This window comes from Hemibagrus wyckioides, linkage group LG07 (genome assembly GCF_019097595.1).
Source record: "Hemibagrus wyckioides isolate EC202008001 linkage group LG07, SWU_Hwy_1.0, whole genome shotgun sequence".
In the NCBI taxonomy this organism is placed as follows: domain Eukaryota; kingdom Metazoa; phylum Chordata; class Actinopteri; order Siluriformes; family Bagridae; genus Hemibagrus; species Hemibagrus wyckioides.
Genome location: NC_080716.1, coordinates 3,777,196 through 3,906,611, shown reverse-complemented (window position 1 = coordinate 3,906,611; position 129,416 = coordinate 3,777,196). Strand labels below are relative to the sequence as shown.

The 129,416-nt window shown below is 41.6% G+C and overlaps 11 protein-coding genes and 3 pseudogenes across 17 annotated transcripts in view; 6 read left to right on the top strand and 8 right to left on the bottom strand.

Annotated features, from left to right (window-relative positions):
* The window catches only part of nmur1b (neuromedin U receptor 1b), a 5,680-nt gene extending 1,305 nt beyond the window's left edge, over positions 1-4,375 (top strand). For both annotated transcript variants that reach the window (XM_058394039.1, XM_058394038.1), the window contains exons 2-3: positions 2,632-3,522; positions 3,801-4,375. In XM_058394039.1, the coding sequence (XP_058250022.1) occupies positions 2,643-3,522; positions 3,801-4,075 (1,155 nt within the window). In that variant the 5' untranslated portion in view covers positions 2,632-2,642 and the 3' untranslated portion in view covers positions 4,076-4,375. The remainder of the gene's footprint in view (positions 1-2,631; positions 3,523-3,800) is intronic.
* Positions 4,376-7,812: 3,437 nt separating this feature from the next.
* cpdp (CPD photolyase) lies at positions 7,813-13,629 on the bottom strand. Its single transcript, XM_058395501.1, has 9 exons — positions 13,245-13,629; positions 11,951-12,096; positions 11,692-11,874; positions 11,454-11,612; positions 11,127-11,325; positions 10,853-11,005; positions 10,532-10,653; positions 10,281-10,440; positions 7,813-8,375 (listed from the first exon to the last, which is right to left on the bottom strand). Exons 1-9 carry the CDS (start codon positions 13,606-13,608, stop codon positions 8,227-8,229), a joined length of 1,635 nt encoding a protein of 544 aa, XP_058251484.1. The 5' UTR covers positions 13,609-13,629; the 3' UTR covers positions 7,813-8,226.
* A 393-nt stretch (positions 13,630-14,022) lies between these two features.
* Positions 14,023-17,958, top strand: LOC131356451 (UAP56-interacting factor-like). 2 transcript variants are annotated; one of them, XM_058395503.1, is made up of 9 exons: positions 14,023-14,239; positions 14,733-14,861; positions 14,986-15,164; positions 15,891-16,027; positions 16,137-16,209; positions 16,513-16,577; positions 16,840-16,914; positions 17,049-17,178; positions 17,268-17,958. In XM_058395503.1, exons 1-9 carry the CDS (start codon positions 14,173-14,175, stop codon positions 17,367-17,369), a joined length of 957 nt encoding a protein of 318 aa, XP_058251486.1. In that variant the 5' UTR covers positions 14,023-14,172; the 3' UTR covers positions 17,370-17,958. The 2 variants fall into 2 exon arrangements, with proteins under 2 accessions (XP_058251486.1, XP_058251485.1); XM_058395502.1 differs by having other exon boundaries at positions 17,265-17,958.
* Positions 17,959-22,325: 4,367 nt separating this feature from the next.
* On the bottom strand, positions 22,326-40,671 carry tsc22d2 (TSC22 domain family 2). The gene is made up of 3 exons (XM_058395055.1): positions 38,783-40,671; positions 24,429-24,480; positions 22,326-23,552 (listed from the first exon to the last, which is right to left on the bottom strand). Exons 1-3 carry the CDS (start codon positions 39,976-39,978, stop codon positions 23,319-23,321), a joined length of 1,482 nt encoding a protein of 493 aa, XP_058251038.1. The 5' UTR covers positions 39,979-40,671; the 3' UTR covers positions 22,326-23,318.
* A 5,953-nt stretch (positions 40,672-46,624) lies between these two features.
* Positions 46,625-52,952, top strand: pfn2a (profilin 2a). 2 transcript variants are annotated; one of them, XM_058395010.1, is made up of 4 exons: positions 46,625-46,769; positions 46,874-47,007; positions 48,500-48,692; positions 51,112-52,952. In XM_058395010.1, exons 2-4 carry the CDS (start codon positions 46,879-46,881, stop codon positions 51,207-51,209), a joined length of 420 nt encoding a protein of 139 aa, XP_058250993.1. In that variant the 5' UTR covers positions 46,625-46,769; positions 46,874-46,878; the 3' UTR covers positions 51,210-52,952. The 2 variants fall into 2 exon arrangements, with proteins under 2 accessions (XP_058250993.1, XP_058250992.1); XM_058395009.1 differs by lacking the exon at positions 51,112-52,952 and adding an exon at positions 50,777-51,105 and having other exon boundaries at positions 46,672-47,007.
* A 1,618-nt stretch (positions 52,953-54,570) lies between these two features.
* zbtb41 (zinc finger and BTB domain containing 41) lies at positions 54,571-78,756 on the top strand. Of its 3 annotated transcripts, XM_058394713.1 has the most exons (12): positions 54,571-54,723; positions 68,629-68,953; positions 70,295-71,475; positions 72,682-72,889; positions 73,396-73,465; positions 73,557-73,704; positions 73,798-73,927; positions 74,340-74,435; positions 74,979-75,085; positions 75,452-75,557; positions 75,652-75,740; positions 76,285-78,756. In XM_058394713.1, exons 3-12 carry the CDS (start codon positions 70,338-70,340, stop codon positions 76,776-76,778), a joined length of 2,586 nt encoding a protein of 861 aa, XP_058250696.1. In that variant the 5' UTR covers positions 54,571-54,723; positions 68,629-68,953; positions 70,295-70,337; the 3' UTR covers positions 76,779-78,756. The 3 variants fall into 3 exon arrangements, with proteins under 3 accessions (XP_058250696.1, XP_058250695.1, XP_058250698.1); XM_058394712.1 differs by lacking the exons at positions 54,571-54,723; positions 68,629-68,953 and adding an exon at positions 69,256-69,415; XM_058394715.1 differs by lacking the exons at positions 54,571-54,723; positions 68,629-68,953 and having other exon boundaries at positions 69,270-71,475.
* Positions 56,888-60,225, bottom strand: ahsg2 (alpha-2-HS-glycoprotein 2). Its single transcript, XM_058394717.1, has 7 exons — positions 59,980-60,225; positions 58,934-59,044; positions 58,389-58,473; positions 58,109-58,263; positions 57,593-57,697; positions 57,440-57,508; positions 56,888-57,337 (listed from the first exon to the last, which is right to left on the bottom strand). Exons 1-7 carry the CDS (start codon positions 60,184-60,186, stop codon positions 57,092-57,094), a joined length of 978 nt encoding a protein of 325 aa, XP_058250700.1. The 5' UTR covers positions 60,187-60,225; the 3' UTR covers positions 56,888-57,091.
* Positions 60,844-68,022, bottom strand: crb1 (crumbs cell polarity complex component 1). The gene is made up of 9 exons (XM_058394426.1): positions 67,989-68,022; positions 66,182-67,129; positions 65,251-65,801; positions 64,815-64,980; positions 64,028-64,259; positions 63,131-63,805; positions 62,862-62,903; positions 62,641-62,763; positions 60,844-62,292 (listed from the first exon to the last, which is right to left on the bottom strand). Exons 1-9 carry the CDS (start codon positions 68,020-68,022, stop codon positions 62,040-62,042), a joined length of 3,024 nt encoding a protein of 1,007 aa, XP_058250409.1. The 3' UTR covers positions 60,844-62,039.
* A 1,252-nt stretch (positions 78,757-80,008) lies between the features above and the next one.
* LOC131356005 (complement factor H-like) lies at positions 80,009-85,771 on the bottom strand. Its single transcript, XM_058394716.1, has 11 exons — positions 85,614-85,771; positions 84,551-84,733; positions 84,107-84,283; positions 83,845-84,024; positions 82,623-82,799; positions 82,105-82,284; positions 81,396-81,452; positions 81,146-81,307; positions 80,900-81,058; positions 80,265-80,284; positions 80,009-80,124 (listed from the first exon to the last, which is right to left on the bottom strand). Exons 1-10 carry the CDS (start codon positions 85,663-85,665, stop codon positions 80,280-80,282), a joined length of 1,332 nt encoding a protein of 443 aa, XP_058250699.1. The 5' UTR covers positions 85,666-85,771; the 3' UTR covers positions 80,009-80,124; positions 80,265-80,279.
* A 1,091-nt stretch (positions 85,772-86,862) lies between these two features.
* Positions 86,863-91,985, bottom strand: LOC131355633 (complement factor H-like). The gene is made up of 7 exons (XM_058394040.1): positions 91,869-91,985; positions 91,234-91,407; positions 89,801-89,971; positions 88,682-88,843; positions 88,415-88,561; positions 87,193-87,206; positions 86,863-87,074 (listed from the first exon to the last, which is right to left on the bottom strand). Exons 1-7 carry the CDS (start codon positions 91,918-91,920, stop codon positions 87,072-87,074), a joined length of 723 nt encoding a protein of 240 aa, XP_058250023.1. The 5' UTR covers positions 91,921-91,985; the 3' UTR covers positions 86,863-87,071.
* A 3,061-nt stretch (positions 91,986-95,046) lies between these two features.
* On the bottom strand, positions 95,047-103,637 carry LOC131355641 (complement factor H-like). Of its 2 annotated transcripts, XM_058394051.1 has the most exons (6): positions 103,508-103,527; positions 103,241-103,360; positions 102,748-102,921; positions 101,241-101,411; positions 95,444-95,605; positions 95,047-95,356 (listed from the first exon to the last, which is right to left on the bottom strand). In XM_058394051.1, the coding sequence occupies exons 2-6, from the start codon at positions 103,290-103,292 to the stop codon at positions 95,187-95,189; spliced, it is 729 nt and encodes a 242-aa protein (XP_058250034.1). In that variant the 5' UTR covers positions 103,293-103,360; positions 103,508-103,527; the 3' UTR covers positions 95,047-95,186. The 2 variants fall into 2 exon arrangements, with proteins under 2 accessions (XP_058250034.1, XP_058250033.1); XM_058394050.1 differs by lacking the exons at positions 95,047-95,356; positions 95,444-95,605 and adding an exon at positions 95,623-96,973 and having other exon boundaries at positions 103,508-103,637.
* A 12,676-nt stretch (positions 103,638-116,313) lies between these two features.
* LOC131355876 (coiled-coil domain-containing protein 106-like) lies at positions 116,314-117,671 on the bottom strand (annotated as a pseudogene).
* A 3,984-nt stretch (positions 117,672-121,655) lies between these two features.
* LOC131355875 (uncharacterized) lies at positions 121,656-122,900 on the top strand (annotated as a pseudogene).
* A 1,729-nt stretch (positions 122,901-124,629) lies between these two features.
* Positions 124,630-124,767, top strand: LOC131357019 (U2 spliceosomal RNA; annotated as a pseudogene).
* Positions 124,768-129,416: the final 4,649 nt, after the last annotated feature.

Sequence of the window (129,416 nt, the reverse complement as noted above, 5' to 3'; positions counted from 1 at the left end):
CTCGTTGTTTTTCTGATCCGCCCACATTCATCAGTTACAGTTTTCTCATGAAGCAGCATCACTTAAGCAAACACTCTGTCACTCTAAGCGTGAAAAGGGATCAGCAGGGTTAGCATTCGAGTAAACAAGGAAGCTAACTGGCTAGCAAGACAATTTAGCAGTTTATACAGCATCCATATAGCTGGCCTCCTGGTGGTCCAGCAGCAGGATCCCGCACTCTCATTGCCGCGGCCCGGGTTCGATTCTCAGGCAGGGCACTGCCCCAGCCACTTGAGAGTTAACTCTCAGTCCAAGCCCAGATAAAAATGGGAAGGTTGCGACAGGAAGGGCATCCCATGTAAAACCTGTGCCAAAATCATGTGGACAGAATGATCCGCTACAAACAGACCCTGCAATTGTATGGGACAAACACTAGGACAAAAAATAAATAAAACATACAGCATACATATAGCTGCTCCAAAATGTTCAATTCATCCTTATTTATTTATTTATTTATATTCGCTAAGTAGTACAGAAAATCCACAGAACAAACTAGCTGGTTCTACTCGCTAATTAGCAGCACAGAATAATCCGGAAAGCACGTCGTGTGACTACTAGCTACTTAGCAACAATCCCAAACACTTCACTGCATTTCTCAAACAACATACCTCAACTTTCTCTAATATAACAGATTTTAGCCCGTGCTAGCAAGATTGTTCTTGTGAAACATACTGCCCTGGGTAGTTAGCTAGCTAGCAACACTGCCAAACACAAGCATCTAACTGAATTTATCTAAAATAAAATAAGCAAAACACAACCTCATTCCTCACACTGAGGTGTTAATTATTATATGGATATTTCAGTAATTCTGTAGCAAACAGAACTAGCAAGAAAGCTGATTATAAACATACAGGCGTATGCTAGCTAGTTAGCAACACTGTCAAACGCAAACAACAAATATTTCTCTAAGAACAGTACCTCAAGTCTTCTCTAACACAAGAGTTCTTCTAGCTAGGCTAGTCAGCATCCCTGTCAAGAATAAAGACTAGCAAACAGAGCTAGCGGCAAAGATTTTTTGAACATACTGCTGAGCGGTTAGTTTAGTAACGCCGCTATGCTTTAATTAGTTAAAAAATGAAAGGGGGAAAAAAAGACATTTCTGGAAAAATCCTGTGTTTGTTGTAAATTGGCCTGAGCTAGCATAAACAAACTGCTGGCTCTTCTAGCTAGTATTTCCTGCAAATAAGCTGGTTTATTGGCCCTGAGCTAGCATGAAAGCTGTTTGAACTATATTTTATACATACAAGGGGAAAAAATGACGATGAGACTACATTATTTCTGGAAATAGTTTGTGGTGTAACACTGTGTTTGGGTTTGTTGGAGAATTTAACGCTGCCACTGAAGTAAACAAAGGTCTTGTGTTTATTGTCATGAGCTCTTGAGAGAGAGACAGAGAGAGACAGAGAGAGTACCCTTCAAGATGCTCGGCTCTTGAGACAGTTAACAGAACTGAATTTATTTATTATACAGCGTGGTGTGAAGAGCGTGAGGGCAAATTCTTGGCAGGTAAACAGATCACATGGACGTTTTATTTTCCCAAAAGCGAAGGAATATGTCCTGTTCATACAGTTGTGAGAAATATTTGAAGTGCTACTAGGGTGAAACGTAAACAAACTGATATAGTAGGAAACGGCGTCTGTCCTGTGGATCCACCACCAAATCAATTCTCATCATCTCCCCATGATTTTCATCCTGGTTCCCCAGTTTTCTCCAACATGACGCTAGTTTGACAGGTGATGCTAAACAGATGCCCTCATGCCGGGTTCACACTGCACGACTTTTCAGTCGCCGACTAGTTTTGCAAAATCAAGGCAATGCGGAGCGCATGCACGCGCAGTGTGAATGACCAAAAACTCGATCTGACCTCAAAGTCGTGCAGTGTGAAAGGAGCTCTGACTGAAACATGGCCTACAGCCAATGAGAGAGCGAGATACAAGGCAGTTCGAGGAGGAGTTATAGACCACAATATCAGCAAGCATGGCTTCGGTTGGAGCACAATATTATAGTTTAATAGAGTTTATAGTTTTTTATCAGGAAAAAAATGTCTTAAATATAGTTATATCAGAATAAATAAGCTTTACAATTACATCAAACAGAAATAAAGCAGAAACATTTGCTTGACCAGCCGCATCAGCAGCAGGACACTGCAAAATTATTCATTTGTTCAATTATACAGAACGCACAATCCTTGTTCCCCGCACTGACCATTTGGCTCACGAACTTTCTGCTGGGTAACATTTCCAGTCTCGTGCGAGAACTCTGTTCTCACGTGTGATCTTGAGTTATTTCATTATTATTTCTCGTGTACATTCGGTCGTGAAACACAGTTTGTGGAGCAGACAGAGTTGTCGGCGATTTGATTTAAACTAGTTTTTTCCTAGGATAGACTCCAGCATGACCCTGCCCAGGACAGACTCCGCCTCCAGCATTTCCCTGCCCAAGATAGACTCCACCTCCATCATGACCCTACACAGGATAGACTCTGCCTCCAGTATGACCCTGCCCAAGATAGACTCCACTTCCAGCCTGACCCTGCCCGTGATACGCTGCTTACTTGAGATGGTAATATTTTCCCAATTCTGTGTTTTGCAGGTCTTCGTTAAATGATGCTTCACTACAACTGCACCTCATCCCAAGGCTCGTACACCATCCCGGACCCATCGTGGTGCCCGGAATCTGGTGAGTGCATCCTGTGGAACGTGAGCTCTGAGGATTTGGAGGATTTGTGCAAGAGCAGCAGCCTGTACGTGGAGAAGTACTTAGGACCCCGGCGCTCTCCACTCTTCCTGCCAATCTGTGTCTCCTATTTGGTCATCTTCTGTGTGGGGTCGCTGGGCAACGCGCTAACATGCACGGTGATCATGCGCCACCACTCCATGCGCACGCCAACCAACTTCTACCTGCTCAGCCTGGCCATTTCGGACCTGCTCGTCCTCCTGTTGGGTTTGCCGTTGGAGCTTTATGAGCTGTGGTCCAACTACCCCTTCCTGCTGGGAACCGGAGGCTGTTACTTCAAGACGTGTCTGTTCGAGACTGTGTGCTTTGCCTCAGTGCTTAACATCACAGCAGTCAGCGCTGAGAGATACCTCGCTGTCGTCCACCCCCTGCGTGTAAAACACGCCATGACACATGGCCACGTCAGGCGCGTCATCGTGACGCTGTGGATCGTGTCGTTTCTTTGCGCTCTGCCCAACACCAGCTTGCATGGCATGACCATGTTGCCTCCGAAGTTCGGCCAGAGTTTTCCCGAATCAGCCATGTGCCGCCTGGTGAAGCCGGTGTGGATCTACGGGCTGCTCGTCCTGCTCACTGCGGTCTTGTTCTTCCTCGTTCCCGTGCTGAGCATCGGAGCGCTCTATCTGCTCATCGCCCTCCAGCTGCACAGAGACTCCAGGCTACTGCAGAACAACACCAAAGCCTGGCACTCAGGAGCACAGAGGATGCTACAGACAAAACGCCATCGCCAAGTCACCAAAATGCTGTGTGAGTGAACGCTTCCTTAGAACCATCATGTGGTCTGCTCAAAAATATTGGCCCCCTTCATTAGAATGCACTCTGTTAAAAGCTTTCAGAATTAGTAGTGATATCAGGTGATGTTTCCATGGAGATGGCAACAGCAGTAAGAATAATATTTCCATTTCCTGACTGGTGTAATAGCACATCATTACCTTTGTGTATACTATTCAGCCTTGATGTTTCCTCAGTGTTTATTCTTTCTTAAACAAAACAGTGACGTCATTGTTGGTGTTGTCGATCCGCAGTTGTCTTGGTGGTGGTGTTCGCTATCTGCTGGGCGCCGTTTCACATCGACCGCGTCATGTGGAGCTACATTCAAGACTGTCGTGAAGAGCAGCACCAAGCCTTCGAGTACGTGCACCTGATCTCCGGTGTGTTCTTCTACCTGAGCTCGGCCGTGAACCCCATCCTGTACAGCCTCATGTCCTCACGCTTCAGAGAGCTGTTCCGGGAGATTGCGTGCTGGAAGACCAAGCAGAAATTCAACATTACGCAGGTCACCTTTCGCACCACGATGTGAGGAAAAACGAGGGTGTGCTCATCAGACACAGTGGTGTGTAAACTTACAGAGATGAAGGATGGGAGATGACAATTTCTGGAAGTTTTACCAGGAAGTCTGAGAGCTGATGATGGTTGGTGTTGCTATACACCTTAAATAGTAGCGACCAAACTGACTACAGCTAACTAACCAATTCTGCTAGCAAGCTTCTTACACCGTGGGTCATGTCAGCTAGGTTAGCTAGCAGCAAATACAGCTGTTGATTAAAGCAGTAAAACAATAGTATGCCTTTGTATCTGCTGAATATCATAGAATACCATATAACCGATTATCTTCTGTTCACAAAAACATAACGATTAAAAAAGAATTAGCAGTGTGACTAGTTAAAGATGAAGCTAATTATATTAACTGAAAATATTCTTTCTTATTTCTGTTTTAGATTTCCATACAGAAGCCTGTCTTGTGTTGAATGTTTTCATATGAATGAGATGAGCAGGATGATTCAAATGTGTCTATAGAAAGAAAACATAATAATAAAATGAATTTTTACCTCAGAATCGTAGATTTTCTAGAACTAGACTTAAAAATCAAGCACATTTTCAGAAAAAAAAAAACAAAAAAACAGAGCCACATCTTGTCAAATCCTGACTTTTTGTCTCTGAACTGAGGCGAGTTTTATGTTTAAGAAAATTCTGGAATGTTCTTTTTGCTACTTAGCCACTCAGCTTAGCCTCTTAGTCTCTGTGTATTGTGTGTTCTTAAGTAAAGCTTCAGTATTTGTGAGAGTGTACACGCAGAGCTATTTTTTATTTATGTAATACAGATCTCAGAAATGGCCTCACTGCTAGCTTTCACAGTTAATGAGACCTTGATGCTGTTGAAAGGCATGAGGAGCAGGTAAAAGCTTCCATGCACTGCCCGGCTGTGTGGAACTCTAAACCCTGAAGGAAAACAGAGCATTGTAATGACACTCCGAGTGTTTAAACCAGCGAGAGACTCGTCCATACATGGATACGACTCGCGTCCTTCTCCGCGTCTTTATGGAGTCCTGGTACAGGGGTATGTGGATGGTGCAAGCGGACAAACAGCCTGATGTAAGTGTTGTCTCATAAAGAGCAGATACATGTGACTGTGTTCAGTGTCCTACAGGAGCTACAGTGATGCTACTGCAGCTATTTAACATTCTGAGTGACTTAAACCCAATAAATCCCAAAGTATATAATCACACGTCCGTGATTCAGGTCTTTGTTATGTTTGCAAACTTGCAGATATAAATAAATGTCTGGAATAACTGATGGAACATTGAACAAAAAAATGAGGCTACAAAAGATGTGAGTCAGTGAACTAATCAGTCAGTGAATGTGAGTCAGTCAATCGATCAATTGCTGAGTGAGTTAGTGAATCCATGAGCAAGTCAATCAGGCACCGAGTTCTTCATTTACTTAGTGAGTCAGTCAGTGTGATTCAGTGGGTGAATGAATGATTCAGTAAATGAATGAGTGATTCAGCGAGTGAATGAGTGATATAGTGAGTGAATGAGTGACTCAGTGAGTGAACGAGTGATTCAGTAAGTGAATGCGTGATTCAGTGAGTGAATGCGTGATTCAGTGAGTGAATGAGTGATCCAGTAAGTGAAAGAGTGATTCAGTGAGTAAATGAGTGATTCAGTAAGTGAATGAGTGATTCAGTGAGTGAATGAGCGATTCAGTGAGTGAATGAGCGATTTAGTGAGTGAATGAGCGATTGAGTGAGTGAATGAGTGATCCAGTGAGTAAACGAGTGATTCAGTGAGTGAACGAGTGATTTAGTGAGTGAATGAGTGATTCAGTGAGAGAATGAGTGATTCAGTGAGTGAATGAGTGATTCAGTAAGTGAATGAGTGATCCAGTAAGTGAAAGAGTGATCCAGTAAGTGAAAGAGTGACTCAGTGAGTGAATGAGTGATTCAGTGAGTGAACGAGTGATTTAGTGAGTGAATGAGTGATTCAGTGAGTGAATGAGTGATTCAGTAAGTGAATGAGTGATTCAGTAAGTGAATGAGTGATCCAGTAAGTGAAAGAGTGATTCAGTAAGTGAATGAGTGATCCAGTAAGTGAATGAGTGATCCAGTAAGTGAATGAGTGATTCAGTGAGTGAATGAGTGATTCAGTGAGTGATTCAGTAAGTGAATGAGTGATTCAGTAAATGAATGAGTGATTCAGTAAATGAATGAGTGATTCAGCGAGTGAATGAGTGATTCAGTGAGTGAATGAGTGATTCAGTAAGTGAATGAGTGATTCAGTGAGTGAATGAGTGATTCAGTGAGTGAATGAGTGATTCAGTGAGTGATTCAGTAAGTGAATGAGTGATTCAGTAAATGAATGAGTGATTCAGCGAGTGAATTAGTGATATAGTGAGAGAACGAGTGATTCAGTGAGTGAACGAGTGATTCAGTGAGTGAACAAGTGATTCTGTAAGTGAATGAGTGATTCAGTAAGTGAATGAGTGATATAGTGAGTGAACGAGTGACTCAGTGAGTGAATGAGTGATTCAGTGAGTGAACGAGTGATTTAGTGAGTGAATGAGTGATTCAGTGAGTGAATGAGTGATCCAGTGAGTGAATGAGTGATCCAGTAAGTGAAAGAGTGATTCAGTAAGTGAATGAGTGATTCAGTGAGTGAATGAGTGATTCAGTGAGTGAATGAGTGATTCAGTGAGTGAATGGGTGATTCAGTGAGTGATATAGAGTGAACAAGTGACTCTGTGAATGAATGAGTGATTCAGTGAGTGAACGAGTGACTCAGTGAGTGAACGAGTGATTCAGTGAGTGAATGAGTGATTCAGTGAGTAAATGAGCGATTCAGTGAGTGAATGAGCGATTCAGTGAGTGAATGAGTGATCCAGTAAGTGAATGAGTGATTCAGTGAGTGAATGAGTGATTTAGTGATTCAGTGAGTGATTCAGTAAGTGAATGAGTGATTCAGTAAATGAATGAGTGATTCAGTGAGTGAATGAGTGATTCAGTGAGTGAATGAGTGATTCAGTGAGTGAATGAGTGATTCAGTGAGTGATTCAGTAAGTGAATGAGTGATTCAGTAAATGAATGAGTGATTCAGTGAGTGATTCAGTAAGTGAATGAATGATTCAGTAAATGAATGAGTGATTCAGCGAGTGAATGAGTGATATAGTGAGTGAACGAGTGATTCAGTAAGTGAATGAGTGATTCAGTGAGTGAATGAGTGATATAGTGAGTGAACGAGTGATATAGTGAGTGAACGAGTGACTCAGTGAATGAATGAGTGATTCAGTGAGTGAACGAGTTATTCAGTGTGTGAACGAGTGATTCAGTGAGTGAATGAATGATTCAGTAAATGAATGAGTGATTCAGCGAGTGAATGAGTGATATAGTGAGTGAACGAGTGACTCAGTGAATGAATGAGTGATTCAGTGAGTGAACGAGTGATTCAGTGAGTGAATGAGTGATTCAGTAAATGAATGAGTGATTCAGTGAGTGAACGAGTTATTCAGTGAGTGAACGAGTGATTCAGTGAGTGAATGAGTGATTCAGTAAATGAATGAGTGATTCAGTGAGTGAATGAGTGATATAGTGAGTGAACGAGTGACTCAGTGAATGAATGAGTGATTCAGTGAGTGAACGAGTTATTCAGTGAGTGAATGAGTGATTCAGTGAGTGAATGAGTGATTCAGTGAGTGAATGTGTCTGTCTGAATAAAAACAACTTAGAAGCCATGAATTATATCACAAAGCAGTGTAAGAAAATTTATTTAAAAAGTACAAAACCATTTTGATGATTACATTTCTTACAAGAAAATCCCCAAATCTGCGTGTTAAAGGCCTGATGCGACTGATGTGTGTGTGTGTGTGTAACTTGTCTTACAAGTGACTTTAGAGTGTTTAGATCAACTGACACACAATTCTATGTTAATTACACTGATCCAGCTCCAGCTACACAAACCGTCACAAACATCTCGCTTGCTCTGATGTTCTTTTTCTAGATGAATAAACTTGAACCATTTTCCTAAAGTTTAACTAAAAATGTCTGAGCAGAAAGCTTTCAGTTACAGCAACATAAAACTCAAAATGACTGAGAATGAGTTCAACATACAGGCACACTACAGAGAACAAACACATGGAGGACCTGTGTGTGTGTGTGTGTGTGTGTGTGTGTGTATCTCAGGCCTTCTTCCCGGTGTACCTCCTCTCGAATTGGCCCACATCGAACTTGCGCTTGCAGCCCGCGTAGTTCATGTAGCGCACTTTCCCGAAAATGTGTCGCTCGGCCCAGCCCTGATCATGAATCCCACAGATGGACCACATGCAGCCTGGAGACACGTGATACAGCAACAGCTCAGGGTACGACAACATCACACACACACACATCACACACACGTACAAAGAAATAAATAAAGAAAAATGCAAGAATAAAGAAATAAGTAGAAAGAAAGAAATGAGAAAATAAAAGAATTTAAGAAATTAAGAAAACAAAGAAAGAAAATGACAAAAAAACAGAAACAGAAAAACAGAAAAAGAATAAAAATAAATTAAAGACAATAGAAAATCCAAAGAAAAGGAAATGAAATAATAAAAAGTAGAACTACAGAACGAAAGAAATCATAAGAAAGAAAGAAAGAAAGAAAGAAAGAAAGAAAGAAAGAAAGAAAGAAAGAAAGAAATGCGAGGTGAAAGAGGAAATTAACTGAAAAAAATTTATAAACTTCATAAAAAATAAATGAAAAATAAAAATAAAATAAATAAAAGGAAAATAAAATGAAGTTGGAAAAGAAAATGAACAAATGAACACAACTGAAATAAACAAAATATAAATAAAAAAATAAGAATAAAATAAAATAAAAAAATAAAACAAAAAAGAAATTAAATAAAAAAAAAGAAATAAAAATAATGAAAATTTAAACATAAAAATGTAAGAAAAATAAAGTACTCTTAAACTAGGGCTGTGCAAAAGATCGAATTTAAAGTTGGATCACGATTCTCATTCAGGTCGATCTCGACGATAAGCTGAGGGAATTTTTTATTCGATATGGACAGGTCTAGCAGCCAGACCCCGCAGCGTTAACAGGGAAGGCTGAGCACTGCCTTGTGTTTACAGTTACCGCCCACTTGTTGAGACAGTGTGAGAGGAGGCAGCGTTAGCCAGCCAGTTCGCTGCACTAAAAAGGACTAAAAAGAGAACAAGTTGAGTGAGGCTGGGGACATTCGAAGTGAAGTGAACATGGGAGCGAACTCGTTTTTCCCTCTCAAGGCAGCGGCATTGCTGATAAAACTTCCCAGGCTACTTCAGTAGTATGGAAATGGTTTGGTCATTTGAAAATGGACGCGAAGCAGATCAAACCAGTCTGTAAAATATGCCAGCGGTCAGTGTTAACAAAGACAGGTAATACAACCAACCTGTTTAATCACCTCAAAAGATACCACCCTTATGAACACAAAGAGAGCATGAAACACCGTGCTGTCTCTATCGCAGCTAACGCTACCTCCTCTCCTGTGTTGGACAGCAGATATGAACTCCATGGCAGAAAGTACTTCTCCCACACTGCACTGCCTCACCTATATGATACATGTCAGGCAAAACTTGAACGTGAGCTCCAGAATGTAACCTATTTTGCTACAACTACAGACGTTTGGTCCAGTCTGACATCTCAGCCCTATTTAAGTCTCACTATTCATTACATAGATGATATGTGGGCTTTACAGGGCAGGTGTTTGCAAACACTATATTTCCCAGAGGATCATACTGGTGACATAATAAGCCAGGGGCTGGAAGATGCTTTGGTGTCCTGGGGTCTTACAGAGGATCGTCTGCATAACAACTGACAATGCCGCAAACATGGTCAAAGCCACCTCTAAATTAAGATCATATCCTAATTATTATACTAATAATTAAGATGATACACTCTTAATCCTAATTATTGCAACAGTACTTATGACTGTTTATTTATAAAGCTTTGTTTATTTATAAAGAAATGATAGATAAAAAAAATCGAGATCAACCAATATGGCGAAAAAAATCGTGATGTGATATTTTGCCAGATCGCCCAGCCCTATCTTAAACTTTAAGGAGTGACTGAGGAAAAACTATTTCAGATGTCTGACCTTGCTGTGACCTTCACCCCAAAATCTGTCCATCTGCAGGCTATGATGAGAAATTTAAACCCTACTGCCATTCAAACACTGGCTCTGGAGGAATCACCCAGAAGAGCTTGACTCACCCACGTATCCGTTCGGGTCACAGCCGTCCAGCGCGTAGCGGTCGTTCAGGTAGATGGAGATGTTCACTGCCTCCTCGGGTGAAGACGTCCACTCCAGGATCTTCTTAGCCCAGTACATGCGCATGAAGCCGTGCATCTTCCCCTCCAACACTAGCTGTCTCTGGGTGGAGTCACACACACACACACGTCTCAAATGAACGTATGTCTCAAATGAACACTAACGGAGCTCGTGTAGCACCGCCTCCATGTACCTGTGCAGCGTTCCACAGCTGGTCATATGTCTCTGCGTGTTCCAGTTGCTCTCGAGTGTACAGGTAAGGCCGAGAGTCTTTAGCATGATCCTGCAGCGTCTTCTTCGCCCAATCATACGCACCTGAGAACACAAAAAGAGTTTTTTTTCACAAAAAAAGCCGCAGAGGCCGCGCCTCCTTCACTGACAGTGAGCCGCAGAGGCCGCGCCTCCTTCACCGAGAGTGAGCCGCAGAGGCCGCGCCTCCTTCACTGAGAGTGAGACAGGGGCCACCCCTCCTTCACTGAGACTCAGACACGCTCTGCTGGCAGTGTGTACTGACCGTTGATGTTGTCGTAGTTGTCGTTGTAGAAGCAGAAGTTATCAGACAGCTCTCTGCGCACTAGCAGCTCCTCCTTGAAGGACGCCACTGACTCGGTCAAGCGTTTCCCCCAACGCTGCACCTCCAACAGAACACGCTGAGCTGATAACTGACCTGCAGACCACAGACAGAGAGAGAGAGAGAGAGAGAGAGAGAGAGAGAGAGACTGCAGCTCATACTATGTTTATAAGTATTATTCATTATGAAGTGAACCATCTTCCTCACACACACACACCTGAGTGGATCCACGGTGAGAGCTGGCTAAGAGCGTCAGCGTTTGGGTTGTTCCTCTCGGTGGCAAACAGACGCAGCCGCTTGTCTATGAACGACTCGAGCATGGCGACGCCTCCGGCCATTCCTGGCTGCGCCCACACGACCTCCCCGACGCTGCGGTCTACCTCCAGGGATGACATCACTTCCTCCCAGTTCACCTTCTGCAAGAGAAAAACATGCTTCAGGAAGATCTATAATACTTAAACGTTTACCTCTCTGATACGACAGATAATCCAGCGACACTAAAGAACTTATGATGATGATGATGGTGATGGAGCAAGTCTCCTGCCTTTGCCGTTTTGGTGGAAGTGTGAGGATGCGCCTCCACTGGAGGAAACTCGGTGAGGAACTCTGGGAGCAGTTTGGTGATTTTGCCTCGGATGGTTCTCGCCGCGTATTCCAGTTTATTTGACGCCTCCCAGCACGGCACCACGTTATGGGCATCGACCTGAAAAGAGCGAAGAGAGAGCGATGAACAAAACATGAAAAGGACGTAATCATCTTTCCAGCTGGATGAGAGACGGCACCTGAATGAAGGGGACGTCGGGTGGAAGCTCCTTTTTCACACGTTCAGTCCACTGCAGTGGAAGTCTGAGAGGGCTAAAATCCGTCACCACACCGCCGATGTCCCAGTGTTTCACGAAGCCGGGTAGCGTCAGCTCGGGCTCGCCACTCAGGAGGTGGAACTGAATGTCCAGACTCGTGCATTCCTGCAGCAAAACATCTTTAACACTCAGATGATTTACAGAGCTGAACGCTCAGATTACTGATAACCAGGATGTTCACCTTGGCTACTTCCTGTAGTCCCTTGAGCATGAAGGCGTACTGGCGATAAGTTGAGTCTAAATACCGTGGCACGAGGCAGAAACACACGTGTAGAGGCAGTTTCTCCTCCAGAGCGAGCTGCTGAGCGTAAACCAGCGCCCAGTTATCTACAGAAACACACAAATCAGTGCAGGAACAATGGAACAGGAAATATTTGTAAACGCACTGTAAATGTTTATTAGCTAACCTTATTAACTTTTTATAATTCTTACTTTAAGGCTATTTTTATCCAGTCAGTGAGCTAGCTTCTTACGGATATTTTATATGACTAGCTAAACTAGCCTTTTTATTAATATTTTAAAATATGAACCACCTTTTTTTTTTTGTTTTAGAAGCATTTTACAATCTAACTAACTAGGATTTGAGGCTATACTTATAATATTTTTTGGTATGTTGTTCCCTAAAAATTAGCTAAATAGCTTTAGCTTCTGAGGTCTTTTAATATTAGCGTATTAGCATTAGCAACACTCAATAGTTTAGTTTAAGGGCATTTTCTAACTTCAGATTTGAACTTTATTTCCAGCTTAATAGTTCTCCAGGCTATATTTTATAACACACACGTTTCAAATGATTTTATCGATTACACAATGCTTAATTTGAACGATTCTTATATTGTTTTTATTTATTTATTTTGTTTTTTAATGATGGATTTCCCTTGGTGTTGAGTGAAAAACACTTCAGCGCCATCTTGTGGCGAACAACAGAACCTTTCCTTTTTTACTTTGTTCCTCTTCCTTCTTTTAATGATAATAATAATAGTAATAATAATAATAATAATAATAATAATAATAATAATAATAATAATAATAAGATTAGATAGGAGATTAGAATAAAATTTTCCTCGAACTGTGGTAAAGTGTTAAAACAGAGGCACCATCTTGTAAAGCCCAAAACGCTTTCCTTTTTTTCCCTTCCTCTTTTTTCCTTTCTTCTGTAACTTAATTATATTTTATGACCGTTTTATTCACCAATGTTTATATTTGATGATCGATTTTATTAATAATTATTATTATCGGTTTTTAATCGTGTTTTTACGTAATGTAACCCATCAGCGCCATCTTGTGTCAACTTTCTTTCCCATCTTCCTTTCCGTTTCCTTTTCTTTCTCTTCTCTGTATAATCATTTTCTTTCTATTTATTTTCCATTCTCAAGTGACCCCTGCACCTGTTGTTATTATTATTATTATTATTATTATTATTATTATCATGATTATTTGAGTTATTGTGTATTATTGTTGGTGTTTTCAGTGATTACCCTGCACCCTCTGATCCCGGGCCATCCAGTAGAGCACTGCCCCGCAGCCCTGTCTCACTTTCTGGGCGTCAGACAGGAACCGGAGACGCTTCATGTTGAATTTACACTCAGTTGAGTTTCTGCGGATCTCCGCCACTTTCTCCTGCAGCCAGCCCGCTTCTCTCTCCGCTCCACGGGCTGCTGAGAGCTTCTCCGCTCCTTTCAGAGGCTCTCCTTTGCGCTTCAGGTTCCTCTTCCTCTCGGCCATGATTACTGAAAACCTTTTCCCTTCTGAAACACAGCTGATGTGAAAAATCCGCCTGGAAACACTGTTCAATCCTCCGGACACATGCACATGTAATGTTTTGTAACAGAGGCACGTCATTGGTCAACGCCTTCCATGGGGTGGGGCATCGTTGCCTTGGCAACAACGTTGAACGAGGAAGTTAGCGTAAACTACAAACATCTATTTATTTTTTCCTATGTATAAAAACATTGTAATTATTTATAGGTTGGCGATTGATTACACCATGAATTAATAAAAAAAATATGTCGTTTTGATGAATTTATATGTCCGGGTTTTTTTTCCGAGTGCTGTAATCCGAAATAAAATAAAACTACATTTCCCACAAAAATTAAGTCAACTAAAGCGACGCTATGTTTACCACTGGTTTTCGAAAAATACAATTTTATTGATATATACCATTTGTGTAAAAACGTGGTTTTTTTTAAATAAAATATATACATATAAATAAAATACAAAACCATAGCGAGTTCGGGCAACGATGCGCATGCGCAGTAAAATTAACTCGCGCAGAGACAAAAGCTAGCATAGCGTTTGATAGGGCTATAGCTAAGTTTACCCTGAATTGGTAGAAGCTCTCGTGACCTGTATATTCGTTTGTTTTTCCACACACACATACACACACAACGCAGTTTTAACTCAACAATGAATAAATCAAGTTTCAAATCAAGCGGTGATGCAGAAGGACCTGATAAAGTTGACATGTCGCTTGGTGAGTAACAGCTTTGTTAGCTAAGCCTTGTTATTTAAGGTGGGCTGTGTCTCAATCGGAGACGTGTTGTTCCATTGAGGGCACTCGGGAGGCTGTGGAAAGCGCTGTTTCATACCACAAGTAGTGCGTAGAAGTAGAAGGGAGAGAGTAATTTGGGAGTTAACCACGAGTCCGCTTCTGTAGGAGCCTGCTTGACGAAAATGACTGCATTTTATCTTGGATTTAAAATGTCAGTTTATAGCTTTATGTCATAAAAATGTTATTGATTTATCGAAATAAACAACTGTTTATTTAATTGCAGTTTACTAATTAACGCTAACGCGGAGAATGAGAGTTTTCATTAGATTTGAATGTGCAGGTTGTCGATACCGGTGAAGTCGATATGAAGTGCTGACGATATCTGCGATATTCTCGTGTGAAGAAGAACTCCAGACACTTCGTCACGTTTATGTTTAAGTTGATCAATTAATGTTTTCCCCCAAAAAACATCCAGATGACATTATCCGGTTAAATAAGAAGCAGAAGCAGATCCAGGGCCAGAAGGCAGCACTGAGGAGGCAGAGACTCGGCGTTAAAGGACGATTAGCATCGGGGAGACGAGCGGGAGCGCCGCTGCACCGGGGTCATTACATCTTCTTTACCTTTACACACTAAATACACACGTAGTCTTTTAGTAGTATTTAACTGGAAGGTTCTGTTTCCATCCCCACCGTGCCTTCACGTGGTTTGTTTCTGTGGTTTCTCAGGAGGAGGAGTGAATAAGCTGTTCAGGCGGCGCGGACAGGGCGTCATCACCGGCCTCGCGGCGAAGAAAGCAGCGCTGCTGAAAGGCGTCAGTCCGTTAAACCGACCCGCACTGAACCGAGCCAACCCAAACAAACACAGCGCTAACCGAGCTCCTGCGAAACGTCCCGCTCTCTTCCAGGTACCTCACTGCCCACACACCAGCAGGGTTCCAGGTATCTCATTGCCCACACACCAGCAGGGTTCCAGGTACCTCACTGCCCACACACCAGCAGGGTTCCAGGTACCTCACTGCCCACACACCAGCAGGGTTCCAGGTACCTCACTGCCCACACACCAGCAGGGTTCCAGGTACCTCACTGCCCACACACCAGCAGGGTTCCAGGTACCTCACTGCCCACACACCAGCAGGGTTCCAGGTACCTCACTGCCCACACACCAGCAGGGTTCCAGGTACCTCACTGCCCACACACCAGCAGGGTTCCAGGTACCTCACTGCCCACACACCAGCAGGGTTCCAGGTACCTCACTGCCCACACACCAGCAGGGTTCCAGGTACCTCACTGCCCACACACCAGCAGGGTTCCAGGTACCTCACTGCCCACACACCAGCAGGGTTCCAGGTACCTCACTGCCCACACACCAGCAGGGTTCCAGGTACCTCACTGCCCACACACCAGCAGGGTTCCAGGTACCTCACTGCCCACACACCAGCAGGGTTCCAGGTACCTCACTGCCCACACACCAGCAGGGTTCCAGGTACCTCACTGCCCACACACCAGCAGGGTTCCAGGTACCTCAGTCTGTGCACACCAACATGGTTTGGAATCAGAATGACACAGAAACTCTTAAACAACACTGTGTATCAATGTTTTTCACTGCCTCCATTTTGTTTATTTGTCTGCAGAGAACACGTCCGTTTGTTCCTCAGCGCAGACACACACCCACGCAGACGCAGACTCAGAGGAGGCCGTACACGCAGACGGACGCTCGGAAAGCTCCGGGACGTGTCTCTAACAGACCCTTCAGGCTGCGCAGGAAATGGTGAGCTTTTTTAATCCAGAATTAAAATCCAGTCTTCCTGTTGGGTTAGTGCTGAAAGACTTTACAGTGTTGTGTTGTTTTCAGTTATGTTACGTTTCGTGTTCCACAGGAACGCTCCTCCGGTGAACGAGACACAGCGGGAGGCCCGTCAGGCTACGTTCCTCTCCAGAAGAGGCCTAAAGGTGGCTAGCTTATTCACTCCGGCTCTACTGCTCTCTGAGCTTTCTTGCTAACACGTGCTAATCTTTCAGGTGGTCTTATGTGTTAATATCTCAACGGGTCCAAGACCTCGCTTCCACCAGGGAAGTAAAAATTCTATCCATACCCCATGTTTTAGTACACAGCTTCTTGTGTGCACTTGGTCACTCTCATAGTCTCTTGATCACTTTGGGGGGGGGAAATGGTGTGGAGTTCAAACGGACGTCAGTGACAAAAACAACAGTGATTACAATTGTTTTGTGTGTGTGTGTGTGTGTGTTCGCCAGGTTCGTGCTCACGTGCAGAAGACAGCGCCGATCCAAGCAGCTCAAAGGACACAGAGAACTCGACCGTAAGCCTTACACTTGCTCTGCTCAAGCACTTTTATCCAAGTATTAAAATATCGAACTATTTTAAAATACCAGGCTTTTATTTGTCCCGCTACTGCTTGTCTGCTCTGTCATCCCTCGACCTTCCCTGGATTCTGTCTCCAGATTTCTTAACCATCATTTTTTTTATTTCATGTACCATTGTTATGATTACATGTATAAGTATTGGTTATGTATGTGTGTGTGTAATCTCATGGCTGGTGTGTGTGTGTGTGTGACCACCAGGTGGCGCACTCCTCTGAACAGCAGTGGCATTCTCACCGTGTCGATAGATAACCCCGGAGCCAGAACTCAGCCCGAGTACGTTCACACCTCCTTAATAGAAACCTGTTCTGTCACTCAGAACAATACAAGGATCTTAGCTGTCCATCAAACAAAAGGGGTGGGGCTGTGTATTTATTTTGATTCATTGATTGTGGTGTTGTCTTCACCAGACCTGCCCACTCGTGGTCGCTCCACCCGACCACGGTGACTCCGCCCCCTCAGAACACAGCACCGGAGCCTGAGAGGAAAAAGCCTAAAGGGGTGGCGCTGCAGTTCGACATCAATAGCGTGGGAAAACAGGTAGCTCCAGGAAGTTCCAGCTGAAAGCCGTGTTGGAATTAGGGTCATGTATCGGATGTTATAACTTGACTCTTCTGTCTTTAAAGCAGACGGCCATGACGCTTAACGAGCGCTTCCGCATCCTGAAGATGAAGCGCATGGCGGCGGCACAGCAGAATGCCAGAGGCGGCCGATTCGTCACCGTAGGCTAGCATCCGACTTGTGAAAGCCAATCACGAATGCTCATCGAGGTCACATGACTCCCTAGGCAACTTATGCAGCAGCAAGCTGACAGCTCCGACCGAACCGGACTCGGCTGCTCTGACCGAACTGACTTGATCCGAAGAGACAAACCCCCCTGCCCCCCACCCCAAAGTTCAGAATACGGATTTGACAGGAATTCTTTCCGTGTTCTGCATTTGGCATTTTCGGTTCCTTTTTTTTTTTCTAAAGCCGGAGTTCCTGTGTTTCGCTTGCTTGTGTCATGAGCTATTCTTTTTATGTTAAGCAATATTTTTTAAAAAATGTTTGGTTAGTGCGTATGGAACTTTTTGTTGGAACGGCTGGATGTTTTTTTTTTAATAAAATTTGTGAAAAATGAAATAAACACCTTGTGATAAATATCAGTACTGGTATTTAACGTATCAGGATGATGTTGGTGAATTTATCAGTACTATATCTAGGTACAGCAAAATCCAGCTAGCTAAAAATATAATACCAGCTACTATAAATAAATTCACAGGCTGAAAAGAAATAATGTGTTTTATAATTTAAAATAAAAATAAAGCTTTTGTTTGTCGAGGTTGATCACATTGCTTTAAATCAGCTGAGCATTTGGCACGAAAATGTATAATAATCCTAAATCTTCTTGTGCAGGATTTCAGGCAAATTCAACTCGGGATTAAAGAATGTTTCGGTCCTGAACCCTGCTCACCTTCACAAAATGTAAAAAATGTCCCAGAAGTTCATTTTAAGCCAAGCTGTAGTTGTTAAATTTTGCCTTTGCACCAGTAGGGGGCACAAGTGCAGATTTGTAGTCAGAACAACCTTCAAGGAAAACACGACTAGGCAAAGTAAACACCATTAGACCTTAGCTAATATAATATTAATGAGAAATGTGAGGTATGTATGTATGTATGTGTGTGTGTGTATATATGTATATATGTGTATATATATATATATATATATATATATATATATATATATATATATATATATATATACAGGAATGTGAGGTACTATAATGAATGAGGATTATGAGGTAATCTAATGTACTTTAACATATGAGGTAATGGTATGCTACAATGGAGTAAATGAGGTAGTGCAATGAGGGGTGTCATGAAGTGCTAGAATAAATATTATGTACTGTTTCGAGGTACTGAAACACGAGACGTAATGAGGTTTAATAGTAAATATGAAACATAATGAGGTAGTGTAATGAGGTACTATCTTAAATAGGAGGTATATTAAATATAAGGTTGTGTAAAGAGGTATAATATAAGGAAATATGGTATAATACATATGATGTATAATAAATATGAGGAAATAAGGTAAAATAAATACGAGGTATAATGAGGACTAATATGTGAGGAAGTGAGTTATAATAAATATGAAGTAAAATAATGAGGGATATTAAATATAAGGTAGTGTGTTGAGATACAATATGAGAAAATGTAACGAGGTATATGAGGAAATTAGGTATAATAATGAGTAATAAATATGAGGAAATAAGGTAAAATAAATGAGGTAGTAATGAGGTAAAATATGAAATGAGGTAAAATAAATATAAGCTATAAATTATGTGGAATGATAAATACAAGGCAGTGTAATGAGGTATAATATAAGGTAGTTTAATGAGGAATAATATGAGAAAATAGGGTAAAATAAATGAGGTAGTGTAAAGCGGCATAATTGAAGAAACGAGGTAAAAGAAATGTAGTGTAATAAGGCATAATAAATATGAGTTAATGCAGTGAGGTATAATATGAGGAAATAGGGTACAATACATATGAGGTATAATATGAGGAAATAGGGTACAATACATATGAGGTATAATAACGAGGTATAATAAATACGAGGTAGTGTAATGAGGCACTAGAATAAATATGAGGTAGTGCAATGAGGTATAATATGAAGTAATGAGGTAAAATAAAAGGTATAAATAATGTGGAATGATAAATATGAGGCAGTGTACTGAGGCATTAGAATAAATATGAGGTAGTGTAACGAGGCACTAGAATAAATGAGGTAGTGTAACACGGCACTAGAATAAATGAGGTAGTGTAACGAGGCACTAGAATAAATGAGGTAGTGTAATGAGGCACTAGAATAAATGAGGTAGTGTAATGAGGCACTAGAATAAATATGAGGTAGTGTAATGAGGCACTAGAATAAATATGAGGTAGTGTAATGAGGCACTAGAATAAATGAGTGTAATGAGGCACTAGAATAAATGAGGTAGTGTAATGAGGCACTAGAATAAATGAGGTAGTGTAATGAGGCACTAGAATAAATATGAGGTAGTGTAATGAGGCACTAGAATAAATGAGGTAGTGTAATGAGGCACTAGAATAAACGAGGTAGTGTAATGAGGCACTAGAATAAATATGAGGTAGTGTAATGAGGCACTAGAATAAATGAGGTAGTGTAATGAGGCACTAGAATAAATATGAGATAGTGTAATGAGGCACTAGAATAAATATGAGGTAGTGTAATGAGGCACTAGAATAAATGAGGTAGTGTAATGAGGCACTAGAATAAATGAGGTAGTGTAATGAGGCACTAGAATAAATGAGGTAGTGTAATGAGGCACTAGAATAAATATGAGGTAGTGTAATGAGGCACTAGAATAAATATGAGGTAGTGTAATGAGGCACTAGAATAAATATGAGGTAGTGTAATGAGGCACTAGAATAAATGAGGTAGTGTAATGAGGCACTAGAATAAATGAGGTAGTGTAATGAGGCACTAGAATAAACGAGTGTAATGAGGCACTAGAATAAATATGAGGTAGTGTAATGAGGCACTAGAATAAATGAGGTAGTGTAATGAGGCACTAGAATAAATATGAGGTAGTGTAATGAGGCACTAGAATAAATATGAGGTAGTGTAATGAGGCACTAGAATAAATGAGGTAGTGTAATGAGGCACTAGAATAAATGAGGTAGTGTAATGAGGCACTAGAATAAACGAGTGTAATGAGGCACTAGAATAAATGAGGTAGTGTAATGAGGCACTAGAATAAATGAGGTAGTGTAATGAGGCACTAGAATAAATGAGGTAGTGTAATGAGGCACTAGAATAAATGAGGTAGTGTAATGAGGCACTAGAATAAATGAGGTAGTGTAATGAGGCACTAGAATAAATGAGGTAGTGTAATGAGGCACTAGAATAAATATGAGGCAGTGTAATGAACTCAGTAAAAGGTCTCATTTGACAGATGAGAAGCCTCGGGGGGGAAAAAGCACCCTGCGTTGTCAGAAGTTTGAATATTGCATTTATTTAAATACATTAAATTTGTTTTTGCAATGTAACAAAACTATTGGCATATGAAACTCCAACACCATTTAAAGGAACAAAAACATGGCTCACTTCATATTTTTTTTTCTGCGGGCTAGTGCGCAGAAAGAACACTAGTATCCCCCCACCCCCCAATCACCCCTCCCTGCCCCTGACTCCGCCCCCCTCCCCTTGTCATGACATTGTTCACAGCCTGCTATCTCACAACCAGAATACAAACATGAGGTATGGAAGTGGTTCAACATAAAAAAAAAAAAAAAAAAGAAGAAAATACTAGAACATGCAAGAACATGCTAAAAAGCGACAACAATCGTGAATAACAACAAGAAAATGTGCATAAAATTAAAAAAAAAAAAAAAATTACACTGCTTTGCATCTTTGGTTACAAAGTCGGTTGAAACGATTTCACAGCTTTTTTTTTTCTTTTTTGTAAACCCCCAATCCCAACCTGAAAACATAAAAAAACAAAAAACAAAAAAAAAAACACGAGTTGGATGATTCGGCTGCGTCGCATTTCTGGAGAACCTTTAATCAGAAGTATATGACCAGTCTCTGTCACCTTGGCTGCTTGCACTTCGTATCTAAACCCTCTCGGAATGAGACACAGCCGATGTGCTCGGTTTTGTTTTGTTTTAAAGGCTCTGATGTGAAGCACGAGGTCAGGCCTCGGATGCGTCTCATTCACAAACTTAACACCTATTTTTTTTTTTTTTTTTTAAAGGGCACTGAGAGGACCTTTGTTGGACGCACACTTCGCATTGGTGGAATTTCTGAAATGAAACACAGCCACAAGGTTGTGCCTCGTCTGAATAACACACAGCCGGGAACTTTTCGCTTCCCATACGCAGCTGAACATGGTGTCGGGTAATTGCACCGTACGGTTTTCAATAAGACACGCCCGAGGTGCTGGCCTCGCGCTTCACGTCCTGGAGGCGTGGTTTGGGGAGTACACTGTACGACCGTCTGAAGGAACTCCTCGAGAACTTCTAGAGCCTTCTCTCCGGCGGTTTTACATGAATCCGATTCAACACAATACTGAAGGAGGTCTGGAACTGCTGGGTGGCAGAGCCGACGGACGAATAAACCTTACGCTGATTCTGAACAGTCCTGCTGGGTTTTTTTTTTTTTTTTTGGCACTAAGCATCTAAAAAGCCACGCCCCTAAATCTCCGTACAGTTCGGGGAAGGCTTCGGAGACGAGCGGCAGCTTCACGCACGTTTTATTTTTTTAAAAAATGGAACAAGACTTAATACTAAATACTCAAAACTTTATAAAGAACTAAAATAAGAGTAAAATCTTTTGTTTTTCCATCAATTTAAAATACAATTATTAATATAATATTCAGAGTAAACATGGCTGGATACGCTCCATGATTTTTTTTTTTTTCCTTTTTCCATAATTTTTATTTCCTTCCTGATCTTGATCTTTTCGAGGCTTGATATTCACTGCTTTTTTTTAAAAAAAAAAACAATAATAATAATTCCTTTCATTTAATTTGATTACAGAGGAGAACGGTTTTTTAAGGCCACGTCAATCCGGATTGATTACAAAAGAAAATAAAATAATCTTTTGCTTTAAAAAAAAAAAAGTAATTTTTTTTTCAAAAATGACGACGGATTTTTAGTCTAATTCTTGCATTTTCCTGCATGTTCTTTTTTTTTTGTTTTTTTTAAACGCATATATAAATAATTTTAAAATCAATTTTAAAATTTACACTTGTTAAAATAAAAAAATGAAATAAAATAATAATCGCACATTAAAGTCGTACAGTGTAAACCCCGGAGTTTTGTTGAATTAACGAGACAAAGCCGACGTGTGTGAAGCGGAAACATAAAAGCGGCAGAGAGAGAGAGAGAGAGAGAGAGAGAGAGAGAGAGAGAGAGAGAGAGAGAGAGAGCGTGCTCAAATTCATCCGTAAATATCTCTTTTTTTTTTTCTGTTTTCATTTCATCCCCCAGAACTGAAGAGGCTTCTTCACTTCTTCTTCAAGAACTCTCTGTACAAAAACAAAAATAAACAATCATGTACATTCACTCGCGTGACCCCTTCACATTCGCAGTTGAGAGGTAAAAACAAACGGCCGTTAGTGTTTGAACCCGGTGCTTTTATTTGACGTGTGTGTGTGTGTGTACGTTTCTGTCGTCTGTACTGTTTTTTGTTTTCATTTTAAATGACTTTACTGGGTCGAGTGAGAGGAGAACATAATAATAAAAAATGTTTCGTTACAGTCGGGACGTATGAAACGTAGCAGCCCTCGAATAAATAACTGAATGGTGAAACGACACAAGCAAAATAAAGAAACAAAAAACAAAAACAACAATAATAATTATATAGACTATTTTTTTTTTTTTAATCTTTTCCTTTCGTGACGTACGATCAGCTCCGAAAAATAGACTCTTGCTCGAAAACGGCTTTAAAAATAAACCCTTCTCATGGCTTTTTTTTTATCTTCTAAAAATAAAAATAAAAAGAAAGAAAAGATAGAAAGAAAAAAAAAAAAACACTTCTGTATCATTTCTGGTCCCCACACACACACACACACACACACACACACACACAGCCGCGTGTATACTGAAGCGCTGCTGGTTAAAGCTGGTGCTGAGCGAGGACGTGCTGGTGGGCGGGCGTTGTGTGCGTGATGGTTAAGCGGAGGAGACGCTGGGCTGCGGCGGGTTGGTGGGCGGCGTCTGCGCGGGCGGGGACGCGGTGGCCGTGTGAGCCGAGAGCTGTGAGAGCTGCTCGCTGTTAGCCAGAGACTTCAGCACGGCGTTCTCGCGCTCCAGCACCGAGTTCCTCTCGCACAGCTCCTTGATCTGCTCCTTCAGCACCTCCACCTCCTCGCGCACGGCGTACATCAGGTGGCTCTTCACCAGGTCCTGGGGGAGAGACCAGCGTTAGGGGCCGAGCCGTCACCATGGCAACACCTCCCTAACACGCCCTCACTTTTGCTACGGCGGCTAAAGCGCCGACACCGGAGACTCTCCTTACAGAAATGATCCATAAACCTCTTCTTACAGAGCTCACAGGATTCACCGGCTGTCGCTATGGAAATGATACAGCGGTCAGAGCCAGGGCGTTAATGTAAACACCTGCTGATCTGGAGAATTTATCAACAATCAGAGGGCAGAAGAGCTCTGTGGATAAGATAAACACTTTTCAACCTGTTAGAATTTACACTATCATGTCAATCAAATAAGCCCCGCCCCCTAGATCCCGGTGACGGCAAGTGTATAAAACATTTTTGGTTGTTGCTCTTTAACGCTGTCTCAAACACACTTTAGGTTTCAGCTGAACAAAGCCGGTGCTGCATGTTGGGACGTGTGTGTGTGTGTTCTAGAGAATTCAGATGACAGTTGGATTCAGGTTTTGTATGGTTTGAATAGATTACAGCTATAGGTTTGTCCTGCAGCATTTCTCACCACGTTCATGGGGCGTGGCGTGTGTGTGTGGTGTGTGTGTGTAGTGCGGTTTTCAGCAGGTATACACTCGACCTTCCTAGGACTTATGAACAGCTTCCTTTACACTAAGCCTTTTTCTACCCTCAGTTTCAGCCAATCACATGCACAGGACTGGGAAACACCCACTTTCTCATAGTACAAGTCAGTTTGATCATTTACCATCAGCAAAATTTTAGATTTAACCCGCTGAGTGTAGTTAACGTGTGTACTGGGTGACCTGTCAATCAAGTGCGCTCATTAGAGCGCTAGGCCACACCCACTAGAAGAGTTCTGACATCAGTGGTTGTCACTTACCATTGCTTTCTCGATTTTGTTGTCGATGGCCACGACGCTCACTCCCGAGGCACTGAAATGGAAAAGGAAAGATGGGTCAGGACGAGTCAAGGAGAGTGCCAAAGGGTCATCAAGGAGATGTGTGTGCATGTGTGTACAGTACTTCATTCAGAAAATGTTTCAAACAGGCGCTTTAATAAGCAAGCGAGAATGAAGCTCCAGGTTTCTGACTGTAACTCCAGACCAGAAGCTTGTAAGCTCAGGGTTAAAGGTCAAGTGTTCGTGACCTGACCACCCACCGACTCCAACAGTCAGAATCCGACTCAGAAAAGCATAAACAAGCTAACTGCATCCTTTCATAACATCGCAAAGTCACATACCGCCGCTTTAATGAGTGTCGGATAAATAACTCAAACTACACATGAAACTGACCTCATCACTTCCTCAGCTCCAGTCTCAGTCTAGCAGATTTACTGGGACCAGTTGGGGGGGGGGGGTGTTTGGGGCTAGCTTCTAGGGGTAGACAAACCCGCTGCTGAAACACGACAATATTTCTAACACACGTATTAGCTACCTGCAGCGTGCCTGAGAACCCAAACGTCTCGCAGAGCTTCGGCATAATCCACGAGACAGTGTAGTATAATACATCATTCCTCAAGCTCCAGATTTCCGTGTGTGTGTGTGTGTGTGTGTGTAATAAACAACTCTGAGCTCTTTAAAGGAAAGCTGAGTGAGGGGGCGGAGTCTCAGAGCTGCCCGCCGTCACTTCGGGTGCTGATGAACCTCCGAGCAACTAAATGTGTTTTTTTTTTTTTTTACAGAATCGCTAAAAATGGTTAAACAGTCACCACAGGAATATATTTCGGGTAAGTTAAAGCAGAAAAAAGTAAACACACTTCTTTGTGCTCTCTGGTTATGGCGGAAAAATCTCACAGCTTCCTTGATATAAGTGACTCATTTCAGTAAGGTAATAAAATACCTGCTGTAGATTAAATCGGAAAATCCTCCGACATTCCGAATCCACTCCATTTTTATTTTTTTTGTTTGTTATTCCACCTTCTTTGCTTGTTTTTATTTTGGCTAACTGCTTCTATTCAGTCAAAAAAAAAAAAAAAATGAATTGGTCAGTATGTAAACTGTAGTAGAGGGTTTCCAGATGGTTTTTTTTGTTAAATTTTTGCGTTATTTTTTTAAAAAGTCGTCCATTACTCTGAATAATAATAGTAATAAATGTTGCTTATAACAAGGTAATTAACGTGTAATTGTTGAGAGTGAACTTTAGAATCGGTGAATCACTTCAGAAACGAATCAATGAATCAACTCAAGGAATCAATGGAACACAGTTCAGGCCAGCACACTGGCAGGCTCCGGTCTCCTCGGTGCCAAACCCGTGATGGTGGTGGAGGTGAACATGGCGTCTTGAGCTCTAAATCTGCCGAAAGTACACGCCGTTCCTCAGTCAAGGTTCACTGCAGCTCAGAGACTAAACACAGGACGCCTTTGTCTCTTTAAACCTGTGCAAACTTTACTCCAAACGCTTCATAAACAAATCCATCCTCTGCTGCGTCACAGGGCAGCATGCCCAGAAATAACCACTAACCACATGGATAAGAGATACAAAGGCATTAATAATAATAATAGTAATAATAATAATAATAATAATAATAATAATCCTCATCTATTAAATCCATTAAAAACAAATACGACAATTTATAGCAATAATACGTGAATTTTTTTAATACGGAAAAAAGTGAAAAAGGTAATAATAATACAAATGATTAAAAAATATATTAAAATTAATTATTAAGCATTATTATTCCACTTGTACGTTTCTTACATTTTTATGCTCTAATTTATTTAAAAAGCGAATTCCTACGAATGAGCCTCTAACGTCAGATTATTTCTGGATTATTCCGGATGTATTTTAATGTTCAGGGTTTAAAGCAGAGCTTGTGATTTCCGACTAAAGTGAATAAACCATGTGAAAAGTCTCCTAAGCTCGAGCTCCTAAGGTTCGAGGAGCAACAAATACCTCGCTAATCGGAGCTAGCTGCATTTTTTTTAAAAAATGACCTCATTCCGAGTTCCCACCTGGGAGTGGACCGTTAGAACACAATTCCAGACTTAGTTTAGTTTGTTAAAATCGTCACATCCTTGTGACATACTTCCAGCTAATGTTTTTTTTTTATATAAATTGGGGACTGCGTCACACTAGAGCTTTGATGCTTCAGAAGGTTGACTACATTTGGGTGTGCAAATTTATCTGATATGGAATTGTAGAGCACAGGTTTGGGGCAAGTGGCGCTAGCATCTGGAGTGTAGTGCAATATACTGTAGAATAGAGTAATATAGTGCAGTGTAGAGGAGTATAGTGCAGTGTAGAGGAGTATAGAGTAGTATTGTGGATTATAGAGTAGTATAGTGCAGTATAGAGGTGTAAAGTGGAATACAGAGGAGTAGTATAGTGTAGTATAGAGTCGTATTGTGGATTATAGAGTAGTATAGTGGAGTATAGAGTAGTATAGTGCAGTATGGAGTCGTATTGTGGATTATAGAGTAGTATTGTGGATTATAGAGTAGTATAGTGCAGTATAGAGGTGTATAGAGTAGTATAGTGCAGTATAGAGTCGTATTGTGGATTATAGAGTAGTATTGTGCAGTATAGAGTCGTATTGTGGATTATAGAGTAGTATAGTGCAGTATAGAGTCGTATTGTGGATTATAGAGTAGTATAGTGCAGTATACAGGTGTAAAGTGGAATACAGAGAAGTAGTATGGTGGAGTATAGAGTAATATAGAGTTATATAGTAGAGTATAGAGGATTATAGACTAGTATAGAGGTGTATAGTGGAATACAGAGGAGTAGTATAGTGAAGTATAGAGGAGTATAGAGTCGTATTGTGGATTATAGAGTAGTATAGTGCAGTATAGAGGCGTATAGTGGAGTGGAGTATAGAGGAGTGTAGTGGAGTGTAGAGTAGAATAATGGAGTATAGAGGAGTGTAGAGTAGTATAGTGGAGTATAGAGTAGTATAGAGGAGTGTAGAGTAGTCTAGAGGAGTGTAGAGTAGTCTAGAGGAGTGTAGAGTAATCTAGAGGAGTGTAGAGTAGTATAGAGTAGTCTAGAGGAGTGTAGAGTAGTCTAGAGGAGTGTAGAGTAGTATAGAGGAGTGTAGAGTAGTATAGAGGAGTGTAGAGTAGTATAGAGGAGTGTAGAGTAGTATAGAGGAGTGTAGAGTAGTATAGAGGAGTGTAGAGTAGTCTAGGAGTGTAGAGTAGTCTAGGAGTGTAGAGTAGTATAGAGGAGTGTAGAGTAGTCTAGAGGAGTGTAGAGTAGTCTAGGAGTGTAGAGTAGTATAGAGGAGTGTAGAGTAGTATAGAGGAGTGTAGAGTAGTATAGAGGAGTGTAGAGGAGTGTAGAGTAGTATAGAGGAGTGTAGAGGAGTGTGGAGTAGTAAAGTGGAGTATAGTGGAGTGTAGAGTAGTATAGAGGAGTGTAGAGGAGTATAGAGGAGTGTGGAGTAGTATAGAGGAGTATAGAGGAGTATAGTGGAGTATAGTGGAGTGTAGAGGAGTAAAGTGGAGTATAGACGAGTGTAGAGTAGTATAGAGGAGTGTGGAGTACAGTGGAGTGTAGAGTAGTATAGAGGAGTGTGGAATAGTATAGAGGAGTGTAGAGGAGTATAGAGGAGTGTAGAGTAGTATAGTGGAGTATAGTGGAGTATAGAGGAGTGTAGAGGAGTGCAGAGGAGTATAGAGGAGTATAGAGGAGTGCAGAGGAGTGCAGAGGAGTATAGAGGAGTGCAGAGTAGTATAGAGGAGTGTAGAGTAGTATAGAGGAGTGTAGAGTAGTAGAGGAGTGTAGAGTAGTATAGAGGAGTGTAGAGTAGTCTAGGAGTGTAGAGTAGTATAGAGGAGTGTAGAGTAGTATAGAGGAGTGTAGAGTAGTATAGAGGAGTATAGAGTAGTATAGAGGAGTGTAGAGGAGTGTAGAGTAGTATAGAGGAGTATAGAGGAGTGTAGAGGAGTGTGGAGTAGTAAAGTGGAGTATAGTGGAGTGTAGAGTAGTATAGAGTAGTATAGAGGAGTGTAGAGGAGTATAGAGGAGTGTGGAGTAGTATAGAGGAGTATAGAGGAGTATAGTGGAGTATAGTGGAGTATAGTGGAGTGTAGAGGAGTATAGAGGAGTGTGGAATAGTATAGAGGAGTGTAGAGGAGTATAGAGGAGTGTAGAGTAGTATAGTGGAGTATAGTGGAGTATAGAGGAGTGTAGAGGAGTGCAGAGGAGTGCAGAGGAGTATAGAGGAGTATAGAGGAGTGCAGAGTAGTATAGAGGAGTGTAGAGTAGTATAGAGGAGTGTAGAGTATTCTAGGAGTGTAGAGTAGTATAGGAGTGTAGAGTAGTATAGAGGAGTGTAGAGTAGTCTAGGAGTGTAGAGTAGTATAGAGGAGTGTAGAGTAGTATAGAGGAGTGTAGAGTAGTATAGAGGAGTGTAGAGTAGTCTAGGAGTGTAGAGTATTCTAGGAGTGTAGAGTAGTCTAGGAGTGTAGAGTAGTATAGAGGAGTGTAGTCTAGGAGTGTAGAGTAGTCTAGAGGAGTGTAGAGTAGTCTAGAGGAGTGTAGAGTAGTCTAGGAGTGTAGAGTAGTGTAGAGGAGTGTAGAGTAGTAAAGTGGAGTATAGAGGAGTGTAGAGGAGTGTAGTGGAGTATAGTGGAGTATAGTGGAGTATAGAGGAGTGCAGAGTAGTATAGAGTAGTATAGAGGAGTGTAGAGTAGTATAGAGTAGTATAGAGGAGTGTAGAGTAGTATAGAGTAGTGTAAAGGAGTGTAGAGGAGTAAAGTGGAGTATAGAGGAGTGTAGAGGAGTAAAGTGGAGTATAGAGGAGTATAGAGGAGAAAAGTGGAGTATAGAAGAGTATAGAGAAGTAAAGTGGAGTATAGAGAAGTGTAGAGTAGTATAGAGGAGTATAGAGGAGTGTAGAGGAGTGTAGAGGAGTAAAGTGGAGTATAGAGGAGTGTAGAGGAGTAAAGTGGAGTATAGAGGAGTGTAGAGTAGTATAGAGGAGTATAGAGGAGTGTGGAGTAGTAAAGTGGAGTATAGTGGAGTGTAGAGTAGTATAGAGTAGTATAGAGTAGTATAGAGGAGTGTGGAGTAGTATAGAGGAGTATAGAGGAGTATAGAGGAGTGTAGAGTAGTATAGTGGAGTATAGAGGAGTGTAGAGGAGTGCAGAGGAGTATAGAGGAGTGCAGAGTAGTATAGTGGAGTATAGTGGAGTGTAGAGTAGTATAGAGGAGTGTAGAGTAGTATAGTGGAGTGTAGAAGAGTGTAGAGGAGTATAGAGGAGTATAGAAGAGTATAGAGGAGTATAGAGGAGTAAAGTGGAGTAAAGTGGAGTATAGAGGAGTATAGAGGAGTAAAGTGGAGTAAAGTGGAGTATAGAGGAGTAAAGTGGAGTATAGAGGAGTGCAGAGGAGTGTAGAGTAGTATAGTGGAGTGTAGAGGAGTATAGTGGAGTATAGAGGAGTATAGAGGAGTATAGTGGAGTGTAGAATAGTATAGTGGAGTATAGAGCAGTATAGAGGAGTGTAGAGGAGTGTCGAGTAGTATAGTGGAGTATAGAGGAGTATAGAGGAGTGCAGAGTAGTATAGTGGAGTGTAGAGCAGTATAGAGGAGTGTAGAGTAGTATAGTGGAGTATAGTGGAGTATAGTGGAGTGTAGAGGAGTGTAGAGGAGTAAAGTGGAGTAAAGTGGAGTATATTGGAGTATAGAGGAGTGCAGAGGAGTGCAGAGGAGTATAGTGGAATATAGTGGAGTGTAGAGTAGTATAGTGGAGTATAGAGGAGTATAGTGGAGTATAGAGGAGTAAAGTGGAGTATAGAGGAGTATAGAGGAGTGCAGAGGAGTAAAGTGGAGTATAGAGGAGTATAGAGGAGTATAGTGGAGTGTAGAGGAGTATAGTGGAGTATAGAGGAGTATAGAGGAGTGTCGAGTAGTATAGTGGAGTATAGAGCAGTATAGAGGAGTGTAGAGGAGTGTCGAGTAGTATAGTGGAGTATAGAGGAGTATAGAGGAGTGCAGAGTAGTATAGTGGAGTATAGTGGAGTGTAGAGTAGTATAGAGCAGTATAGAGGAGTATAGTGGAGTGTAGAGGAGTGTCGAGTAGTATAGTGGAGTATAGAGGAGTGCAGAGTAGTATAGTGGAGTGTAGAGCAGTATAGAGGAGTGTAGAGTAGTATAGTGGAGTATAGTGGAGTGTAGAGGAGTATAGTGGAGTATAGAGGAGTATAGAGGAGTAAAGTGGAGTATAGAGGAGTAAAGTGGAGTATAGAGGAGTAAAGTGGAGTATAGAGGAGTAAAGTGGAGTATAGAGGAGTATAGAGGAGTCAAGTGGAGTATAGAGGAGTAAAGTGGAGTATAGAGGAGTGTAGAGGAGTAAAGTGGAGTATAGAGGAGTGTAGAGGAATATAGAGGAGTAAAGTGGAGTAAAGTGGAGTATAGAGGAGTATAGAGGAGTAAAGTGGAGTGCAGAGGAGTAAAGTGGAGTATAGAGGAGTATAGAGGAGTAAAGTGGAGTGCAGAGGAGTAAAGTGGAGTATAGAGGAGTATAGAGTAGTATAGTGGAGTGTAGAGGAGTATAGTGGAGTATAGAGGAGTATAGTGGAGTGTAGAATAGTATAGTGGAGTATAGAGCAGTGTAGAGGAGTGTCGAGTAGTATAGTGGAGTATAGAGGAGTATAGAGGAGTGCAGAGTAGTATAGTGGAGTATAGTGGAGTGTAGAGTAGTATAGAGCAGTATAGAGGAGTGTAGGAGTGTCGAGTAGTATAGTGGAGTATAGAGGAGTGCAGAGTAGTATAGTGGAGTGTAGAGCAGTATAGAGGAGTGTAGAGTAGTATAGTGGAGTATAGTGGAGTGTAGAGGAGTATAGTGGAGTAAAGTGGAGTATAGAGGAGTAAAGTGGAGTATAGAGGAGTAAAGTGGAGTGTAGAGGAGTGTAGAGGAGTATAGAGGAGTCAAGTGGAGTATAGAGGAGTAAAGTGGAGTATAGAGGAGTGTAGAGGAGTAAAGTGGAGTATAGAGGAGTGTAGAGGAATATAGAGGAGTAAAGTGGAGTAAAGTGGAGTATAGAGGAGTATAGAGGAGTAAAGTGGAGTATAGAGGAGTATAGTGGAGTATAGAGGAGTGTAGAGGAGTGTAGTGGAGTGTAGTGGAGTATAGAGGAGTGTAGTGGAGTGGAGTATAGAGGAGTATAGAGGAGTATAGTGGAGTATAGAGGAGTGTAGTGAAGTATAGAGGAGTATAGTGTAGTGTAGAGGAGTATAGTGGAGTATAGAGGAGTGTAGAGGAGTGTAGAGGAGTGTAGTGGAGTATAGTGGAGTATAGTGGAGTATAGTGGAGTATAGAGGAGTGCAGAGTAGTATAGTGGAGTATAGTGGAGTGTAGAGTAGTATAGAGCAGTATAGAGGAGTGTAGAGGAGTGTAGGAGTGTCGAGTAGTATAGTGGAGTATAGAGGAGTATAGAGGAGTGCAGAGTAGTATAGAGGAGTGTAGAGTAGTATAGTGGAGTATAGTGGAGTATAGAGGAGTGTAGTGGAGTATAGAGGAGTATAGTGTAGTGTAGAGGAGTATAGAGGAGTATAGAGGAGTGTAGTGGAGTATAGTGTAGTGTAGAGGAGTATAGTGGAGTATAGTGGAGTATAGAGGAGTATAGAGGAGTATAGAGGAGTATAGTGGAGTATAGAGGAGTATAGAGGAGTATAGAGGAGTGTAGTGGAGTATAGTGGAGTATAGAGGAGTATAGTGTAGTGTAGAGGAGTATAGAGGAGTATAGAGGAGTATAGAGGAGTATAGTGGAGTATAGAGGAGTATAGTGGAGTATAGTGGAGTATAGTGGAGTATAGTGGAGTATAGTGTAGTGTAGAGGAGTATAGAGGAGTATAGAGGAGTGTAGAGGAGTATAGTGGAGTATAGTGGAGTGTAGTGTAGTGTAGAGGAGTATAGTGGAGTATAGTGTAGTGTAGAGGAGTATAGTGTAGTGTAGAGGAGTATAGTGGAGTATAGAGGAGTATAGTGTAGTGTAGAGGAGTATAGTGTAGTGTAGAGGAGTATAGTGGAGTATAGAGGAGTATAGAGGAGTATAGTGGAGTATAGTGGAGTATAGAGGAGTATAGTGGAGTATAGAGGAGTATAGAGGAGTATAGAGGAGTATAGAGGAGTATAGTGGAGTATAGTGGAGTATAGTGGAGTATAGAGGAGTATATTGGAATATATTGGAGTATAGAGGAGTGTAGTGGAGTGTAGAGGAGTATAGAGGAGTATAGTGTAGTGTAGAGGAGTATAGAGGAGTATAGTGGAGTATAGAGGAGTATAGTGTAGTGTAGAGGAGTATAGTGGAGTATAGAGGAGTATAGTGGAGTATAGTGGAGTATAGTGGAGTATAGTGGAGTGTAGAGGAGTGTAGAGGAGTGTAGTGGAGTGTAGAGGAGTAAAGTGGAGTATAGAGGAGTATAGTGGAGTATAGAGGAGTATAGTGGAGTATAGAGGAGTATAGTGGAGTATAGTGGAGTATAGTGGAGTATAGTGGAGTATAGTGGAGTGTAGAGGAGTGTAGAGGAGTGTAGTGGAGTATAGAGGAGTAAAGTGGAGTATAGAGGAGTATAGTGGAGTATAGTGGAGTATAGTGGAGTGTAGAGGAGTGTAGTGGAGTATAGAGGAGTAAAGTGGAGTATAGAGGAGTATAGAGGAGTATAGTGGAGTATAGAGGAGTATAGTGGAGTATAGAGGAGTATAGTGGAGTATAGAGGAGTATAGTGGAGTATAGAGGAGTATAGTGGAGTATAGTGGAGTATAGTGGAGTGTAGAGGAGTGTAGTGGAGTATAGAGGAGTAAAGTGGAGTATAGAGGAGTATAGTGTAGTGTAGAGGAGTATAGAGGAGTAAAGTGGAGTATAGTGTAGCATTGCAGACGTCTTGTTAATTAAATGCTAACGTCCAGCAGCTACAGCAGGACCCGACTGTGATTTTTCCTCTGTAAGGACGTGACGCTGTGTTTGGCCACGCCCCCTTCTTTTCCTGCCATACTCTCACTGACCTGACAAAAGCAAACTGCACACCATCTCACCAATCAACGTGTAAGTGTGGACTAATCTCATCGACAGAGGACTAACTAATCCAGATGTGGAATAAGACGCAGAACTGATCGAACAGACCAGTACGGATTAAAGCCGAACCAGTTTGCAGCTCAACACACACACAAGCAAAATTTCCAAAAAACCTTTAGCATGTTAGTCAATTCAAGCAAAATAATAATTAATAAATAAAAGTCCAGGATGTTGCAGCTGCTTAGAGTTTGTCCAGATGTTGCTCACTCGTGTGCTGGTGTGCTCAAGCAGCTGTTAAGTTAGGTGAAATGCCACAGCTGGCTGGAACACCATGCCATGCAGCACACACTTAGATGCTAAAGCTGAAGCTCACAACCACATACTGTACCTCTGAAGCCTGACACCAGGCTGGAAAGTTTTGTAGAAAAGTGTAGACGGGTTCCTGCTCCACCGCACACACACCCACACACAGAGAAAGAGAAGACAGACAGAGAGAGAGTTAGGAAGAGAAGAGAAGAGAAGAGAAGAGAAGAGAAGAGAAGAGAAGAGAAGAGAAGAGAAGAGAAGAGAAGAGAAGAGAAGAGAAGAGAAGAGAAGAGAAGAGAAGAGAAGAGAAGAGAAGGCGGAGTGAAGACCACCTGCTCCTCCTGCTGTGGAGAGGTTGCTTCAGTAAAACCACAAACTAAAACATCACTGACGAACACCAGAGGGTCTAGCTCGTAGAGGCTACTGAGTTTCTGCTGGTGATGTCACAGGTGAGCTGACCAATCAGCTTTCACCTCTCAAACAATAACAATTCTCCACATCACCTTCTCCTCTTTCTCTTTCCATAATCACATTTCACATTCTTCTCCATTATTTCAATTACACTGAATTCTCTCCTCCCTTCCTCCATCTCTACAGTACATTTCTCTCTCTCTCTCTCTTGGTCTGTCTTCCTGTCCCACATCCTTCTCTTTCAGCTAGGATCATCATCATAACAGAGCCTTTAATATCTCCATGGCTGCATTCCTTCCTCTCTGACACTATAGCATACAGAGGGTAAAGAATGTACCGTATAGAGAGAGAGAGAGAGAGAGAGAGAGAGAGGGGGGGAGGGGGCGTGGCCATGCTGGCTCTCTCAGTGCGTGAACTCAGACTCTTCCTAGAAATCCTGGAACGTGTTTCATGCCTCAGAGCTCCACTGAAGAACCGGACTATTTTTAGACATGATAAATCATCACTCTGCTGATCCTCAGGCCTGCAAGAGTCTTGGACTCGGCTCGTCCTCGTAACTTTAACTGTCTACAGAAAGCACAGGTTGTAAGAGCACTTGCTCCCTATCCCCTAAACCCTACACACGCTAAACCGCAGCATGTTTATTCCCTCTAAGGCAGCGCTCTCACTGTAAAGCAGTGCATTCTGGGAAAGCAGGAGCACCCTGCGTGCTTATGGACAGGGTTTACAGTGAGGGAGCGTCCGGCCAGACGCCAAAAAGAGTGAGGTTCATTTTTTTCTTGCAGCACGCCTCCTTTCCGTGGCAAAAAAAGCCACGCCCACCGCTCTCCTATTGGCTGAGACTCAGTGAGAACACAGTGCTGTAAACTTTAGATGACCCTGTATGGAACGTCTGCTTTCCCATGCCCTAAAGCCTTCATCTCGCTTGTTTGTTTGTTTTTTTAAACAGTTACACAAACTGCACCTTTAATACTCAATAGATTTTTTTTTTTTATTAATTAAAGCAACAAAAAAAAAATTCTGCTTGTAGAAAAAAAAATTAATTAGAGTAATTAATAACTAAAAAAAATTCCTAATCAAATGTAAATGCATTATAGATCTTTTGGTAAAGCTATGGTTCTTTTTTTTTCTTATGTAACTACAGGACCATCACTGGTTAAAGGAAGGCAGAAAAACAGACGGTTACGGAATGTGGATGATGATATGGACCTGACTGAGCTGTGGAGGTGTTGAATGATTTACACACATCCTAACACACACACACACACACACACACAATCACTCAAGCCGGAATGAAGAGAGACGCGAACATCCGCGATCGGTCACTAGAGGGCGATAGAAGGCATTCAGAACCTATGAAAGGAATTGAAACTGATTCTTGCACAGAAACTGAAGTCTGATTGTCACGTTTTGTCAGAAGCGTCTATAAAAGTGGCGCAGAAGTAAAGGCTGCTTTCGAGAGCGTGGGGAAATCCTGACATCTCACATACCAGCTTCATCATGTCGACGCCTCTGGGTGAAAATGGCTGCGGAGGAGAACAGGTAAAGCAGGATCCGGTGTGTGTGAAGAAGTATCATGTGGCTGACGGTTTGCATCTCGGAGCGTGCACAGCGATACACATCAAAGTGGCACACACACACACACACACACACACACACACACACACAGCGCTGCTGCGTTTCCTCTGAAGCAGGGGATGAATGTGCAACTCAGGAACTGAAAGACTGCCGTTTTGAGAGGAAGCCGAGTCAAAGACGGGCAAAAAAAAAAAAAAGATGCATCAGCAAACATCCTTTATTGCTTTTGCTTCTAAACCACATCAGTTCATTTATTAGAACATGCAGGTATTTACTACGATATCATCCGTCTCTGATCAAGATTAGCTTTTACTATAATGCTTTAGCAGCCTAACCTTCAACATTTATTCAACTTCTACTTTCATTTTCTATCCAAATAGTACACAAGACAAAATAAAAAAAACACTTAGTCTCATCAAGTAATGTAGTTTTTACATCAATACACTAATCAATAATCCCTAACCTTTAACTCCATTCAGATCTGACCCCTAAACCCCAACTACACAATCCCAACCCTGTGACACTCACTGTTCAAGCCTGACCCCTGAACCCTGATCACTCAAGCCAGACCTCTATACCCAAACTGCTCAGACCTGTGTCCTAAACCCTGAAGATCAAGACCTGACCCCTAAATCCACATCATTACAGTTTGACCCCTAAAACCCAAACCACTCAACGCAACCCCCGAATTCCATTCTGTTATAGCCAGACCTCTAAACCCAGTCTAAACCTAACAGCTCAAGACTGTGCCTACCCTGAGCCCTAAACCCTAACGCCCTGAGCCCTAAACCCTAACACCCTGAGCCCTAAACCCTAACGCCCTGATCCCTAAACCCTAACGCCCTGAGCCCTAAACCCTAACGCCCTGAGCCCTAAACCCTAACGCCCTGAGCCCTAAACCCTAACGCCCTGAGCCCTAAACCCTAACGCCCTGAGCCCTAAACCCTAACACCCTGAGCCATTATCCTCAACAGCCTTAGCTCTAAAAATAACAGCTCAAGCCTAGATCTTAAACATCGACACCTAAACCTTAAGTACTAAACCCTGACCGCTTGAGTCTGATCCCTGAATACCAACCGTTACAACCTGACCTTTATACACCAACTGCAGCCCAAACCTGGTGAACCAAACCCTGAAATTTTACCACTAAACCCTGACCCCAATTTCTAAACACTGACCCCTAAACCACAACCACTAATCTCATGATCACAGAGGCTCGCTATTCTAACAAACTTTATGAGAAATGAGTGTTAATAAGACAACGTCGCTAGTCAGCCGTAGGCCTGCAGATGCTAGGCGATTTTAATAATGACACCATCAGCACTTTAGAGTTCCTGAAACACACCAACCACAAATACGTATTTTTCTGGTCTTGATCTCATGCCAAAGGTTCTCAGTCATAATCGTCATGCCCTCAGGTGTGTGACACACACACACAGCTACAAAGCTTCCCTACACGACCGCTGACGAGTGAGAAGATAAACAACTCCATCAATGTCAGATTTCTCTTCCTTTTTACAAAAAACATTTAATTACGTCTTGCGTTACTTTGCAAACGACCTCAAGATCAAATCAGCACCATGTGTGTGTGGTTGGTTTTTGTTTTCCTCTCTCTCTCTCTCTGAGGTTTTAATAAAGACAAACGTGGAGTCTGTGCATGACTAAAATAAAGGAAGTGGAAAGCGAACTTCCGATTAGCATGCTAGCTGGACAGCAGCCACTTCTTGATTTGTGTCATCATGAAACAGAGCTGAGTGTGGAGAGAGAGAGAGGCTATTTTTATAACAAGCTGGCCTTAGCTTCCACTTCGAAGGGGCTGGAATAAAAGTGAACTTCCTCCCGTTGCAAAGATTTAGATTAACACTGGGAAGGGCCACGCCCCTTCCGAGACACTAGAGAAGTCTGCAGAAGCAAAGCGAAGTGAAGAAAGTGATGAAGTTCCCTATATTAGGCGCAAAGAAGGGAACTCGACTGAGAGTGAACAAGTGGTGGGAGGTTCCTCAGATTTGCTTTGAATGAAACGCGAGGGTCTCCAGACTCAAACTAGACCTAAACCTGAGACAAGACTTGAGCTTCCCTAGATCAAACTGGAAGCAAGAGATGAGATGTTCAATATAACAGAGACGCGACATTCCCTATACTGCGTGTAAAGTAATGCAAAGTTCACTAGATTAAGTCTAAAAGGAGTGATGTTAAGTGCCCTAGACTGAGTGTAAACCAGTGAGGTCATGTTCACTAGATTAAGTCTAAAAGGAGTGATGTTAAGTGCCCTAGACTGAGTGTAAACCTGTGATTTCATGTTCCCTAGATTCAGTGTAAACAGGACATGACATCTCTGACGTAGAATTCAGTTTAATGAAGTGCCCTAGGTTAAGTGTAAATGAATGATGTAATGTTCCCTAGATTAAGTCTAAAGGAGTGATGTAAAGTGCCCTAGAATGAGCATAAAGCAAACAATGTTCCCTAGATTGAGTGCAAATGAACGACGAAGTCCCCTAGGCAGAGTGTAGACGGGAGACGTGGCGTTCTCCAACTTGAGTGTAAAGTGACAAAGTGCCCTACGTTGTAAACAAGCGACTTAGCGTTCCCTAGATTCAGTGTAAACACGACAACATCCCTGAGGTAGAATAAATCAGTTCAATTAAGTGCCCTAGGTTAAGTGTACATGAATGATGTCATGTTATCTAGATGAGACATGTGAAGGGAAGATTAAAACGGTAACCACTGGATATGAACAAGTCCCCTAGGTTAAATCTTACAGAGAAATAAATGATACACATTTCCTTAATTTAGCAGAGATGAGAGGCTCTGTAGATGCCACGCCTCCTAAACAGGTTTAAAGAATAAAATATAAATAGAGATCAGAAGAAAGAAAGAAAAGTAATGTTTAGGGGAAAAAGAAATACCACCATATTCCTTAGATTGAGTGTCAACAAGGTAGACGCAGTTCGCTAGAGGGAGTTTAAAGGAGTGCTCACCTGTCCTCGTCCCCGTCGATGGCGATGGGGATGGGGATCCCAAACAGGCTGTTCACCCCAGGGTTGGGTATAAGGGGCAACTCCTCTGTAATCAAGGGTTTCCCAGACTCTTTAACAGGAGCGAGGAGGGGCGCAGAGGCCGCAGCGTCCGACTTCCTCCGACTCTGTTCGGGCACCGGGATGCCCACCGTGCTCAGAACGGGTGAATTTTGCCCGGCGGTCATGGCTACACCCGAATACTGTCCGATCTGAACCGAAGGCGCAGGGGCGAGAGGCGCTATCACCGCGGCACTCACCACTCCCGCCCACTCCATCAAGTTGGGCACGGGTGCACCCGACTGGCTGGCTGGCACAGACATGCCCATATCCCCTTGCATGGGTACGGCGTGAGGCAAGTGCTGCTGTCCGTACTCGGGCATCATGCTCGTTTGGCTCGGCATGTGGAGGCCTATGGATAACTGAGGAGTTTGCTGAGTTTGATAAGCTTGAGGAGTAACGGGCGATATCTGGACGTGAGAGCCTTGGGTTAGGCCTGGCGCGAGAAGAGCCTGAGGGGGAACAGCAGGCTGTGGCGTTTTACCGGGGTCATTACCGGGTTCGAAAGGGTGCACGGAGGTATGCGACGTGGACAGATCGAGCATGTTGGTGGTTGTGTTGGTGGTCGTGGTGGCATCCGATGCCTGACTGGACTGAACCACTACAGAGACGCCTAATCCGCTGTCCCGGTCAGGGGTATGTTCGTTGGCGTGCCTGGTTCCCTCTGCTGTTCTACCAGTCCCCACCTCGGGTTCCCTCTCGTAAAACTCCGTGCATGTCCACCTACCCCTGCGGAAAGGCTCTCCCGTGCCATGGTCGAGCTTAATCACTCGGAAGCGTGAACTGCAGCTGGTGGTGGTGGTGTTAGAGGTGACCTGCTGACCAGGACCACCCGCTGGACCAGGACCTCCAGGCTGGTGGGACGGTGCGGCTCTGTGAGCAGCCGTGTCGCCTTCTCCCACACTATTCAGCGCGCCGTGAATCGCCGCCGAACTCCTCCGGTCGCACACTTCCGGTTCGTAGATCTCCGAAGACGCGTCCTCGGTCCTGGATTCGTCCGGATCGTCCAGGCTCTCGGAGTCATCCGCGCAGCCGACCGTGGCCACCTGAGCCTGGGTCACGCTGGTGATCTGGAAACAGCTCTTCTTCTTGGCTGACATCTTAAGACGCGTTAAGACACTTGTGTAGACAAACGTACGCCCTATTTAAACACGCGTGAGCTTTAACGAACAAAAAAAAGTAAACGCGCACTCCTTTTCTAAGCTGAAGAAGAAGACAAGGGAAGGGAAAAACTGGCGCTGGATCAGAATCAGTTTTTAAGCTGTTAACCTAAATGATCATACGTCACCGCGCTTCCTCTTCGTCTGCTGTCCTGTTGCATTCCTAAAGATCGATCAAACCAGGAGATGGCCATTAAAATCGTTTCAAAGCTAGATCCGAGGTTAATACCGACTGTTTTATTTTATAACCGGAGTGAGCCGGCCTCCGTCCCGGGTCCGCGGTGCACACGAGGCCGAGTTAGATAACGCTTCTCCCGGGCTTGAGCTGCCACTTTAGTCCGAGGCGCGAGCTGGGGGCCCGCTTCCCCCCGGCCTCACATTTAGCATCTTATATAAAAAAAAATAAAAATAAACACTTCTGCAAACGGTTAACTAATCACACCGCGACTACGATAATCTCATTGTGCAGACCGCGACTCGCGCTGTTTCGCCTGTAAAGACGCTCAGGAGACGATGTAAGCGCTCCGAGTTGAGAGTGATTCGGGGCTCAGAGTTCGGGAAACAAAATTTCTGATGAAGAAAAAAAAAATTCCACCTCTCAACAAGATGGCTAAAACTCACGGTGCATGCTGGGTAGAGAGCGCAACAGGCAGCGACGGGCGTTGCGTGAGACGTTGTGAATACGCAAATGGCGTAGGTCGAGGCGACGTAACTGCGTCACGACTGACGTCGCCGAAACGTTTCCGGAAATATTCTTTTCAGCGCCACATTTTAGACGCAACTTTAGTAATATGTCGCTTGTGCTTGTGTCTAATAATAATAATAATAATAATAATAATAATAATAATAATAATACATCTACATAAAACGGTTAATATGTACCATTTTAATGCATTTAAAGTTAATGCGTTCTTTATTCTTTACGTTAACATAAATAAATAAAAATCCGTATCCTTTTTATGAACGACATTTTTTATATTGTATATTTAAAATATTTTTGTGTCTGTGTTTCCATGCTTTTTTTTTGTTTTTTTAACCATGTACCTACGTAAGCACCGTCTAGACCAATCAGATGTCGTCTTTTTATCCGGGCATTCTAAACTCTGCGGACTTCCGCACTAGCTAGCTAGGCTAGTTCTTTAGCTGTCTACAAACCACGCTAGCTACTAGCTCTCTTTTATTCCATCCCTAAAATGTTTTTATTTTAAAATCTATTTTTTTAATTATTCCAATAAAAGTAGATAATAATGTCACTAGAGGTACGAGTTACAGACTAGCAAACTATCAGCCGATGCTAGCGGGTGCTTATGGGACTTGTAGTTTTTTACACTGTAATTGGACTACAATTCCTGAACTGGTGAAATGGAGAATCACAGAAAGTTGAAGTCGGCACATGAAATGGACTGAATATATATATATATATATATATATATATATATATATATATATATATATATATATATATGGCATGTCTAATAAATTTAATTTAGAGAGCTGTCTAAAAGTGGAATTCAGGAACCACCGTGGACACAGCTGTAGCTGTTAGAGGTTAATAATTAAGTCTAATAAACTGATTATTTCAGTTGAATAAGTTTCAATAACGTACCATCAATCACACGAACTGTAATAAAAGGACACTATTAAAATTATCTAAATTATTTGGGAACCTTTTAACCCTCGAGCCTTAAGACCAAGGTGAAATTCTGATTTTAATACCAGGGTTAATTTCTCTGATTTATTCTTTTAATTTTAATTCACCTTCACTCTGTCCAGTCAATTCCAGTGTCCAAAAAAATTCTTAATATAACTAGAATGTATTATTAAAAGTATTAAAAAATCTGGAACATGTCATGGCTTCTCCTTCCGCCGGAGGGCGCTCGTGGGAGAGCTCCAAAAAGAAAAAAAGAAAAAGAATGAGACTTTATGTTGCTTTCTACAGCAAAACCCTTAAGAATGTACAGTTTTACTGTAAACAGGTTCATGTAGCTGCTGGTTATTGTGTAGACTAGGAAGCTAAGAACCTGTGACTACTCAAAACCCATTTATCTAAGTAAAATATTTAAATGAAATGAATAATATTCATCTATAATTCTACCTTGATTAAGTAGACACTTAGAGAGACACTAAATAACATCACGCTTATTGCAATACAAATCATTTAAATGGATAGGTTTAGCAAGTAAAGCATAAATTTGAAACGTTAATCAGGAATTTACTGTGTGTTTTCTGGGTTTGCTCACACACATACACACACACACACACAAAAAGTGATTTTTATATGTATTTTTAAACACGCTTACTTCTGTCAATTGTATTTCTTTTAGTATGAGGTTAAGCTAAGGAACCCCGAGAGGGTGCCAATAATTCTGGATATAAATAAAACGCCATGTTGACACATCTAAGATTCAGTTAAAAGCAAAGTAGTAGTCAGTTTAGTATTAGTTAGTTTTATTTTGTTTTTTTTAAATGGAATTAAAAAAAAAAAAAAGACAGAAAGAAAGAAAAAAAAACAGCCGGAAGAGAGAGAAAAGTGGTAGATGCTGTGACGTGGCCATGAGAAATTTACATTCTATTTGAATGTATTACTTCAGCACAGACTCTTCTCCAAGCAAATGAGGAAGGATACAGTTCATGCGTGAAGCAGGCAGCACAGGGTTAAAGTGGAGAGGCTTCACCGTGGCAACAACGTCTAAATTGTCAGGTTCAATATTGGCAGCATCTTTAATTTTACCTTGTCATGACATTAATACCATCAAGCCACCATGCTGCAGTGGGCCATCCATTGAAATTGCACACTTCAAAGCATAACATTATGACCACCTGCCTAATATTGTGTTGGTGCTGCCAAAACAGCCCTGACCCGTCCTGCACTGTGTATTCTGACCCCTTTTCTATCAGAACCAGCATTAACGTCTTCAGCAATTTGAGCAACAGTAGCTCGTCTGTTGGATCGGATCACACGGGCCAGCCTTGGCTCCCCACATGCATCAATGAGCCTCGACTGCCCATGACCCTGTCACCGGTTCACCACTGTTCCTTCCTTGGACCACTTTTGATAGATACTGACCACTGCAGCCCGGGAACACCCCACAAGAGCTGCAGTTTTGGAGATGCTCTGATCCAGTGGTCTAGCCATCACAATTTGGCGCTTGTCCATTTTTCCTGCTTCTAACACGTCAACTTTGAGGACAAAATGTTCACTTGCTGCCTAATATATCCCACCCACTAACAGGTGCCATGATGAGGAGATCATCAGTCTTATTCACTTCACCTCTCACTGCTCACAATGTTATGGCTGATCGGTGTAAAGCAGCAGCTTGAAATATCAGCACCCCCGGAATAAATATAAGGCCTGAATAAATCGCTTACCCCTGTGAGAACGCTTGGTTCAACAAGTCCTTTAACTAGAACACATACTTCAATCTTTATATCCTGTACTGGCTTTCGAAAATGTGTTTTTAGTTTGAAACGAATCAACACCATCAAGCTCCATAACGTTCATCCAGCTAGACGGTGAAGTTCAGGTCATGTGTAGAGACGACAGTAAGTTCCGCTGTGTCCTATAAACCACATCAGCGGCTCTGTGGATGTGGTTTGAGGCTCATATTTAGCTACAACAGCCTTGATGTCAAGGGAGGAGGGAATAAATGACAGACGACCAAGGACATCTTGGATTATTGATTACGTTCTGAATAAAGGAGTGTGATTGTTTTCTTTTATTCAGGTTCTATGGGCATGTGTTGTGAGGACCGATCACCGTCGTGTAGATTTCGCAGCTCTTATTACTCAGTGGCATGCCATAACGTGCAAGCATTTTGCTGATATTCTACTTCTAGACATTCAAATTTCTGCATTTACATCTGTTTACATAGCAGTTGCTTTAGGTCTTGTAAAAACACAGAGAGTGCCACGCATGCATTTATACCAAGTGTCCAGTCAGAAAAGTGTGTTCATTTTCTATTGCAGTAACTCTGACAGTAGCGCAGCTGCAAATCCCGTCGATATCATAACGACTTAAATGTGATGGTGATAACGTTGCTGTCGTTGCTATAGTAACAGCGCAATCAAAAGTTCACTTTTTCATTTTCCAAAGCTCTGGCTAAATTTTCAGTCTTCAGGACATGAGCCGTTTGGGGTTGTTTTATCATGAAAAGGTTTTTATTTATGTATACATGTGTTTAACGTTGTTGTGAAGCAAATCAGTTTTTATCGCTTACGTTATAGCAGCTATAAAAAGTTATACTCATTCTCTCAGGGGCAAAAAAACACACGCTGCTTCTCATGTTAAAGAGAAAATGTAAAGAAGTCCCGAAGCTTTACCTCTGACGGTTTCAAACTCCTCTTATAAATGTTAAATAAAAAAATAATATATTGTTTAAAATTCATATACACAGTATTATGCACATTATTATAATAAGAACCATATACAACAAAAAAACCTTCCATTTTCTTTCCCCCTTTACACAACACAATATGTTTAATTGCTATTTTACATTTATTGTATGTTTATTTTTCTTTCACTTATGACTGTTCTTGGTATCAAAAGGGTACATCGGTACTTTGAGTCAGCTCTCGCTTTTTGTCAAGACATGCTGAACCATCAGATAAGACAAGAGGTGATGAGTTCTAGGTAAAAAGTTGCAGATTGTGTTAGCGCTTTTTTCCCCCTCGAGGAAGTCCCTCCTGACTCGCTCGCTGCCTCCGAGCGCTTTCCTGCCATGCAGAACAATCTCATGTCAGGACAGAAAAAAATTCCAGCGCTGCACTGTAAACCAGAGCTATGCTGAGAAAAAGCAGGAAGTGTCACAATGGCTCACTTCAACAGCTCTACGCACACACCAACACACACACACACACACGGCTTCCAGAAAAATCTAGAAGGAAACACTGGACCGTTTCTGTCATCTCGGATTGCTACTACATGTGATCGTTTTAAAATATTTGACTCTTAGGGATCTGGGAAAGTCTTATACCCCGTCACACACACACACTCTGCAGTGACTTTTGCCTGTGGGTGTGTGACTGAATGTCAACAGGCACCAGAAGCAGGCAGCTGTGTTTGTCCTGTTGCTGAGTGAGCCACCCTTGTCCTTAACTCATTGTGGCTTTAAAACATGTCCTAACCAAGATACTGGACGGATATGTATAAAAAAAAAATAATTCAACGTGAATGCTAGCGCTTTTTGCTCAGTTGTATTAGCATTAGTAATATTCCTGTCGCAAATTTACATAACTATCTCGGCAGCTCACATTTTCGGGCACTTATCACATGTCCATCTAGTGAACTTTGCCTTCTAGAAACACTCCCATGTTTCAGATGTTTTCTGGGCTGGGACGCAGGGACAATGTAATAAGCCAACGTGACAAATCATTGCCAGGAGTCTGACTAAACTAGCCTTTATATGTAGCAGTATAACATAAATATGATGTAGACAAAAAAACTGTTTCTATTACAAGGTTTAGAGATACTACTTCTTATTGTAATTATACTTCTGACCTGTGTGTATCTATACGTCAGCTACCAAAAGGCAATATAATACTATATGTAGGAGGAATTTGTCCTCGGTTTCTCCTTAAACAAACAGGATTTATCAAGTAAACATGGAAAGATAGTAAAAAAAAAAAAAAGTAGTAATAAGTTAACATGATTGATTGGGTATGAGTCAAAACTAACGCTTAAAGGCAAGACATCAATGAAACAAAACAGAAATCAATGGGATTGTTTCAGATTTTTCTACCAATAACCTTCATACATCTGTTAGCACTGTGTAAAATACACCTAGCATATGTTATGTGTGTGTGTGTGTGTGTGTGTTTTTAACAGATTATGTCATCATTTTGAATCATATCTAGCTTGTCATGCGTAGGCATTGCATTGAATTATGAACAACGCTGAGAATTCATCGGTTCCTCGGATTCGGCTGGTCTCCAGCATGATGTCTGTCACGTATATTTTCTCCATGAACCACGTGTTACTTCACGAACGAATGAATTTTCTCAATTTCTGTCGCGAGCATTCGTGTGTACACAAACGATCGATGATCGTTTTCATGATATGATACGATAAATGTAATTGTACTGTTCACTAGATGTTTGTAGAGTTCCCAAGGTCCAAGAACCCTCGCAATTACTATCTAAACTACTTCAGGTGTCATTTATTATTGTTAATGATTATTGTGGTTGGTTAACTACACAATTATAAGTTTAATTGACAGATCTGACAGCAGACGGTGTCTTTTATACATTGCAAAAAAAAAAGTATGAATTAATCACAATAATACGCTTCATTTCGAGGTGAATAGTTTACTTTTTAAATTAATCTGCGATTTTGGATCCATGGATTTATTTTATCTATTTATTTATTTATTTATTTTTTTATAACCCGGTTTCTGACAGCAAAAAAGTTCGAGAGGGTGTGGCCTTAAAATGTGAAAATTCGCAAATCTGTCCTCTGAGGTGTTTTTAAAAGCTGGAAGTTGGTTCAAATGAAACTGTGAGGAAAAGGTCGGTGTTTGTTGGTCGTAACGCGTCCGTAATTGAGATTAGAAAAAGGAACTAGTTCGCGTGCAGTTTACCGCCGGCGCGCATAAAACGGAGTGACGCGCCCTGCGCGGAGTGATCTCGAGCACGGACTACACCCAAGGCGCTGTCTCGATTCACATCGGCTTTTCTTCCCTGCCCCCCCAAAAAGCAGATCTCGGCAGCACGCAGCTAAAGCGCTTTTTGGAGAGGCGAGGCTCGAATCGGGTTCTTCAAACCTTTCTTTAACCTTCAATCCACCCAAAGAGTCTCAGTGCAGTGTCGTAATCCTATTTTTTTTGTTTACAAATTGCAGCAAACATGTCTTGGCTAAGCTACGTGGATAACCTGATGGACGACGGCAGCTGCCAGGATGCCGCCATTGTCGGTTACACGGACGCCAAATACGTTTGGGCATCGTCAGAAGGGGGCACTTTTAGCGGTATAACGGTGAGACTTTCCAAAAAAAGCCACATCACCCGTGTATATTATTTCCTACATGTTCGCGATAACGTCTAAATCTGTGGTCTTTTGTGTCTGTGTGTGTGTGTGTGCGGGGCCACGTTACGGTTAGCTAGCAGGGGCTAACACGAGCGCGCGCGCGTGCGTTGGAGAAAAGGAGCCGTTAGCGCTTTTTAAATAAAAATAAGCCGTTCGTGTCCTCGTGACGCTTTGTTTTTAAACACGATAAAAGAAATTATAATGTATTATATTTTAATAGACGTGTAAGTAATTTTTTCTATCTATATATTTTTCCTCCTCCTATCCCGTGATAAAGCGAATACAGCAGCGTTAGCAAATCCGTAGGCCCCAGACACGGACACTAGGGTTTTTTTTTTTTTTTTTTTTTTTTTTTTTGGATGGTGGTGGATAAGAAGCTAACTAGCTTATATCTTTGAATGAAAAGAGAAAAATAAAATGAAGCCCGGCCGTCTGATTATTTCCAGAATATATCTTTCGAGTTGTCCGGTCATTAATAACCGGTTTGTGTGGGGTTTTTTTTTTTTTTTTGGTATTTATTTATTTATTTGTGTGTGAAGCGAATAGAATTAGCTTAGCGCTATTTAGCATGACTAGCAAGTTAATCGAGCACGTGGCTCGTGAATTATTTGACGTGAAAATATTCTACGTGTTAACGTTTAGAATATAAGCTTGTGTATAGTTTTCTTTTCATCCTTTAATCATGCTGGAGATTTTAGGCGTAGGCCCATGCTGGAAGGAAGTTAGCCACTTGGGCTTGGGCACGAGCTTTCTTCCTTTTGGCTCGGTCCTGATTCGTGCACTGCTTAGGGCACTGAGTATTATTATTGCACAAGCTACCTAGTGCCCTTGGTTTGGAGTCTGTTGAATGGGATTTGGGCTTTGTCCCATGCTTCCCTTTCCCCCCCTCTCTCTTCTCCTTACAGGAGCATGCCAGTGTCTTCAAAGATGGCGTCCGGTTTCCCATTTATCCAGGCTCTTCCAGTCATTAGATCTAAAACCAAGTCTGTTTCTCATTTGACTCTTCTTTCTTTTCTGCGCTTCGGTTGACACTAAAATAAGAGAGCTGGTTGAAGAAAACTTTTTTTTTTTTTTTTTTTAACGAGATCAGATCTAGAGAATTTTTTTTTTTTTTTTTTAGACTTAGAAAACTTTAGAATTGTTGTTTATAGCTCATTTAATTCATATGTAGGAAAGAACTTTAAAGGATTTGTGTGTAGAATTTTTTTAATGTTAAAAATGAGCTTATTTCTGAACTTTGTACATGATGGTGTTTAACATGCGGTGCTGATTATTTTTTAGCAAGTTATACTAAAATTCTTGTTAGTGAAGTTGAAGAAGGAAGTGAGGCCGGCCCCATGGATATGTCTCGCAGGCCTTCATTGTAAAGCCACGCCCTGGTGTTAAGAAATAATCAATATCCTTAACCGAACATCTTCCTGTGTCTTGTTCTCCGTTGCAGACCGACGAAATCGATGTCATAGTCGGCAAGGACCGTGAGGCCTTCTTCACCAACGGCCTGACCCTAGGGAAAAAGAAGTGCTCTGTGATCAGAGACAGCCTGCAGACTGATGGCGACTGGACTATGGACATCAGGACGAAGAGTCAAGGAGGCGAGCCGACGTACAACGTTTCCATAGGCAGAGCTGGCAAAGGTAAAATTGTTTTGGGTATTTGCAAATGATCCCCCACAATTTACATAGGGAAAAGAAAATTGTAACTTGACCAACAAAGGCGAACAGCCTCAGAGAGGGTTTGTACAGTTGGGCTGAAGACTGAAGCTTTGCTGGGGTTTTTTTTTCCCCCCAGTGATTGACAGGCACTCTCTGAGGATGTTCGTTGTGATTATTTTATTTATTTATTCCACTTTTCATTGATTTGCTTGCTAGAGCAAGAGGTTGGATTGTTACATGTTGCCTGCAATGCAGTAAATATTTGTATGCCTGTTTTTATAAGTGCATTTAGAAGAAAAGTAGAAGAACTTCTGTGCACAAGCATGCCATTTAGGTTAAAAGAAATGAAAAGGTAATGGCGTAGAATCAGGGGGGGAAAAAAACATTGATGCATTATCCGGACATTAACGTGTTTTGACCTCCCTAAAAGCTTCAATAAGTATAGTTTTGCCTTTAAACATTTGCTTATTTTTATATTTGTAGTAGTTCTCTGCTAGTATTGACTGTATTCCCCATGTCCCAGAGAGTAAACCTAACTGAGCAGAAATTGGCACTGGAGAAGCTGGAACTATTAAAAAGCTGCTTATGATCTCCACAAGATTTCTTTTCAGCATAATTCTATGCAAGAGATTAGTAATTAAAAATGTACAGAAATAACGCAGTGCTGTGAGATGGGACAAAACACTAAACGGAGCGAATTATCGTCCGGATAATATACATTGTTTTTTTTTTTTAATTATTTACCTTGCTTTTTGTCTTACATTAGTGTGTATAACAGTGTACAGTCTGCCTTTGTGGTCCTCGTTCTGATTGTGTTATTAAAGAGGTATGGTTGCAAAAAAAAGCTTTTCTCTTTCCCCTTTCCCTGTTTTCCCTCTCTGTGCTTTCCCCCCACCTTCTTAACCACCTGAAAAACTGGATGCCATGGCCGAGCATGTACAGGCTGCTTTCTTTTCTGAAACCGGTTTAAAATTGGCACCTTTTCATTATCTAGAGAGTGAAAGTGGTGAAGGGGCTGGGGTTTTTTTTTTTTTTTTTTTTTTAAACTACTCTTCACAGCCTCCACCAGTTTATCAGTATCTATAACTCGGCACGTCATTGCTTGGTTTGCACTTGTCCCGTAGTGCAGTTTACTGTAAATGACTAACAGCCCTCGCCCTTTTCCATACACCTTGGTTTACGTAGTGCCTTTGTCAAGCCCAAGGTCACATTACAAACTGCTGCCTTGCACGGGACAGAACGTTGAGGCTTTATTTATTTATTTATTTTCCCTCCATTGCCCTCATAATTTTTAGTGTTTGTAACACTGACCCACTTTATGATCCGGTAACAAGTAGATAGTGACGCACCCTATCCAATTTTGCTGTTTAAAAATAGTCAATAAATGCTTGTACATGTGTAGTGCATCATGAAAGTCTTGAAAGATCATCGTAGGATATTTTTTGCTGTATAGTCCAGCTGTAATTTAGGGACGGCTTAGGTCACTGGTAATGCCGCTCTAAATAGTCCATGCCCAGTCAGCCAAAGTGATATCCTCTTCCCAAGAATAGTCCTTATCAGTCGATTCAGGAAGCTTCATGCAGCGTAGACTAGACTTTCGACAGGATAGAATCAAATTCTCGACTCGGACTGATCCATAAAAGGAACTATAAATGGGATTAGCGGCTCTTCACCTAATGCCAGTTCAGCTAGATGCCTTAACATGGACGCTCAAATGTCCACAAGCAAAATTCTCTCCTGTGCCTTTTGAAATTCGGCTAATATTAAACCGGCTCATGAATGATGATTACCAGTTCCTGGTGGTGGGATGAATTCAGGAATTTTCCCCCTTTGCATCCTCTGTCCTGTCCTTTTGAAATAAATCGCTAATGGTGTGTAATCATGTTTCAGACTATTCAAATGATTCACTTTTCTATTTCTGGGTTGGTTTGTTTATAATATGCAGCATGCAAGCACTTTGGACTGCATCTACAATTTATTTATTTTCCCCTTTATTTCCTAACCAACAACACTTCAACTTTTTTTTTTTTCTTTCTTTCTCTCTCTGTTTCTCTCTTCTCTTTCAGTCTTGGTTCTTGTAATGGGCAAAGAAGGGGTCCACGGAGGCGGATTGAATAAGAAGGCATACTCGATGGCAAAATACTTGAGGGATTCAGGGTTCTAACGTAATTAACGCTCGCTTAGCTTCAATTTTGAGGGACAGAAAGAAGAGAGGGTTTGCTGTTTAAGCTTTCTCCTTCACACAGTTAAAAATGTCTTTAATGAGAAGAATGGTGGTAAGATCTTATAACGTTCCCCGTATTACGGGGGGGGAAAGACTTTTTTCTTTCCTTTCTTTTTTTCATTTTGTCATATTTTTTTTTCTTTCTCCCCCTCTCCCCTCCCCTTTATGTACCCCCAGTATTGGTTATAGTCATGGGAAAGGAAGGTATCCACGGAGGACAGCTCAACAAGAAAGCATTTACCATGGCTGATTACCTGAGGAGAGTTGGATACTGAAGCAGCCCCCTTTCCATCCATCCACACAGCAGCTCACTGTAACATCCTACCATCCCTTTCTCCCTCTTTTTTTTTTTTCTTCCCCCTTTTATTTCTTCTGCCTTCACAGCACTACAGATTCTTAGTGGATGCATCATTGTCTATCCAGCCCCTTAATTCTTTCAATTTTTTTAAATTTTTTTTTTTATTTTAAACGTTTTCCCTCTTCCCTTCTTATTTAGCATACTTATCCCATTCCCGTTCCCCTCATCCTTATAGTGCCACAAAAAAAAAAGCATGTTCATTTTACGAAGGCTTAAAACAGAAAACACAGTACTGTACATAAAGCATTGGGCTTTTCAAATTCGCATAAACGAATAGTCACTGTCCAGTTTTCCTGAGGCACTTATCTAGTGGTCCATCGATGCCTCCCGAGTGCTTCGAGCCTTGCTGAGCTGTCGGTCTTCCCCTAGTGATTTTTTTTTTTTTTTTTTTTTTTTTTTTTTCTTTCTTTCCAGCATGGCCAGGATGGTTTAAAAAAAAAAAAAAAGAAAAAAAAAGTGCATGCATATCTCTTTTTAGCTCAATATCATCAAACTAACTACCATACACTACCAGTGTCCTCTAAGAAAAAAAAAATAAAATAAAGATAAATTGATTCACACTACGTAATTCTTGCCCTTATACTTGTAACCCATTTTATTCAAATACAACATCCAATGCTTTTACTGTTGTATCTGGATGTGGTGTTGTTGAGTCCTCGATGTAATGTTGGATTTTCTTTTCTTTTGAATGTGATGGCAGATCAGCATTTACAAGGTTTAAAACAAACAAAAAAAAAAAATCGCTTCTGGACTCTAAGGACATTCCACCGCTAACATAGCCACTTAGCAACTTATTTACCAGCTAGTGATTTTTTTTTTTTTTTTTTTTTTTTTTTTTTTGATTTATTGTAATTTTTTTTTTTTAAGCACTGCCCTTCTGATTGTAACTCTGGTTTGGTGTCCAGTCATATATTATAGATTATATAATTTTTTTTTCTCCATTAGGACCAATATTTTTTTTCTGCATTTTGGAGGATTAACAGATTACTGAAGGATCGACTGCTAGCTTCATCTGTTTGTAGAACACTAAATGAAACATTTCAAATGCACACTAACCTCTTGATTCACTAGTAATGGTATCCATGTCTTGGGGAGGGATTACAAAGCTCTAATGTTTAACTACCTTTTTTTTTCCCTTCTTCCTCACAATGAATGTCTTGAATAGATGAAATGGCAGTCTTATTGTTGACTTTAAATCATTTAACCCTTTTTTTTTTTTGTCTGTTAATCCTGTCAAGTTTTCAAACAACAAACGTCATTTGTGCTTTATTCGACTGCAATGTATCAACTTGTCATAGCACGGTACAAATATTTCATTAAATAGGCAAAAAAAAAACAACAAAACACAATGAAGTAACTGTGTACACTAAATTTTCTGGGTTATGGTGGTATTAGTTAAAGAAGAAAAAGACCACTAGTCAGTTGTATTGTTAACTTTAATCAAAAAAAAAAAAAAAAAAAGGAAAAAAAAAAAGCAGTGTATCCTGTGCCATAATGTAGATCTGATCTGTTGCTACTGTGAGATGGATTTTAAAACCTCTGCCTTGTAAGGAGTCGATTCGCGAAATGGCACCTTCTTTTTGGGATATCTGACAAAAGTTTCAAAACTCTCCAGGGCTTGTGGAATATGTACAGATTAAAGTGAAACATGTCAACAAAACCATGTTCATTTCTCTCCTTTCTTTCGTTGCACCCGATTTCCTGACCATGAAATCCTGACCAGCTGAGATATATCTATCTATCTATACAACCCGATTTTTTTTTTTTTTTTTTTTTTTTTTTGCGTGGAAAAATGCCATGAGTTAACCACCTTGTTTACAGACAGATCAAATAAATCTATTTCAACCAGAAAGAAATGCTTTTTTTTTCCTTCTTCCTCTCTTTGTTTGAGTGGTGTGATAGGTGCAAAAAAAGGATATTTAATCCTTTTTAAACGTAATTGTGTTAAATAGAGCAGATTAGGAGCTGCTGTTGGATCACGTTTCCGAGATCTATCGATTTATTGTTTTGTACAAGGAAGTTTGGGACCTTTTTTGGTTATTACTAGTAGGTGTGAAAACTGTAACATAAACAGGATACTCAATGCAAATAAGTTTGCGTTTGTGATACGAACTTAATGGCAACATGGCCTTAAATGTAGTAGTAAAGCTCAAGGTAAATTTACAGTACCCAGTTTGCTGCCTTGGGCTTGATTCCTTTCCATTTAGACTGAACTGGTTTTTTCAAAGATATTTAGAAGGAGTTTTGGGTGGAGTCTATATCAAATTTGGAGCTTGTTTTATTGTGCAGTGTGCTAAATCCTGTTTTGGAAATGGCGAATGAATTTGAGCTAATTATTACACTGTGCTAACAATGAGACAAACCTTAGAGGTATAGCAAATGATCCTTGGGTTCAGGGAATACAGTTCATCTAGAAGGTAAGCTTACCTAAATAAACAAATCCTTGATGGCTGCGCTTTTAGTCTCAAGTATTCCGATGGGATTAATTTCTCTAGCAAGTATAAATCTGTGATTTGGAGGTGTATTGACCATGTAGGTATGGTCATCTAATGAGATCTAAGTGTACAGCACACACCTCATTTTAATGCAAACTTATTTTAAACTTCTCAGCACTCCTTGTAGGGGGTGTGGTCACACAACATGCACAGACTACACCGGTCATATGAACTCACTAACACCTTTGGATGATGCTTTTGAACTGCAACTTCCACTGAATGTTTGGCACTCAAATCTCCATCAGTGAACTTCGGTTGTTCTCCAGAGCCGGTGTCTCCCAGATGACGATTTTGAGTCTGGTTCCTCTCAAGGTTGCTTCCTCACATCATCTCCCTGAGGTTTCCTTTGTCATTTCTGCCTCTGCTTTATTAGGTCATTAGGAATGAGTTAAAAATGTAGATATTTCTGACCATTTCCATTGTTTAAACTTGTGCACTATACAGAGAGAATTGAACGCTTGAAATACTGTGATTATTTAATTGCTCTGTATGTTCAACATGTGACTGATTTGGACAGGGCTAAAATCCCAGAAATTGGTCATGATTAGTTCCATCCTCATGGAAAACAAATCCATTCCAAATATAGCTTTGTGAAGCTGGATTTGGAAAATAAAACAGACGACAACTGTTTGCAGCTTTGACAGGGTTCACTCCGTCTTGCAAAGTCTGCTTTCTTCTATTGGTTTCATCAATCTACGCCTATTAGCTTCCAAACATTCCTCATGTAAGCTCTTCGGCAAATCAGAGGCAGTTTTAGTGTAGCGAAACCAGATTTTCCAGAAGGATCTCAACCCTCGTCCAGAACACAAGCCGTCTGTCAAACAAAAGCTGACCTTACTGATGCTTTATGTCGGGTTTTTTTTTCTCTTGGAGTGTGTAAAGATACAAAATGCTTAAAGAGTAATTCTATGTTCTACATCGTCAAGGACTGTCAAGGTAGGTTTAATGTCAATGTAAATATAATATAAAAAATGCCTAATGCTCAAAGAATTGCTTGATGGTTTGAAATTAATCAGTTACATGATACATAACTATATAAACGGTTATTGAATGCACCATCATACAATTCCATTCATCCTGGTGAGTGTTTGAATATCATTGTGAAGAATATTTATTTGTAATCTGATACCTGATCATTATAATATCGTAAATGGTAATGAACCACTCGATTAGTTGTTGTGATGGGGACAATTTCATGTTTTACAATTTGTGTTGGTGCTTTTATGGATTTGTTTAGCACTTTATTTACATTTTGTATGAAATGTAAGAGTTTGAGTGCTGCTTAGCTGATGAACTTGCTTTTCTGGTTTTTCTCAGTACAGCCTTTGCAGGTGCAAGAAGTGTATTCCTTGTTTCATGGTTGCTGGGGTAAACACAAATAACATACCATACTGTTCGTATATGTAAAGTGATGTGCAAAGATGTTTAGAAATCATTGTTTACATTTTGCTTATTAATATTTTTATTCAGTCAGCATGCAAGCAGGAAGTAATGGGCTTAATTGTGCCCATAGCTGGGTCAGATTATCTACAAAACAGCAGGTCTTGTTGGGTCTGGTACTAGGTACTAGTAGTTAGTACCTGCCTAAAGTGATCCTAGGAAGGACAAGTGATGAAAATAAGGCTCATTGATGCTGCTGTAGCATAAATTGCTGACAAAGTAAATTCTGGCTATGACAGAAAGGTGTGTGCTTGCTGCATATAAGGGTGTGTAGGTGCAAACTGGTCAGTCACCATGCTGACCCCTGTGCAACTACAGTAGGGATGTCCAGTCTTATCCTCAAAGGGCCGGTGTGGGTGCAGGCATTGATGTTGCATGAGAATGTCTAGCTCACAATCAATGTTGCATTTCATCTTCAAGGTGTTCTGTGAGGTTGAGGTCAGGGCTCTAGATGGTCTACTGGAGTTCCTCCACATAAAACTTGTCAAGCCAGGTCTTTATAGGCCGTGCAGAAAGAGGGGATAAACCCTGCAACTAGCTCCAGATCATTGTCCCCCGTTCACTAAACTTTACTGTTGGCACTATGCATTCCACCAGGTAACATTCTCCTGGCATCCACCTAACCTAGGTCCATCCATCAGACTGCCAGTTAGTGATGTATCATTTCACAGATTTCAGTGTTTGCATACTTGATTCTATTATTTCATATATGGACATTCATGTCGAGAATATGCATTTCTCAAGTTTCCTTCCTGTGAGCCACTGGGAACGTGGAAACAAAAGTTCATGAGTAATGAGATACTTCCTTTCTTTTTGTCAAACTTTTTGATTTCATTATTATAATGGCATGGGGCAGCGGTAGCTAAAGTGGTTAAGGCTCTGAGTTGTTGACTGGAAGATCAGGGGTTCAAGCCCCAGCACCGCCAAGCTGCCACTGTTGGGCCCTTGACCAAGGCCCCCAACCCACCCTGCTCCAATTGGCGTTGCATCACTGTTGACCCTGCTCTCTGACCCCAACCACCAAGGATTGGATATGGGAAGAAAGAATTTAACTGTTCAATAATATATATGTGACAAATAAAGGCAAATTAAACCTTGTGTCCAAGGTTATAGGTGGCATTGGAGGCTCAGATCAAGGCTTTGGGTTACTGATTGTAATGTCATAAGCCAGGAGCTGGCACTTTTTGGACCCTGAGCAAGGCCTTTAATCCCTCAGCCACTCTGTAGTATTCTAACTCAGTTGTAATTTGCTTTAGATAAAAGTGTCAGCCACGTGCAGCAGGCCTTATGTTATTAATGTTTACCTCATTGCCATTTCAAGGGAACTTTCCATGGTCCAAGACTTCAGGTGAGTTTTGATCCAGTGCTATTTTAAGGTTATTGTTAGAGTCGGTCTGTGTTGCTATAGCTTGATGCATGAATATATAGCTTTATAGCTTGACCTGGAGTGAGATCTCTTAATTTAGAAAGCATGTAAAGATATCTGAGGAGATAAGATAGCATTATGTAGTATTCTGAAAACTTGTGGGTAGCATCTTAGATTTAGTCCTAATTTGGGAAAGATAGCATTTTATAATAATCTAGAATTCAGGAGATTGACATTGTATGCAACACTGTTTTTCCCTTGTTGACCATAACTTGGCACACAAAATCAAGAGTCTCAAGTTTGAGGCCATTTTATTATGCTAAAATGGTACAGATCAAATGTACAGTCATTTGAAACAGGTGCTCTTGTTTGCAGGACAGCATTGCTAACCACATGGGTTCAATATTTCCACAAAGCCCAACCCAACACACTTTTGTGCCCATGGGAAACCAGATGTCCACCACATAAATGTATCAAGGACACATTTAAAGAATGGAATCAAAAGTGATGGATTTTCCCTGGGCACCTCGGAAGCAGAGCTACCGGTTCAGCAGCTAATAACCCATTGGGTTGAGGGTCTACCGCTGTTCTCTTGACGATCGGCGCTTTCTCGGCTGAATTAGACTCTGCAGATAAGAGGCCGGTGGCATTGGGGTCATGCAGGGCTGTGAGTTTGTGGTTTTTGAAGCCATGGCTGATGGATGATCCTGGCCCAGCTGGGAGCACAGGAACTGTTGCATTGTACTGTTGAAAAAAAAATGGGAGATTTACATTCAGTTTAGTTTGTGAAGTCAAATAAATCAGTTGCTAGGTAGGTATTTAAATAACATTTAAGTGCTTAGTTACTGGTGGGAAGACTTCGCAGTCAACTTTCAGATCAAGTCCATGGCCTTCAGCATGACAGAACCCATGATGCTAAGGGGCAAAAAAATAAGGGCACCATGTTTTAGCTGCATTATGATTGAAAGTGGTTTAATTTATGTTGAAATCCACACTTACAGCAACCGTATGGTCAAGAGGAACACAGTTATCATCGTCCACATTAGTGCAGTTGGTTTCAATAATGGCGTATTCAGCTCTGATTAGGGGCCCACCGCCCACCAACTGCAAAAAAACAACACTTTAAAATTCCCATGAACTTGAAACGGTTGTTTATGAGGACTCTGGACACTTCACCTATTTGTCAGAAAGTGGTTAAACAAACGAGCAAGTTCAGAGCTTTGTTGTATCTTATTTCCCTTTATACACCTTTAACCTTTGCCCTGTTTGTTAGACCCCTTGGCCTCGTTGAAACTCACCCCTGCACCCCTTATCATCTTTGTGGATATTTGGATAGTGTTTTCACTTTATTTGCTCCGATCTCCCAGGTCAACAATCTACTCCTGAGTCTCCATTGTTAAGCTGGGATTTTAGACTTGACTTGAACTTGTTGTCTTGGCATTTGTTTATAAAATCATAACAGTTAAAACCACTTATCCAAGGAGTTCATCAGTTCTGCCCTCGCTTGAGTGTTACCTGAGAAGACAGCCGGCCAATGTCGAGAAGAGTAAAAACAGTGTTGAGGGTGTGGTTTTTGTTGAAGTATCCCAGTGAGTCTTTAACCAGCTGATTTCCTTCTGTGTGGTTCAGTGGCTGCAGAAAAATGCAGCCTCCACAAGGAGTGAATGATTCTGCACTTCCCCAAAAAAAAAAAAACATGGACAGGAATAAATATACTAACATATGTATATGACACCTACATCCTCTTAAAACTCAGCGATTCAAGCTGTTAAGTGAATAAACAGTGATATTTTGCCTAATTCCGTCTTGCACTTGAAAGCCACAACAGAAAACTGTCCTCCAGCTTCAGAGAGAGCTACATCACAGTCCGCTTCCACTGCCTGAAGGACAAACAAACACACACCAGATAAGGACAAGTCGTACCTTTTATCCATTTATAGTTGCATTAAATGTTCTAGAAAGTCCACAATACAAATTCCTGCTCTCATATCAACACATTTTTAATTGTATTATTATTCCATTTAGATTATTTTAATACCTACGAATGGGCTGTTACTATAGAAAGGATAACATCAGAATGAGTGCATTAATATGTATTTGCAGCTGCATTCCTGGCAGAGCTGCTGTTCGAGAAACATTCAGAACAATCACAATCATCAGGGGTATTGTCTATTTAGCAGTTTGCTCATTAGAACTCAGCTAAACTCTTAACAAATATGCCATCTTCAAGGTCACATGACATTTGTAAACTGATTTACCGCCAGTTTTCATCGTCAAAATGAACAAATGCGTCCTTCCAAGCCAATAAAAAGAAAATGATTAAATAAAAGGGATACTTACTGTATGAACTTTGGGTCTGACATTGCACAGAGGTACGGGTTTCGGGTTGTAGACATGGCACTTGGTCTCGAGGAACTCCAGCTCCAAGAGATACGTATGTGTTCCATCAGCCTACAGCAAAACAAAGGAATTTTAGTCATGCCAAATTAATTAGCAGCTGGATTAAATGCCTGATCACCGCCTCATTGTACCGTTTCCTCTTGTCACAACCGATACACTTCAGAACAATGCTTTTATTACCAACAGCTTATCAAACTTCCTGTTAGCATTTCCTCTTGGTTCAAATCCTTGCTTCTATCTTTAAGAAAATCACTTTTTCAGTGAAGTTGGGTGAACACCAACCGATTATAATGGACCGTGTGTTTTATAGAATATTGTTATTATTATTCATTGTAATTAGCTAGCTAATTGGCGTGTTTAGCTAGGAAATGCTTTTCTAATATTGTTGGATAAACAGAAATATTGCTTATGCTTACAAAGATTAAGGATCTACTTTTTTCCCCATATAGCATATATTTTATTCATTCAGTCTTTTCCTTTTTCCGAGGTCCAGCTCGGGGCATATCCCGGGAATTGCTAAGCCTGATCCAGGAATATATGCCATTTTATATGAATTAGTAATAAAAACAGCCTGTAGCCCAAACTGCTCCATATGGCCAGACCATGTGACAATATCTTAAACATACATTTTATATATATAAAGTAACTATTATAAGACTAGCAATAATTCATAAAAAAAATACTGTTCTTCCAGTGGGGAAAGCTCCTGTATGGTCTTGTTTTTAATGTTTCAACTTTATAGGTCTGGATAAGTTTTTAAATAGTTTTTGTTTTTCTTTATCAACCAGGTTTCATCAATGTTCTTGTAGACACGGGTTTCCTTGAATTGCCTCCCTGATACTTTTGTATTGCACTTTGTATTGTATTTGAAGGGTTTGTGGACTCGGGAGAGTCAAGCTGCCATCGTGTTGGGCCCTTAAATTTGAGAAATGCCATAGAAATGAATGATTCTTTCCAGCCAGTGGTGTGCAGCAGTAACTCATTACCTTATTAATGACCTTGATGTCCTCGATCTGGTTCAGGGTGTACTTGTAGCCGTGTGTGTGCTGGGCGTTGATGAAATCCAGAGCCACCTGAGCGGCGGCTTCAGCCTCCGGGGAGTCGCAGAGCGGCAGAGTGAAGTTCTGTCCGGTCGGTTTACACGAACCGAACGCCACGAGCCCCAGAAGGGCGATGACAAAGCCGAGATTCATCGCGACAAGTGGAAGTGAAAAATGCTGACAAAGGTTCACCTGGCTGATTGGCTGTCATATATACTCCAAAGTTGACCCTTCATCACATGGGAGGGATAAAACACACACAATTCTGACCAATGTCATGGAAGTGTGTGAGGACAAACTTACAGGAATAAGTCCATTCACCTGACATGCACTCACTTGACTCCCTGGAAAATGCTGCGTTTGAATTAAATTGTAGCGTATATGATTAATTATAGCCTCATAGTGTGTTATAGACTTACATATGCACTATATTCAAGAAACCGTCAGTCTTTACACTGTAATGTCAATATTCATATCTGCACCTTGGAGTATATTATAACAAGCTTTTTCAAGACCTTAGAATGACTTTATAGTGATATCGTACATGATGGAATTTTTATATTTAAGATTAAAAATGTTTTAATGTGATTTATTATTTTTACATCATGAATACCTGCTGTTTTCAGATCCATAGTTTTATAGTGCATTGTAGGTATTCTACAGCTTATAGTGCAGGATCATTTCTTCAAGTGTAATATAATAAAATAAAAGAAAAGCTTAGTCTTGTCCTATGGTCCAGCAGAGTACATAGGATTTTATTATTTACACTAGGGATTCAAGTTCAGGTCTTCCGACATGTTTGTCTGTTTTAGCCTAGATAACATCCAGGTTCATGGAGTTCTGGGGCATTCAACTGTTTGGACCACTTTTTTTTCTCAGACAGATTGATAAATGTGTTTAAAACAGAAATGAAGCGTACTTTCCTTCCTGTAGGAAGGTGTCCTGTAGGAAAGGTGTGGTAAAGGCATTGTTCCTCTCAGGTCATCACAGTGGAGATGTAATCTACATCTATGTTTATTCTCTCAGACCTCAACCTGGTAAGCTTTTACATATGAAGCCATTTGTCAAAAACAGACAAATGATTTACAGGGCTGGACGTGCTAGTGGACCCCTATATAGGGCTTAGATACACTGCGCCTTAAAAACAAGACACATCCTTCTAAATTCAGCCTTTCATGAGGAATGTAATTCTGGGTCAGGATGATAGGGGGAGATGTTGTATGAAACACGATTGCGTCACTCATTCAGACCCTTGTGCACTTTGCCTTTTAAGGGAATAGGGACCGGTTTGGAGTCAACACTTCTCAGAGGTTTCGAGGCCAAAGTAAACACTAAATTCAGACGGAAGGCATACTTGGAATACAAGACCACAGGCTCAGAAATATCTCTGAGGCTAAAGCAGACCTGTATATGGCTCGGGATTTTAGGAGGAAATGTAAATCCTGGAAACAAATCTATATTTTGATGTTTTTTTTAAAAAAGTCTCCTGAAGTAATTGGTATAGTGAGAAAGCAGGTACTGTACATTTGGAAAGTTTAGGTTTGCAACATTTATTTTCCTGGATGATAAATCAAAGTCAAGATTTTTGTTCATTAAAAATACTTAAAACTGGGTTTCTGTCAGTTTTGACAAACCCAGGATATGATTTCCAGAATATGAGGAGCTCACTTGGACGTTTCAAACGTTAAACTCTATAAATGAATAAAAAACCTTCAGGAATAAACGAACACTTGGCAACCTGATGTGGTATAAGTGGAATAAAACTGATGAAAACAAACATCTTCAGATGAAAAAGTCTCTTGTTTAAAACTGTTCTTTATTTCTGAGAGCACTTTTCGTTTTAAATGCGTGTCACTTACACCGTCTATTTTGTTTCTAAAACGCACTCGTTATGAATGACGTAATTGTTTCTACTGTCATGCCGTGTCTCTCACAAATCCCCCACCCTCCCTTATTTAGACATCCCGTCTCTTGTCCATCGTCACTCACTCCTGTGGTCTTTTTCGTTACTCCTCGTTGGCGGCGTTCCACTCAATCTCAGGCTCGTCGTCCATGCGCAGGATGAGGTAGGAGAGCAGCTGGAAGATATTCTGCCACATCAGCAGGAAACCGTAGAGGTAGAAATCGCTGATGTCGATCTGGCAGCGCTCGCCGGCGAAGCTGATCTCACACACACAGTGGAATCTGTCGATGAGGTTGCGGCAGTAGCCGCCGTTCAGACACGGGCCGGACGCGCACTCGTCCAGCTCCAGCTCACACCTATACACAAGCGGGACAGTTGGGACGTTCATTTCTTAAGGCTTTTATCTTTAGTCTCCACCCCATGTCCTATCATTGGTCAGTGATTGGTCACTGCGATCAATTCATATGTATATATTAGATTCGATTTTTAGATTTTTTTAATTCTGACCCGAACAGACTCAAAATCAACATCTTTAAAAAAAATTGGATAAATTCTCCACAAAATTTTAAATTAGATAAAGATCGATGGATAAACAATAAACGACTGAAACATAATAAACTCCGTAGCAGAAGTGAGTTCCAGAGTGGGCTGAAAATGCCTGATTTTCACAGGTGTTACTCAGGCTGTTATTACTGCAAGCTTACCAGTGTCCACTAAAACCAGACAGGCATTCACACTTGTTCTCAAACATGGAGCAGTTTCCACCATTAAAGCAGCTGTAAGTCCACTTGTCATTCCCGCAGATGGACACCGGCAGCCTGGGAGACCTAACGACAATTCACACGTTATTTTATTATTAACACATTTTATTCTTCATCCATCTTAATACAACCATTAGGGATTACATCGAGGAAAGATAACTCACGGAAGCCTGTCGATGTACCAAGGCATTTCTGGCATCCGTTCTCTGAAACCATGAGAGACCACGATTTAAGGCTATGTACCTTGGTATCTAATTGTAACATTGTGGCTTCATTAGCATCAGAAATTTCATCTGATTTTTCATCTGAACATAAAAATCTCCAGACAGGCCGCACCCACAAGCAGAAGATGTACACCATGAAAGACAAATACACAGTTCAAAAAATAAATAACAACAAAGGGATTAATAAAAGAATGTATGTTGTCACTCACTGGCAGAGAGCTCCGGTTGTGTTTCTCGGACAAAGACAGGCGTACTGCTTGATTCCTCTGAGGCAGGTGCCTCCATTACGACACTTGTGTCCCACACACACGTCCTCTTTCCTTTCACAGCGCCGACCGACGTATCCTGACTCACACACACACTCGTATCCTTCATTAACGACGACACAGGATCCATGAAGGCAAGGGTTCGAGTAGCAGGCATCAGTCCTGACTTCACAAATCTGACCATGCCAATCAGCTGGGCATCGACATTTAAAGAGGTCGAAAAGATCCTCACACTGGCCTCCATTGTGGCAAGGGTTCGGATTACAAATATCAGAGCCCCAACATCCTAGGGTCAGCATTCCAGACATCCTCAAGAACTTTTCCTTCTGAGGTCTGGGCATACCAAGATCTGTTTCTGCATAAAATGGCAAAACGAGACCACCGATTTTCACCAAACCTAAACATCCATCCAAATCGGCCCCGGTATCGAGGTCCCAGCCTCCCAGAAGGATGTCTGTGTCTTCCCTGAGGAAGTCCAGATCTCCAGAAGAGGTGGTGGAGATGGATGCTTGGTCTCTGCGCTTGTCAAGGACCATGGACCATCTTGAGGTAGGGGTGGATGGGTTGTTCATGCTTAGGACGGCACTATGCCAACGTCCATCATTCACCGTTACGCGGCTATAAAATTATTAGATAAAGAAAGTGTAAATAAAACAAAAAATGACTAGCATCTTTCTGATTCTGTCCTCGAATCCTAAAGACATCTTTTAATTTTGCACGGTTAGTGTGGATGCCAAGCTGAGTTAGAACAAAAGCACTTTTAATATCAAAATCAATATTAGCAAACATAGCTAACATCTACTTAGCTAATGTAAGTTCACTGAGGGTTCGTTCCCTCACCGGCTCTGCACCCGGAGTGAGATGTTTGAGCCACTCTGCAGCTCCAGAGCTAGTCGTCCGTCTTTGAGGAAAAGTGTAATGAAGTCATTTTCTCGTGACGCGTGCAGTAGCGAAGCGTCCCGCCTCCTCGTTCGGAACGTCAGCGACACGCTGCGGAGCGGGCGGTGGATTTCACCGTTACCTCTAAACACGATGATGGGGTTTCCTTCCCGGACAGTGACGTTTGTAACACCTAAAAGATGGAAAACAAGAGAGGAAAACAGTGTGATGTCTCAAACCTGAAATCAGGGAGCAGGAGCACAGGAGAGCAACCTCCATCCTATTTATATATATATATGCATAAATATCTTCTTGATATAAAGCCACCCTAATGAGATTTGACTCTGTACTTGAACTCGTACAATCTCAGTACACAGCAAGTTTAATCCAGACTGAGATAATCCCTGATCCCTGGAAATCCCACGTACTGTTATTTTTAGACCCAATGATCAGAATCAGTCCAGAGACTAAAATAAATAGGCGTTATTTCAACAATGGCATAAAGAAATCATTGATTTCAGGCATGGGCTAATACTCATTACTGATTGACCAAAAGATGTCCATTCTTCTTCTTCTTATTCTTTATTAAATCTCAGAATGTCCTCAGAACTTTAATAACATCTGGAAGTGTGGAACAAAATTTCACATAAACATCAATTTATGATTGTCACACAAATGAAAGATTTGTATAAGAACAGAACAAGGTAACGGTTTATGAGTAACCATAGCAACAATCATGTATACTCACAGTCGAAACCCTGAGTCTGTGTGAGACAGACTGCAGGAACTGGACACGGTGAAAGCTCACACCACTTCAGCTCCTCGCATCGTTGTCCTGCTGTGTTCGGAGGGCAGCTGCAGGTGAAATCATCCCACATGGAGTAACACACACCGCCATTCAGACAGGGCTTCATCTGTAAAATATAACAGAGGGGGAGGGATAAGTCAACAACGTCACAACAGAGTTACTGTAATGACACGAGTCTATAATCGAGCGGAAAAGGTGAGCACAAGTGCCATGAGAAATGATTAGACTGTTGATGACAGACAGACAGATGAACAGATGAGACAGAAAGAAAAACAGATAGAGAGATAGAATGGCAGATAGATTGCAAAACAGGAGTCAACCAGCCAAAAAGACAGACAGACTGAAAGCTAAACAGACAGATAAAGAGAACACGTACCCTGCAGTAATTATCTCCCGTGCAGCCCTGTGTGATCTGCACCATTGTGTTAAGCCTGTAGGAAGTCAGTGGTGTGCTGATCGGGTAAAACTGCAGGTAATTAAAGTTCAGACGCAGGTCCTGGATGCATCCTTTAAAGTAGCCGCTGAATGCTAATGAGGCTTTTCGATCCTCTAAGCCTCCTACATGAATCGTGTCACCTGAACGGATCATCAAACCTTGGCTGGCCGTCAAGGCCTGAGTCCTAGCTGAGTGTACGAGCGCGAGTGTTCCATGCTCCACGTGCATGCTCACCAGGTGAAAATGTCCATCGTTGACTCTGTCATGACCCTGCAGGATTTCAAAATGATTCACCTGAACATTGATCTTCCCGCCGTCCAGCCATACGTGCATGTAATGGCTCGTGCTGTTGGAAAAAACGAGGAGCAGACCGTTTACATGGCGTGTGCGAATGAACATGGAGATGGTGAAAGTGTCCACGGGGTCATCGTCCACATGAAAAATTGCATAACTTTCCACATCTTCATTTCCAAACCGTGCAGCAATGTGTTCTGTCAACACAGACAGAGTGTGTTAGCATCAGGTAATTGCCAAAGGATATGATATTAGCTTCCGTTTCCTGTTAGCAGCATTTGACTTATATCTTCACTGCAGAACTAAAGATGTAAAGCTTGACACAAAACCTGTCTTAGCTGATTGCCAAAGAGACAGAATAATAGCAAGAAAGACAGAAAGACAGACACGAGAATAGAAAATAAACAGCCAAGAGTCTGATAGAGAGATAGACGAAAGAAAGAAAACACAGATCCTGAAGTAATTATCACCAGTGTAGACTTTTTTGATGTCTTCCACAGTAACCATATTATCCAGTTTGGTATGTCAGCTAACTAGTTATAAGCAGAGTGGCACTTATCTTAGAGGAAAGCCTTACCCTCAGAACAGACCTTTCCTTCGTAGGGACGATGGCACACACACTTGTGTTTCTTCCATCCCAAGCTGACGCACTTCCCCCTGTTCCTACATGGATTGTCCTCACAGCCATCACTTTCCCTGCAGCCCAAAGTCATGCTGAACTGCTCAGCTCTAACCTTTAACTCTGGAACCACCAGGTGGGACTGAATATAGACATCCCTCATGCAGCCCAGGAAAGAGGATTCTGGATTTACTTGTCCACTCCCTGTTCCACCTATATAGACGCTCTGTACCTGAGTGAAAGAGGACTGCCCTGACCCAGACCCCAGATCCAGTTCCACTAGCACTTTTTTGTGGCAGGTTTTCGCAGTGCACACTGGGTCATGCAAATCGAGTCCTAGCACACTTCCATACATGTAAACCTGCACTGTATGCCAATTGCCATCAGCTACATCCTGAAAAACGTCCACCAGATCTGATTTGCTGCTGTTGCCCCATTGCATGGAGTGACGCAGTCTGCCGTTTTGCAACTGCAGCGTGAGAACGTACTCTTCCACTTTGCAGCGCAGTAAAGTCGCTGTTTTTTGCACAGTCCGAAAACTCAAAGTAGTGTTCAGAAGTGCCACTGTGTCTTCGAGGTCTGTTTTGATGTGTAGAAATCCACTTTTTTCAAAAGAGAATGTGGTGGATATCTCGCACCTTGGGCCCGTGTAACCTTCATGGCAGGTGCAACGGTATCTGTGTCGACCACTGCTGAGAAAAGGAGAGCATTTGGCACCATTTTGGCATCTGTGGCGCTCACAGCCCTGCAGTATAACCGTGCAGTTTGGCCCACCGTACAGTTGCCCATTTTGAGAATGGTTAGAGCATTGGCAAGCATAATTGCCTTTGTTCCTTACACAAACACCGCCATTCTGACATGGATTGTTTTTGCAGCCATCGAAGTCCTCATGAGAGACGGCATCTGCTGCAAAATAAAAATGTTCTAGTTTACTTGAGATTGTGGATAAAACTGGATACCCTGCTGTAAAATATTTAATGGTGTGCATAAATGTAACTCTAGATCATTAAGTCAATGACTAATTCAGATTTCAGATGAAGGAAGCTGTTGAGACATACTTTTATTAAGGTTTGGACCATTAAAAGTTATTTTGTCAAATTATGTTTGTCAGAATATATTGTGGGTAGGTGCTATGGAAACAGGCAAGACTGAACAATAGTATCTGTAGGATTTGTCAAGAGAGTCTGCGGAAGTGGACAGGATTGTTTGGGAATGTCTGAGGGAGCTGGTGAGATTGTCTGATGGAAGCACTGGAATTGGACGTGTGTGTCCTTCATTGGTCAATAGTGCCTGAGGGAATGTGATTGGTCAAGAGTGTTGGACTGAGCAGGTGGTATTAGTCAATAGTGTCTGAGGAAATGGGATTGGTGAATAGTGTCTGAAAAAATGTGGTTGGTCAAGAGAGTCTGATAGAGCAGGTGGGATTAGTCAATACTGTCTGAAGGAACAGACAAGCTTGTAGCTAAATGTTTTAAACGTTTTGGACAACCAGAAACTCAGAAAAGTGTAGTTTGTTAATATTTCAAAATGAAATATGAAGCTGAAAGCTGGAAGTGATGGGGTGGAGTTCCGCTTTGATGTATTAAAAAAAAAAATCTTTATTTAAATTAGGTTATGGAGATAAAGAATTGTTGTTTGTTAGCTACACCAGCCTTTTAGCTTCACTACAAAACTGAAGAAGCCAACATTAGACACCAGACATGTCTACGATGATCAACTACATTTAGAATAATTGGAGCAAACAGACAAAGGAGCTAATCTTTACCTGCAAAAAGCAGCAGGACGATCCAGACTAGCATGTTTACTTCTGACATGACTGACAACTGATGAAATGACTGAATCTGCAGATCTGGGTGTTTCTCAGCTTGGGAAAGCACCATCACAGCGAATGACTTCCACAACAGATCTTCATTCATGTGTGTATGCGTGTGTGTGAGTGACTGACTGAGGTAACACTCGGATTAACAGCAGTCGGATCCACAGGATTAGGCTAACACACTTACATGTCCACTGGCTAATTAATCTGACGTCATGAAGGAGACTGTACACCAAGGTCTATCATTACTTATGCCCCAGCACTAGTGAATGATCAAATCTGATTGCTTAAACATTAGTGCCCATAACAGCAGTGGTAAGGTTCTCTGTAAAGAAATGTTAGTTCAAACTGCTGTTGGTATAAGAGGAATAAAATGTTTCAGAAAGTACTGTCATACCCCAGGAGCCCAGTGTTCAGTAGGGTTGAGGTCAGGGGTCTGTGCAGGACACTTACTTTTCCCACTCCAACCTTAACATACCATCTCTTTATGGAGCTTGGTTTGTCCATAAGGGCATTGTCAAGTGTGGATTTCTTAGTTCCATCCATCCATCCATCCATCCAACATTTTCTGTAATGCTGTTCCACACAGGGTCACTCAGAACCGGGAGCCTATCCCAGGAGTCTCGAGACACAAGAGGTGCCAATACATTGCTGGGCACAAACACACACACACAGCTATTCACAACAGACAATTTCGAGACACCAATCAGCCTACACTACCTGGAGGAAACCTCTGAAGTACTGGGAGAACATGCAGTGCAAACTCCACACACATAAAGCAGAGGTGGGAATCTAACATCCAACCCTGGAGGTGCACCTCGAACCCAGTCCTCCATCCCAGCCCCTTAGTTGCAGTGGAGGGGAACTGTAATACTACAGCATTCAACATTCTAGACAACTTCTTGCAGAAACAGGTATGTATTTGATGGTCAGGTGTCCACAAACCTCTGGCCGTACAGTGTAGTAACAGTCATTAACCATAACCAAATGTATGTGTTCAGGATATGTAAGGGAATAAGTGGAGAAACAGGTGTGGGATTTCAGAAAGTTTCATTCATTTGGTATGTTTCTGAACATTTTCCCAAAGTGCTATTTAATATTTAGTATCCATCTAAAAATGCTAATATTTTCGCATGTATAATATAATACACAGATCGCTGACGCCATCATACACTTATATTTATACAGTCGGTAAGCGGTATCAACCAATGAGCGTTCAGTTTATTGCGACGTCAGGCGCATTGAACAGGGGGAGGTGCAGCGCCCGTCTGTTTTGTTGTGGACATATTTTTTTTGTTCGCGCAGTTTGCTGATGGAAAACACATTCATGTTTTATTTTTTAGCGCTATAAATATCACGCGAAACTGTTATTAAAGGTAGGAACCACAGAGAGATATATATTAAGCGTTAGAGCAGCCTTTCGAAGGACTTTGAAGTGTCGTTAGTCGACATTCTCCCTGTAAAGGGGGGACCTTTGTCTGTTCCGGTGTGGTGTATTTTCATGCCTGTATTTTTTTTGGGGGGTGGCGCTCATGTCTGCCTGAGCTAAAATAATACAATATCGACGCGCACAATAATAATCGGCGCATTGAATAACCGACACAACCGCCTAAAATACAGATTTAAAAAAAACAGTATTTTATAGTAGTATTATTACAATATTTATTATTATTTTTTATTTTTATTTCTAATTCTTTGCATTCTTGAGGACTCTTTGGTGCCTGTCGTAACCGCCTGATTTAAAACCATACCATTCGCTAGCATACATTAAGCTAAGCTAGTGTACAGCTTGCTAAACGATATGTTTAAATAAAAAAAGTAAAACATTTTGTTTCAACTTAGGATTTATTAAAGATAAATAATGATTATAGAGATGAATGTTATTACTTGAGCTTGAAATAGTAAATTAATATAATATTAATATTATTATTATTATTATTATTATTATTATTAATAATAATAATAATAATAAGAGCTTTACCTCAGATTGTGAGAAAGCACTGACACTGGAGACTCCTTACACAATTAAATCCTTACACAAAACTTCATAATATTTTATTTGATATACAATAAAATATTTGATAAACATTAATAAACTGTACAGATAGCTGTACTACAGTCGTAGCTGAGGTTTAACAATTAGACAACACCCGACCAATCAGATTGAAGAATTCAGCCACAAAGTATAAATCTGTGCCAGGATTCTACATCAGGTTGTTTTTGTTTTTAACATCGAAATGATTTCCCACTCTTAGTATTCACGACTCCAGTGTGGAACTCTTCTGTTAAACCCTAAAGATGAAGAAGAAAGTGAAGCACAACACAGCGAAGAAAAAGGTGGAAGAAGAGGAAGATGTTTCAGCGTCTACGGCGAACGAGGCCGAGGTCTCTGCACGTGATGAGTCTGCACAGGAAAAGCACTGTCTTCGCATTTCCCAGAGTGACAGCTGCTTCCTCGAGTTCTTAAACAAGGACCGACGCGCGGTGCCTTCGTTTTGCGACATTGCCGTCAGTGTGCGTGGGGAAATCTACCCAGCCCACAAGGTGGTGCTGGCATTCGGGAGCAGCTACTTCCATGCCAAACTGAGTGAAAACCCTCAGCTGGACCATGTGACTTTTGACAACGTCGACGGCTCCACCTTTGAACACTTGCTCGACTTTCTGTACACGTCTGAAATGGAAGTCCAGCAGAGCCAAATCCCGTCCTTATCCGAGGCGGCGTGCTTCTTTGACATGATGGAGGCGGTGAATCTTCTAGCGGGTGAAGCTACACCGAACCAAACACCGGAAGAGGGAGAGAAGGAGGACAAACTGCCGATGGAAGAACCTCTTCTTCAGAGTTCTTCTTCAGGAGAGCTTAAAAAGCCTCAGTCTCCCGGCGAGACCCAGTGTTTGCTTTGCAGCCGGACGTTCTGCTATAAAAAGTCGCTGGAGAACCACATGGCAAAGATGCACAGCCAAGCTGAGGTCACTGACACCAGCAGCAAACGCACCTCGACCCGTCAGAGGAGGAGACCCAGCAAATTTCAGAGCCTGGAGAACAAGAACCCCATTGGAATGGAGCTCCATGGGGAAAATGTAGATGAAGGGGCTACCTCTGTCGAAGAGAATGATGATGACGATGATGAGGAAGATGGCGACGATGAAGATGGTAATGGTGAAGAAAACCAGCATAACCAAAGCAAAGAAAGAGAAGATACAGAAACCAATCTGCAAGCAGAGACAGGGCTGAGGACTGAGGAGGATGCTGACAGCAGGAAGGAGGAGGAGGAGGAGGAGTCGAGCTTTAGTCATGTGACCAAGGACCATGATGCGTCAGTCGCTCAGAGTAGTGGCGGCCATGTTTACCCAGAAGGCCTAGCTCCAGTGATCATACAAAATGGCAACAAAAAGACGCTCAAATGCCCAAAGTGTGACAAGACATTCGACCGTATAGGTGAGAGTCTTAATGCTGCTCATATCCACTGTGTGTAATGGGACTAATATTATGTTATAATACTATATTATATCCAAAAGCATTCTTTCATTTCAAAGATACTTTACAAAAACTTTAAATTGCAGTGTTGCCATCGTTAGATCTGGCTAGTTACTTATTCTCAGTTTCTGGTCCAGAAATGAGCTTTGCCTCTGTTCTAAAAAAGAACTGCTATCTTCTGCCTGTACTGTTGCAGACAGCAGAGCGATAAACTTCACAAACAGCTCCTTTAAAACAGAGACTAATCTCCGATATGACCACACTAACCATGGTCACAGCAGAGTACTGACCCCGGTCACAGCACAGTACTGGAGGTTTATATGTCATTTGAGAAATGACATATATAAATATATAAAGTTGGTCAAGAGTATTTGCTCTATTTAGGCATTATTAGTTTCTCTTGTTGACTTATTTGCATGCCTTCACCATCTCTGTGATAGAACTTTCACATATTTTCATGTCTCCGCCTCATTTCTTACATAACTTACATAACTTTCATATTTCTGTATATCTCTGCCTTTTACCATGCACTTTTTATATATTTGCATGTCTCCGCCTCGTCGGTTACATAAACATTTATATATTTGCATGTCTCCGCCTCTTCAGTTACATAAACATTTATATATTTATGTCTCCGCCTCTTCGGTGACATAAACATTCATATATTTACGTTTCTGTCTTTTCGTTGCATAAACATTCATAAATTTGCATGTCTCTGCCTCCTTGGTTACATAAACGTTCATATATTTGCATGTCTCCGCCTCCTTGGTTACATAAGCATTCATATATTTATATATAAATATATATATCCCGTGTCCCCCCCCCCCCCCCCCCCGGTTCCATAAACATTCATATATTTGCATGTCTCCGCCTCCTCGGTTGCATAAACTTTCATATATTTATATGTCCCCACCTTCTCGGCTCCATAAACATTCATATATTTGCATATCCCCGCCTCCTTGGTTACAGAAACCGCCTTTTCACGTATTTGAATGTCACGGCCTCCTTTAAAAATAAAACATAACTTCACGTATTTGCATGTCCCTGCGTCATTTGAATATAACTTTACATATTTGCATGTCCTCCTTATTAAAAGAGACCTTTTCACACGTTTGCATATCCCCGCCTTCTCTCTTTCATTACTGCTTTGATCTCCTCACATCACAGGGAAATATGAGAGTCACACGCGAGTGCACACGAGAGAAAAGCCGTTCCAGTGTGACGTGTGTCTGCAGCGCTACTCCACCAAATCCAACCTCACCGTGCACAAGAAGAAGCACACGGCGGACGCTCCGGTGCAGAGGAAAGACCACAAGTGTCCATTCTGCAACAAGCTCCACGCCAGCAGAAAGACGCTGAGCAAACACGTCAAAAGGTGAGCGCGAGACCTTTGTTTGGAACCAGCATGCTGTAGCTTTTATCCTTTAATGTTCTGAGAAAAACAACGCTGTTTTCTGATGTGTCAGAAAACACCTCTGACACTGGAGACTCCTTCCATCCATGTAAAAATGTACAGATAATGGTTGTCACCACGACGACCACTACACACACGTCTCGTCCTGAGCTGTTACTATAGAAACAATAACCTTTCAGATAACCATTCAAGAAAGCTGAGTATTAATCTGACTCTTTATACATTAAACAAACCAGTTTCATACGAGTCAGAAAACATACGAATGTTAACTCCGCCCCTAACAACCCTTTCCTTAACATTACCTTACCTTGGTGACCTTTTAACCAAATTGAGTCAAGCAAATAACTCCATATTTGCAAGTGTCACACCTTCTGCTTTTCATTTTAAATGCTCGAGTACCACTTTTAACTTGGTATAAATTTTCTGTGTTCTCTCTCTCTGTCTCTCTCTCTCTCTCTCTCTCTCAGGTTCCATCCTGACCACATGCAGGAGTTTTTGAGTATGAGGAAGAGGAAGAGCGAAGGCTGGAAGTGTGATGTGAGTTTTTCATTCTATGAAACATTTTACCCCTCACCTCATTACTGGTCATTATTTACCGGTCATTTAATCGTAAACGCTCACCTCGTAGATCTGCCACAAGTCCTTCACACGGCGCCCCCACCTGGAGGAGCACATGATCTTACACTCTCAGCACCGGCCCTTTAAATGTGCCTACTGCGACGACTACTTCAAGTCCCGCTTTGCCCGCCTGAAACACCAAGAAAAGTTCCACTTAGGTGCGAAACACTTCCTGTTTTGCTTTCTTCTGTGGGAGAAATAAAAAAAAGTTTTCTTGTCGCTAACGCTTTCCGTGGTGCGTGTCATGGCAGGACCTTTCCCATGCGACATCTGCGGACGGCAGTTTAACGATACCGGCAACAGAAAGCGGCACATCGAGTGCACACACGGAGGGAAGAGGAAGTGGACGTGCTTCCTGTGCGGCAAGTCGGTCCGAGAGAGGTGAGCGAGCGTTACGTGGCCTGTCGAAAACTGTGTAAGGCTCTGACGTGTTATCGTTTCTATAGTAACGTCTTATGGCAGTATGCTCTGTTTATAGCTGCTATAATGTAAGCGAGAGCAGGAGCCTGTTTCCACCTTGTTTCTATTTCATAAATGAAAAAAATCTCTGTGGTGTAAGAGGGGACACTTGCCTACGTAAACATGGAGCATTGTGTTTATCATCTACTTTATTTTCTGGTTTATTTCAATTACAACCTGTTATGATGTCATGAGTTGCCAGAAGCTGAGGAGAGAGTGATGATGCACTTGATTTGGAACACAGCCGCTCAGAGACTCTTCAAGAGCATCTGTAGTGTGATTATTTTTGTGTAACGTCATTATACACACCTCACTGCAGCATTTCCCCTTTTAGGACGACGTTACGGGAGCACCTGAGGATCCACAGCGGGGAGAAACCTCACCTGTGCAGCATCTGTGGACAGAGTTTCCGCCACGGCAGCTCTTACAGGTGCGCAGACGCGTCCAGAGACACTTTCTGTACATCGCTGCCCTCTTGTAGCTGAACGCTGTAACTGCACCGACTTTACTGCTGTCTCTGCCGATAAACCCCGCCCACTTCACTCCACTTTATCAAACCAGAAATGTGAATCGATCTTTTTATACAACAGAATGAACCCCCCCCCAAAAAAGACTCAGATTTTATATTTATTACTAAATAATAATCAGGCTATCAGCAACGAGTCGTTTGGGAGTCAGAAAGATTTGACTCTGAATCAAATGATCTAGTTAAGTTAAGTGTTTTTTAAAGACCTTCGCTCTCTAAGCAAAGATAAACTAACACAGAGAGCCGCTGAGAGATCTTTGCTCATCGCCATGTCCAAAAAGACATAACACATGCAAAAAAAAGAAAAAAAAAGAATTTAGTTTTCTACAACTAGTTTGCATGTGCTGCCATTTTACTCGTCACCCATCATTTGGGAGGTCAGTAAATCAAAACCTTTATTTATTTATTTTGTTTGGTGAGATTTAAATGTTTCTCTCTCCCCCTCAGGCTCCACCTTCGTGTCCACCATGATGATAAACGTTACGAGTGTGAAGAATGTGGAAAAGCTTTCATTCGGCACGATCATCTGAAGAAACACAAGAAAATACACACTGGTAATGTGTGTGTTTATGTGTGTGAGAGAGAGAGAGAGAGAGAGAGAGAGAGATTCTTTTTATTAGGAATTAAGAAGTGTCAAAGTGTGTACACCTCTTGTCACTTTACTGTCTGTTCCTAACTATGCCCACTAGGTGGCAGCAGTGTAAAGTTACACTTATATTCTACACTCTTGATCTGATTGGCTACAGGTCCTGCCTGTCACTCTGTAGCAGCTCTTCTTTCATGCTTAAAGTTGTGATTTGGTGTGACGTTTTAACAAAAAATTCTTATACGCTGTAGCTTTACATAGCTATTGAGGATTTGTACATCCAAAAAGAAATGAGTTCCAGTAACGTAACAACGACTCGCCCCGCCCCCTGCAGGTGAGAGAGCGCACCAGTGTGAAGAGTGCGGGAAGTGTTTCAGACGCGCCGATCACCTGAACGTCCACTACAAGAGTATTCACCTGGGAGAGAAAGTGTGGAGAAAGTAAACGCTTGTATTTAATCACTATCATTCTGTTACGTTGCATTTGAACTAATCTGCGGGGTTTTTTCTCACAGCGTTTTCTCTCACCCTGCAGGTACAAAGCTGTAGTGCACCAGTGTGAAGTGTGCAAGAAAGAGTTCAGGGGAAAAACCAATCTGATGACGCACTTCAGGACGCATTCAGGTAACGTTAGCGTTCTAGCAGATATAGGCACAGAGGCCACGCCCCCCTTTTGAAGACTGACGGTCACAGAAGCCACACCTCCATCCCTGGAGAGGCTATTGCTCTATGTACTGAAACTTAGTGGCACATAAGCCACGCCTCCTTTTCTGACAGACCCAGAGAACACACCTCCTTTACTGTGATAATGTGATATGGGTCATGCCTTCTTTATTAGGACTGACAGAGAATTAGAATTAGAAGACATAGAGGCCACACCTCTTTTGCAAAGACTGGATTAGAGTTAGGATTAGAAAAGACACGCCTCCTTTCCTAAAACCGACACACAGAGCCCTTGCTTTCTTAAATGAGATTGACAGAGTCAAGCCACACCTTCTTTTCTAATTAGGGCAAACACACTGGTCACGCCTTCTTTTCTAAAAGATACCGAAACACAGGCCATGCCTCCTTTAGTCTGATTGACAAGCCACGCCCTTTATCCTGCATGTCATAATCCCGTGGCGTAGTTTGATGATTAATTTCATTCTGCTCGTTTTGATTCATCCAGGAGAGAAACCTCACCGCTGTGTGATCTGCAACCAGACCTTCCGCATCAAGAAAACTCTGACCAAGCACATGGTCATCCACTCCGAGGTGCGTCCTTTCAGCTGCCCTCACTGCAGTGCCGCCTTCAAACGCAAGGACAAGCTCAAATACCACGTGGACCACGTCCACAGCGCCCGCTCTCCCATCCCGGCCTCGTCCCAAACGCCCGAAACGTCGCCCCAAACTTCCAAACCCACCGAAGTGCCCATCTCTGTCGCTCTGGTGCCGGTCCAGATTCCCGAGGAAACCAGCGCCAATCTGCAGCAACAGCAGCAGCAACCGGTCGCATATCAGCCGTCCACCGATCTGGTGTTTCTGGAGAAGTACACGCTCACGCCTCAGCCGACCAACATCGTGCACCCGGTGCGGTCGGATCAGATCCTGGACCCGAGGGAGCCGTCGTACCTCAGCACGCTGCTCGGCCTCGACTCTGCCTCCTCTGAGCATGCTCAGTAGCGCTTTAGAACCTCATGGAACACCAGTGGACTTTTATGAATGTTTTCACATGCATAAAAGGTATAATTAATATGATTAATATTAATTAGACAAAAGGTATAATTAATATGAACCATTTAATATGGTTTGCAAATGAATGTACCGAAATTTAAAAAAGTGTATTATAAGAGTATAATAAAATAAATAAATAATTACAGTTACATCAGATCAGGCACCACAGTGTTGTTAAATTCTCACATCTGATTGGTCGGATGGTGCCGATTAATTTGAGGCTCTAATACATTACTCAAGCTTCTTGACAGGAAATTGTACAGTTGATGCTCTAATCTGAAATAACAGATCTCTTATCATCACACAATTCCTTTTTTTTAAGTAAAAGAACAGGGTGTGCAAACTTTTGCTTTCACATTGTACTTAAAGTTCTGAGCATGCTCGCTACATATCCATTAAATGTGGACATTTTTATGGCTAATGGGCACAAGAACATTCCAAACACAATAGATATACAACAGTGGTGTGACCGGAAGTGACGAGTGAATAAACAGGACCTGATCTGTAATGAACAGATCGCACATACACTATACTATGTTGCCTTCAGCTTCACACCAAGACATTTTGGACAATTTCATGCTCTTTGTGGGAACACTTTGGGGATGACCCCTTCCTGTTCCAACATGACTGCACACCAGTGACCAAAGCAAGGTCCATAAAGACATGGATGAGTGAGTTTGAGTCCTGACCTCAACCCCATAGAACACCTTTGGGATGAATTAGAGTGGAGACTGTGAGCCAGACCTTCTCGTCCAACATCTGTGCCTGACCTCACAAATGCGCTTCTAGAGGAACGGTCAAAAATTTCCAAAAACACAGTCCTAAACCTTGTGGAAAGCCTTCCCAGAAGAGTTGAAGCTGTTATAGCTGTAAAGGGCGGGACAACTCCATATTACATTCATGTGCATGTAAAGGCAGACGTCCCAAAACTTTTGGCAATATAAGTGTATGTCCTGTAATGGAAGCTGTACATATAATGTGTGGTTACTGATGTAACATATAACGGAATGTCATTATTTTACTGTTTTGTCTTTTGTTCTTTATATAATCCTCATCAGTATTCTTTGGGCTTATGACATGGCACTTATATAGTTGGGTCAGATGGAATGTTGGATGAATTTCTGTATAAAATTGTGGTGATGAAGGAATGATACGGAATATACCGTAGTATTAAAATGCAAAAGTCAAACCGGTTTTGTCTCACCTTGATGACCGGGTCACTCTTTCTTGTAAAAAAACCAAGGAGAACATCCTCATGCAAAGACTCGAACCTGGCAACCTAGACCTCTGATGCAGCCGGGATTCAAAATTATTAACAACGTCGCTAACGTTTGTCATCAGAAGCGACATATTCCATTGTGTAAGTCAAATTCCATTGTGTAAATGCCACACTTGTTCATGGAACAAGCCAGACATTGTTAGAGAAGAAGCCTTTATTATCAGGACACATACATTACAGCACAGTGGAATTTTTTTTCTCACATATTCCAGCTGAGGGGGTTGGGGTCAGAGCGTAGAGGGTTAAAGAGGGGGTTCAAATGCCTGACTGTGGCAGCTTGGCTTGAATTCTGACCTTCCAAGCAACAACCCAGACCACTTGAGCCTCCACAGAAGACAAAGGAGCTACCAAAAGATCAACGTTCTGGAAAACGCTCACTCAGGGTGTGAAACAAGACTGCAAAGAGAAGGCTGTCCACTGAAAGTGAGCAGGTCGATCTGAGAGACCAAGGGTAAAGCTCAACATGCTTCCACCACCATGCTGCACCATGGGCATGGGGTTCTCGTTGTGATGAACAGCCCATAATCAACAACCTGATTGTCTTAATTCAACCAGGATCTTGTTTGTTAGAGAGTATTTATTCATTAGAGACCAATTAATAGCAGTGTTAATAAAGATCATTATCAGTATGAGAGGTATAATCATGTATAATAATACATACTGTGTTATAGAAACACTTTACCACAGAAGGTAGACTAAAAATAAACGTCTTTATTGACCTAATAAAGTGGATTGTGTTCAAAAAATGGATTAAATGTTGCCTTACTACATGGTAATCGCTCTTACCAGCTACTTCCTTGTTTTCTGAAGCAGCCAATTAACGACATCTATTTTATGACTACTTTTTCATCTAAATATTTCTTCATCCCAGTCTGATGAAACTCAATTCAATGTTTTTGTATTAGCGTAATGGAGTTTGTAAAACACTTTATTTTCCATTTGTTTGTTTAAATTGAAATTTTTTGTGTAATGTGTGTCTTAGCCAATGGGATGCCTCTAAATAGATCACGTGATTAATCAACACGCTAGCTTAAATCGCTTCATTGCGACGGCTTGTTTGTGGTGTTTCGGCGGCTGAAAACAGCTTGAATTTCGGGTTATAAACATACAGACAGAGCAATAAAAGAGCTGCAAGTTGAAAAGAGAAGGATTTAGACACCAGACATTTTTAGACATTTTTTTTTTTTTAAAAAAAAAAGCTAAATAGCTTAGCAATATTGTGTAACACTACACTCCTTTAACAGTTCTTTGGTTTTCCGTGAAACTTTAACGTTGAACTTAACAACTGGTTTCCTGTCAGAATGGAGGCTAGTGTTAAACAAACCTTTTTTTCTCCTTCGAAATTTATTTATTTATTTATTTATTTATTTATTTAACTCTTTTTTTCTTTTGAAATATACAAGTGCTGTATCTGGTGTTTTGTCTTTTTATAGTGATCCTTTTTCAATCCCACAATAAGGTAGTTTTTCCTAAAGCGTATGTATGAGTGATTAACACAGTGTCAGATTCCATTGTTTATAACTGCACTGTAATTATCTTCTTGAAAGCTGCCCAAGGTAAGATTCAGGGTTCCATCTTATAACCAATGGTCAAACGAATGCACCCTCCCACTGCAAACCCAGGCGTCGCACTCGTTTATAACGGCTCTGATAAAACACTGACTGGAATTATGCTTAACAACCTCTTTACAATCTTGCAGAGTGACCTGGAGAGGTCTCTTCTTTCTTATGGACCATAAAAAAATGAGGTTTAATCGCTCATGGTTTTGTCAGGTGTCTTTATCCTGTCAGCGCGGCGGAGCTGTCTTTCTGTTCAATCTCGTGAATGACGTCTCTGTTTGTTATGGGAGCAATGAGTCTTTCTGTCTGTCTGTCTGTCGGTAGCAATAAGGAAACGCAACTCCACGAGTGATATGCTTTTATTTTGGTTAAAAAGCATGTAAGAAGAAAGATTTCTGATCAACAGCAGCAGCTCTGCAGGTGTCGGTTTGTCCGATCGAGCCGTCGATACAGATCACTGTGAAAACAAGCACAACACAATACATCTGAGTATTAACACTGCAGCACAGACAGTCCTAATCTACTGATACACTTATTATTCTGGATTAACTGCATTCAGTTTTTAGGCATAATGAATATAGGTGTTTATGAACTTACCTGGCTTTAGCCTTGTTAACCTATAAACGAAATAAACAGCCATCAGAGATCATCTCAATAAAATCCACCAACTATTTATCCTTAATCAAGTTTTTTTTAATTGATCAAATAAACCTTGTTGAGCATAATAATAACCACAGGACCTTATATCAATTCTGGATGCTGATTTGTCAGAGGATGTTTTGTAACATTTTGTATGAGAGAATTTATTATTTAAAAACATACACTAACAGAGTAAAAATGATTTTTTTGAAAGGAGAGCTATGGAAGGAGTATCCAGTGTCGGTGTACACCTTTCATGTCTTATTGAGTTTAAGACAGTTTTTTGTAGCTGCTATAATGGATATAAAATCAGGAACAAATGTGTTTCATGGGCAACATGTTGGAAACATTAAATATGACTATAAAGGAATAAAAATATGAAGTCTGGTTTTTAATAGTTAAAAATGCACTAGCTGGTAAGAGGTGATATTATCAAATCTGGGTTAGTCTTCATTAAGGAATATTTTCCTATAACAACATGACACTGAGGGTTTTAATACCTTAGTTAATAACGGTGCGGAAAAAAGGATAAACACATGTAAGTAGAGAAACTGAGATATTTTCTGTCTGGATAAAGCATAGGATATACTTACATCTATGATTATAGGTTGCTTGTCCATTAATGCACTGGACAGTTAAACTATATGTATAATAATATGAGGAAGGACAGTGAAAAGTCTTTTTTTCACCCTCCGGCACATATTCATCAGAGTAACTAGAATGAATGCGGCTCTTGTCCACTTTACACGGTGCTGAGAAAATTCAAAACAGTAATGAAAGATTTAGAAATGCTGCAGAAATCTGTCTTCATTTATTTAATGTGTGTAATTAATACTCACGTTTGCACACTGGGAGATCCGTCCACTCTCCAGAAACACATCTTACTATTTCAGGTCCCGCTCGTTTATATAATACCTTACACTGAAATCGTAATTCCGTTCCACTTGGTAACTCTGTGAAATCTCCATTTTCAATAAGGGGTTGAGGTCCGCAATCACGGACTGAAATCAGAGACACTTTGTGAGATTAAAGGAATAATAGTGACGCAGAACCAGAGAAAGCTGTGAGTGAATCTGTGGTTATTGTTACCAGGTAAAAATGTCTCTCTGTTCTCAGAACCCCCAGCAGAACCCCCAGTCGTGGCACCTGAAAGAGTTCATCAGTCTTCTATAAAAATCACCCAGTAGAGTTTAGAGAGTGACTTTCAGTTCCACCCAGCAACACTGTTTCAGATGTTTACTCACGGGATCGAGCTGACCTCCCACAGAGTTCCATTCAAAATTCCTTTGTTTTATTTATTTTACATTTTTAACTCATCAAGCTTTCAATCCATCTACACCAATTAGGCATAACATTATGACCACCTGCCTAACAGCCCTGACCCGGCGAGGCATGGACTCCATTTTCCTGCTTCTAACACATCAACTTTGAGGACAAAATGTTGACTTGCTGCCTAATATATCCCACCCACTAACAGGTGCCATGATGAGGAGATACTCAGTCTTATTCATTTCATCATCTCACTGGTCACAATGTTATACCTGATCGGTGTGTGCATTCATTCAATATTAAAAGCAACATTCGTGTGACGTATCAAAACACTCGGTACAATAAGGAGAACTATGTTACATGTATTCTGGTGACGTCACATGAACCCACTAGCCTTCAAAATCATGTGTCTCTATTTAATCAGGTGTGTAAGGTTTTCCTGTGAAATAATTTTAATTATTTTTCAAAATTTTTATCTTGAATATTTCTGTGTTTATAAAGAAGTCAGGTTTGCAATGAGAACACTTACGTTTACACACGGGCAGGTTCCATTGTCCATCTGTACAAACTGCATAGGCACTTTGTTCAAACTCATAGCCGCGGTCACATTGAAACCTTACAGAGGTTCTTGTAGCGTAGCTCTCTGCTAAACGTTCTGCAGGACTGCCGTGTGAGATACGTGGAGCTTTACACACCACCGCACTTCGAGCTAAAAACAGAGCGTTTATACGTGGCTTTAATTTAGAATGTTTTTATTTACTTGTGCACACATGGAGTCATTAACTTCTGATCATTTTACTAAATAGAATGTAAAAAACATTATCTGTTGTTTTTTGTTTTCTTTTTCTGGTTGATAAATCTACGTCTTCCATCTAACTAGAATAAAACACAACCAGTCCAGACTGATGGGAAAATCACTGGTGAAGGATTTCCAGTGAAATGATTTTATCTTTAGATAATATAGGTAATCACATTGGTAATATAAGTAATATAGCTATAGATAAGATAATCACCACGTTGTTCAGTGTTTAAAAAGCGGACACTTACGTCTACACACTGGCAGATTCCAGGTTCCAGTTTCTTCACACACCGCATAATCCGTGTTTACAAACTCATAGCTGGTGCGGCACTGAAATTGAACCCTGTCTCCAATGTTATAGGAGTCTTTCAATGTTCTGCCAGGTTTGCTGTTTTGCACTTCTGGTTTACCACACGTTATTCTTTCTGGGGGGAAAAAACAGTTCTTATTTTAATCTGATGGTCAAGGACTTGTCGAGACTGAACATCAATAATAAATTCACAAACTGTTATCATGTTAAATCCAAGTGTCAGACTTGGGTCATTCTGCTCAGGCAATGGAACTGACTACAGCTGATCTGTAAACCGCATTAAATCATCATCAGGGAATAAAAACCACATTTATGCCGAACTTCATTATCTTTGACCAAATCTCTAGTTTGGTTAAATTATAAATAAAACAGATTTTAGACCACAGCACTACTGCTGAGTTTTGGATTCTGATTGGTCAGAAGGTTTGTATTAAACCTCGTAATGAAATACATTTCAGCTTGTTATACAAAATCTTAAAAACCTTATCACCTTAATTGACATGTTCACTTAGACCTCTGACAAGTTGGTGCTTTAACAGTCAGAGTGGTAAAGAGGTCACTTTATTCTGTCGCTATGAACTTGTATTTTTCCCCCCCAAAATGAAGTGGAAATATACTGTGGTGTATTGACAGTAAAACACTTTTGACACAAGGGAGCGACTTTGAGAGATTTGGGCTCTAGCCAACTCTTTGTATGACCTAATTCATTTACATGCCATTACGTACACCAGCCTGTCTCGTTTTATTGCTATATTGCTATAATATAACAGAGAAAAAGGGAATGGGAGGAAACAAAAGACATCTGATCATACTTCTTTTCCCCAACATTTTCAAATACGTGTCTCACAAGCTTGTGAACCCATGAGGGTTTAATGCTGATATTTCAGGGGTATGTGTAAGTTAACAGTGTTTGTGGAGTAGAGTTACAGTGTGACCCACACCTATAACATGGGACATCTTTTGGTTTTAGTGAAATTGTACAAGTAAACGAGTCTGTTTTTTTTCTTAAATCATTGTCAAGCAATTAAACTCTCCAGCCATTATTATTATTTTGCCACTGCTAGCAAATCAAGACAATTGAACAGATGTAAACGTGTGTAAAATGTTTTAGAACCAGACTCAACCAGAAAAAGTGCAGTAGCAGTGTGTGAAAATCTTACCACATTTAATCTCAGGGTACCACCTCGTATCCGTGCAAGTGGTATAACTGTAACTGTATGGCTTGTATCCTTTTGCACAAACATAAGGAAGCTGGTCGCCGTGCTCGAAAGCATCATGGTAAGGTTTTGTGATGATCGCGTTGTTAACACGGGCAGGGGGATCACAAGAGTAAAGGTTTTCTGTCAAATAAAAACCTTTCTTTTATAACAGCACCATGTTGTTTAGAAACGTGAATCACATTAGAAACGAGGGGATAGTTACTTCGGCACACTGGCAACTCCCAACCTCCATCTACACACTTTGCTTGATATTTTCTTGCCTGAAACTCATAGCCTTTGTTGCATCTAAAAGCAACGGTGGCATGAAGAGGGTAGGATGATGCCAACTGTTGTGTAGGCTGGGCGTTTGGCACGTGCGGGGTAATACACCAAGTGTTATCTAGAACAACAATCAAACCATATTATTACACCATTCACTTATTATATACCTTGTAATATTTATATACCTTTTTATTTCTTCTTCTCGTTTTACATCTCGTCCTGAATAACAGTGTAAATGTTATGTACACTGATGTGCGTGAGCCATGTAGCAGGTCAGTGTTACAGTAACAGGTGAACACATGATTAGAAGAACACACTAACAAGCAGGATATCGATATCAGAAAGGAATATTAATGATGATGATATTTGTTGGTAAATTACTCACCAATACACTGAGGGGTGTGTGACCATGTGCCAGAATTGCATGTTATCCGTCCCCACCATGTTTCCAGTGCAGGTTTCAGGCCCGAGTCACAGCCATACGAAATAGTAACGCCGTGTTTGTAAATCTCCTTGTGTGGAACGAAAAAGCCTTTCTCAAGAGCCGGACGCTGACAGTTTTCTTGTCCTTGAAATGAAATGGGAAAAAAATATAATTTGCCACTCATTCCACTGTATATACAGTAGTGTAAGTTACAAAACATGTAGTGAAAATAATGTTTGTGAATATAAAAACGGCTCTTGTAGTCTCACCCCCGGGCCAGGACAGGTAGGTGGAGCATACAGAGGGGTGGGAGGGGTGTACTGAGGGGATAGGAGGGGCATAGTGAGGGTATAGGAGGGGTGTCCTGAGGGGTGGGAGGGGCATGCAGGGACACTAGCTAATTGTCAGTCCCAGTGAGTGAGGCGTGGCCTCAATGAGTGTCCGTCACAGTGAAGGAGGCATGGCCTCAATGAGTGTCCGTCACAGTAAAGGAGGCGTGGCCTCAATGAGTGTCCATCCTGTTATTATCTAGAATATACAGTGTTTTTTTTATTTTATTTTTTAAATCATATTACATTGTCTTTTTATATATTTACATTCATATATATATAAATAAAGACATAAAGACAATGTAACACCTGACATACATATATAAAATATTATATTAGATAGAAGCTCAATAATTAAAATGGGAAAGAGGCCACGGTAACCGGTCATTTATGAAGTACACTTTGATACTCACGCTTAAAGCTAACAACTTTCTACAAGTCACATTGCATTATCCTGAAAAGGCTCTAAATTGTAATTTCAAATGATCTTAAATAGATCTCAAATGGATATTCTAACCAAGATTTCTCATGTTAATTTGCAAAAAGCTTTTCAGCAGATCGTTATATGAGATACATTTCATATATATATATATATATATATATATATATATATACATCTTAAAACATCTCTGTGTATATGATCAACTAGTTTATTACCATTTTAACAGAAATACAACCGTGTTTGATTTTCTTACCCTTCACAGCCCGGCATAACCAAACAGATAAAGCCAGTATAATAACCCTCATCTTCTCTGTTGTTCTTCACCACAGACCACAGTGTAAAAACCTTCAGATTGCTTTATTTATTAGCAGCGTTAATGATTTACCTTTCTGCCTCCCTTTACCAGAAACCATGACTAGTGCAGTGTTTTGTCAATGTGGATTTCGTAACTCCAAACACTGAGCTGCCAAATCAAAGAAAAAGAGAACTGAGTGAAATTCTGAGCTTTGTTATATTTATTTTTAATCTTCCTGCAGGGTTATTCTGCTCATATTTAAACTCCTGCTCGAGAAAGCACATGGTTAAAATCTCCAAACCTTCTGATATGGCGAAAAACAAAATTTCAGAGTTCATGTTTTTGTCCCTTCTGCTGGTCAGGATTCTATTAACCTCTACCTGGAGTTCAGAAGCGAGCCTTTTCCTCTCACCGTACACCTGTACATCACATCGTCCTTCAATTCATGATTTGTCAGAAGACGTCGATTTAGCATTTACAAACGCTAATACGTTTTCATTTCTTTGGTAACAGATCAGTCACATGAACAGATTAAAATCTGTAAGATGTTTATGGAAGGAGTTTTAATAGTGGTATTTGTCTAGGTTAGCGGTCAAGCCGTAACTTTAAATTTTTTTTTTTTTTAGTTTTGGATTCTCAGGAAAATGACCCCCTTTTTTAAACTTCAAGTAAGGACTGGTTAGAAAACACATGCTTTAAAATGCCAGAATTGAAGATAAACTGAAATAATTATTAGGGGAAGTAAAAGCTGATGAGAACCATCCTCAAAGCCTGATGCTGCCACCACCGTGCTTCACAGTAGGTTTGATGATGGATGCAAATGCAGTTTGGAATTGTATTAAAACTGACATAACGTGAAGCAGTCTGAAAACACAGACAGGCAAAAGACACTTTCTATTTGTGTAAAGCAATATGTATTTTGGAAACTCCTATCCTCGCTCCCTTAACGGTGTATACAAAGTTCAGCCTTTTAATCATTCACTAAAAATCAATTGAACACACAGAGCAGTTCATACAGCGTTCAGCCATCTTCAACCCTTCTCATAAAGTGGTACGTTAGGTTAGACTGTCTAAATTTTTTAACGGTTTTGACAGAGGAAATAACGAGGCAGAAATATCCCTAATCATAAGATTTATTGCTTTCTAAAGATCTTCAGATCTGCTTTACTTTTTTATGTAACACTCCACCATCATCACACAGGAGCCATTTTATATTTTATGTTTGTTTTTATTCGATTATTAGTGCTCCAGATTTACATTCCTCCTTTACATTCCACTCTAGTTACCAGACATTAACAGCTGATTAATAAGTCAGGAGTAAAACGAGTTAATCCTCCAACAGAGTCAAGCTGAAAGACGTTTTCTTCTTTTCAGCTCTGCAGGTGTCGGTTTGTCCGATCGAGCCGTCGATACAGATCACTGTCATAACAAGCACAACACAATACATCTGAGTATTAACACTGCAGCACAGACAGTCCTAATCTACTGATACACTTATTAATCTTTATTAACTGGATAGAGGTGTTTATGAACTTACCTGGCCGTCGAGACCTACAAACAAAATAAACAGCCATCAGAGACCATATCAATAAAATCCACCAAATATTCATCTTTAATCAACCTTGTGAGCCTTGTTGAGCATAATAATAACCACAGGTCCATATATCAATTCTGGATGCTGAGGGTGTTGAAACATTTTTGTATGGATGTATTTATTATTTAAAAACGTACACTAACACAGTAAAAATAAAGTGTTCTGAAAGGAGAGCTATGGAGTCTCCAGTGTCGGTGTAAAAGTTTAAGAAAATTTCCTGTAGCTGCTATAATGGAATTAAAAACAGGAACAAATGTGTTTCATGGGCAACATGTTGGAAACATTAAATATTATGGTGGCCGAGAAGTGCAAAATAAAATAAATCCAAAAACACAAGGACAAATCAGACAAACCGGTATGTAGGTTACATAAAGGTCACATAAAGGTAGGTATAATTTGCAAATAGAATTCCTACCGCTGATTGGACAAGACATCTGTCACTCAGGATATACAGGAAGTAGGAAATTGTGTATCTAACTTTATTTCTTGTACATGTGTGGAGAAAATAACAAAAATTTATCTTTATAAGAAAATGGAGTTCATTCAGCGCTACTTTGAGGAAGGACGTTCATATGGCATGATTTTGGATATACTGATAGTGTATCATGGCGTAAAGATTAGTTTACGATCTCTAAAAACACACCAGGAATGTTCAGAAGACCAAACTATTCCAGATTAAAGGATGTAAGGAGCGCTATAAGAGCAGAGCTGTGTTCATACACACACCGATCCACTTTCTACTGCTGCAGATACTGCTGGACTTCCTGTAGATCCTGAGTGACCCATGTCTCGTTCAATCAGAGGGAAGAATTCCATTCACTAACTATACCTACCTGAATCGTGTCTGAACCTCTGTCTGAATCATCAAACAAATTTTTGGATATGTTATTGTGTTTTGCATTTATTTGCCAATTTAAATATGACTATAAAGGGATAAAAAAAAATATAAAGTATTATTATTTTTAATAGTTAGAAATATACTAGATGGTATGAAGTGATATTATCGACTCTGAGTTCGTCTTCATTAAGGATTATTTTTCTGTAACAGCATGACACTGAGGGTTTTAATACCTTAGATAATAACTGTGCAGAAATAAATGATAAACACATGCGTAAGTAGAGAAACTGAGATATTTTGTCAGGATAACACATAGAATATACTTACAATGACTATAGATTACTTGACCATTAGTGCACTGGACATTTATCTTAGAATGTCCTGAAGGACAGTTCAAAATCTTTCTTTGACCCTCCAGCACATATTCATCAGGATCACTAGAACTAATGCGGCTCTTGTCCACTTTACACGGTGCTGAAACAGTAATGAACCATTTAGAAATACTGCAGAATTCTGTCTTCATTTGTTTAATGTGTTAATTAATACTTTAATTAATTAACACATACTTTGTTTAATGTGTTAATTAATACTCACGTTTACACACTGGGAGCTCCGTCCACCCTCCGGAAGCACATTTCACTGTTTCAGGTCCCACTCGTTTATATAATTCTTTACAATTAACTCGTAATTCTGTTCCAGTTGGTAACTCGGTGAAATCTCCATTTTCAATGTGGGGTTGAGCGCCACAATCACGGACTGAAATCAGAGACACTTTGTTAAACAGGAGGAAGTTAGTAAGCATCCACTTTCAAATGTCCTTAACGCATTCTTTCTGGCTATATATGTTAGCATAAAGAACTTGAAATGTATTTAAATGTATATCTTTTTGTAATAGGTTTATAGGTTTTGTTATGACGCCTGGATTATAACTAGAAATAAATGCAACACCTCCTCTGCCAATTAGGCAAGGTTTATGTATATAATTTTGTCTGGGCAGACTAGCTACATAGTTGTTCGGTTTAATCCACTTTCCTGTTGAACACAGAACATTAAACTCCTGATCAGTAATAATTCCACTGGTGCTTTAGATATAAGAGATCTAATGTTTAACAGCCTTAGCTCATATCAAAGGTTCTGGCTGTGCATTCACTGTGATCTAGTTTTATGCTAATCAGATTTCTAGAACAAATGTTTTGAGTTTTCTACATTTTTGTTTAGCTCGGGGAACAGACACAGTCTCTATGTTGTGAACCCTGGGTGATGACTTATTGTAGCTAGCAGAAGGTTAAATTAGCCTTCTTGCCTGCTTCATGGCCCTGGCTCTGGATTGTCACCGATTAACTAGACCTGCTCTAAGACACCCAGCCGTCCATGTCATATAACAGAAAACATGATTCATGAGACCAGCCCACTTTCTTCTATAGTTCCATAGTTAGTTCTGATGCTCACATGGGCATTATAGGAGCTTTTACTCGGGGACATCAGACAGCATGGTCACTCTGACCAGTCTGCAGCTACTCGAACTTCACTTCACCTTTCAGTGGTTTTAATGTCAGGTCTGTGTATATTTCTGCTGATTTAAATTTTGTCCATTGATTACTAAATGGATTAAAACCAGCAGAACCACAACTAACACTATGTCTTGTCTGCTTGGTAACCAGGAATATTGACAGCGTGCTGCTCAGGAATATTAGTTCCAGTGAGGACACTTACCTTCACACACCGGCAGCCTCCAGATTCCATCGTCACAGAGGGCGTAAGATGTTCCTTCAAACCCATGGCCGCGGTCACATACAAATTTAACAGTGTCTCCACCTGCATAGGATGATTCTAAATCTTTTTCAGGTTTGCCGTTTTCCACATGTGGAGCAGCACATGTTGCATCTAGATCCAGAAACAAGGAAACAAGAATCTTTACTCAAACTCAAATAAAATGGTGAATATTATATAGTACATTATTTTATTTATTGTATATTCACTACATACACTATGCTACATGTATCCAGCAGTACCCTCAGAGGCCAAGTAGTCAATACTTATACATACACCAAGGCAATACGTCAATTCTTATACATAAACTAGGCTTCAGTGACAGGTTGCTGTCACTGCCCTGCTCCACTGACGGACTGAGGAGGTCGTTCCGCCCCCATGCCATGCGACTCTTTAATTCACTCGGGGTGGGAAAAGTCAGTGCTGACACTACTCTCTGACCTGGACTGTACAATAAACTACACACTACGCACAATACACTCTGGTTTGCACAGAACTCTTCAATACACTGAGATTTGCACAGGACTCAAACACACAGTTTTTGCACATAAACGGTTTTTGCACATCACCTCACCAGGTCTGTAACTTTAAACTCTTGTTTTTTGCACATTACTTATCTTGTATTCCTCTAATCTCTGTATTTAGTATTTTTTATTTTTTTGCTATATTTTGTTAAATTGTGTAATATTTTGTTATTGTTGTACCCTTAAATTCAGGTATTTTTTGTTATATTTCTTATTTTGTCTATTACCTGTGCTTGTGGATACTGCTGGAAGCTGTAAATTTCCCTTTGGGATGAATGAAGTATCTATCTCTCTATCTATGAACATTATGGCTCAGGCCATCATGTTCCTCGGGAAGATAAGTTTCTGTGTTCTGCTTCCTTTCTAGCAGAGCTAGCATGACTTTTCTCATTTACATCTTTTTGCAGGTTGCCCCTTAGCCAGAGTAACTTACATTTTATACAAGTGAGCAATTAAGCATTAAAGGCCTTGCTCAGAGGGCCAGCAGTGGCAGCTTGGTGGACCTGGGATTTGAACTCACAACCTTCCAAGTAGTAGTCCAGCACCTTGACTACTAAGCTACCAACTCCTATGACTACAGTAGCTTTTCTGTGGGATTGGAACAAAAGGACCAACAGGCACCCAATAAGCCTGTCACTGGGTCACCGGTTCACCTTCGTTGGATGATCTTGGTAGGTACTACTAGCCCCTGCATACTAAGAAGACCTGCTGTTTTGGAGATGCTCTGACCCAGTCATCTAACAAGTGCAATTTGGTCCTTGTTGACTCTCTCGAATTCTTTAAGCTTGCTCATTTTTCCAGAGTGCTGCTCAGCCATAATAGTCCTTAATAGTTTGTAATGAGGAGACTTACTTTTGCACACCGGCAGCCACCAAGTTCCATCATCACAAACTGCATAATGTGTTCCTTCAAACCCATAGCCGCGGTCACATACAAATGTAACAGCTTCTCCAGAACTATAGAAGTTCTTTAAATCACTCGTCGGCTGGGCGTTAGGCACACTTGGAGAAACACATGGATTTATTCCTAGAACAACAAACAGAAGAACACTTGTTTATTTATTTATTTATTTGCAGACATGGTGCAATTTACTTAATTCTCTAAATCTATTAAATTCCTATTATATTTCCTTTTTTTCTATTCCATAAGTAATTGGCACGCAGCATGCTAAGGATTCCTGCTGGAAAAAAAGAAAGATAACAGGGTGAATATTCTTTTGGATTGTCAGTGTTATTTTTGAAAACTCTGTCAGTGATGATGGTTGATGTGAACTTTAGCTGAATCTGCTGGACGTATCTGCATTGCAATGCTGACACACAACTGGTTGATTTTAGATAATTACATGAACACATGAACACCAGATTGTGTTTCTATTAAAGTGTCCAGTGAGCATATCATTTCCAGCAAGACTTGAACATTACAGTTAGTTTTACCAGAAAATCTTTCCCAGAAATTGGGTAGAATTACTGAAAGTGAACAGCTCTTACCCCTCACAGCCAGACATGAGCAGATTAAAAATACAAGGAGGATGATCTTCATCTTCTTCTCTGTTGCTCTTCTTCTTCCACAGAATGCAGCAGAAAATCTTCAGATTAACGGATATATGAATGCAAAAACAAGCTGCGTTAATGATTTACCCTTCAGCCTTCCTTTACCAGAAACCAGCAATCGTTTCATCACTCCAAACACTGGCGTACCAAATAATAAAAAACAAACAAATATAGTGTTACGACTAAGATTTATTGCATGCCTACATAATAACATGAGAAGTATCACAGTGTGCCCTGGACACTTTAATAGGAACAACTGCACCACAACAGGCAATGTTTTTTTCTGTCTTTTGCCTCCAAATCTGCTTAATCTTAGTTTTTTTTGTACTGTCAAAGTTCAATCTTTTAATCATTCTCTAGAAATCAATTGAACATACGGATGACTGACTGATAGGAAAATCAACAGTGTTTTAGTCAACGGGCCAATTTACAGCTGAGGCCAAAATTTTTGAGAATGACACAAATATTAAATTTTCAGGCTGCTGCCTCAGTTTTTATGATGGCAATTTGCATATACTTCAGAATGCTCTGAAGAGTGATCAGATGAATTGCAATTAATTGCCAAGTCCCTCTTTGCCATGAAAATGAACGTGATCCCAAAAAGAACTCTTTCAGGGCAGCAAAAAGAAAATGTAAGGTTTAATCTGCCAAAATTGAAGAGACTTTGAAATGACTAATTATTAGGGGAAGTAAAAGCTGATGAGAACCATCCTCAAAGCCTGATGCTGCCACCACCGTGCTTCACAGTAGGTTTGATGATGGATGCAAATGCAGTTTGGAATTGTATTAAAACCGACAAAACGTGAAGCAGTCTCAAAACACAGACAGGCAAAAGACACTTTCTATTTGTGTAAAGCAATATATGTTTTTAAAACTCCTGTCCTTGCTCTATAAATGGTATAATCAAGGCTTTTAATCATTCACTAAAAATCAGTTGAATGCACAGAATTCAGCCGTCTTCAACCCTTCTCTTAAAATAGCAGCCACCATCAGTGCTCATTGTTTATCAGTAATCAGGGTGAAAATTGATAAAAGTCGCTATCAAATTATTATTTGTAGTTCAAATTGAATGTAAATACATTGGTTAGAAAGCTAATAAAATTCCCTGATATAAAATAAAATCTGATATAAATATAAAAAAAATTGCTTTTTGTTAAGTTGACCATCTGCCCATGTAATTACCAGTGACGTGTTTGTTTTGCAACATCCTGTGTATTGCAATTTCTGTGTGAAGCGCGTGTGTTTTGAGGTTAAATGCGAACTATTTTGGGTTTATGAACACAGATAAGGTGACATATATGAATTGTGTGAATAAATACAGTTTCTATATATTTCATTGTCTGTACCACTTATCTGATCTATCCTCAGGTCACGGGGATCTCAGGCGTCATTGGGCATCAAGGCAGGATACACCCTGAATGGAGTGCCAACCCATCGCAAGGCACACACACACACTCATTCACTCACGCAATCACACACTACGGGCAAATTAGAGACTCCAATCAGCCTGGTAGCATGTCTTTGGACTGTGGGAGGAAACTGGAGCACCCAGAGGAAACACACCAAGCATGTGGAGAACATGCAAACTCCACACACACAGTGAGAGGGATTGAGACTCGAACCCAGGACGTTGGAGGTGTGGGGCGAATGTGCTTCTGAGAAATTAGTTCCCAAAATCTGCCCAAAGTATTTGTGCTTCCTGATCAGTGACAGCCAAAACAGATATATATTCTGAAAATAGAAATTACGACCTTTGTGAAAATTATTTTTAGAAACGGATGCTTTGCAACCACGATTCCTGATCTTTTGACCCTGCATGGTGCCTCCGATTAGCAAGAGAGTTGAGACAGCATTTTGTGTGAGCTACTTCTCCGACATAGGTGATAAATCCATTTGTTGAATCGGGGAAATGTTTTCAATTATTTCATGAGAGAATACTAATTCAAAGTATTCTGTAAGAAAACATTTTTGAAATATATGCAATTATTTTGCATATATATCCACTATTAGATAGTACTTTTTTTTTTTTTTTAAATGAAATGAAGTAGGGCTCGATTGTAGCAGGTGTGGTTTTTTTTTGACACCTTCTCTGCAAATATTTTCCAGATTGTGTTTTATAGCAAATTGAAGAAAACAGTGAAAAAAAGTAAAGCCAGAATTCCTTCTTGCCTCACGATCCCAGAATGTCTGAATTCTGGAAGTCAGTGGTTTTTCAATGACCATGTGGAATATCAGGAACGTTTTACAACACACATATATATTATATATATATATACACACATATATATATATATATATATTTTTTAAATCTACAACAGTTATGAAGTGAAACCTTAAAAAGTGTCTTTGTAATGCCAAAATCTGACAACTTGAGTGTTTTTTTTTTTTTTTAAATAATGACAAGTCATATAATTTACTTGATATATACTCACTGTAACTTTGAATATCTGATGCCAAATACATAACTACATTGATTTATTAAAATATTTTAGCTATAAAAAGTATTTACAATATTTTACAAGACATTTTTATTAATTTTTTATGTGATGTGATGTCGTACATGTTGACAATGGTCTAGATGAGTTGATAGTTGTTTGTGAAAATAAAAAATAAAACGTACTTTCAACATCACTTGTATATAGTGGTTGTATGTTAAAAATTTAAATTCTAAAGAAAAAGAAATTCCATTGGGATGCAAAGTTTGAAGGGATTTTAAAAAGAAATTTAAAGGCATTTTTTTTTTACTGACTCAGGTTCATGAACTCTGTGTTTATCAAAAGGCTTTTATGTAGAGCAAAAATGCTCCAAAATGGTCATTTTTTCCGATGTTAAATGGTCATAACTTTTGATCAACAAGAGAGAGATTTTCAAAATTCAAACTGTTTTGGAATTGTCTCAATGAAACATCCATTAAAATAAGAAAATACTTAGTTGAAAATTTGATGGTGGTTGCTACTTAAAGTGATACTTTATGTTAGACTGTCTAGATTTTTGGACGGTTTTGACAGAGGAAATAACGAGGCAGAAATATCCCTAATCATAAGATTTATTGATTTCTGAAGATCCTCAGATCTGCTTTACTTTTTTTTATGTAACAATTCACCATCACACAGGAGTCATTTAATTTTTAATGTTTTTTTTTTTCATTTATTAGTTCTCCAGATTTACATTCCTCCTTTACATTCCACTCTAGATACCAGACATTAACAGCTGATTAATAAGTCAGGAATTAAACGAGTTAATCCTCCAACAGAGTCAAGCTGAAAGACAAGCTGAATCACTATAGGTTGCTTGTCCATGAATGCACTGGACAGTTAGCGTATAATAATTAGCGGAAGGACAGTAAAAATGCCTTCTTTCACCCTCCATCAGATATTCTTCACGGTGATAAGCATGAATGCGGCTCTTGTCCAGTTTACACGGTGCTGAAAAAATTCAAAACAGTAATGAAAGATTTAGAAATGCTGCAGAATTCTGTCTTCATTTATTTAATGTGTGTAATTAATACTCACGTTTGCACACTGGGAGATCCGTCCACTCTCCAGAAACACATCTTACTATTTCAGGTCCCGCTCGTTTATATAATACCTTACACTGAACTCGTAATTCCGTTCCACTTGGTAACTCTGTGACATCTCCATTTTCAATAAGGGGTTGAGTTCTGCAATCACGGACTGAAATCAGAGACACTTTGTGAGATTAAAGGAATAATAGTGACGCAGAACCAGAGAAAGCTGTGAGTGAATCTGTGGTCATTGTTAACAAGCAAAGATGTCTCTCTGTTCTCAGAAACAGCAGAACTCCCAGTCGCTGCACCTGAAAGTGTTCATCAGTCTTTTATAAAAATTACCCAGTAGAGTTTAGAGACTTTTATTACTTTTACAAGCAATCGGAATTCCGGTTTTTCCGGTACGGATGCTTAAATTGACCTAAATTCCCATAGAATTCCATTAAAAATTGTTACATTTTATAAGTCATCAAGCTTTCAATCTATCTGTGTTTTCCTTCAATATTAAGTGCAACATTCACGTGATGTATCAAAACACTCGGAACAATGAGGAGAACTGTGTTATGTGTATTCTGGCGACATCACATGCACCCATTCACCCCCAAAAGTATTCGTACCCTATCTGTCCACTTGCCTTCAAAAGTTCTGGACATTACAACAACTTGCTTTTTCAAGCCAATTTGATTTTTGTTTTGCTTTTTTACTCGACAATGAGCTGTGCCATGAACAAACTGAACACTTCACAGACAAGTAGGATTTAAGAGCTTCTGAAACTTTTTCAAAATCATGTGTCTCTATTTAATCAGGTTTAAAAGGTTTTCCTGTGAAATAAAATTTTTATCTTGAATATTTCTGTGTTTATAAAGAAGTCAGGTTTGCAATGAGAACACTTACGTTTACACACGGGCAGGTGCCATTGTCCATCTGTACAAACTGGATAGGCACTTTGTTCAAACTCATAGCCGCGGTCACACTGAAACCTTACAGTTCTTCTTGTAGCATAGCTCTCTGCTAAACGTTCTGCAGGACGGCCGTGTGAGATACGTGGAGCTTTACACACCACTGCATTTCGAGCTTTTATACATGGCTTTAATTTAGAATGTTTTTATTTACTTGTGCACACATGGAGTCATTAACTTCTGACCATTTTACTAAATAGAATATAAAAAACATTATCTGTTGTTTTTTGTTTTCTTTTTCTGGTTGATAAATCTACACGTCTTCCATCTAACTAGAATAAAACACAACCAGTCCAGACTGATGGGAAAATCACTGGTGAAGGATTTCCAGTGAAATGATTTTGTCTTTAATAGATAATCACCATGTTGTTCAGTGTTTTTAAAATGAGGACAATTACGTCTACACACTGGCAGCCTCCAGGTTCCAGTTTCTTCACACTCCGCATAATCCCTGTCTGCAAACTCGTAGCTGCTGCGGCACTGAAATTGAACCCTCTCTCCCATGCTATAGGAGTCTCTTAATGTACTGTCACGTTCACTGTATTGCACTTCTGGTTTACCACACGTTATTCTTTCTGTGGGAAAAAAAACAGTTCTTATTTTAATCTGATAGTCGAGGACTTTAGACTGAACATCAATAATAAATTCACAAACTATATTCGTGTTAAATCCAAGTGTTTGATTTGGGTCATTCTGCTCAGACACCGGTACTGACTGCAGAATATAATACAAAATAGAATATAATTATACAAAATATAATAATATAAATAGAATGAAAATACACAGCAGTAGAATAGAATAAGAATAGAATAAGCAGAATAGTTAAAGTAAAATGTACAATGAGATGGGTGGATGGATGTGGGCAGAATATAGATATAATGTGGGCAGAATATAGATATAATAGTGTGACATAGTTGAAATATTGACACAGCTGAAGGATTCTGTGTGCCTGTCCTGAGTTAAAGTGACTTGTGTGTAAAGTGTGCTGTACATGTAAACATGTGCTGTGCTAATAGTTCGATGTGCAAATTAAGTCAAGTCAAGAAGCTTTTATTGTCATTTCAACCACATATAGCTGACACAGTGTAATGAAACAACGTTTCTCCAGGACCCTGGTGCTACAAAAACATACAACATATAATTACAAACACAGAAACAACAACACAGAGCTAGGACAGAAGTTTGTCCTGGTCACAAAGTATGCAACTAGGTGCAAACAGAGCAAAGACAGGACAGTGCAGAACAATAAGCACAAAAAACAACACAAGACAGGACACGTGGTGCCGAAAAAGAACGTGCAATAAAATAAAATAAAATGATGTGCAACCTTGAGAAACTGCAAAAAAACAGGTCTCTCAACCACTATATATATAGTGGTTGAGGTAGTGCAATAAGTAGTGAACAATATATTGTGAGTCTGTTCACACGTGAGTGTGTGTGTGTGTGAGAGAGAGAGAGAGAGAGAGAGAGAGGGAGGGAGAGAGTTTTGTACAGTTCAGTCCCGGGTGTTGAGGAGCCTGATGGCTTGAGGAAAGAAACTGTTACACAGTCTGGTTGTGAGGCCCGAATGCTCCGGTACCTCTTTACAGATGGCAGGAGGGTGAAGAGTGTGTGTGAGGGGTGTGTGGGGTGTGTAAGAGTGTGTGTGAGGGGTGTGTGGGGTGTGTAAGAGTGTGTGTGAGGGGTGTGTGGGGTCAGCCACAATGCTGTTAGCTTTGCAGATGCAGCGTGTAGTGTAAATGTCCGTGATAGAGGGAAGAGAGACTCCGATGATCTTTTAAGCTGTCCTCACTTCCCGCTTGAAGGGTCTTGCAATCCGAGACGGTGCAGTTCTCAAACCAGGCAGTGATGCAGCTGCTCAGGAAGTTCTTGATGGTCCCTCAGTAGAAGATGGTCAGGATGGGGGGAGGGAGATGGTCTTTCCTCAGCCTCCGCAGGAAGTAGAGACGCTGCTGGGCTTTCTTGGTGATGGAGCTGGTGTTGCGTGACCAGGTGAAGTTCTCTGCCAGATGAACAAGGAATTTGGTGCTCTTGACGATCTCCACAGAGGATCCGTCGATGAACAGCGGAGAATGGTCACACTGTGCTCTTCTGAAGTCAAAAACCATCTTTTTAGTCTTGTCAACATTCAGAGACAGGTTGTTGGCTTTACACCAGGCTGTTAGTTGTTGCACCTCCTCTCTGTATGCTGACTCGTCATTCTTGCTGATGAGACCCACCATGTTCGTGTCATCAACGAACTTGATGATGTCGTTGGAGCTGTGCATTGCTGCACAGTCATGAGTCAGCAGAGTGAACAGCAGTGGACTGAGCACACAGCCCTGAGGAGCTCCAGTGTTCAGTGTGGGTGTTCTGGACATGCTGTTTCCTGAGGAAATCCAGGATCCAGTTGCAGAGGGAGGTGTTCAGGCCCAGGAGGCTCAGCTTCTCAATCAGCTGCTGAGGGACGATTGTGTTGAATGCTAAACTATCTATGAAGAACATTCGTACATATGAGTCCTTACAGTCCAGGTGGGTGAGGGGCAGATGGAGGGCTGTGGTGATGGCATTGTCGGTGGAGCAGTTAGGACGATATGCAAACTGCAAAGGGTCCAGTGAGGGTGGTAGCTGTGTCTTGATGTGCTTCATGACCAGAGGTGGAAAGAGTAATAAAATATTCTACTCCAGTAAAAGTACTGTTACTTCAATGAAATTTTTACTTAAGTACAAGTAAAGTTACTGGTCTAAAAATCTACTCAAGTAAAAGTAAAAAGTAACTCATTTAAAATTTACTCAGTTACTTTTTTAACATTTAATTCTATTGTGACATCAGCAAATCTACTCTAAAATATAACTCTTTTTATTCATTTCATACGACACTAAATCGTGACACTGGTAATATAGGTAGCTTAATTGTGCATTGACACTTTTGACCTGAGTCCCCGTTAATTTCCAACCTTGGTGCTAACCAACATTAGCAATGTCACATACAACAATTAAAGATTTATAAGTATTATTAACTTACCTCAACATGCTTGCGCAGGTTTGATGTTGAGCTTTTGTAAGCTGCCAGTTCAGTCGTCTTGGGCAAACACAGCTTACACTGCATAATAAAACTGTTGCCTTTCTTGCACTTAAAGTCAAAGTGGTCGTGTGAATATGGCCAGGGGTTTATTTCAGAACAATTCTACAGCATTTCACTTTCATCATTTGCGCCTGTCTTGTCCATCTCCATCTTGTAGTCATCCACGGCTTCTGGTTGAAGTGTGTGGTGATGGTCTTGGAGACGGCCACGTCATCGATGCACTTGCCGATGTAGCCGGTCACTTTACCTTTGGCCTCCCTGAACATATTCCAGTCAGTGCACTCAAAACAGTCCTGAAGAGCAGAGGTGGCTCCTGCTGGCCAGGTTTAACCTGTTTCAGAACCGGTTTAGAGTTCGAGTGGTCTGTATGCTGGAAATAGCTTAACAGAGATGTGGTCTGAGAAGCCGAGGTGTGGGCGGGGCTTCACATGGTATCTGCCAGGGATGTTTGTGTAAACAAGATCCAGCGTGTTCACTCCTCTCGTCGCAAAGTCCACATGCTGATGGAATTTAGGGAGCACTGTTTTCAGATGTGCATGATTGAAATCTCAGGTGATAATAAACAGTCTGTCAGGGTGAGCATTCTGCAGGTTGCTAATAGCCCCATAGAGTTCACAAAGAGCCTTCTTAGTATTAGCGCTGGGGGGAATGTACACTCCGACAATGAATACGGTGGTGAATTCCCATGGTAAATAAAATGGCCTACATCTAACAGTCACAAACTCCACTAGCGATGAACAGTAACTAGAAACAAGCACATACTTCTTGCACCATTCTGTGTTGATGTAAACACACACACCACCACCGTGAGTCTTACCACACAGAGCTGCATTTCTGTTGGAACGAAACGCGGTGAGTCCAGCTAGCTGAATGGCGGCGTCCGGAAATCCGTCACTGATCCATGTCTCAGTGAAAACAAAGACGCAGCAGTCTCTGAACTCTCACGGTGTGGTTTGCTGGAGTCAGATGTAGTCCAGTTTACTGTCCATTGAGCAGACGTTGGAAAGAATAATGGAAGAGAGAGCCGTCTGGCTAGGGTTTGTTTTTAGCCAAGCACGGAAACAAAACACCCGCCCATTTTCCACGCTTCCACTTCCTTGAGCACCACGACGTCCTCTCTCCCGGCCACCAGCATCAGGCGATGCCGAGGACTGAAGGCCTGGACTTTGCAGCAAGCCAAGGTCACAAAGCTTCTCAAGCACACTGTCATGCAGGTTGGTTGTTGCATGATTACTTTATGTAACAGTGTCTGGTGGTTGTATACATGAACACAGATGTCTCTTGTGTCCATGTACTTTGAAAAGTCAGGCTAAACACGTGAATAGCACCATTTTGTATCAGGAGTGACTGCTGCATGCTGCTGCCGCACCACCATCTTGGATCTATGAAGATAACAGACACTTCTCCCATAGTGCAACCTGGTTTTTCCCGTAGTGCAGTAGCTCAGTGGTTAAGGAATTGGACCACAGATTGATAAGATTAAGCAGCTGCCACTGCTTAACCCTTAACTGCTCAGATGTATAAATGAGTCAAATTTCAGTCTGAATAAGAGCAAATGTAAATGGTGCCATCTCTTCCCCAGGTAAGTGATGCACCCACAACCGGGGGGCCACAGCTGATTGTTCTGTGTATATTTCTGATTGTTTCAATTTTTCCATTTATTACTAAATGGATTAAAACCAGCAAAACCCCAACTAACACTATGTCTTGTCTGCTTGGTAACCAGGAATATTGACAGAGTGCTGCTCAGGAATATTAGTTCCAGTGAGGACATTTACCTTTACACACTGGCAGACTCCATGTTCCATCGTCACAGAGTGCGTAATATGTTCCTTCAAGCTCATAGTTGCTGTCACATACAAATTTAACAGTGTCTCCACCTGCATAGGATGTTTCTAACTCCTTTTCAGGTTTGGCGTTTTCCACATGTGGAGCGGTACATGTTGCATCTAGAGCCAGAAACAAGGAAACAAAAGAATCTTTAATCAGTCTTTCTCAAACTCAAATAAATAAATAAAATGGGTGAATATTATATGGTACATTATTTTATTTATTATATTTATATATTTACTATTTATTTATATATTCACTACATACACTATGCTCCATGTATGAAAGAGGTCATTATGGTGTAAAGCAGTGTTTAGGTAGTTGGTATGTAGAGTCTGCATGGTCACTCTAAGCACTCTGCAGGTTTGTAGCTCCATATGCAGCAAGCAATGAGGTTCTGGTTCCTTTCTAGCCGAGCCAGCAGGAACTTTCTCATTTACACTTATGGCATTTAGCAGACAACTGAGCAATTAAGGGATAAGGACCTTGCTCAGGGGCCCAGCAACCTTCCAACCAGTAGTCCAATGTTTTAACCCCTAAGCTACCACCTCCCATAGGCTACAGTAGCTCTTCTGCGAGATTTGAACAGACTAGCCGATGGGCACCCACGAGCCTGTCACTACTTCCAGGGAGGACTTTTGGTTGGTACTAACCCTGCTGTTTCTGATGCATTCATCTAACCAGCACAACTTGGTCCTTGTTGACTCACTCGGATCCTTACACTTGCTAAATTTTCCATGTTTTCAAGACATCAACTTCGGGATCTGACTATTCACTGGCTGCCTAATATATGGTACCCCCTGACCCCCCTGGGAGCATTATCCTGCTGAAAAAGGCCACTTCCATTAGGGAACGAACACCTTCACTATGAACAGCAGTGTATAGGTAGGTGGTATGTGGAGTCAGCAGGGTCCCTCAGCGCTCTGCAGTTAGGCAGCTCTATACGTAGCAAACAGTAAGGCTCTGTATGATCTGACTCCTTTCTAGCAGAGCCAGCAAGAACTTTCTCATCAGTTGGTGCTACAGTAGCTCTTCTGTGGGAAGAGAAAGGCTCTTCTGTGGGCCAGAAAGAGACTGGCCGACGGGCCCCCATGAGCCTGTCACTGGTTCTCCTTCCATGGAGGACTTTTGGTAGGTACTAACCCATGCATACTTGGAACACTGCACAAGACCTGCTGTTTCTGATTCAGTCATCTAACCAGCACAATTTGGTCCTTGATGACTCACTCAGATCCTTACACTTGCTCATTTTTCCATGTTTCCAACACATCAACTTTGGGAGCTGACTGTTCACTGGCTGCCTAATACAGTATATGCTACCCCCTGACAGGTACCAGTGTAATAAGATAATAATTATTTGTAGTTTTAACAGTATGGCTGGTTGTTGTAATAGTGACAGAAATAGTTGTATGTTGCTTAGCAATAATAATGTTTCCATTGAGGACACTTACTTACCTTTACACACCGGCAGCCTCCAAGTTCCATTGTCACAAACTGCGTAATGTGTTCCTTCAAACCCATAGCCCTGGTTACATTCAAATCTAACAGTTTCTCCAGAACTATAGGAGTCCTTTAAATCACTTCTCGGCTGGGCGTTAGGCACACTTGGGAAAAGACATGAATTTATCCCTAGAACAACAAACAGAAGAACATTTATTTATTTATTTATTTATTTATTTGTGTGCAGACATGGTGCAATTTACCTCTGATCACAATGGATTATTGTTGATGGTTGATGTGATTATTAGCTGAATCTGCTGGACGTACCTGCATTGCACTGCTGACACACAACTGGCTGATTTGAGATAATTACATGAACACCAGATTGTGTTTCTATTAAAGTGTCCAGTGAGTGTGTAATTTCCATAGACTTGAACATCACAGTTTTTTTTACCAGAAAATCTTTCCCAGAAATTGAGTAGAATTACTGAAAGTGAACAGCTCTTACCCCTCACAGCCAGACATGAGAAAACTAAAAAGACCAGGATGATGATCTTCATCTTCTTCTCTGTTGTTCTTCTTCTTCCTCAGATCGCAGCAGAAAATCTTCAGATTAACGGATATATGACTGCAAAAACAAGCTGCGTTAATGATTTACCCTTCAGCCTTCCTTTACCAGAAACCAGCAATCGTTTCATCACTCCAAACACTGGCGTACCAAATAATAAAAAACAAACAAATATAGTGTTATAACTAAGATTTATCGCATACATACATAATAACATGAGAAGTATCACAGTGTGCCCTGGACACTTTAATAGGAACACCTATTTTTTTTTTGTACTATCAAGGTTCAGTCTTTTAATCATTCTCTAGAAATCAGTTGAACACACAGATGACTGACTTGTTGGGAAAATCAACAGTGGACAGTTTTAGGCAAAGGGCCAATTTACAGCCGTGGCCAAAAGTTTTGAGAATGACACAAAGATTAAATTTCACAAATCTGCTGCCTCAGTTTTTATGATGGCAATTTGCATATAATCCAGAATGCTCTGAAGAGTGATCAGATGAATTGCAATTAACTACCAAGTCCCTCTTTGCCATGAAAATGAACTTAATCCCAAAAAGAACTCTTTCAGGGCAGCAAAAAGAAAAGTAAGGTTTAATCTGCCAAAATTGAAGAGAAACTGAAATGTCTAGTTATTAGCAGAATTAAAAGCTGATGAGCTGCACGTTTTTTGACACCTTCTCTGTGAATATTTTCCAGATTGTGTTTTATATCAAATTAAAGACAAAACATTGATTAGAGTGAAAACACCGGAATTTCGTCACGATCCCAGAATGTCCGAATTCTGGAAGTCAGTGGCTTTGTGGAATATCAGGAACTTTATACACCATATAGAGACATATATACATATTTTTTAAAAACTACAACAGTTATGAAGTGAAACCTTAAAAAGTGTCTTTGTAATGCCAAAACCTGACAACTTGAGTTTATTTTTTAATGATGCCAATTCATATAATTTACTTGACGTATACTCACTGTAACTTTGAAACTCTGATGCCAAATATATAACTACATTTAGTGGCGGACTGGGACAATAAATCAGGCCGGGAATTTGACTCCATCCCAGGCCACCTTTGCTGCTGCCGTCACCACCACCCTGTTCATGTAATCCACCAGAATGCTAATCTTTTAGGCAAACCCTATTAGTTGAGGAAACAGGGAGAATAACAGACCAATTATAAATGAATAAATAAGCCTAAATGAACCCTCAAAAACTCACTAGGAATATACCATCTATACTACCACACCACAGACAAATATAAAATTGGCTTACACTGTGTAGACAGATACACATTTAAATGTTGAAATATATATTTGATGTATTTCCAATGATCAAGTACAGTATATCAAAAGTATCAGAAACACAAACTTAACAAAAGCTATGACAGTGTAAATAACAGATAACAATGTCCACTCAAAGGCATAAGGACAGAACAATACAGTAAGACTAAACAGGAAGTGATTAGCACTTGTAAATAAATCAAAATCCTTGGAATGAGGACAGGCAAAATAATCAAATGGATTATCAAGGCTTTCACTGTCTCTCTCTCTTTTTTTTTTTAATCTTTCCCTGAATCTCTCTCTTTCTCTCTGCACATCTAGTTGCACTGCAATATGAAATAAACACATTCAATAATCTATACTTATATTAATTGTAACTACAGTCCTACTACTGATAATCTCATAAATCATAAAAGCACATATTGTTCTAAGAGAATAGCCTACATGTTTCGTTTTGCTTAGCTTAAACTTGGAAAAAAAAAAAATTCGGGTCAGATCTGGCACTAGAAAATAATCTATCCCCATCTCTATAAAAGTGTGCTAGTTTGTCATTTTCTAACATGTTGCAACATGCTCTTTTAAAACTGCTATCGTTATATATTTTTGGTGATCATCATTAGCTTGCAGTTAGCCATGGTATAGATGCGCATGTGTAGGTAATTTTTGAAAAAAAAAAAAAAATCTTGACCCTAACACTTGCACTTTCTATTCTACTTCTATGATTTCTTTTATTTATTATATAAAAATCTTGACCACTAACACTAGCACTCTATTCTATCTACTTTATATTCTTTTTATTTATTATTTTAAAAACCATGGTGCATGTACTGCGTTAGACTAAACGAGACTTGTCACAGCACAGCACTTACATGTTGCTGGTTTGTTGGTTTGATTTGATCTATTGTAAGTTGCTTTGGATGAAAGCGTCCGTCTGCCAAATGGAGACACCAAAGTATTGCGCGAGTGGTTCTAGTGCATATTCAAGCGCACACTCTTAAGTCACTCTCGTGGTACTTTAACCTCATATACCAATCGGTCTGTGCAGCGCTGCTTCTGTAAGGACGCACTCGAGGCAGGCATAGTAGAATCCATATGCAGATCTTTATTCACAAAAACGGCAGGCAAGAATCGGAATCGATATCGATATGGCTAAGCGAAAGGGTCAAAAACCGGAAAATCAATAACTAGCGAACATAAACCAAAACCGCAAAACCGAGACTCGTAGAAAAACAGTAACAGGCAAAGATCATACACATAGCAGGCAATCAGGAACAATAAATAAGGCTTGGTACGTAATCCACTAGAGAGAACAATACTTCGCAGGGAACAATAGGCAGCGTGCTGCTTAAATAACCGAGTAAGACAGGAAGTGAGTTCGCAAATGTCAATATTCGGGTGATGGCTCCCTCTGGCGCTCTGGTTCTGCAAGCATCGTTACAGGACCCCCCCCCCAGGAACACCTCCAGGTGTTCGTCGACGCGGGCACCCCCGTGGACGAGGAGCAGGTCGATTCGGGAAGCTCAGATGGAATTCCTCAGTGAGCGAGGGGTCGAGAATGTCCTGTGCATTAACCCAACAACATTCCTCTGGGCCGTAACCCTCCCAGTCCATCAGATACTGAAGGCGGCCACCTCGACGACGGGAATTCAGAATGGTGCGCACCTGGTAGGCAAGGGAGCCATCAATGTCCAGTGGTGGGGGTGGTTCAGTGATAGCGGGGCCGGTGGTCTGAGGCTCGTTGAAGGGCTTGAGTAAAGACACATGGAAGGTAGGCGAGATACGATACGATGCTGGAAGCTCAAGGCGGAAAGAAACTGGATTGACTTGACGTAGAATTTTAAACAGGCCAACAAACTTGGAACTTAACTTATGACAAGGAAGTTTCAGTTTTATATTCCTAGTAGAAAGCCACACCTTCTGACCCACTTGGTAAGCTGGGTGGGGACGCTGACGCCGGTTAGCTTGGATCTCTTGTCGTCAGATCGCCCTCTGGAGACGAACATGGGCTCTTTCCCAGACCTCCTGACTATGTCTTGACCAGTCCTCAACTGTAGGCACATCCGAGGGTTCCCCGGACCAAGGAAAGAGCAGAGGTTGATAGCCCAATACACACTGGAAGGGAGTTAAGCCGGTCGAGGAGTGGTGCAACGAGTTTTGGGCATACTCAGCTCAGGGGAGAAACTCACTCCAACGGTGTTGCTCACGGCTGCAGTATGTTCTTAGGAACCTCCCAATTTCTTGATTAAGCCACTCCGCTTGGCCATTGGACTGGGGGTGATACCCAGAGCTGAGGCTGACATTGATCCCGAGTTGTTTGCAAAACCCGAGATGTGAACTGTGGGCCGCGATCAGAAACAATGTCCTCGGGTAAGCCATAGTGACGGAAGATGTTTTGGAAAATGGCTGTGGCTGTTTCCATGGCAGTAGGCAGACCTTTCATGGGGATTAACTTGCAGGACTTGGAAAATCAGTCGATTACAACCATGACTGTGGTGAAACCTTGAGAGACAGGGAGGTCTGTGAGAAAGTCTACTGAGATGTGAGACCAGGGTCGGCGTGGAACTGGCAGTGATTGAAGTAGACCTTCTGGTAGCTGACAGCTCGTTCGGGATTGTGCGCAGACCGAGCAGGAATGGATAAACTCCTCGACATTGTGGTTGAGCGATGGCCACCAGAATCTTTGTCGTACCAGCTGAATGGTTCTACGGGTGCCGGGGTGTCCTGAACTCAGGCTCTCATGGGTCCATCGTAATACTTGTTGGCGGAAACCTATGGGTACATAAACTTTGGTCGGTGGACATGTTGGGGAAGGAGCTTCTGTTGATTTCACTCATCAGGTCCCACTGCACAGGAGCTACTTGGACAGATGGTGGAAGGATAGGCTCTGGGCTGGATGGTGGCTCCAGGGTTTCATGGATTCGAGACAGGGCATCTGCTTTCCCATTCTTAGACCCGGGGCAGTAGGAGACTGAAAACTTGAATCGTGTAAAGAATAGAGCCCACCTAGCTTGCCGTGGGTTGAGACGCTTGGCTTCCTGAAGATAGGCCAGATTTCTGTGATCGGTAAGGACCAGGAACGGGTGGCGGGCCCCTTCGTGCCAGTGTCTCCATTCTTCCAGGGCAGCCTTTATCGATAGTAGTTCCCGGTTCCCTACGTCATAGTTAATTTCGGCCGGTGTGAGCTTTCGGGAGAAAAAAGCACAAGGATGCAGTTTTCCGGACTCAGGTTGAAGTTGAGAAAGCACAGCCCCTATCCCATGGCTCGAAGCGTCCACCTCCACTACGAACGGCAGCTCAGGATTAGGATGACAGAGTATCAGAGCGGAAGAAAAACTTTAAGTTTCTGAAAAGCAGCTCTGGCATGATCAGTCGACTTTAATTTCTTGGGCTTGTCTTTCAGCAGTGAAGTCATTGGGCTAGCAATGGCACTGTAGTTCCTGATGAATCTCCTGTAAAAGTTCGCAAATCCGAGGAAGCGTTGCAAACCCTTGATGGAGGTAGGTTCGGGCCAGGATGTAATGGCAGACACTTTCGATTGATCCATTTCCACTCCTTCATGCGAGATTACATATCCTAGAAATGTTACTGTGGAACGATGAAACTCACATTTCTCCAGTTTCACATAGAGATTGTGGTTGGTGAGGCGTTGGAGGACAGCACGAACATGAGAAACGTGTTGATCTAGGCTGGCGGAATATATGAGGATGTCATCTATGTAAGCAATGACGAATTTGTTTAGCATATCCCTGAACACTTCATTGATAAGTGACTGGAAGACGGCGGGGGCGTTCGTAAGTCCATATGGCATGACCAGATACTCGTAATGTCCATGTGTTGTGTGAAAAGCCGTCTTCCATTCGTCACCCTCCTTTATCCGGATGGGATTGTAGGCGCTGCGCAGGTCAAGCTTGGTGAAGATTTTAGCTCCTTGTAACTGTTCGAGGGCTGCGGGAACCAGGGGAAGAGGGTAAGGATACGGGACTGTGATTGCGTTCAGGCCTCGGAAGTCAATGCAGGGTTGAAGGCCGCCGTCCTTCTTTTCTATGAAGAAGAACCCTGCTGCCGCTGGTGAGGTAGACAGGCGGATGTATCCAGCTGCAAGGGCTTCCTCAATATATTCCTCCATAGCAAGCTTTTCAGGAAGTGACAGGGGGTAAATGCGATTCTTAGGTGGCATGGTGTTCGGAAGAAGGTCAATGGCACAGTCCCAGGGTTGATGTGTGGGTAATCTGGTGGCCTTTTCTTTACTGAAGACCTCTTGGAAATCTTGGTATTCTTTAGGGAGTGTGACTTGGAGCGATGATTCGGGGCTTTCGATAGACGTGGAAAGGCATGGACGGGTTATCGGGTTGCAAAAACAGTTCTCTAGGCAAAAGGTAGACCACCTTTTTAATTCTCCCTCCTTCCATGAAATGTCCAGGTCATGAAGTTGAAGCCAGGGAAGGCCTAGGACGACAGGGTTTGATGGTGAGGAAATAACGAAAAATCTCAGTCTTTCTCTGTGAAATAATCTGATCTGAACCTCCATGAGAGGTGTGTGGTTAGTAAGAAGGCCCTACCCAATGGGCTGATCATTTATGGCAGTGACTTAACGGCGGAGTGCATGGGATAGTAGATAGGCCGAGCTCACGGACCAGGTTGCTGTCTGTCAGGTTCACTGCTGATCCAGAGTCAACCAGCGCTGTGACAAAAAAACGAGAGTCATTGTGAAGGACGTAGGCAGGAAGAGAAACCTTAGAAACCAGCTACACGACTCCTCTCTGGGATGTGGCAGGCTTCCCTGGGCATTGGAAGACTCTGTGACCTGGTTGTCCACAGTAGAAGCACAGCTGCATCTGCACACGGCGTTCGCGCTCCACCTCAAACACGAGACCTCCCCAGTTGTATAGGCTGGTGACTTCCTCCTTCTGGCTGTGGTATTCCATAGTGCCACGTGGTGAGGAACGAGGTGTGGGGGTGCGAGTACGATGCTGGCGCCGCAGGTTGTCAAGGCGAATAGCAGTGGATATGTACTGGGAGAGAGTAACATCAGTGTCTCTGCACGCCATTTCCGCCTTCAGCTCTCTAGTAAGTCCTTCCCAAAACACCGCTATTAATGACGCCTCATTCCAGCCTGACTGAGCAGCGAGCGTGCGGAACTTAATAGTAAACTCAGCAGCTGTATCAGTCCCTTGGCATAATTCCAGTAATAGGACAGAAATGTCTTTACCCCCTGCCGGATACTCAAACACTTCCCTGATCAGATTCGCGAAGTAATCAACTGAGGTCTTGACCTGAGGATCCGAATCCCACACAGCTGAATCCCAATCCAGCGCCTTGCCCGTCAGCAGAGATAAAAGGAATGCGCATCTGATGCTATCGCTGCAGTACACCTCCGGCTGTTGAGCGAAAAAGTTGTCACACTGGCGCAGGAAACCTCGGCATCGATCCGCGGCACCATCAAACTTTTCTGGCAGCGCGAAGCGTGGAAATTCACTGCGCGGAGGCGGAACTGGAGCTGCGGCAGGAGATTGTCGTTGTCGTAGCAGCGCGTTGGTGGCTTTTAACGCCTCCACCTGGTCCTGGTAGAACCGGATTATATGTCCTTGGCGAACTAAGGTTGCACGAGGATCCGCTGGATTCTCTGATGGCGAAGTATTATGTAAGGACGCGCTCGAGGCAGGCGTAGTAGAATCCATATGCAAATCTTTATTCACAAAACGGCAGGCAAGAATCGGAATCGATATGGCTAAGCAAAAGGGTCAAAAACCGGAAAATCAAGAACTAGCGAACATAAACCAAAACCGCAAAACCGAGACTCGTAGAAAAACAGTAACAGGCAAAGATCATACACGTAGCAGGCAATCAGGAACAATAAACAAGGCTTGGTACGTAATCCACTAGAGAGAACAATAGGCAGCGTGCTGCTTAAATACCCGAGTAAGACAGGAAGTGAGTTCGCAAATGTCAATATTCGAGTGATGGCTCCCTCTGGCGCTCTGGTTCTGCAAGCATCGTTACAGCTTCAAGTCAAACACACCGATTACCTGCCTCTGGAAATAGCCAATTAGGCAGTGCGTCGCTGACGCTGGGTCATGTGGTGATGTCATTTTCACATCCATTACAATAAGAAAATACAAAATTTGATGGTGGTTACTACTTAAAGTGGTACATTAGGTTAGACTGTCTAGATTTTTGGATGGTTTTGACAGAGGAAATAACGAGGCAGAAATATCCCTAATCATAAGATTTATTGCTTTCTAAAGATCCGCAGATCTGCTTTTCTTTTTTATGTAACAATCCACCATCATCACACAGAAGTCATTTCATTTTTAATGTTTGTTTTTTTGTTTGTTTAAAGTGCTCCAGATTTACATTCCTCCTTTACATTCCACTCTAGATACCAGACATTAACAGCTGATTAATAAGTCAGGAGTAAAACGAGTTAATCCTCCAACAGAGTCAAGCTGAAAGACGTTTGTCCGATCGAGCCGTCGATACAGATCACTGTCAAAACAAGCGCAACACAATATATCTGAGTATTAACACTGCAGCACAGACAGTCCTAATCTACTGACACGCTTATTATTCTGGATTAACTGAAAATAAGTGTTTATGAACTTACCTGTTTGAAGCGACCTACAAACAAAATAAACAGCCATCAGAGATCATCTCAATAAAATCCACCAAATATTCATCCTTAATCAACTTTTTTTCAATTGATCAAATTAACCTTGTTGAGCATAATAATAACCACAGGACCTTATATCAATTCTGGATGCTAAAATATAGGATACACTTACAATTACTATAGGTTGCTTCAGGGGCATTTCTAGGATTTGAAAACATCAGGGGCTGAGCCTAAAACATCAGGGGCTAATTAGGGAGAGGGGATAAGCAAGAATAACACTTTTTGCAAGAGCATTTTTATGTAGCATTTTTAATAATAAATGCAAATTAACACAAATAGTATGCAACAGCAGGCACTACTGTGTTGATTATTCTTTATTTCATATTTATTTGAGGATGGAATCATCAGAGAGTACCTCCTAGAATTCACTCGAGCAAAACAGTCAGTTACCAAACTACTATTGTATAGTGCTGAGAACTCCTTTTTCAACTGACAAAACAGCCAAATGATTGAGTGTATTTTGGCCCATTGTTTGCCTAAGCCATGTATGTAGATGGCGCATTGCACTAAATGACCGCTCACAGCTGGAACTGCTGACAGGTATTGTAAGTGCTGCTTGAAGAACCAAGCTCAGGGTAGGAAACATGTCGGGATCAAGGAGTTTGTTAGCACTAGCCGTGTCAGAAATAACTCCTTCTTTCTTCTTTTTTTGCCAGGAACTGTTTCACTACCAGAATTTCCTCTTTACAAAGTTGGATTTTGTAATGTGTCACAATGAGGTTTAGAGATTCCTCACTAAGAAAGTCATCAGCTGCTGGATTGCAAGCTTGAATGCCCTTCATGAGCTTTTCCCCAACACGAAAAAATCTGTTGCTCAGCTCACTTATCATGCGGTCAAGACATGGATACAAATGATGATGTTTAAGTTGTTTGGAGCTATCACATGGAGCCCTAGTGCCCAAAGTGGAATCCACTGTGTAATCATCCATCCGTCTCTGCTTATGGTGGGGACCAGACAGGATCTCTGAGATGTTATTGGACAAATTGGCAAATTACTTTTGTCTCCTCGTAAAGCTGTTCTGCTGTTTCTTTACTGCTCCACATTAAGGTCAGGGTTTCAAGAACAGCATCTTTGTAGAATGTTGCTTTGGCCAGGTCCACAGATTCTTTCTGGAAATACTTATGGAGCCCCTCTGTAGCAGATAGCAAACTCTTGAACATTACAACCATATACACACTGGAAAACCTGGACAGTTTTGATAGCAGCTCAATTGCTATGGGTGTGGCAACTTTCTCCAGGCATCTTAACAAAGCAGTCAAATTTTCAAGCACAGCTTTGACTGAATAGAGTTGGCATTCCCATCTAGTTTTAGAGCGCTGGACAAATTCACTGTTCTTTAAACCTAATTGTTTCTGTGTGTCATGAAATGCTTGATGATTGACCATTGAAGTGCTAAAGAAGGAATAAACATTCCCTGTCTCAAAAAATTTGTCTGCCTCTAGTACAGCCCTACAAGTGTGACAAAGTACCAAATTCAGTTCATGCAAAACAGTGCACATAAACTGCTTCAGGGTGCTTCTCACAAAAACTGCAAAGCTTGAACTCCTCCACCTCATCTTTCATTACTGAAGCCCCATCATAGGTTTGAGCCACGCAGAAGACATCATTCAAGCCTTTTGATTTAGTACATGTTAATTTGCATCAGTGATTGACTCTGATTTGAAACTGTTGAGGCTGGACAGTTCAATGAAGTGCTGTTTTACTGTGCCTTTAGCTGTCACATAACGTACACATACAGCAAGCTGCTCAACATGGCTATCCCTTGCTTCATCTGCCATAACTGCAAACATTTTTGATTTTTTCACCTCTTCAACTATGGAGGCAGTTATTTTTGCTGCACAGCACTCAATCATTTCATTTTGTAAAGAAAGACAGAGATAAGTAGCATTTGAGGGTGGTTTGTAGCTTTGAAGGACGGGATCAAATTACTCCAGGAGCTTCATCAACTCCAAAAAGTTCCCCTGAATTCCACTAGACTCTGCTTCTTCATGTCCACCAAAAAAATACCTTGCTTTCCTAGGCCTAGTCCACATGTACATGGGTATTTAAAAAAAAAAAAATCTTGTCCACACAAGCATGGTTTTAAAAAAATATCTGTCTACAAGAAAACGCAAAAACGCTGTCTGAAGCGCTGTCAAGAGCATGCCAATCCAACAGGTGGCGATATAATCTCAACCGTAAAACCATGTTGGCCAATCAGAAGCCTGAGAAAAATGTTATTACCGGTTCCGCTAGGCTAACAATATGGCACACCGAGGAAGGGGAGAGTCATATGTGTGGACTGATAATGAAGTAGAATTATTTCTTAATGTCACACTTGAATATAAAACTAGCAAAACACAGGAAAACCTGGACTGGGAGTCTTGTCAGTCCAAGTACGCTGACATCCTAGCTCTTTTCCTTGTGCAGTACCCTTCTGAGACGTCCACAGAATTTCCTCATCGCAAAGAGGATATAACCAGGGCCATCATCACCAACAAGCTAAAGGCAACACGGTGGAAATACAGACAAGTGGTGGACTCGGAAAAGCGGTCACGGCAGAGTGGTTCTACTCTACTTTGAAGTATGTGAGCTGATATGGGGTGGTTCACCAGCAACGACTACCATTTCATCCGGTATAGAAACGACAGATGTTAATACGGCTTCTCATCACAGATCGGATTCTGCATCTTCATCTACACTTGACTTGTCGCTTGCGGAATTGTCTTCTGTGTCTGATGAACTTCAAGAGTCTGATGGCAGCAATTTGGCCCCCTCGGTGGTGAAAAAGAGAAGAGATCTATTTCATGTATTTTAGCGTTTAATCGTTGATCATTAAGAAATGCATATGTTTATAAAAGTAAACTGCAGACTAAAAATGCAGAATGGCCCCTTTTAGAATAACAGATTTTTTTTTTTACTGGATTTTAAGTATTGATGTATTAATGTGCTCATCACTTTAGGGAAACATTTGGTAAAGGTAGGGCTCATCTTACTTTTTATACTGGTGAGTATTAATATTCTGAATCTGCAAAGTAGCAACTGAGTTATCAAATAAATTTACTGGAGTAAAAAGTACAATATTTGTGTCGCAGGCATGCCGGACCCGACCCTGCACCAGCGCACTCACTCTCCTGAATATTGAGTTCACCTGCACCTCATTAGTTTCTTTCCTCCACTCCCCTATTTAAGAGCACTCTCTCCACTTCTTCCCCATCTGGTCTCGTTTAGACACCGACTCTTTATAGCGCTGACATTCGTGAGCTTTATCACCTACTTCCTGTTTTGCCCCGACTACTCCCTTCTCCTCCTTTTTTTTCTCCTCCATGATTACTCACTCAACTCACCTCCGTGCATGGCATCTACCTCCAGCTCTGGCTCACAGTCTCCTCTGTAAAGCTGAGTATTCTCCACTCTCCCTCTTTCCACCCGTTTTCTGTTTCCAATCAACTTAATACTCCATTGCCTGTTCTTCTCTGGTGTTTGTGTGACAATTTGCCTCCAAAATACTTAAGACTTAAAAGAAAGCTTCCAGCTGAGACACAGTTGCTGTATGCAGTCGAGGAAGACATCCAGATGAAAAAGAGAATTTTGGACATGATGGAGACATTGGAGAGGCATGCTTCTGAAAATTTCAGGAAATTATCTACTAGTCTTGAGAGTCTGACCAGCTCAATTGCAAGTTATAATGCATCCACTACCACAACCATTCAACGTGCCACCATACCAAACCAGGGGCCCTTATGGACACATCTATGCATCTGCACCACCACCCAACATTATAGCTGCCACATTTCCACCCAACACTACACCTGCCACATTTCCACCCAACACTACCATAAGTCGATCACCACACACATCTGGCTCTACCTCACCTGTACAGAGATACAGGCAGTTTTTGTTCACACAAGCCCTTTTTCAAGATGACATTTGAAATTCCTGCCAAAAAACATTAGAAGGCTATTGTTTGAGCTGCATCTTTGTATTTTATTTTTTTTTGTTATTGTTTTATAATCCTCCAGGTTGAACGGCTGAAGGTACAGCGTTAAGTCATAGCCGGAAGTGGCGTGTGTAGATGTGTTCGGCTCACACGCATGACGTCACCATTTTGCATTGTCGTTTAGGTTTCTGTTTCGTTTTCTTTTTCCTTATTTTCTTTTGCTTGTTTTTTATGTATTTCTTTTAAACAGTGCTGTTCTTGATTTGGTTTATTCTTTATTGATTAGTGCATCTGCTTAATGTGTTCTGGGTTTCTGTTTGTATTACTGTACATCAGTTGCTTTTTGTTTTTGGTTTTCCTTATTTTTTCTTTATTCTTTTTCATGATGTGTGCTGATAATTGTAAACGTTGTTTCCTTTTTTGGTTTGGAGTGAATGGTGTGTGTGTGTGTGTGTGTGTGTGTGTGTGTATGTGATTGTTTTGAAACCTGCAAGGTGATATTTTCCCTTCAGAGTTGGGGCAGCCAGCGATAGCCAGAGTGTGTGCCTTTTCCGTGTGTCGGTGGTGTATCTGGTGGCTGCAGTGCTCACAGTAGGTGTTGCGTACGTGCTGTGGTGTTGGGGTGCACGTGAGTTTGGTGTTCTCTGGCTTAGGGAGACCAGCATCCAATTCTGGAGAGGTAAACTTAGTGATTGTTTGGTTGTTTTATGTATATCCCTTTTATCTGCTAATTTAAATAAAAAATTTGTGTGGTCAACTCTGGTCTGATACCTGACTCAGCCGTAGCTAAACCTGTGTGTCCGGTGAACTTAAGCAGAGGGTGAGTCCCCGGTAATAGGCCCCCGGGGTGGCGTAGTCGGTTATTTTGAGTCATGAGTCAAATGTAAGCGTAGGGAGAAAGGGTGGTGTTATCTAAGCCCAGACCCAAATCTAGTACCGCCACACGAAGAAAGAATTTTACTGAGCTGTAATGTATATGTGACAAATAAAGGCTAATATTCTTCTTCTGAATAAAAATATACCACTCCCAACACTGTATCACAGAAGTTCCAAAGTACAAGAAAAAATATAAACAATATTAAAATATGAAATATTAGTGTAAAAATTCAACTATCAATACTAAATTTAAACCTTAAAGAACATCATTGCATATTGTGGATGAGTTTTGGTTCATTGTACCACTTTTGTTTTAGGGGCAGCAGCTCTCCAGAAGCCTTAAGGGCTGTGATTTTATCTTCTATAGCTGGATCTTCTTGAATTGCAGCAACACATTGTGTGGCAAATGCACTAATTGTAATTTGACTGTTGTGGTTTTAAAGCAGTTCCTGATACTTGACAGGTGCCTCAAAGAACAGCTCTGTGATTGGAGCACTGACTACCACTGTGTCCTGGTCCACCCCAACATGCTTGAAAGCAGCTGACATGGTCCCTCTTCTACTGAAGTGGTGAAGAATTTTTTTGTATCGGCTCACCACCTGCTGTGGGTTTTGAGAGAAAATAGAATTAGTGTTAGTATTTGCTTTTATTATTCCCACACCCACCTTTGACTTACATTGTTTCAATCTATAGTATGATACATTCCACAAACATCAGTTTTGAAAGAGAGCAGACCACCCCAGTTACACCCAGACAATATCAGAACATTCCAACATTGAATGCTTAAATTAAGCCCATGAATAAGGTTCCTATTATACAGAGTTGTGCTGATTTATTGCTTTATCTAACCAAAAAATATTTCTCATCAGGGTAGTTTATATAGTTTTCTGTAACCTCTACCGCGAAGTACTTGGAAGCTTATAAAGCTGTTATGTAATGCTTAAAATTAGCATTCTAACCTCTCTTACATGTCTTTGCTTCTTTGACTTCCTGCCATACTTTTTCCCTTTTCCCTTCCTTTTTGTCCTCTTCTTCTTTCTGCTCCCCTCTGATGAGGATGTCTTAGAGGAGGAGTCAGACATAGTATCAGAGGATGATTCATCTGAGCTGTCACTAAAGGAATCTGAAGACAAGGCAGTTGCCTGGACAGATCCTGTGTCCCCTCTTTTAAGAGCTGTTAAATAGATACAAATGCATGCATAAGACCCACAGCTAGTGGCACATGGCACATAGGAACACAAAGTTAAACTAACATAAGTTCACTGTACTATAATTTCAATATGTTTTATCTGTAGGGAGACTTACCTGATGCCAGTTGCTCTTTTAGATAGTCTCTCTCTTTGGTCAGCTCATCAATCTTCTCCTACTTTGAGCTTACACATCTCCAACTCATGGGATTTTCTTTTGTCTGCCAGCTGTGCCATGGGGACCATGGACACACCTGGTTTAAAGTAATTGTAGAAATTATTCAATGGATTTAGAATGTTCTGCTTACTGTTTACAACTTTACTGTTGTCTAACAAACTGTCATCCCGCCCTGCCCCTGTATATTACACAAAGAGAAAAAAAGCCTCCTGTTGACAGCTAGGTTTCTGCCAGCCTGATGATGCATACAGTCCAGCATGTCACAGTGCTCCCACCCCCCTGTGTGTCCCTGGCATCAAGACCTGTAGCAAGCCACTAGCTTGCTAGCCATCATCCATAACGTGCATCTGTAAACCAAGAAACATACTCACCTATTAGGTGGCAGAAAGATATGGCAGATCGCCGCCACCGTCCACACCCCACTTGCAGGGTGGGGCAGCAGGTCTGGTTGTCTACTCGCAACCTGAAGCTCCATCTCCCTTGTCATAAGCTCAGCCCACGTTTCATCGGCCCATTCACCATCATCTGCCAGGTCAACCCAGTCTCCTACCATCTGCAGCTGCCACCCACATACCGAATCTCTCCCACCTTTCATGTCTCTCTTCTTAAGCCTGCCTATGATCCCCCATCTAACACCCCCAGTCAGGACGAGCCTCCACCCCCGCTGGACATTGATGGAGCCCCGGCCTATCAAGTACATACTCTCCTGAACTCTCGTCGCATCCGCAACCATCTACAGTATCTGGTCGATTGGGAGGGCTATGGTCCTGAGGAACGCTCCTGGGTGGATTCTGCTGACATCCTCGACCCCTCCTTAATGGAGGAATTCCACTCGGCTCACCCAGATCGTCCCGCCCCCCTATTTCAGCAACTCTTAGTAAAATGACAAAGAAAATAAGAGAAGTCTGTCAGCAGTGGAAAAGATGAGAAGGTGTACAGGTCAGCAGATTGGTGGAAGAAGGGAGTTTGTTGTGATAGATGAAAGCCATTTTCGGCACAAAAGAAAGGTATGTTACAGCAATATCAACTTTAAATAAATATCAAATTTAGTTTAACATGTTAAATCTATGTTAATGAACATGTTAATTCTAGTACTCTGCTAATTCAAGGTGAGGGGATGTAAACTTCACCCTAATCCTAGCATAATTTTTATTGCATATTAAGCCAGTAAAAATGTACCAGAAGTAACAAAAATGGTCAAGGATTGTATAAAAGATGTTATGGTAAAATAATGAAAACTACAAAAGTGCAAATGTTGGCATTAACAAATTAATTAAAAATCAACTTTAGTTAATTTCTGATGAACCAACATAGGTGCTTACTGTGCAGTAAATATCACGATGATGAAAACAAAATCTCAAATCCATAATGGGATGCAAACTTTTGCACTAAACTGTACCAAAGTTACTGTTATTATGATCTGTCTTGTTGTGGCTTTGTTTGTTGTGTTGGTTTTCGATCAGTATGGTAGAGGAAGAATGGCTGGTGGGTGGAAAAGAAAGAAGTGGGTCTTTGGGATGCTAGATGTGACGCATCATCCACAGCGAAGATCTGGAAAACCTATTCTACGTCTTCTAGAGAGTTCAATTCAATTCAATTTATTTTGTATAGCGCCTTTTACAATGAACATTGTCTCAAAGCAGCTTTACAAAAGAAGAAAAACAGGGAAAGGGGAGGGGAAAAATAAATAAAAATAAAATAAAATAAATGAATAAAAATAACTAAATAACTAGAAATAAGAGCAAATCATTAAATTTAATAATTAAACTATTTTATCCCTAATGAGCAAGCCTGTGGCAACGGTGGCAAGGAAAAACTCCCTGGGATGGAATAAGGAAGAAACCTTGAGAGGAACCAGGCTCAGAAGGGAACGCATCCTCATTTGGGTGACACTAAACAGTGGCCCATGAGGAACTATTAAGTCATTGTAGTTTCTAAGATCATTACAGACACTAATACTTTGCTGTCACAAGCTGACAGATGTAATGGCAGATCTGTGACTGTATGAAAGTCCCCAAGTGGCTCTGTCCATGGCTGTCTCCTGGTCCACACAGATCCATCCACAGCATCAGTGGGCACCAACAAGCGACGAGACTCAGACCAGGGGTAGGGCAGTGGTCACACTGGAACTGGCAAACAGTGGGAGCTCAGGAGGGGTGTATAGCTCGACAGAGAGAGAAAGAGAAAGATATTAAGAATGATTCTGATCATGTGATGTTTAAGACAATGTAGATTAAGTGCAAGCAGGGACTCCGACAAGACTAGCTATGACAGCATAACTAAAAGGGAGAGAGCCAGAAGGTGACAGACATGAAGGCTTCCTGGGACATAAGGCGTCCAACCACTTCACAGTCAGCAAACCTGAGCGACTTGTGAGAGTGGTAAGATGACAGCATCCAAACATCCCAGTACACCAAACACTAGGCATGGAGAGCCTACAACAGGGGTGTCCAATCTTATCCGCAAAGGGCCAGTGTGGGTGCAGGTTTTCACTCCAACTGAGCAGAAGCTATACCTGAGTCTACTGAAAGCCAAGATCTACTGATTAGCCAGTTGGAATCAGGTATAGCTTCTGCTTGGTTGGAATGAAAACCTGCACCCACACCGGCCCTTTCTGGATAAGATTGGACACCCCTGGCCTACAAGGAACAGATCTGGAAGCTTAGGGGAAATCAGACCGAGAGTTTGCTTTCTGACCACCTTGCAGTTAATGAGTGGAATGAATGGATAGCAAAGAAACACCATGGTGGTGCATTTGGCAGACCGATTCATGACATTTAAAAAAAGTACAAGTAGTCATTCAGTCACTATAACCACTGTAAGAGCGCTGAGATGGCAGGAATTGATGTCTTTCTATGGGAAAGATAAACTTAATTTATTTTGTCTTGATAGTGTCAAATGTAAATGTCATATATTGTATATTTGTTTTTTCTATCTCTGCTAATTGTGAGTCTTCAGTTTGAAATGTAGAATTTGCAAATTTGTTTTTGTGCTCATTTTCTTGCTTATTTTGTGCATCTAGAAATAAATATTTCTATGTACTCTATCACTCTTTGCTGTGTTTGTTTCCTTTTTCTGTTGAGAAAATAACTGAGCCTTTAAATCTCCTTTGCAACTGCTTTATAAGGCATAGATAGTCCTCGCTTTAGATGAGCTCACAAAAATAGTTAACTAACAACTAGTAAATGGTTTTTATGTACCTGAATTAATCATGATTTATATTTAGAATATGTGTTTATAAAGCATTTATTAGTACTCATTAACAGTACATCTAATGTATAAATGTACATTTACATTGTTTATTAATCATTTACTTACACTTTTCAAATGATCTTATAAACCACTGATATCCCCTTAATAAATGGTTTATATGTAATTTAATACTTATTGTAAAATATATAAATTGATCATTAATAAAGTATGTAAATGCTATTATCAAGCACATTATATATATATATATATATATATATATATATATATATATATATATATATATATATATGCTTTTTGATCATGAATAAAGCATTTATGACAACATTAATAAACTGCTTGCTAATGAGTATTAATATAGAAGGAATGCTTTGTAAATGATTAATAAAGTATGTACTCATGCTTAACTAATGCTTAATAGTATGCAGTTATTATAAAGTGTTACCCTGTAATCAGTTACTTTACTTTTATAAAGTAATCGAAAAGTTACACTACTTATTACAATTTAAACAGGGTAATTTGTAATCTGTAGCCTATTACATTTCCAAAGTTACCTTCCCAACACTGACCATGATGCCTGTCCCGTGACCCCTGTCCCGTGACGCCTGTACCGTGACAGTTCGGGACGAATACATGTATCTTTACACCCCTAATAATCATGCCTACTTATACTTATTGTGTTCTAGAAACAGTTGAACACAGAAGGCAGAGCATACCTGGGTTTATTTATCAAGAAAAATAACTTCTTTTAATGACCTGATCAAATGGATTGTGTTTAAAGAAATGGATTAAATGTTGTGATACTACATTGTAATCACTCTCACCGGCTACTTTCTTGTTTTCTAAATCAGCCACTTATCGTCACGTCCATCTACTTTATGATTATTTATTTTATCACTGACTTCTCAAAATTTCTACACCCCAGTCTGATGAAACTCGGTTCAATGTTTTTGTATTAGTGTAATGGTTTAATTTATTATTATTAATTTTTAATTTTCAATTTTTTGAAACGCACCTTTAAAGCTTTTTATGTATGAACGATATAACCCTTTTAGCAACTGATGTTTTATCCGTACGGAGAGCAATGGACTTGACGGACTGGTATGGCCTAGCCTCAGGCTCCAAGCTCAACAGGAGTAAATCTGAGGCTGTGCTCTTTGGGCCATGGGGTGACGTGGACACAGGAGGACTGGATCTGACTTTTAAATTGGAATTGAGAATTTTAGGTGTTAAATTTGACAGAGGGTGGAGGACGGGGAAACTGGTCTGACCTGTTAGGGAAAGTTAGACAAAGACTGGGGTTCTGGGGACTAAGACAGCTGACCATCAAAGGTAAGGTTTTAATTTTTAAAGCAGTAAAATCTTACCTCTGATTTTACTTGTGTGTTCTATTTTTACCCCCCTAGGACATTTATCCTACACCTGGAGCGGTCAGTGTTTTACTTCATGTGGAGGTCCAAGTGGGAAAGACTGAAGAGAGGTGTCATCAAGACCGGAAAACGGCGGCAAAGGCCTTCCAGACCCCCACCTGTTTTTAGGCAGCAGATTCACCGCCCTGCACATCAGCTATGCCATGAACCCATCCAGAGAGAACAAGACTGTGGCCATGACAAGATTCTGGATGGGCTCTTACTTATGAGTTTTAAAGATTTTACCAGTTGATTTGAAATGTCCAGTGTCTTTTACCTTACCTAAAGAGTACAGTTTGATCAAGAGGTTCTTAAAAGCACACCTTTTAGAGCAGCAAGGCATCACCATTTTAACTAATTATAAATCCTTGATGTCTCTTGTGCAGGATAAAGAACCAGTGAGTCCAGTCGCAGGACTCACAATAGGTGAGGCCAAACAAGTTTGAAAGAACGCCGCCCACCCTGCTCTCCAGAACAGGCACAGGGATCTGTCGTGGATGGTGGCTCATGAGATCCTTCCGGTCAGGGTGGCTATGCACTCTTGGGGACTGGCCACAAACCCCATTTGCCCACATCTCACGTGCAATGCCCCAGAAACTGTGCGACACCTGCTCTGGGAGTGTGGTGCAGCGCAGGACCAGTGGGCTGTGACAGGCCCCCTGTATTTCCCGAGCCTGTCAGCAGGTGGGGTCCAGATAGACTACAAGCTCGCCATCCTCGGAGTGGGCCAGTGTTTGAAGAACTTGACCTCTGAACAATTCGCTCAGCTCTGGCTCACCCTCAATATTATAAAAGATGCTATCTGGACTACCAGAAACTTGCTGGTGGGGAAACGCGTGTCTCCCTCCACGCAAGCGAGCAGATGGTGAGGTCAATGCTGCAGGGGTACAGCACGTCGTAGTTGCAGGGTCGCGCTGCCACCAACCCTGTCCACCCATAGATCCAAGATTCAAGAAGCTTTATTTCATTTCAACCACATATAGCTGATGCAGTACATAGTGAAATGAAACAACGTTTCTCCAGGACCTGGTGCTACATAAACCTACAACAACAAAGAGTTCAACACAAAAAAAACAACACCACAGAGCTAGGACAGAAGTTTGTCTTAGCCACGTAAAGTGAACAGTGTGCAGCTAGGTGCAAACAGAGCATAGACAAGACAGTACAAAAGACAAGAAAGAAAACACAAAAAGAACACAGGACACTTAGCGCCAAAAAAGAAAGAAAAGAACATGTGTAATGGAATGTAAGTGAAATAAAATAAGATAAAATGAAATGATGTAAAAAAAATATTGTGCAAAAATATTGTGCATAAATACAATAGCAGTGGTTGAGGTAGTGCAAATATAAATATAAATATAACTATAGCAGCAGATGACAGGTAGAGGTCATGCAATAAGTAATGCACAATATAAATTATGTGTATGTGTCCACACAGTCAAGAGAGAGAGTGTGTGTGTATATGTGTGTGAGAGAGACAGAGAGTTGTATATAGTTCAGTCCTGAGTGAGAGTGTGTGTGAGAGAGTGTAGAACAGTTCAGTCCTGGTTGTTGAGGTTGTTGAGCTTTGCGGATGCAGCGTGCGGTGTAAATGTCCGTGATAGAGGGGAGGGAGACTCCAATGATCTTTTCAGCTGTCCTCACTATCCGCTGAAGGGTCTTGCAATCCGAGACGGTGCAGTTCCCAAACCAGGCAGTGATGCAGCTGCTCAGGATGCTCTCGATGGTCCCTCTGTAGAACACAGTCAGGATGGGGGAAGGGAGATGGGCTTTCCTCAGCCTCCTCAGGAAGTAGAGGCGCTGCTGGGCTTTCTTGGTGATGGAGCTGGTGTTGAGTGACCAGGTGAAGTTCTCTGCCAGATGGACACCAAGGCATTTGGTGCTCTTGACGATCTCCACCGAGGATCCGTCGATGAACAGCGGAGAATGGTCACTCTGTGCTCTCCTGAAGTCAACAACCATCTCTTTGGTCTTGTCGACATTCAGGGAGAGGTTGTTGGCTCTGCACCAGGCTGTTAGATGTTGCGCCTCCTCTCTGTATGCTGACTCGTCGTTCTTACTGATGAGACCCACCACGGTTGTGTCATCGGCGAACTTGACGATGTGGTTGGAGCTATGCATTGCTGCACAGTCGTGAGTCAGCAGAGTGAACAGCAATGGACTGAGCACACAGCCCTGAGGAGCTCCAGTGCTCAGTGTGGTGGTGCTGGAGATACTGTTCCCGATCCGGACTGACTGAGGTCTCCTAGTCAGGAAATCCAGGATCCAGTTGCAATGTGCAAGATGTGCCCTCAGCAACTACGGCTACGGGAGCAGCGGGCCGGAGTGAACGGATCTCCGGTGAGTCCCTGGTAGAGACTCACACATGATCCTGAACAAGGGAATTTTATATATACACCTATTTATTCTTTTCTTTCCTTCTTTTTATTAATGTATTTTATTCATTTTTTTTTTATTAATTCATCAACGGCATTGGCAAATGCTTATGGACATTTGCACCCACAGGCATTATTTAATCATGATTTTATTGATTGCAATATGTGCAGTTTGTTTGAAAGTGGAAAAGAAAGGAAAATGTGAAGATGTAATGGTGACAATAAAAATTTTGAAAAGAAAATCTGTTCTTGTCAGTTTAATATCTGATACGCCCTCTGTATGAGCTGGAAAAGGGGCTTGCTCCATCCGCTCCATGCATCGGCCTGGTATTGCAGTACTTCCAGGCTTGGTGCACCGTTTTCTGATGTAAAAAAGTAGAAAAAAAAACCTTACTTCATTACTTAATACATTCTTATTACTGACTTACACACTTTGTTAATCACTTATTACGTTCTTATTACTTACTGACTTACTCACTTTGTTACTGACTTATTAATTTCTTATTACTTACATAGTGACTTACTCACTTTGTTACTCACATTACTTTCTTATTACTTACTTACTGACTGACACTTTATTACTGACTGACTGACTGACTTACTTTGTTACTCACTTATTACTTTCTTATTACTTACTTTAGCAGACTGGCTCCCTCCAAGGTCCTTTGCCTACAGGTTTTTTGTTCCTCTGGGTTCTTGGACATCACCTTTGCTGCCTTCACTGACTGCTCTGCCTTCTTCGACTGGTGCCCTCAGCTCAGGGAGGAGGAGGTGGTTTTCGGCTGGTTCTGCTGTTCGCTATGGATGAGGTCCCCATCACCGTGCATGTCTACAATCCCTTCGTGGCAGACGAGGTCTTCAGGACTTTCCTGGCGTGGTACTGCTTGTCTGTCTCCGCAGGGGAGAAGTTGTGTGGGCGCTTCGGCATCTGGAATGGGAAGCGTAGGTTCCTCGACAGGCTGAAGATGGTTCCGGCTGCTCCGGGGGGGCCTTGTCCACCCTCCGGGGAACTTGTCCACCCTCCTGGGAACTTCTCCATCGGTCCCAACCGTGGTTTCCTCCACTACCCTGGTCAGCTGCTGTACTGCTGGAAGTGTGGGGCCCATGGCCATGCAAAGGAAGCCTGCCCTGGATGGAGGTGCCACGTCTGTGGCTTGGAGGATCACCTCGCGGCTGAGTGTGGGGCACCAAAGGCCTGCAGCCTGTGTGGCAGCAAGGAGCACCTCTATCGCCAGTGCCCATCGAGGAAGGGGACTTATGCCAGCCTCTTTGCTGAGGAGTTCTTGTCCCTCAGTGCCTGGCAAAAGGGGGAGCAGGAGGAAGCATTACTCGCCGAAGGGGCAGCAGAGCCTGTGGCACCAAGTGGGCCAGTGAGCGAGGAGGCAGCAGGGCCTTCTAACAAGGAGGTCCAGCCGATGCAGGCAGAGGGGGGCTCTTCAGATCTGACCCTGGGTGAGTCACTGCCCTCCCTGGTGCAACCAGACTGGGCCTCAATGGAGTTCTCAGATGGCATGGAGAATGAGGGATCGGATCCAGAACAGGATGTGGGGGAGGGCGGCAGATTCTCTGGGAGTGGATGCACCAGAGAGGCAGAGGGGGTGATGGAGGAAAGAAGGATACAGAGGTCACCTTTGGAGAGAGGATGGCAGTTTGACCTCCTGACTGCAGAGAACATTGCAGGTACAAGGGAGATTGAAGCGGAGGGAGCTCAGGGGGCGCGGGTGGTAGACGCATTAAGGGAGGATTGTTTGGAGCAGGATGAAGGGACAAGGGAGGAGAAGGGGTGAACACAAGTTGTGGCAAGGCAGGCCAGAACGGGGGTTGGCAGGGGTGGAGGGGCATCAACAGGCAATGCTGCTCCCTGCTAGACTGGTGCCCAGGAAAGGGGGGCTTTTGGAAAGAGGAAGAAGAAGGAAATGTTCGGACATGGAAGGTGGGGGTTGGATTTGGGGGGACGGACAGGACAGGAGGGAAAAAGGGTGGCAATGGGAACCATGGGACTTGGGGCATTTAGTTGTTAGGTCACATTGATGTTTTCATAGTTTTTGAATTTGCTTTGCACTCATGCATTCTTTGACATTAATCACTTTAAATATTAGAGGGATTAGGCAGCCCCTTAAGAGGGCTGCAGCATTTTAAAGTTTACGCACAGTTTCTTTTGACGTGATGTTCCTGTAGGAATGTCATTTAAGTTCAGAGGCTGAGGAGAAGGTTTTCTCTGAAGGGGGGGAAGCAGGGCCATCCGTTTGGGGGGTAGGAGATGGGAGGGGAGATGGGGTGGGCATTCTTTTTAGTTCCTTTGACTGGACCATAGAGGCCGCAGTTTTAGTAGTGCCGGGGAGGGTGTTGTGCATAGACGGCAGATTCAGGGGCTTGAAATTGAGAGCCATAGCTGTCTATGCACCGTCCAGGGCAGGGCAGAGGCGAGGCTTTTTCCGCCTCTTAGAGCCGCTTCTCTCCACCAACAGGATACTGTTGGTTGGGGGTGATTTTAATGTTGATATAGAGACAGAAGGAGGAGAGTTGCAGGCCTCGGGCTATATCTGGGGGAATTCCAGAGATGATGCTGCCTGGCTTGACCTCCTGTTTGTGGTGGAGATGGCACGGGTGCAGTCATGCTTGTTGGTGCCCATTTGGGCCTCTGATCACTATATGGTGATCAGGCACATTGAGGTGGAGGTGCAACAGAACGAAAGGGGCCTTTGGGGATTGAACATGACCGTATTGCAGGACCCCTCCTTCTGTAAGGTGTTTTGCCACCTCTACGCCAGTTGGCGGCGTTTGCGAGGTCTGTACACCACTCAGATCAAGTGGTGGGAAGACCTCAAGAGGAGGATCGCCACCGCCGCTGGTGGGGACAGGAGATGACGAGGAGGAGGAGGGAGATGGCCGAGCTGTGGTCCAGGAGGTTGTACGAGGCCTGGCAAGACAGAGATCCTGGGCAGCTCAGGGATGCTAGTGAGGCCTTATGGGCCCACTATGAGGCTGATGCCCGGAGTCACTTTGTCCAGGCCAGCAGGGAGGCTCTAGAGCAGGACGAGCGCCCAACACGCTATTTTTTTAAAAGCATGAGGACCCGCTGGCATAGGTCATACATTGAGGGCCTGAAACAGGGCCCTCGCGTGGTTACCTTGACCGAAGAGATGCTAGAAATGGCTAGATCCTTCTACAGCGATCTCTTTGGTGTAAGAGAAACGAGGGGCGACAGCGCAATGGCCTTTCTGGACGCTGTCACCGGCAGGGTGCTGGAAGATAGCTCACCGACTTTGGAGAGAGAGATCTCCCTAGAGGAGGTAGAGAGAGCTATGCTCTCCCTGCTGACTGGTGTGGTTCCTGGTGGAGAGGGCTTACCGGTAGAATGATACCGTACTTTCTGGCCTTTGGTAGGTCCGGACCTGCTGGCTGTCTACAGGGAAGCCATGGAAGGTGGAGCTCTACCTCCTTCAGCAGTGGTGGGGTTCATCACCCTCTTGTACAAAAAGGGCGAAAGGACCGATCTGGCTAATTGGAGACCGATCATGTTTCTGACGGTCAATTACAAGATCTTGGCCAAAGTGATGGTTCTTCGCCTGAGAGAGGTGATGGCCCAGGTGGTTCACCCTGATCTGACCTGTGGGGTGCCCAGGAGGATGTGTGGCATGAACCTGGTGTTGATCAGAGACGCACTGGTGTGGGCTGAGCAACGGCGGGTAGCGTTGGCACTGCTGCACCTGGATCAAGAGAAAGCCTTTGATCGCGTTTCTCTTTATGCTCCTGGAGCGAATGGGCTTTGGTCCAGTCTTTGTTGCCACGGTCCGACTGCTGTATGCAGGGGCAGTCAGCCATGTCATCGTGAACAGGCACTGATCTGGGCTGATCAAGCAGCAAGGAGGGGTGAGACAGGGTTGTCCGCTGTCGCCTTTGCTCTATGTCTTGTACTTGGAGCCTTTGGCGGAGCAGCTGAGAAGGGAACCTGCATTCCAGGGGCTGCATGTCCCAGGTGCAGGAGGAGCGAGGGCCAAGGTGTCAGTGTACGCTGATGACGCCACTTTGTTCCTTGGTCTGGACAAAGATTTTGTAGCAGTGGAGCGTGTCCTGGGAGCCTTTTCTGAGGCCACCGGGGCACGCATCAACCATGCCAAATCCGCGGTCCTGTATGCAGGGGCTTGGCCTGGAAGATCTGATGTCTCGGGGGGGTTCTCCAGGTGGTAGGAAAAGGCGCAAAAGGGACCTCTCCCTTACCAGAAGTGTACTTGCGGCATGTTCTGATTTGCTCGCGGGCCTTAACCACCTGGCCTTTGTCTTCCCTATCCCATTTGTAACAGGGAGGCCCCTGGAGCGCGCCCTGTTCACATTCTTTTGGGGGGGGTGAGCAGGTTGCCCGCTACACCATGTGTACGGAGTGGGAAAAGGGGGGAAGGGGAGTGGTGTGTATCCCCCTTATGACCATGCCAATGTATGTGGCCTTCCTGGCCAAGCTGGTCAGAGAACCGGAGGGCCACATGTCATTGCTGTTTGCAAGGTTCTGGATTGGCTTTGCATTGCAAACGGTGATCCCATGGAGAGGAACTTTACCACGGTCTATCAAAGGCCCGTGGCACTACCAGAAGGCGGCCAAGTTTATTTGTGGCCACCACTGGTGTCTGGTGGACAGCTTTGTGCTGGACCACTGGAAGTTATATAAAAGATGGAGGGACCACTGGGCAGCACAGTCAGGTGAGACCCACCCCCAAATGCCAGGGGTCGAGTGGGCAGCTCTGCAGCTTCATGAGGGCAGGGGTCGGAGGGGCAGAGGAGGGAGTATTTTCAGGGGTAATGGTAGTGGGGGCGCCATGGTGGCCCCAGATGAATAGGCGCTCAGATATGGGCAGAGGAGGGTCGGGACATTGACTGGGAGGGATTTTGTCTCTGGTTTATATTCCTTTGACCTTTTTTGGTTTTCAGGGCTGGGTCTATTTCCCTTGTTTTTCTTATTTGTGTTCCCTCAGCCTCAATTTGTTTGCTTTACTGTTTGCCTATATATTTGGAATT

Excerpts from the sequence above, each read along its gene's own strand:
- cpdp (XM_058395501.1), bottom strand. The coding sequence starts at position 13,608 with ATGACGTGCCTCTGTTACAAAACATTACATGTGCATGTGTCCGGAGGA. Across the intron at positions 10,441-10,531 it reads AGCTGTGGAACGCTGCACAG|AGACAGCTAGTGTTGGAGGG; the intron begins GTACATGGAGGC and ends GACTCCACCCAG. Across the intron at positions 8,376-10,280 it reads TGACCCGAACGGATACGTGG|GCTGCATGTGGTCCATCTGT; the intron begins GTGAGTCAAGCT and ends ACGTGTCTCCAG.
- LOC131356451 (XM_058395502.1), top strand. The coding sequence starts at position 14,173 with ATGAATAAATCAAGTTTCAAATCAAGCGGTGATGCAGAAGGACCTGAT. Across the intron at positions 14,862-14,985 it reads GGGAGCGCCGCTGCACCGGG|GAGGAGGAGTGAATAAGCTG; the intron begins GTCATTACATCT and ends GTGGTTTCTCAG. Across the intron at positions 17,179-17,264 it reads TCAATAGCGTGGGAAAACAG|CAGACGGCCATGACGCTTAA; the intron begins GTAGCTCCAGGA and ends CTGTCTTTAAAG.
- tsc22d2 (XM_058395055.1), bottom strand. The coding sequence starts at position 39,978 with ATGTCAGCCAAGAAGAAGAGCTGTTTCCAGATCACCAGCGTGACCCAG. Across the intron at positions 24,481-38,782 it reads ATCGACGGGGACGAGGACAG|TGCCTCGGGAGTGAGCGTCG; the intron begins GTGAGCACTCCT and ends TTTCCATTTCAG. Across the intron at positions 23,553-24,428 it reads ACAAAATCGAGAAAGCAATG|GACCTGGTGAAGAGCCACCT; the intron begins GTAAGTGACAAC and ends TCTCTCCCCCAG.
- pfn2a (XM_058395010.1), top strand. The coding sequence starts at position 46,879 with ATGTCTTGGCTAAGCTACGTGGATAACCTGATGGACGACGGCAGCTGC. Across the intron at positions 47,008-48,499 it reads GCACTTTTAGCGGTATAACG|ACCGACGAAATCGATGTCAT; the intron begins GTGAGACTTTCC and ends TCTCCGTTGCAG. Across the intron at positions 48,693-51,111 it reads CATAGGCAGAGCTGGCAAAG|TATTGGTTATAGTCATGGGA; the intron begins GTAAAATTGTTT and ends ATGTACCCCCAG.
- ahsg2 (XM_058394717.1), bottom strand. The coding sequence starts at position 60,186 with ATGAATCTCGGCTTTGTCATCGCCCTTCTGGGGCTCGTGGCGTTCGGT. Across the intron at positions 59,045-59,979 it reads ACATCAAGGTCATTAATAAG|GCTGATGGAACACATACGTA; the intron begins GTAATGAGTTAC and ends GTTTTGCTGTAG. Across the intron at positions 58,474-58,933 it reads TCAGACCCAAAGTTCATACA|GCAGTGGAAGCGGACTGTGA; the intron begins GTAAGTATCCCT and ends TTTGTCCTTCAG.
- crb1 (XM_058394426.1), bottom strand. The coding sequence starts at position 68,022 with ATGCTAGTCTGGATCGTCCTGCTGCTTTTTGCAG. Across the intron at positions 65,802-66,181 it reads AGGAAAGGTCTGTTCTGAGG|AACACATTGCTGCACGGTTT; the intron begins GTAAGGCTTTCC and ends CTGTGTTGACAG. Across the intron at positions 64,981-65,250 it reads CGGGAGATAATTACTGCAGG|ATGAAGCCCTGTCTGAATGG; the intron begins GTACGTGTTCTC and ends TATATTTTACAG.
- zbtb41 (XM_058394713.1), top strand. The coding sequence starts at position 70,338 with ATGAAGAAGAAAGTGAAGCACAACACAGCGAAGAAAAAGGTGGAAGAA. Across the intron at positions 72,890-73,395 it reads CTGAGCAAACACGTCAAAAG|GTTCCATCCTGACCACATGC; the intron begins GTGAGCGCGAGA and ends TCTCTCTCTCAG. Across the intron at positions 75,741-76,284 it reads GCACTTCAGGACGCATTCAG|GAGAGAAACCTCACCGCTGT; the intron begins GTAACGTTAGCG and ends TGATTCATCCAG.
- LOC131356005 (XM_058394716.1), bottom strand. The coding sequence starts at position 85,665 with ATGAGGGTTATTATACTGGCTTTATCTGTTTGGTTATGCCGGGCTGTG. Across the intron at positions 84,025-84,106 it reads GGAGTTGCCAGTGTGCCGAA|AAAACCTTTACTCTTGTGAT; the intron begins GTAACTATCCCC and ends TTTATTTGACAG. Across the intron at positions 82,800-83,844 it reads GTACCCTGAGATTAAATGTG|AAAGAATAACGTGTGGTAAA; the intron begins GTAAGATTTTCA and ends TTTTCCCCCCAG.
- LOC131355633 (XM_058394040.1), bottom strand. The coding sequence starts at position 91,920 with ATGAAGATCATCCTCCTTGTATTTTTAATCTGCTCATGTCTGGCTGTG. Across the intron at positions 88,844-89,800 it reads GAGGCTGCCGGTGTGTGAAG|TCCGTGATTGTGGCGCTCAA; the intron begins GTAAGTGTCCTC and ends CTCTGATTTCAG. Across the intron at positions 88,562-88,681 it reads GGAGCTCCCAGTGTGTAAAC|CACCGTGTAAAGTGGACAAG; the intron begins GTGAGTATTAAT and ends TTACTGTTTCAG.
- LOC131355641 (XM_058394050.1), bottom strand. The coding sequence starts at position 103,292 with ATGAAGATCATCATCCTGGTCTTTTTAGTTTTCTCATGTCTGGCTGTG. Across the intron at positions 102,922-103,240 it reads CTCATGTCTGGCTGTGAGGG|GGATAAATTCATGTCTTTTC; the intron begins GTAAGAGCTGTT and ends TTGTTGTTCTAG. Across the intron at positions 101,412-102,747 it reads GAGGCTGCCGGTGTGTAAAG|ATGCAACATGTACCGCTCCA; the intron begins GTAAGTAAGTGT and ends TTCTGGCTCTAG.